This window comes from Rana temporaria, chromosome 8 (genome assembly GCF_905171775.1).
Source record: "Rana temporaria chromosome 8, aRanTem1.1, whole genome shotgun sequence".
In the NCBI taxonomy this organism is placed as follows: Eukaryota; Metazoa; Chordata; class Amphibia; order Anura; family Ranidae; genus Rana; species Rana temporaria.
In genome coordinates, this window is record NC_053496.1 from 185446104 (window position 1) to 185558999 (window position 112896).

At 46.2% G+C, this 112896-nt stretch overlaps 6 protein-coding genes and 2 long non-coding RNA genes across 9 annotated transcripts; 2 read left to right on the plus strand and 6 right to left on the minus strand.

Annotated features, from left to right (window-relative positions):
• Positions 1–510: 510 nt before the first annotated feature.
• Positions 511–3067, minus strand: LOC120909632 (gastrula zinc finger protein XlCGF17.1-like). The gene is made up of 4 exons (XM_040321391.1): positions 3031–3067; positions 2725–2946; positions 2123–2258; positions 511–1618 (listed from the first exon to the last, which is right to left on the minus strand). The coding sequence occupies exons 2-4, from the start codon at positions 2824–2826 to the stop codon at positions 696–698; spliced, it is 1161 nt and encodes a 386-aa protein (XP_040177325.1). The 5' UTR covers positions 2827–2946; positions 3031–3067; the 3' UTR covers positions 511–695.
• A 517-nt stretch (positions 3068–3584) lies between these two features.
• LOC120909692 lies at positions 3585–5469 on the minus strand. Its single transcript, XR_005741354.1, has 3 exons — positions 5431–5469; positions 4810–4854; positions 3585–3667 (listed from the first exon to the last, which is right to left on the minus strand). It is a non-coding gene; the product is annotated as an uncharacterized LOC120909692 (long non-coding RNA).
• A 3068-nt stretch (positions 5470–8537) lies between these two features.
• On the minus strand, positions 8538–9663 carry LOC120909650 (gastrula zinc finger protein XlCGF49.1-like). The gene has a single exon (XM_040321413.1). It carries the CDS (start codon positions 9508–9510, stop codon positions 8725–8727), a length of 786 nt encoding a protein of 261 aa, XP_040177347.1. The 5' UTR covers positions 9511–9663; the 3' UTR covers positions 8538–8724.
• A 7733-nt stretch (positions 9664–17396) lies between these two features.
• LOC120909684 lies at positions 17397–21454 on the plus strand. Of its 2 annotated transcripts, none has more exons than XR_005741346.1 (3): positions 17397–17471; positions 20539–20653; positions 21438–21454. It is a non-coding gene; the product is annotated as an uncharacterized LOC120909684 (long non-coding RNA). The 2 variants fall into 2 exon arrangements; XR_005741345.1 differs by having other exon boundaries at positions 17425–17557.
• A 5160-nt stretch (positions 21455–26614) lies between these two features.
• On the plus strand, positions 26615–28116 carry LOC120909654 (gastrula zinc finger protein XlCGF71.1-like). Its single transcript, XM_040321416.1, has one exon. The coding sequence runs from the start codon at positions 27064–27066 to the stop codon at positions 27631–27633; it is 570 nt and encodes a 189-aa protein (XP_040177350.1). The 5' UTR covers positions 26615–27063; the 3' UTR covers positions 27634–28116.
• Positions 28117–39834: 11718 nt separating this feature from the next.
• Positions 39835–53382, minus strand: LOC120910623 (oocyte zinc finger protein XlCOF6-like). Its single transcript, XM_040322377.1, has 4 exons — positions 53350–53382; positions 51801–52771; positions 42553–42603; positions 39835–41642 (listed from the first exon to the last, which is right to left on the minus strand). The coding sequence occupies exons 2-4, from the start codon at positions 52761–52763 to the stop codon at positions 40278–40280; spliced, it is 2379 nt and encodes a 792-aa protein (XP_040178311.1). The 5' UTR covers positions 52764–52771; positions 53350–53382; the 3' UTR covers positions 39835–40277.
• A 4153-nt stretch (positions 53383–57535) lies between these two features.
• Positions 57536–79046, minus strand: LOC120909624 (oocyte zinc finger protein XlCOF6.1-like). The gene is made up of 3 exons (XM_040321379.1): positions 79014–79046; positions 74295–74400; positions 57536–58702 (listed from the first exon to the last, which is right to left on the minus strand). The coding sequence occupies exons 2-3, from the start codon at positions 74383–74385 to the stop codon at positions 57552–57554; spliced, it is 1242 nt and encodes a 413-aa protein (XP_040177313.1). The 5' UTR covers positions 74386–74400; positions 79014–79046; the 3' UTR covers positions 57536–57551.
• Positions 79047–94359: 15313 nt separating this feature from the next.
• Positions 94360–102523, minus strand: LOC120909618 (leucine-rich repeat extensin-like protein 2). Its single transcript, XM_040321372.1, has 6 exons — positions 102489–102523; positions 102198–102333; positions 98854–99063; positions 98598–98760; positions 96525–96678; positions 94360–95389 (listed from the first exon to the last, which is right to left on the minus strand). The coding sequence occupies exons 2-6, from the start codon at positions 102319–102321 to the stop codon at positions 94748–94750; spliced, it is 1293 nt and encodes a 430-aa protein (XP_040177306.1). The 5' UTR covers positions 102322–102333; positions 102489–102523; the 3' UTR covers positions 94360–94747.
• Positions 102524–112896: the final 10373 nt, after the last annotated feature.

The window sequence follows — 112896 nt, forward strand, 5'->3', positions numbered from 1 at the left end:
ACCCCCTCCTTCCCTCTCCTAGAGGGACCCAACCAGCAGTGACAACCCCTTCTTCTCTCTCCTAGAGGGACCCAACCAGCAGTGACACCCCCTCCTTCTCTCTCCTAGAGGGACCCAACCAGCAGTGACGCCCCCTCCTTCTCTCTCCTAGAGGGACCCAACCAGCAGTGACACCCCCTCCTTCTCTCTCCTAGAGGGACCCAACCAGCAGTGACATCCCCTCCTTCTCTCTCCTAGAGGCACCCAACCAGCAGTGACACCCCCTTCTTCTCTCCCCTAGAGGGACTCAACCAGCAGTGACACCCCCTCCTTCTCTCTCCTAGAGAAACCCAACCGGCAGTGACACCCCCTCCTTCTCTCTCCTAGAGGGACCCAACCAGCAGTGACACCCCCTCCTTCTCTCTCCTAGAGGGACCCAACCAGCAGTGACACCCCCTCCTTCTCTCTCCTAGAGGGACCCAACCAGCAGTGACACCCCTCCTTCTCTCTCCTAGCAGAGGAAGCCAGACAGAACTTTGAAGTCTTTAGTGATCTCCGATTTCCTTATAAAGTGTTTCTTCCATGATAAAGATCAGAGGAGCGCTCAGCCACGTGTTTTCTGAGGTGTATATCAAGGTGAGCTTCTTCCCAGTGTGAGATCTCTGATGTACGGCAAAATATGATCCATATAGAAAACATTTCCCACACTCAGGACACTAATTCACCTCGAGGGTTGTGTGGGTTTTCCGATGTTTGGTGAGAACAGACTTCCATGAAAAACTTTTCCCGCACTCAGAGCATGGATAAGGTTTCTCTGTGTGAGAAATTTGGTGTTTGACAAGATCTGATTTCCGCGAATAACATTTACCGCACTCAGGACAGGAAAACTGAGTTTCCCGCACGTGGCATATCTGATGTTTAGCAAGACTGGTATCCCATGAAAAACATTTCCCACACTCAGCACAAGAATACGGCTTCTCCCCCGTGTGAGTCCTCTGATGTGTGATAAGATTGCCCTTCCTTGAAAAACATTTCCCGCACTCAAGGCAGGAAAATGGCTTCTCCCCCGTGTGAGTTCTTTGGTGCTTAACAAGGGCTGAGTTCTGTGGAAAACACTTCCCACACTCAGGGCAAACATAAGGTTTCTCGCCCGTGTGAGACCTCTGATGTATGGAAAGATGAGACCTCTGTGAAAAACATTTCCCACACTCAGGGCAGGAATACAACTTCTCTCCCGTGTGTAGTCTCTGATGTTGGGCAAGATTGGACTTTAATGAAAAACATTTTCCACACTCAGGACAGGAATGCGGCTTCTCACCCGTGTGCAATCTCTGATGTAAAGAAACATGGGACTTTCGTGAAAAACATTTACCGCAGTCAGGGCAGGAATATGGCTTCTCTTCTGCGTGAGATTTGTCATGTATGATAAGTACTGAAATATGAGGACTTCCAGCATCATCCCTCAGAAAATGAGGTTCGTTAGTGGGATCCGATGGTCTATCCACACTGTGAAGTCCTCCATCCATAGTGGAGCTTATTGTCTTTTCTCCTCCACAATCTCCTGTGATGTCCTCGTCTTCCATTTTACAAGCTGGAGATAAAGTGAGACGATCCTTTGAGGGTTTCTCCATGGCGTGTCCTGGAAAAATAGAAAAACATCATCAATAGATATGAGAGGGTTAGTTCTCTTCCATCAAGATTCCATCTGGATCAGGTAGATATAAGTGAGGAGATGTTCTATGTGGAGGTCCCAACCAGCTGGGACACTTCCCCCCATCAAAGAACCTTTGGTCCTCCTCCCAGATCACTTCTACATTTACACAGCCTGGTCAGAAGAGCAGGAACCAATGGGGACTGGGAGGGGCGTGCTCTTTACACAACCACAAGCCTAGGCACTGGGGCATGTGATCTCTGATAGACAAGAGGGGCAAAGGCTCAATCTGTGTTATCATATCTGTGCTACTGTAACTAGGAGTGACACACAACCTAATACTGCCAGCTGAACCCCAGGACGGGTATCAGAACAGGGAGGGGACCATTATCAACCTATCATTGGCTGATATCACTCAGCTCCCGTCCTACTCTGGACCAATCAGTGTGCAGTAACAGAGCAGAGATAAGAGAAGAATATATTATGGGTCACCTGTGCTGATCTCTGTAGAAGTGTCCTCCTCTATGAATGTCCTCGTCATTCCAGCCTCCTCCGTATATTGCTGATCATCCCTCACATACGTCTCTTCTACGTCACACTCAACTTTCATGATCATCAGATCTTCACCCTAAACCAACAGAATGGCAGAAAATAACATCTGTAACATAGAAGTATTTATGATGTGAGATCACATAGAAAATATCATCTTGTAGAGTCCACACATCATCTCCACATGTCAGAGTGTTCAATCACTTTATGTTCCCGACCCTCAACTCCACCTACCTGATGATGGTGGGGGATGGTGTGACCTTCCTGTGTGGAATCCCGGGAATACAGAGGACGGGGACATCTCTCTGGTTGGTTTCTCTTACTTGGTGGCTCCATCATGATGTCCTTGTAAAATTCCTTGTGTCCTTCAGAAAGATGCTTCATCACTCCATAATCCTCATCCTCCTCTGTTATCTCTTCTTTAACCTCAACTTTAGAATCAGTCAGGTTTCCACTCTGAATATAGAATAAAAATGACATCAATGGTAACAATGCAGATAATGTACAGATCCTAATGATACTATCAGTGATTGTTCCTCATCTACCTGATGATGGTGAGGGATGGTGTGACCTTCCTGTGTGGAATCCCGGGAATACAGAGGTCGGGGACATCTCTCTGGTGGGTTTTTGTTACTAGTTGGATCCATCTTGACGTGCTTGTAGAAATCCGTGTGGCCCTCAGAAAACTCCTCTATCACTCCATACTCCTCATCCTCCTCTTTAAACTCTTTTTTAACGACAACATTATCATCCCCGAGGATTCCACTCTGAATATATAAGACATTCGTTATAACAAGCTTTTATATAACCAGTACATGTCAATAATCATGGTGAGGTATGGTGTGACCTACCTGTGTGGAATCCCGGGAATACAGAGGACGGGGACATCTCTCTGGTGGGTTTCTGTAGCTGGATGACTCCACCATGGTGTCCTGGTACAGATCTTTGTGTTCTTCCTCCATCACCCCATCCTCATCATCCTCCTCTTTTATCTCTTCTTTAACCTCAACTTTAGGATCTCTCAGGTTTCCACTCTGAATATAGAATAAAAATGACATCAATGGTAACAATGCAGATAATGTACAGATCCTAATGATACTATCAGTGATTGTTCCTCATCTACCTGATGATGGTGGGGGATGGTGTGACCTTCCTGTGTGGAATCCCGGGAATACAGAGGACGGGGACATCTCTCTGGTGGGTTCCCATTACTGGATCCATCTGTAGGAAACACACACACTGACTGAATACATTGTTTCTATGTGTTTATCAGATGATGGGGGATCTAGGTGGAGCCTCCGTACTGCTCTCTCCTTTACAATAAAGTCTCCTCTTACCCGGTGATGTGAGGGGCGGCTGATTCTCCATCATGACGTCCTTGTAGAGATCCTTGTGTTGTTCTGATAACTCCTCTATCACTCCATACTCCTCTTCCTCCTCTTTATACTCCTCTTTAATACCAATGTTATCATCCCCGAGGCTTCCACTCTAAATATATAAGAAATAAATTATACCAAAGTTGCATATATCTATATTTATATATTAGGGTTGTCCCGATACCGATACTAGTATCGGTATCGATTCCGAGTATTTGCCGGAGTACTCGTACTCCCGCAAATACCCCCGATACCGAAATTGAATACTCCCCCCCGCCGCATCCCGCCACCGTTACGCCGCATCCCGCCGCATTCCCGCTGCCACCGACTGCTTAATACGCGCAGGGAACATTACAGCTTTCATTTGAATAGCTGTAGTGTTTCCCACCGCGCCTCGTATAGACACTCCCCCTTGCTCGGGTGAACTGTCCAATCCCGAGCAAGGGGGAGTGTCTATACACAGCGCGGCGCGAATCATTACAGCTATTCAAATGAAAGCTGTAATGTTCCCTGCGCGTATTAACCAGTCGGCGGCAGCGGGATGCAGGTAAGGGGGACATGACTGGATATGGGGGGAGACATGGCTGCATATGAGGGACATGGCTGGATATGGGGGGAGACATGGCTGCATATGGGGGATATGGGGGGAGACATGGCTGCATATGGGGGACATGGCTGGATATGGGGGGGGAGACATGGCTGCATATGGGGGGACATGGCTGGATATGGGGGGAGACATGGCTGCATATGGGGGGACATGGCTGCATATGGGGGGGACATGGCTGGATATGGGGGAGACATGGCTGCATATGGGGGGAGACATGGCTGCATATGGGGGGAGACATGGCTGCATATGGGGGGAGACATGGCTGCATATGGGGGGAGACATGGCTGCATATGGGGGGGGGGACATGGCTGGATATGGGGGGGGGGACATGGCTGGATATGGGGGGGGGACATGGCTGGATATGGGGGGGGGGACATGGCTGCATACGGGGAGACATGGGTGGATATGGGGGCAGACATGGCTGCATCTGTGGGGGGACATGGCTGCATCTGGGGGGGGACATGGCTGGATATGGGGGGGGACATGGCTGCATTTGGGGACACATTTAAAAAAAAGTATTGGTATTCGGTATCGGTGAGTACTTGGAAAAAAGTATCGGTACTTGTACTCAGTCCTAAAAAAGTGGTATCGGGACAACCCTATTATATATATATATTATAAACTACCAATAATTGCTAATTATGCACCTGATCATGGCGAGGAATCCTCTCATTCATGTTGCGGCGCTCCTTCTAAATAGAAAAAAAAAGTTAAGTTTTTGGTTTTATTTTAGCGCAATTTTAAGCCCTAGTCACCCTTCCCCCCTGGCATTTATTTCTGCAGCCACCTTACGTAAGGGCAGATGATTCTGGTAGCATTTACTTCTTGAAATCCATCTGCCCTTAGCTCAGGCATGCAGGCAGGAGGGTGTGGTTAGCTGAGGAAGCCCCTCCATCCATGAAGACTCCTGGGATGAATAACATCATATTGGCCTAGTCCAGAAACCAGGAAGTAAATGAAACGGTTTCAAAAGAGTAAATACAATCTACTTTCCTATCTATTCACTAATGATAGCAGCATAAGGATTATAAAATAGTTCATGTTGATTAAGAGAGTGAAGTTCTGCTTTAAGCCCACCCCGGCGACGACAACAGAACTCTCAAAAGACGTAGATGTGCTCTTGAGCGAGTGTAGCGTAAAACCAAATTCAGGCTAAGCTTTGCCCTGTCGAAAACTGCCCCCCTAAAATATAATTCCACCCTCCATGCATCCTATGTGAGGGAAAAGAGGGACAGAGACGAGAGCTATGATAAATAATATCTTATTACCTCCTCTATTGCCAGTTCCAGCAATGTCTCCTCTCTACTTCCTCCCGACTCACCTCTCACCCGGAACTTCCTGTCTGTACCTGACATCACTTCCTGTCTTCCATAGAGACTTCCTGTCTGGGTAGACATGAGATCACCACCTTGTGGAAGTCAGAGGAACTGCAGCCCCCCCCCGAGAAACATCTCGTAGTTTGAACACGGTCTTGTAATTTTTGCCAAGTGTCCCTGATGCTGCAAAACTAGGGTTGTTGTGACCTCATCCCTTGAAAACAAAACACATATTAATTACAGAGGTTCTGTGGCAAATTAAAGTGGTTGTAAACTCCCAAAAAATAAAAACCTGCAAGACAAAGGCATAATAAGCTAGTATGCATCGCATATAGGTCCCAGGCCTCCTTTGATCTAATGAGAACCTCCAGGGCCAGGGATAGCTGACATCCTTTTGTATGTGGTGGGTTGTGAGTCATGGTGGGTGTATAGTTGTCAAAGTTGTTGGGCGCCAGTAGGGTTGCTAGCTTGGCACTCCCGATACTTCTCAAGCTTCACCCATGCTGGTCTGCTCAGTCCCTGGCTTGACACACAAGGCTGCTCGGCAAGCATCACCTCCGCTGGCTTGGTCCCTGGCTTGACTCCTGCTGAAAGTTCCCAATTCTTCACCATCATCTGGTGAGAATGCTGCTCTGGTACTTGCTTCAGTTACTCACTGTGGTCCCTGGTAATAAGGCAGATAGTCCCTTACTGGCGACAGCTTCCCCTCTACCTCCGACCACGACAGGTTGTCCAGCTGGCAGAACCATCTCTTCTGGTGAGACTGCAAGCCGCAAACCCAACCCTACACTGCTCTTTTGCTTTTGTTTTTTCCTGGGATGGGATGAGATCCAGGGAGAACTGGATGACTATCAGGCAGCATCACTGAGACCTCCCCCCTAATTCTAGAATGTACTGAACCTTCTAGAAAAATTGGAGGAGTAGTAAGGTGGAGCTGCCTGGAGTATTCTGAGGGCCCTGACCAATCCCCAACTTGGGTTGGCAGGTGGCAGGCCCCCTCAAATACTCAGTCAGCCCAGCCAGGCAGGAGAGTTTCGGGTGGAAGCTGGAGATGGAGTGTTAGGCTGTTGTGGCCTTTGAGGGAGCTCCCCAGTGGGGGGGGGGACCTTGGGCTTGTGTGCAGATGGGACCTTCCCAAAACCACGGTGGTGTCTTGGCCAAGAGACAGTGGGAGCAAGGATAGGACAGCGGGAGAACACAAGCAACACGAACAGCCAAGAGGGCCGGTGAGTGACACACAGTCAGGTCTAGGGTTGCCACCTTTACTTCAAGGCAAACCCGAACACTTTTACGGCACAAGGCAATTTTCTTTTTTAAGTAAACACTATAGGTCTATAAAAATCCTGGGACACATTTGGGTGCCCCAAGGAGAGTAGTAATGTAGCGCACAGAGCGTGAAAGTGGGTGTGGCCAAATTGCTCTTGATGACATTATCACCCCACCCTTCAGTGATGCCAAACCTGCCCTCAAACAGCCGCCGTCAGTGGTGGAGTGAAACCCGGGCACATAATTCAAAACCCGAACTGTCCGGGTGAATTTTGGACAGGTGGCAACACTAAGTCAGGAGGACTGGGAGGAATGTCTGAGAGGACTGGGATGTAGAGGTTTGGCTGGTGTTGGTGTTTTCTCGCATAAGTATTAAGGAGCGTTTCCTTCTGTGCATTTGTGAGTGAGGCAGAGGGTCTCGAATGTGACCCGATCCTTTACGGCTAGCCAATGGAGGGTCCTCAGGGACGGAGTGATTGATTCCCAGTTTTTTTTTACCTGTTACCAGTCTGGCTGCCGTGTTCTGGACGACTTGTAGACAAGAAATCTGGTATTTGGGGAGTCCGAGGTAGAGGGAGTTTGTGTAGTTGAGTCGGGAATTGATGATTGTTCCAACTACTACCGCTGTTTCCTCTTCCGGGATGACGCTTGTAAGACCGCTGCGCAAATACGGTGACAGAAAGTATTGCAACGACCGCCATATTATTCCCTAGGGTGTTATATAATTTTTTAATTATATATATATATATATATATATATATATATATATATATATATATATATATATATATAATGTTTGGGGGTTCTAATTAGAGGGAAGGAGATGGCAGTGAAAACAGACAGGGGAAGCTCCATTAGCATTGCTGGTTGTCTTGTTATACCAACGGCCACCACAAGATGATGACAGAAGGAAGCATAGGCCTGCAGTTGGCCGCAAAGCCGCGGCCTCAATTACCGTTCGTCGCAGCCCGACACGATCACCCAGCTGTTCCACCCCAGGTCGCTAATTCTAGTCGCAATTGCGACCTGGCGCCCGGGGTTTATCGAACCCTGAGTAGACCTGTGCTACACAAACCTCGGAGGGCTTCACAGAACAGCTATATTTATACTGAGATTAAATGACACACAGGTGGACACTATTTACTAATTAGGTGACTTCTGAAGGCAATTGGTTCCACTAGATTTTAGTTAGGGGTATCAGAGTAAAGGGGGCGCCATACAAATCCCCCCCCCCACTTTTCACATATTTGTATCATTTTCCTTCCACTTCACAATTTTTTTTATGCTTTTTTTTTTAAGTGTATTTTGTACGTGTACTCGAGAGAGGAGCCGGACTGCAGGAGTTGGGAGTAGGCAGGCCTCCCCCAGAGGCAATTTGCCACCTTTCTCCATGCCCCGGGTGGCAATGGTGGGTGTGTGAGGGGGTCCTCCCACACAGCCCGCCCTACCTGCTCCACTTTGAAGCCCAACGGGGCAGAGGGACTCCCTACAAGGGAGTGAGAGGATCTAGCCCGCTCAACCAGCCCCGTTAGTCCTTCGCCTCTCTTTTTAGAGACCGCGTGGTCAAAGTGCGTGCATGTTAACTCAATTTTGAGTGCGTGTAAGTGTGGTGGTTTTTGTGGGAGGGGGTGGGCGTACTAAGCGCAGGCTTACCTCGCATAGCACACCCACCGGGAGCCGGGCTGAGACCAACAAACTCAATTCACATGTAGCCGAGACCGGGATCCGAACCTCTTCCACTTCACAATTATGCGCCACTTTGTGTTGGTCTATCATATAAAATCACAATAAAATACATTTATTATTTATTTTTGGTTGTAACATGACAAAATGTGGGAAATTTCAAGGGGTGTGAATACTTTTTCCAAGTCACTGTATAGAAGACATTTCTTGCTCTCTGGACAGCAATACACCTCGAGGATTGTGTGGGTTTTCTAATGCTTGGTAAGACCAGACTTCTCTGAAAAACATTTCCCGCACTCAATTCGCCTTCTCCCCAGTGTGAGAAACTTGGTGTATAAGAAGATCTGATTTCAGTGAATAACTTTTCCCGCACTCGGTGCAGGCATACGGCTTCACCCCTGTGTGAGATCTCTGGTGCACAGCAAGTTTGGATTTCCGGGCATAAAGTTTCCCGCACTCGGAGCAGGAATACGGCAACTCCCCCGTGTGCGATCTACGATGCGTGATAAGATCTGATCTCCGGACATAACATTTCCCGCACTCAGGGCAGGGGAACGGACTCTGCCCCGTGTGGGTCCGCTGATGTATAGCGAGCTCGGTTTTCCGCGTATAACTTTTCCAACACACATTGCAGGTGAAGGGCTTCTCACCCGTGTGCAATCTATGATGTGACGTTAGATTGGATTTATGGGAAAAACTCTTTCCGCACTCCGAACAGGAATACGGCTTCTCACCCGTGTGCAATCTCTGATGCGAGATTAGATGGGAGTTCTTTGAAAAACATTTCCCGCACTCGGGGCAGAAATACTGCTTCTTCTCAGGACTGTGAGATCTCTGATGTATAGAAAGGCTTAATTCGGAGTAAAAACTTTCCCCACATTTAGGACAGGAAAAATTCTCATCCCCCCGAATTCCACAATTATTCCAGTCAGTACGAGGCTGGTCAGAGGATCCAGATGGTCTACCCACAATGGGAAGTCCACCATCCACGTTTGAGGTCGTTGTCTTTTCTCCTGTGATGTCCTCATCTTCCATTTTACAACCTGGAGATAAAGTGAGACGATCCTTTGAGGGTTTCTCCATGGCGTGTCCTGGAAAAATAGAAAAACATCATCAATAGATCTGAGAGGGTTAGTTCACTTCCATCAAGATTCCATCTGGATCAGGTAGATATGAGTGAGGAGATGTTCTCTGTGGAGGTCCCAACCAGCTGGGACTCTTCCCCTCATCAAAGAATCTTTGGTCCTCCTCCCAGATCACTTCTACATTTACACAGCCTTGTCAGAAGAGCAGGAACCAATGAGGGCTGGGAGGGGCGTGCTATTTACCAGTGGCAACACTAGGGTTGGTGTCACCTGGTGTGGTAAAACATGGCGTCACCCCACCTCCACCAACTATAGTCGCCCTTCAGTAGATCCCCCTCCACTAAGTATAAACCGCCCTCCATTAGTACAGACCCCCCCAGGACAAAGCATCCCCTCCATTAATAGAGACCCCCCAGGACATAGCACCCTCTCCATTTGTAACCCCCCTAGGACAAAGCACCCCCCCCCATTAGTAAAGACCCCCTTCATTAGTACAGACCCCCAGGACAAAGCACCCCCCTCTACTAGTAAACTCCCCCCAGGACAAACTCCCCCTCCATTAGTACAGACCCCCTCAGGACAAAGCATCCCCCTCCATTGGTAAAGACCCCCAAAACAAAGCATCCCCTCCATTAGTAAAGACCCCCCCCCCCCCAGGACAGAGCACCCCCTCCATTAGTAGAGATCCCCCAGGACATAGCACCCTCTCCATTAGTAACCCACCCCAGGACAAAGCCCTCTGCCGCTTACCGGAGCCCTGCCTGGGTATGGAGACGAGTGAGGGGAAGATGGCCCCCACCCATCTCCATATCATTGCAGGGCGGAAGCAACGTCCACTGTTATACAAGTTGTACACTCACTACACAACATTGTAGCAAAGTGTTATTTCTTCAGTGTTGTCACATGAGAAGATAGAAGAAAAAAAAAAAAAATGTACCCACCTTTGACAGATACTATCTACAGTGGAACCTCGGATTACGAGTATAATCCGTTCCAGGAGAATGCTTGTAATCCAAAGTACTCGCATATCAAAGCGAATTTCCCCATTGAAGTCAATGGAAACGAAAATAATTTGTTCCGCATTGACTTCAATGGCATGCAATACCGCATGTGGCCAGAGCCGGAGGGGGCGCCGGAGTGGCCCTGGGAAAACGGGCGGAAAGGCCCGAGGACAGTTCAGCTGACCTCGGAAAGACTCCGTTCACGAGCCTTGCCGAGGTCAGCCAAACTGTCCTCGGGCCTTTCTGAACGGCGACCATCGGCGCCGTTTGGCTCCGGCACCCCCCACCGATTTGGCCTGAATCCTGCTTGTTTTATGAGACAACACTCGCAAACCGAGTTAGGACTTTTAGAAATACAGCGCTCGTATTGCGAAATGCTTGTTAACCGCGTTACTCGCAATCCGAGGTTCCACTGTATACCGTTTTTGTGCGTGTTTGCAAAATTAAAGTGGGCCGGTCTGGATGAAGTCCAGGGCCAATTTTTTGTCCCAGTCCAGCCCTGCCTCTGATAAACAAGTGGTTTAAAGTTCAGACCCTTTACCATAGAACAAGTAACCATGGGCCTAGGCAGTGAGCTGTAACAGAGCGAAGATAAGAGAAGAATATACGATGGCTCACTTTTGCTTTTCTTTGTAGAAGATCCCTCCTCCGTATATTGCTGATCATCCCTCATATACGTCTCTTCTACGTCACCCTCAACTTTTACGATAATCAGATCTTCACCCTAAACCAACAGAATGGCAGAAAATAACATCTGTAACATAGAAGTATTTATGATGTGAGATCACATAGAAAATATCATCTTGTAGAGTCCACACATCATCTCCACATGTCAGAGTGTTCAATCACTTTATGTTCCCGACCCTCAACTCCACCTACCTGATGATGGTGGGGGATGGTGTGATCTTCCTGTGTGGAATCCCGGGAATACAGAGGACGGGGACATCTCTCTGGTGGGTTCCTGGTATTAGGTGACTCCAGCATGATGTACTTGTAGAGATTCTTGTGTCCTTCAGAAACGTGCTCCATCACACCAAATTCCTCATCCTCCTCTTTTATCTCTTCTTTAACCTCAACTTTAGGATCTCTCAGGTTTCCGCTCTGAATATATAATAAAAATGACATCAATGGTAACAATGCAGATAATGTACAGATCCTAATGATACTATCAGTGATTGTTCCTCATCTACCTGATGATGGTGGGGGATGGTGTGACCTTCCTGTGTGGAATCCCGGGAATACAGAGGACGGGGACATCTGTCTGGTGGGTTCCCATTACTGGATCCATCTGTAGGAAACACACACACTGACTGAATACATTGTTTCTATGTGTTTATCAGATGATGGGGGATCTAGGTGGAGCCTCCGTACTGCTCTCTCCTTTACAATAAAGTCTCCTCTTACCCGGTGATGTGAGGGGCGGCTGATTGTCCATCATGACGTCCTTGTAGAGATCCTTGTGTCCTTCTAAATTGTTTCTCTCCTCCATGGAGAATTTCCCAGAATTCCCATCACTGCTCACCTCTCCTGTCAGCAGCTTAGTGATCTTGCTGGTGACTTCTAGAATCTTCTCCATTTTATTTCTCTCTGGTTTTTTGGAGTCACATGGAGGCACTGTGATGGTCATATGATCGCCTGACTTCAGAGGAGGAAAACTCTGTATTGAGGAACCAATAAGAAGATCATGTTAGAATCCCAGAATCCTCCTCACCTCTCCGGTCAGGTCTGTGTATTATTAATAGAGATAAGAGTGACGTCATGTGACCTCCCAGAATCCTCCTCACCTCTCCGGTCAGCAGGTAGATGATCTCCAGGGTAAGGTTTAATATCCTCTCAGTCATGTGACTCCGGTCCTCCTCCATCCTGATTGATATGGTCAGGTGATCCATGCTGGTTTCTCTGTAGAGGAATAGTAGAGATTTATCTGGACTGTATTGGTTGTACAATATTAGGATGTGGATAATAAGCAGGCTTCCTCAAGTGGGAATTAGAGCATGTAAATTGGATTACTTACGTGTTTGTTGCGTCTCTTGTCCCCTGCAAACCCTTTGTCCTGGCTGCCTGTTTGGTGCTTTGAGTGGCGATATCCATGTTTCTATGAAGCACCGATAGGCCTAAATGTGAAGTCAGAAGCTACAGGCTTGACCAGGTATGTCCCCAAGCCCAGAGGGGTGTGGGATCATCCGTAGTAATGTTGTGTTGGATCTGGTGATAGTGAACAGACAGGAAACGCTCATTAATAGGATCAGATCAATGCAGGGGATTTAAAGAAATTCGATCAAGGTTTGCCTTGACCTTGGATTCAAGGTGGATCCCCGGAGTTCGTGTTTCGAAGAGAACCAAAAACATTTGGAAAAATTCATAATGAGCTTGGATCCCTTCTTATAGTGAGGGGCGGGGTTATCCACCTCCTCCACCATTATTGGCTGATCTCGGAACTCGAATCCTGGAAATTGGGGGGTCAAGTTTCAGTACAACCCGACTCCAAATCTCATCCCTCGTTACAAGAGACTGCTAAGGTGATAAGGTGACTCGTCTCCAAAATGAAGACAACATACCAGCCCCATAAGTTGGGGAATGTTTTGACCCTGAAGGGGTTCATCTAGGTTTCCGCACTATATATGTGTGTATCATCATCTGCCGGAGATAAAAGACTACACAGTGACTATGGAGGAAGAGGACGGACATGACGGGGGTTACTGGGTGTAAATAGAAAATAAGATCTTATTACCTCCTCTGCTGCCACTTCCAGCAACATCGCCTCTGTACTTCCTCCCGACTCACCTCTCACCAGGAACGTCCTATTTATACCTGAAATCACTTCCTGTCTGTAGCTGACATCACTTCCTGTTTTCCATAGAGACTTCCTTTCTGGGTAGAAGTGAGATTACCATCTTGTGGAGTGCAGAGGAACTGCACCCCCGAGAAACATCTCGTAGTGGTAACACGGCCTTGTCCTGTGTGTTTATGTGTACTGTATATCTTAGGGATATATAAATATAAACTTGAAAGACACCTTTTTTTAAGAATTTTTTACAGGTATTCCAGCAGCTGAGGAGGATCTGTTAGAGACACTCGAGTTAGATTACCACCTGGCTAGAAAAAGCTAACTAAATGAAATAATACCGGCCTGTTTTTAATTAATCAGCCTCTGTTCTGGCTATGGCTGTGCTTGGAGAGATTTCCCTATGTTTGCCTGTAGGTGGCAATACCACCACAGGCCAATGTTGAAACTAAGGCAAGCCATGGTGTATTGGGTGTCTTTCCTCAGGAACAGTGGGAGTGGTCTTCCCGCTGGGCATGCTGGGGAAGGATACTTAAGGGGCAGATGCCATTTTACGGGGCCCTTTTCGCCTCGTGGCCCTCCTGGCGGGACAGACAGCACAGGATCCCAGATTTTTGGCCTCGGGACCATGCTGGTCCGAGGCTGCATTTCTGCCTGGTAGGCCCAGTTATCCTGACTGGGGCCTACGCTTTTGTGATGATCCTGTGCTGTCTGTCCCGTAGGAGGGAGCCACTCAATGGAGGAAGCCAGGTGAGGACCTGTCCCAGAAAGGACCGAGCCGGAGGCTGGTACTTTAAGGGAGGCCTGGTAACTTATTGAAGGATGCACCGTAGCCTTCAATACCTTGCAGTGTGTCGGGTTTTCTTAAAGGCTCTAGAACTGTCAGGCCGCGTACACACGGTCGAACATGTCCGCTGAAACTGGTCCGCGGACAGGTTTCCAGCGGACAAAAGTTTCTTAGCAAGCTAAGAAACTTGTCCGTCGGACATGTCCCATGGTTAGTACACCTAATCGGACATGTCCGCTGGTTATGACGTGTAACCAGCGTCCCGAAATCCCGCGCATGTGTCGAATTGATTTGACACATGCGTGGAAGCATTGCACTTCCGTGGTTTGAGAACGTCTGTGTCTTCTACGTCACCGCGTTCTCTGTCCGCGGGGATTTTGGTCTGATGGTGTGTACACACATCAGACTAAAAGCTCCCAGGAGACATGTCTGATGAAAACGGTCCGCGGACCGTTTTTATCGGACATGTCTCCTCGTGTGTACGGGGCCTAAGGCTGGATCTCCAGGTACCAAATCCTGTGGTAGAGGATTCCGGAATCCCTCATCTGAACTTGCAATTAGTCTGTGGCAGAGACTGAGATTATTATTGTCTGTGCATCATCCCGGCTGCTAGGTCAGGTAAGAGGGGCCTATCCGGGTGAACAATAGCCACTTAAGAGAAAGTGGTGAGTGTGACTTTGAAGTTTAGCAATTCCCCAGTGATCTGCCTTGTGCGCCTGAACCTTCCCCTGATCCTTCATCCCTCTACTTCTACAAGTTGTTTGAAAATAAAAGAAAAAGAGCTATAACTTGTGGACATTGAACTTTTTACAGACTCTCAACCCCTAGACGACGAGGAAAGAGGTAACGTACAAGGCCCAAAACTAACCAGCAGCTCCTACGGGGGTAGTGCTACACAGGGTTATATAGGTGAGCGACTAGTGCTGTGAAGGAGTGTATCATTAGTATAGCGTTATCTAGATACTTGTAGCTTCTGATTGGTCATGTCCATGCAAGGTGAACTTCCTCCAGGATCTCGGTGTCATCATCTTGGGTGTAGTCCTGGATGGAGGGGCCATCTTAGTTACACATTTTTCACTCGATGGGAGGGGGTGCTGCTAGCGGCCATCTTGAGCAAGAAATATAAAAGCAGTTTGATATACAAAAATAACCTAAGCTAAAAAATAAAGGTAACCTGATTGGCTGAAGCGAAATCGAGGGCAGGAGAGGACATTGAGGGATCGTGGAGGCAGGATGGCTGACCCGAGAAAGATACATGCTGGACAGAGGGGGGGGGGGGGGGGCAGGGGCAATCTGGTGGTATTTGAGGGGGAAATCTGTGAGCAGTTTACGGGATATACTGGCGGTTTTTGAGGGGGCAAACTGGCAGCAATTGATGGGCACAGTGGCGACAATTGATGGCATGGCACAGTGGCGACAATTGATGGCATGGCACAGTGGCAACAATTAATGGCATGGCACAGTGGCGACAATTGATGGCATGGCACAGTGGCGACAATTGATGGCATGGCACAGTGGCAACAATTGATGGCATGGCACAGTGGCAACAATTGATGGCATGGCACAGTGGCGACAATTGATGGCATGGCACAGAGGCGACAATTGATGGCATGGCACAGTGGTGACAATCGATGGGCACAGTGGCGACAATTGATGGCACAGTGGCTGCGTTTGATGGCATGGCACAGTGGCTGCATTCGATGGCATGGCACAGTGGCGACAATTGATGGCACAGTGGCGACAATTGATTGCATGGCACAGTGGCGACAATTGATGGCACAGTGGTGACGATTGATGGGCACAGTGGCGACAATTGATGGGCACAGTGGCGACAATTAATGGGCACAGTGGCTAAGTTTGATGGGCACCGTGGCTAAGTTTGATGGGCACAGTGGCTAAGTTTGATGGGCACCATGGTGGCAATTGATGGGCACAGTAGCTGCGTCTAATGGGCACAGTGAGGCTGCAATTGATGTGATTTTTTTTTTCCGTTTGTTTGCACCACCCCCCCCCCCCCCCAAAAAAAAATTTAAGCACCAGCTGCCACTGGTACGGGGCATAAGGATGATTGGGGGGGGGGGATTTGTGCTAGGAGGAGAAATTTGAGGGGCAGAATTAGTGCTAGGAGAGGGGATTTGGGGGGCATTTGTGCTGGAAGAGGGGGACATGAGGGGGGGGAGAGGATTTATACTCAGAGGGGAAATTTGAGGGATAGAGGATTTGTGCTAGGAGGGGAGATTTGGGGATCGAGAGAATTTGAGCTGGAAAATTGGGAGCATGAAATTGTCCAAAATGTCTTGGTATGCTGACGGCCTGACGCATAGCTCACAACTGTCGCTGATTTCGAGGGACTGTCCCTGATTTGGAGCAATGTTCCTCTGTCCCTCTTTCCTCCTCATTTGTCCCTCATTCTGGTCTGATCTATACAGATGTATATAAAATGCACTTTTTATCCTTCAAAAAGTGTTTTTCAGCGCTAAACTTTTCATCTGACTTCTAAATTGCTGCATTTGTAAATTCCAAAAGTCAATATAAAGGAATAGTAGTGGTAAAAAAAAACACGTGTGGGTTTAACCAATCTTGTTTTTTGTATAATTTTCCGTTAAGGGGGCGTGGCAAGGGGGTGTGTTCTATGCCTGCATACTTTTGCTGATAGGTGTCCCTCATTTCCATCTCAAAGTTGGGTGTTATGGCTGACGCCTTAAGAGTTCCCTTCACTGGAACTATGGCCAAACCCAACCCCTGAAAAACAACCATAATCCTCCCTCCACCAAATGATTTGGAGGGGTGGCCCAATATATTTGGCAATATAGTGTAGATGAGCAAGGTTGGGATGGAGGAACTTGACTGGCCTGCACAGAGTCCTGACTTCAACCCGATAGAACACCTTTGGGATGAATTAGAGCGTAGACTGCGAGCCAGGCCTTCTCGTTCAACATCAATGACTGACCTCATATATGCTCTTCTGGGAGAATGATCAAACATTCCCATGGACACCGTCCTAAACCTTGTGGACGGCCTTCCCAAAAGAGTTGAAGCTGTTATAGCTGCAAAGGGCGGGGCCAACTCAATATTGAATCCTACGGACTAAGACTGGGATGCCATTAAAGTTTATGTGTGTGTAAAGACAGGCGTCCCAATAGGGAGTGGAGATGACCCCACCTATAAGGTATATGCTGTATACAGTACATACACACAGAACAAGGCCGTGTTTACGCCATGAGTCGTTTCTTGGGGCTGCAGTTCCTCTGAGCTCCATAAGATGGCGATCACACTTCTACCATAGAGACAGGAAGTGATGTCAGGTATAAATAAGGAAGTACCGGGTGAGAGGTGAACTGGGAGGAAGTAGAGAGAAGACATTGCTGGAACTGGCAGCAGAGGAGGTAATAAGATCTTATTTTCTATTTTCACCCGGTAACTCCCGTTGGGTCTCCTTCTATCACCAGCAGACATGACTGCGCCAATATAGGTATATATAATGTAAATATATAACAATGCTGTCAGAACATTTCTAACCACACTGTCACTCTGTCAGAACATGGAGATTCTGGTTCGAAAATTCATCCTTCTATCTGAACGTGTTCTGTGACCTTTTTTATTGGGTGGGGCGGACGGCGCCTTTTCTATTGGGTGGGGCGGATTCAGCCTTCAAGTGTATCTAATCCAAAAACGACTTTTTCATTTGTGTTGGAGTGTGGAAGGATAAAACCCCCGCTGTCGGGTTTTTCTTGTTGTCTGTGTCCCCGTTAGGAAGATCGATCTTCTCTATTTGTCCTGGTGGTCATTCTCCGGGACTGAAAGTCATGTGGGATCCAAAATAAGACATTTTTCACCAGAACTGGAAGTGGGGGGGGGGTCTTCCACCTGTTCCCTCATTTCCCCCCCACTTTTTAGAGATTACTTATAGGACACAAATAGAGATTGTCTCGTACTTGGTGGAGATCGAGCTGAAAGGGGGCTTCTCTTGCACCACTTGTCCAAGGTGACAGGGGAAGTGAGGAAACCGAGCAGAACGAGGTTTAGACTTCTTCCTGTTGCGTTTCTAGGACCAGATCTGAAGGGATATCTCCCCAATAGGACACCAGTAGATGGAGATTGTCTCGTAGCTGGTGGAGATCGAGCTTAAAAGGAGGCGTCTCTTGCACCACTTGTCCAAGGTGACAGGGGATGTGAGGAAACCGAGCAGCACGAGGGAGACTTCTTCTCACTTCCTGTTGCATCTCAAGGATCCGATCTGAAGGGAAATCTCCTCAATAGGATACATATAGATAGAGATTGTCTCGTAGCTGGTGGAGATCGAGCTTAAAAGGGGGCGTCTCTTGCACCACTTGTCCAAGGTGTCAGGGGATGTGAAGAAACAGAGCGGCATGAGGGAGAGACTTCTTCTCACTTCCTGTTGCATCTCTAAGACGAGATCTGAATGGAAATCTCCTCAATAGGACACAAATAGATGGAGATTGTCTCGTAGCTGGTGGAGATCGAGCTTAAAAGGGGGCTCCCCAGCTGGGCAGTGAGGTACCGAATCGAAAGGCAAGGACAGGGTCAGGATCCTCTCTACTTGTCCTGGTGGTCATTCTTTGGAACTGAAAATTATGGGAAATCCAAAATGCTACAATTCCTACCAGAAAAGGAAGAGAAGGAGTAATCTTCCAATGGGGATACGTGTACCGTCATTTCCCCCACTTTGAACAGATTTATTCTCACTTCCTGTTGTGTCTCAAGGAACCGATCTGAAGGGAAATCTCCTCAATAGGACACAAATAGATGGAGATTGTCTTGTACCTGGTGAAGATCGAGCTGAAAAGGGGGCTTCTCTTGCACCACTTGTCCGAGGTGACAGGGGATGTGAGGAAACCGAGCAGAACAAGGTTTAGACTTCTTCTCCCTTCCTGTACAGTCCTCTGCTGTATCTTAATTCTTGTAGTCCCGGCCTCTGCTCTTGTCGCTAGTAAAGTTGGGCCTAGCCTTTCTCATTAAAAATGTCACTGCTGTGTCCTCTGAATTCTTGTAGTAAAACATCCCTCTCTACTCTTTTTCTTTAGTACCTTTAGCCAATTCTCCATCATTATAATGTCCGGCTGCCGGACAGTTTTACACTGCTGTATACTGTGCAGTATCTTGTTGAAAAGCCACAGCCTGTGCTCTTTGTTGCTAGTAAAGTTGGGTCTAGCCTTGCTCATTAAAAATGTACTGCAAATTATACAATGCTGTGCCATCTAATTCTTGTAGTAAAACATCTCTTTTTTTTTCCGAACATGCTGCATTTTTTAACGTTGTTTTAAACGATGTCGTTTTTCGGGTTGTAAAAAATGATCGTGTGTAGGCTAAAACGACGTAAAAAACCTTGCGCATGCTCCGAAGCCAGTTATGAGACGGAAGCGCTCGTTCTGGTAAAACTAGCGTTAGTAATGGAGTAAGCACATTCATCACGCTGTAACAGACAGAAAAGCGCAAATCGTCTTACTAACACGGAATCAGCTAAAGCAGCCCAAAGGCGAATGGAACTTCCCCTTTATAGTGCCGTCGTACGTGTTGTATGTCACCGCGCTTTGCTAGAGCATTTTTTTAAAACGATGGTGTGTAGGCAACGTCGTTTTAATGATGAAGTTGGGAAAACGTTGTTTTTTCGACATGCTGAAAAACAACATTTTTTTTTCATGCTGAAAAATGATCGTGTGTACGCGGCATAAGTCACCGACTCTCTGCTTTGCCCCCCCCCTCACTAGAGTGCTGGGCTGTGGAGGGGGTGGGAGTGACTGGCTCAGGCTCTCAGTGGGTATCGGTCCAGGCTTGTAGGCGGATCCCGACCTGGACCGGCTCTGAGGCGTCAGCCCGCTGTCTGCTGAAAACTGGTGACAGAAGTGCACTCCTGGCTGTGATCCACAGGACAAGTACAGCCAAATAAGCTTCCCCCCCATACTTTTTCTTTAAGTCTTAAGGAGAGCTTGGTGGAATTTGGTCAGCAGTGGGACAGTTTTGAACCATCAAGCCCATAATAAAATAATTTCTTTTAGTGTTGTCCTTAACCACATAAAATTACACTATTCCCGAACATGTCCCCTCCAAGGCAGTGCCCAGCTCCTCTTGTCTTTTTTGACTGTAGTTTGCCTATTAGCCCTAAAAATGCCCAAAAATTACCAATAAGGCTTGCCCACCATAGGCTTCAATGGGATTCACCAGTCTGGGGTCAATGAATTTAGAACAAGACCCATGAATTGATTGAGTTTATATTTTTTGTTGGACATTCCAACCAAAGAGAAACTGGCTCCCAGGGCCCATGAAAAAGAGCAAACCCAGAGCAGTGCAGACTAAATATATCTTCCAACCCGGACACTAGTACAGAACAGTGCTGAAATTAACATCAATCCTCATATCAATCCCCCATATATTCTTATCGTAAATATTGTATGACCTGTACAATCCAGATAATTCTTCATTATCCATCTACAGGGAACCCCGCATAGATCACATGACCACATTAATGAGGATGGGGGAGGACTGGAGTCACATGACTGAGAGGATACTAAACCTCACCCTGGAGATCATCTACCTGCTGACCGGAGAGGTGAGGAGGATTCTGGGAGGTCACATGACATCACTCTTATCTCTATTAATAATACACAGACCTGACCGGAGAGGTGAGGAGGATTCTGGGAGGTCACATGACATCACTCTTATCTCCATTAATAAAACACAGACCTGACCAGAGAGGTGAGGAGGATTCTGGGAGGTCACATGACATCCCTCTTATCTCTATTAATAAAACACAGACCTGACCGGAGAGGTGAGGAGGATTCTGGGAGGTCACATGACATCACTCTTATCTCTATTAATAAAACACAGACCTGACCGGAGAGGTGAGGAGGATTCTGGGAGGTCACATGACATCACCCTTATCTCTAATAATAAAACACAGACCTGACCGGAGAGGTGAGGAGGATTCTGGGAGGTCACATGACATCACTCTTATCTCTATTAATAATACACAGACCTGACCAGAGAGGTGAGGAGGATTCTGGGAGGTCACATGACATCAGTCTTATCTCTATTAATAATACACTGACCTGACCGGAGAGGTGAGGAGGATTCTGGGAGGTCACATGATATCACTCTTATCTCTATTAATAAAACACAGACCTGACCGGAGAGGTGAGGAGGATTCTGGGAGGTCACATGACATCACTCTTATCTCTATTAATAAAACACAGACCTGACCGGAGAGGTGAGGAGGATTCTGGGAGGTCACATGACATCACTCTTATCTCTATTAATAAAACACAGACCTGACCGGAGAGGTGAGGAGGATTCTGGGATTCTAACATGATATTCCTATTGGTTCTCCAATACAGAGATTTCCTCTTGTGAAGTCCGGTGATCATATGACCATCACAGTGCCTCCATGTGACTCCCTAAAACCTGAGAGACACAACATGGAGAAGATTCTAGAAGTCACCAAGAAGATGATGGAGCTGCTGACAGGAGAGGTGAGGAGGATTCTGGGACATTATCCAGTAACAGACAAGGGGTGTGTCTGGATGGTGACTGTATCATTGTGTGTGTCAGGTTCCTATAAGGTGTCAGGATGTCACTGTCTATTTCTCCATGGAGGAGTGGGAGTATTTAGAAGGACACAAGGATCTCTACAAGGACGTCATGATGGAGAATCAGCCGCCCCTCACATCACCGGGTAAGAGGAGACTTTATTGTAAAGGAGAGAGCAGTACGGAGGCTCCACCTAGATCCCCCATCATCTGATAAACACATAGAAACAATGTATTCAGTCAGTGTGTGTGTTTCCTACAGATGGATCCAGTAATGGGAACCCACCAGAGAGATGTCCCCGTCCTCTGTATTCCCGGGATTCCACACAGGAAGGTCACACCATCCCCCACCATCATCAGGTAGATGATTCACAAATAGTGATAGTTCTGATTTATACACATGTATGATCGTTACAATGAATGTTTTATTATATATTCAGAGTGCAAGCCTCTGGGATTACAATATTATTGTTAAAGAAGAGTATAAAGAGGAGGATGAGGAGTATGGAGGGATGGAGGAGTTTTCAGAAGGACACAAGGATATGATGGAGCCACCTAATACCAGGAACCCACCAGAGAGATGTCCCCGTCCTCTGTATTCCCGGGATTCCACACAGGAAGGTCACACCATCCCCCACCATCATCAGGTAGATGAGGAACAATCACTGATAGTATCATTAGGATCTGTACATTATCTGCATTGTTACCATTGATGTCATTTTTGTATTATATATTCAGAGTGGAAACCTGAGAGATTTCAAAATAGTAATTAAAGAAGAAATAAAAGAGGAGGACGATGAAGTTGACGAGGAGGAGGATGAGGATGGGGTGATGGAAGAGTCAGAGTTCCTCAAAGATCTGTACCAGGACACCATGGAGGAGTCATCCAGCTACAGAAACCCACCAGAAAGCGACCCCCATCCTCTGTCCTATTGGGATTCCACACAGGAAGATCACAATTACGCACAACATTATCAGGTTGGTGTGACGGAGCATCTAGAACGTGGAGACTCTGATTGGAGGTTGGAAGATGATATTTGTCTATGTAGTCTCGCATCATTACAGATGTTGTTTTCTCTCATTTTTTGGATGTTTAGGGTGAAGATCTGATGGATATAAAAGTTGAGGTAGAAGAGAAAGAAGAAGAGACGTATGTGAGGGATGATCAGCAGTCTATGGAGGAGGATGGAATAACGGGGACATTTATAGAGGAGGACACTCCTACAGAGATCAGCACAGGTGGGTCATTAACATGGATCCCAGAGTCTGTGTGTCTCGGGGAGAAATGGACTTGAATCCAAAGTAACATTACTCCAAGGGTCCCCATGCATACACCTCTTAAAGAGTAGTGTTCCCTTAACCACTTAAGACCCGGACCTTTAGGCAGCTAAAAGACCCGGCCAGGTTTTGCGTTTCGGCACTGCGTCGCTTTAACAGACAATTACGCGGTCGTGCGACGTGGCTCCCAAACAAAATTGACGTCCTTTTTTTCCCACAAATAGAGCTTTCTTTTGGTGGTATTTGATCGCCTCTGCGGTTTTTATTTTTTGCGCTATAAACAAAAATAGAGCGACAATTTTGAAAAAAATGCAATATTTTTTACTTTTTTCTATAATAAATATCCCCCAAAAATATATAAAAAAAAATATGTTTTTCCTCAGTTTTGGACGATACGTATTCTTCTACATATTTTTGGTGAAAAAAATCGCAATAAGCGTTTATCGGTTGGTTTGCGCAAAATTTATAGCGGTTACAAAATAGGGGATAGTTTTATTGCATTTTTATTATTATTTTTATTTTTTTACTACTAATGGCGGCGATCAGCGATTTTTTTTTCGTGACTGCGACATTATGGCGGACACTTCGGACAATTTTGACACATTTTTGGGCCCATTTTCATTTTCACAGCAAAAAATGCATTAAAAATGCACTGATTACTGTGAAAATGACAATTGCAGTTTGGGAGTTAACCACAAGGGGGCGCTGAAGGGGTTATGTGTGACCTCATGTGTGTTTCTAACTGTAGGGGGGTGTGGCTGTAGGTGTGAAGTCATCGATTGTGTATCCCTATAAAAGGGAACACACCATCGATACGCCGCCACAGTGAAGAACGGGGAAGCCGTGTTTACATACAGCTCTCCCCGTTCTTCAGCTCCGAGGACCGATCGCGGGACTCCAGCGACGATCAGGTCCCACGGTCCAGGAGCTTTGGACTGGGTCGCGGGTGCGCACCCGCGACCCATTGCTGGGTACTAGCACAGGACTTACCTGTATGTGCATCTGCCCAGCCGTGCCATTCTGCCGACGTAAATGTGCAGGAGGCGGTCCTTAAGTGGTTAAAAGCCGGGGCCCCATAGTCAGTAGGCAAGAGGCTAGCATTCAGTCCCCTCCAAAATCCTCTGTCCCGGGTGAGTCTATCACAATGCTGTTGTCGTTACTCAGCCTTATAACAGAAGGAAGGCGCTCCCATCCCTACAGTAAACCATTGTGCCCAGGGCAGCCGCCCCTTCCGACTGCCCCTTGTCCTGACCCTGATTAGGAGTTTGGCATGGAAGAAGGCAAATATAATAATTGTAAGCGCATTGTGTTTTATTTGCTCATATGCCTTTGGTACCTTCTAACTGTAGGGTATGCAGGCTTCATCTTGCTTGGGCTTCCTGCGTCCTCACTCTCTGACCTTCGGTGGGGCTCAGTTCCGCTGTTATTCATTCTCAATTCATTGACCAAATAAAGAAATGTAGTACTAGCAGTGGTTCATAGAAGGAATGGAGGGTGTTTTACTCCAAAATCCTTGCAAAAAGTTCATACCTTTTATAAAGTTCTCATAGTTCATATAAGATGGGCTTTACAGTAGTCCCTACCCCCGCCCCTGTCGTGCTGGAACACTGCCCCCTCTTGCAAACCCTCCGACATATTGTGCCCCACTCCATGCCAAAGGCCTCCACTCGACATTCCATTGACCTTGATATCCCGAGCTGGGGGTTACTACTGAGTGGGGGATCAGCAGAGCTGGGGGTTACTACTGAGTGGGGGATCAGCAGAGCTGGGGGTTACTACTGGGGGGGGGGGGGGATCAGCAGAGCTGGGAGTTACTACTGAGTGGGGAATCAGCAAAGCTGGGAGTTACTACTGTGTGGGGGAATCAGCAGAGCTGGGGGTACTACTGAGTGGGGCATCAGTACCTTTATAAAGTTCCTATAGGATTCTCATTGCTTCTCTTGTAAGATGGGCTTTACAGTAGTCCCTAACCCCGCCCCTGTCGTGCTGGAACACTGCCCCCTCTTGCAAACCCTCCAACATATTGTGCCCCACTCCATGCCAAAGGCCTCCACTCGACATTCCATTGACCTTGATATCCTGAGCTGGGGGTTACTACTGAGTGGGGGATCAGCAGAGCTGGGGGTTACTACTGAGTGGGGGATCAGCAGAGCTGGGGGTTACTACTGAGTGGGGGATCAGCAAAGCTGGGGGTATTACTGAGTGGGGGATTAGCAAAGCTGGGGGTATTACTGAGTGGGGGATCAGCAAAGCTGGGGGTACTACTGAGTGGGGGATTAGCAGAACTGGGGGTTACTACTGAGTGGAGGATTAGCAGAACTGGGGGTTACTACTGAGTGGGGGATTAGCAGAGCTGGGGGTTACTACGGGGGGGGGGGGGGTCAGCAGAGCTGGGAGTTACTACTGTGTGGGGGAATCAGCAGAGCTGGGGGTACTACTGAGTTGGGCATCAGTACATTTATAAAGTTCTTATAGGATTCTCATTGCTTCTCTTGTAAGATGGGCTTTACAGTAGTCCCTACCCCCGCCCCTGTCGTGCTGGAACACTGCCCCCTCTTGCAAACCCTCCGACATATTGTGCCCCACTCCATGCCAAAGGCCTCCACTCGACATTCCATTGACCTTGATATCCCGAGCTGGGGGTTACTACTGAGTGGGGGATCAGCAGAGCTGGGGGTTACTACTGAGTGGGGGATCAGCAGAGCTGAGGGTTACTACTGAGTGGGGGATCAGCAAAGCTGGGGGTATTACTGAGTGGGGGGGATCAGCAGAGCTGGGGGTTACTACTGAGTGGGGGGATTAGCAGAGCTGGGGGTTACTACTGAGTAGGGGGGGGGGTCAGCAGAGCTGGGAGTTACTACTGTGTGGGGGAATCAGCAGGGCTGGGGGTACTACTGAGTGGGGCATCAGTACATTTATAAAGTTCTTATAGGATTCTCATCACTTCTCTTGTAAGATGGGCTTTACAGTAGTCCCTACCCCCGCCCCTGTCGTGCTGGAACACTGCCCCCTCTTGCAAACTCTCCGACATATTGTGCCCCACTCCATGCCAAAGGCCTCCACTCGACATTCCACTGACCTTGATATCCCGAGCTGGGGGTTACTACTGAGTGGGAGATTAGCAGAGATGTGGGTACTACTGAGTGGGGGTTCAGCAGAGCTGTGGGTTACTACTGAGTGGGAGATTAGCAGAGATGTGGGTACTACTGAGTGGGGGATCAGCAGAGATGTGGGTACTACTGAGTGGGGGTTCAGCAGAGCTGTGGGTTACTACTGAGTGGGAGATTAGCAGAGATGTGGGTACTACTGAGTGGGCTATCAGCAGAGATGTGGGTACTACTGAGTTGGGGATCAGCAAAGCTGGGGGTTACTACTGAGTGGGGGATTAGCAAAGATGGGGGAACTACTGAGTGGGGCATCATCAGAGCTGGGTCCTTAGGGTCCGAAAATCTACAGCTTACTCTCCTGGGTGCAGGACTATGCAACCTCCTGCCCTGTAGAGGACCTCCACGTGCTGGTTACATCTGTGCTGGTGTGGGGCGCCTTGGCTCCCATGCTCCAAGCGCACTAGGGCTCCTCCCAACCTGGCTTATAACTGGGCATTGACTCACCAGGGGGGCTCTGACTAAAAGGGGCCTAGCACCTGATGACACTGTCTGCTGTAACCAGACATGCTGGTACAGAGCCACCTAGTGGCAGACTAGCTAGCTGCACCTGCCTACACTTTTTTACTTTCTGACATGGCTCTTTGAATGCCGATGTGAATTAGTAGAAGATCCAGGGGATTCAAGCATAAGATCCTCAGCAGGGATCCACTTGCACCAAAATTTTCCCGGATGAGGATTGAATCCTGGTTTAGGTGAACCTACCTGCTCATGTCTAGCAATAATCTTTTTATTCTTTTTTAGGACACGGACAGGACATCGGAGAGGAGGCCTCAGAGGATTGTCTCACTTATTCTCCGGACTATGAATTAGAAGATGAGGACTTCACACATCCAGGAGAAAACTCCAATTCCTTCCCCGGCGCACTGAAGAAGCCATACAGGCAGTCGTACATCTGTTTGAAATGCGGGAAAAGCTTTAAAAGTACACGCGGCCTTGCTGCCCACAAGAAGTCTCACGATAATGAGCTCCATACCTGTTCCGACTGCGGAATGGTTTTTCTACACGAATCGAACCTCATGGAGCACCAGAAAATTCACAAGGCGGAAAAGATGCATCCTTGTCCCCAGTGCGGGAAAAGGTTCGAAAAGAAAGGAGCCCTTTCCATACATCAGAGGACTCACACGGGGGAGAAGCCCTTCACCTGCCCCAAGTGCGGTAAAAGCTTCTCGCAGAGGGCCCATCTTTCGAGTCACCTGAGACACCACACGGGGGAGAAGCCGTTTTCCTGCCCCGACTGCGGGAAAAGTTTTGTGCGGAAACCGGATCTCGAAAGGCATCATCGAATCCACACGGGGGAGAAGCCGTTTTCCTGCTCTCATTGCGGGAAGCGCTTTTCTCGGAAGTCCTATCTGTCGGACCATCAGAGGTACCACACGGGCGAAAAGCCGTATTCCTGCTCCGCCTGCGGGAAGAGTTACGTGTATAAAACGGACCTCACCGTACATAAAAGGTCCCACACGGGGGAGAAGCCGTACTCCTGCCCCGAGTGCATGAAATGTTTTTCAAAAAGTTTCGATCTCACCAGACATCTGAGGGCACACGCGGCCCAGAAAGAATAGCATGCGGGAAATGTTTTCTACATGAATCGGCTTCAGAGCTGAACACACTAGCACTTTGATGATGGGAAATGGTGGATCTTGAGAGGACACCTCGCCATCCAGCCTCGGAAATCGCATGCCTGAGTTCCCTATTTGTGTTATATCGAAATCGGACTTCGTAAAGTTGTTCTGCCTCCCCATCTAAGCACTGGAAGTGTGATCTCTATAACTAATCCAGTTGTGGTGCGATAGCTTTAACTTACAGTCTCGGTTGCTTGGCAGACAGTGACTCCATCCAAATGACATCTTGCAGATCATAGAAAACATCGAAATCAGACTTTATAAAGTTGTTCTGCCTCCCCATCTAAGCACTGGAAGTGTGATTTCTATAACTAATCCAGTTGTCCATCCAAATGACATCTTGCAGATGATAGAATACTTTTTAATCCAAAAACTTGTGCAGATCATACCAGGTAAAAAAAAAATCATAGCGTGTCTAACTCCAGTACATGTGATGAGTGGAAGCAGAGGCGGCTCTAGGCTTTGTGAGGCCTTAGGCAAAGCTTGACATGAGGCCCCGCCCACGCCCATGATGGGAAAAATAATTCAAGGACAAAAGCCCCTTCCCCACAACCCTGGCCGGTGGTTGTGGGGGTCTGCGTGTAGGGGGCTTATCGGAATCTGGAAGCCCCCTTTAACATGACGGCCCCCAGATCCTGCTCTGTAATAACTAATGGGCGGGGGCCACCCTGTGATGTCACCTGGTGAACCCGCCCCCTTGTGACGTCATTGACTGAGGGCATGCTGGGTCATTGACGTCACAAGGGGTGGTGTCACCGATATTTACTGGTTGTTAGGGACGCTGGCGGCCCCGCTCCTGAGTCAGGGCTCTTAACGCTGCCTGAGCACATCAGTGTTAAGGTCCCTCAAAACTGTGGTAATGCATTGGGCAAGTTAGGAGGCCGCGAGTCCCCTGTGAGTGTGAGGCCTTAGGCGACCGCCTAATTTGCCTAATTAAAGAGCCGCCTCTGAGTGGAAGCTAAAGCATGAAGAAGAAAGGTGGGACAAACTACCTACAGCTCTGGAGTGAGGTAGTTGACTACACCTCTAAGAGTTTGTGGTAGACCTGCGTCCCGTCCTGTGCCGGTGGACAGGGGAGATATATATATATATATATATATATATATACACACGTCTGGTGGATAATGAACAACTGGATAATTCTTTTGTTGATATCTGGTGAATCCAAAGAACGAGAAGAAAAAATATCACCACGCTTCTCTAGAGACGACGTATTCGGCAGAAGAACCTGCCACTTCGTTTTAACCAAAACAAAGTTGGGGTGAGGCGCTGGAATTGGAACCTCCACCAATAGAAATTAAGCCATTAGTGGAGGCGAATGGCTTTGGTTTGGCAGCTCTCCACAAAGTGAGGGCCCTTCAAAAATAGAGGCCACCCAAATTGACCATGTAAGAAGGGGTTAGTGCTCCTGTTAGTGAAACCATGCCCCTGGGCAGATATAGTGGGTAGGCCTAGCCTGTCCTATATAATCTCGAAAAAAAAGAGCCTAAGGGCGAGGGGAAAAACCTGTAGCCTTAAGAAAAGAAGCCTTTGGGGAAGGCCCATAGCAAACTCAATTGGAGAACCCACTAATGGGGGACCTAAAAAAAGTACCCCTTTTAGGGAAACATCTCCACTGGGCAGATATAGTGGGTGGGCCTAGTCTGTCCTATATAATCTTGTGCAGAAAGAGTCTGAGGGTGATGGGAAAAGCCTTAGGAGGAGAACCCTTTGGGGAAGGCCAATAGCAAACTCAATTAGATAACCCACCAATGGGGGACTTCAAAGCTAAGGGTCATCCAAACTGAGTAAGACTGGGTTAATACTCCTTTTAGGAAAACCCCTCCCCTGGGCAGATATAGTGGGTGGGCCTAGCCTGTCCTATATAATCTTGAACAGAAAGAGCCTGAGGGTGATGAAGAGAAGCCTTTGGGTAAGGCCCATAGCAAACTCAATTGGAGAACCCACCAATGGGGGACCTAAAAAAAAAAGGGTCACCCAAATTGAGTATGTAAAAAGGGGTTGGTACTCCTTTTTGGAAAACACCTCCACTGGGCAGATATAGTGGGTGAGCCTAGTCTGTTTTATATAATCTCGAGCAGAAAGAGCCAGAGAGTGACGAGGAAAAACCTGTAGCCTTAGAAAGAGAAGCCCCATAGCAAACTCAATTGGAGAACCCACCAATGGGGGATCTCAAGAATAAGGGTCACCCAAATTGAGTATGTAAGAGGAGGTTAGTACCCCTTTTAGGAAACCTCTCCACTGGGCAAATATAGTGGGTGCGCCTAGTCTGTCCTATATTATCTTGCGCAGAAAGAGACGGAGGGTGATGGGAAAAACCTGTAGCCTTATGAAGAGAACCCTTCGGGTAAGGCCTGTAGCAAACTCAATTGGAGAACCCACCAATGGGGATCTCAAGAATAAGGGTCACCCAAATTGAGAATTTGAGAAGGGGTTAGTACTCCTTTTTGGTAAACCTCTCCACTGGGCAGATATAGTGGGTGGGCCTAGCCACTATATAACCTTATGTAGAAAAAGCCTGAGGGTGATGGGAAAAGCCTACCCCTGGTATACTGATATGTTAACCTGTAGCCTTAGGAAGAGAACCCTTCAGGGAAGGCCTGTAGCAAACTCAATTGGAGAACCATGGGGGACCACAAAAAAATAAGCGCAGGCTTGTCAAAAATAAGGGTCACCCAAATTGAGTATGTAAGCAGGGGTTGTACCCTTTTAGGGAAACGCCTCCTCTGGGCAGACATAGTGGGTGGGGCTTGTCTATCCTATAAAATCTTGATCTGGAACGTGGGGCAAAGAGTGATGGGCTAACCCTGGTATAATGATATTTAACCCTATAGCCTTAGGAATTGAACCCTTCGGGTTAGGCCTATAGCAGACTCAGTTGGAGAATCCACCTATGGGGGACCTCCAAAAATAAGGGTCACTGTTATTAGGGATTTGTATCCCTTTTAAGGAAACCCCACCCCTGGGCAGACATAGTGGGTGTGGCTAGTCTGCCCTATAAAATATTGAGGTGGGAAAGCTTGGGACAGTGGGTGTTGGGAAAAGCCTTCCCCTGGTCTACCGATATGTAAGCCTGTAGCCTTAGGCAGCAAACCCTTCAGGTTAGGCCTGTAGCAAACTCAATTGGAAAACCCACCTATAGGAACGTCAAATTGAGTATGTAATCAGGGATCTGTCCTCCTTTTAAGGAAACCCCTCCCCTGGGAAGACATAGTGGGTGGGGCCTAGTCCGTCCTATAAAATCTTGAGCTGGGAGAGAGTTGTAATCAAGATTTATAGTATAGACAAGTCCCACCCACTATGTCTGCCCAGAGGAGGTGTTTCCCTACAAAGGGTACAACCCCTGCTTACATACTCAGTTTGGGTGACCCTTATTTTTGAGGTCGCCCATTGGTGGGTTCTCCAGTTGAGTTTGCTACAGGCCTTACCCAAAGGGTTCTCTTCCTAAGGCTACATGCTTACATATCAGTATACCAGGGGTAGGCTTTTCCCATCACCCTCTGGCTTTATCTGCATAAGATTGCCCACCCACTATATCTGCCCAGTGGAGAGGTTTCCCAAAAAGGAGTACTAACCCCTTCTTACATTCTCAATTTGGGTGACCCTTATTGACCCAGATTGGTGGGTTCTCCAATTGAGTTTGCTACAGGCCTTACCTGAAGGGTTCTCTTCTTTAAGACTACAGGCTTTTCCCATCATCCTCCGGGTCTTTCTGCTCAAGATTATATAGAGGGTGATGGGAAAAGGCTGCTCCTGGTATACCGATATGTAAGCCTGTGGAAGTGAACCCTTCGGGGAAGGCCTGTAGCAGACTCGTTTGGACAACCCACCTATGGGGACCTCAAAAGGTAATGGAGGCACCTAAAAAAAATACGGGTCACCCAAATTGAGAATGTATGCAGGGATTTGTCCTCCTTTTTATGAAAAACCCCTCCCCTGGGAAGACATAGTGGGTGGGGCTAGTCCTCCTATAAAATCTTGAGCTGGTAGAGCCTGTGGTAGAGGGTGATGGGAAAAGGCTACTCCTGGTATACCGATATGTAAGCCTGAGGAAGTGAACCCTTCGGAGAAGGCCCGTAGCAGACTCGTTTGGACAACCCACCTATAGGAACCTCAAAGGGTAATGGAGGCACCTAAAAAAATACGGGTCAGCCAAATTGAGTATGTAAGCAGGGTTTTCTACCCCTTTTAAGGAACACCTCACCCGGGCAGACATAGTGAGTGGGCATAGTCTGTCCTATATAAACTTGAGCCAGAAGAACCAGAGGGTGATGGGAAAGGCTACTACTGGTATGTAAGCCTGAGGAAGTGAACCCTTCGTAGAAGGCCCGCAGCAGACTCGTTTGGACAACCCACCTATAGGAACCTCAAAAGGTAATAGAGGCACCTCAAAAATAAGGGTCAACCAAATTGAGTATGTAAGCAGGGTTTTCTACCCCTTTTAAGGAACACCTCACCCGGGCAGACATAGTGAGTGGGCATAGTCTGTCCTATATAAACTTAAGCCAGAAGAACCAGAGGGTGATGGAAAAGGCTACTACTGGTATGTAAACCCTTCGGAGAAGGCCCGTAGCAGACTCGTTTGGACAACCCACCTGTGGTGACCTCGAAAGGTAATGGAGGCCCCTGAGGGTGATGGGAAAAGGCTACCGCTGGTATGTAAGCCTGTAGCCTTCAGAAGAACCCTTTTCGGTAGGCCCGTAACAGACCCAGTTGGAGAACTCACCTATGGGGGACCGGCAGCGAGGACAGTGGAAGGGTTGAGCGGTTATCCTATTTTATGTTGGACTTGCACTGTGTCGAATATATCGAGGATATACTGTATATACATATTGGTTCTGGAGAAAAGGAGGTGAAACTCATCTTGTAAAGAACTTTTCATCGTACTTCCACGACAGTAAAACTGTTAAAAAGGTTGAATGTGTGGACATTCGTTCTTTCTGGAGGTGGGCCTCAGGCCCGTTGAATGTAAGTGACCAAAGATGGTGGAGTTTTCTCCCAGTTACAGATATGTGCATACCCGATCTCGTCCCTGAGGAAGAGGAAAATGGGAGGAGTCTCTGGCCAACATGGTTGTTGCTGGAGGCAAATCACGAGCCTGCTCACAAGTAGTCTACATATAGTTGCACCAGAATGAGCACCAAACGATCCAAGAGTAAATGAGCACAGAACTGACAGTCAACGTGTTTCAGGGCACCACAACACTTCTTCAGATGGCAGGAACATTTCATTTTTCATCTCTTGTTACAGTAGCACTGATACAATAAATCAGATTCCACCTTTTTTGGGTTCCCCTCTCATTAAAGTTGACCTACACCTGTGACACTTTTAAAAAAATAACACCTGTAATAAAATAGATAAGAGGGCTGCCATTGCTGGACCTCTTGATGAAAACACTAAAGGCCTGGCTATCAAGCTACCTTGCGGTTTCAATATTTTGAGTTAGTGAGCTCTCCACAAAGTGGTGGCACCTCGAAAATTCACCCAAATTAAGTAGTTGCACCAGAAAGAGTACCAAGCAAATGATCCAAGAGTCCAACAATGAGTTGTTGGCTCAGTAAATGACCACAGAACAGCCAACCTAACCACTAAATCATAGCTAGACTCTTGGGGCCAGATTCACAAATGAGATATGACGGCGTATCTACTGATACGCCGTTGTATCTCTGTTTCTAACTATGCGACTGATTCATAGGGCCAGATTCACGTAGCTCAGCGGATCTATAGATCCGCTCGATCTACGTGAATTAAGATCCGCTCCCGCAAGTTTAGGAGGCAAGTGGCTAATTCACAAACCACTTACCTCTAAACTTGCGACGGCGGATCCTAAGTCCCCCGGCGGAATTCAAATTCCGCGGCTAGGGGAGTGTACTATTTAAATCAGGCGCGTTCCCGCGCCGATTTAAATGCGCATGCGCCGTCCGGGATATTTCCCAGCGTGCATTGCTCCCACTGACGTCACTAGGACGTCAGTGGTTGCGACGTGAGCGGGACTTGCGACGCGCGTGTTCGTGAATCGGCGTACGCAAACGACGTAGGAAAATTCAAATTCGACACGGGAATGACGGCTATACTTAACATTGGCTGCGCCTGATAAAAGAAGGGGTAAGTATATGATGGGAAAACCGCTACGGAAACGACGTAAGAACACTGCGACGGGTCCGCGTACGTTCGTGAATTTCGCGTATCTCGCTGATTTACATATTATTCAGTGTAAATCAGCGGGAACGCCCCCGGCGCCATTTTTAAATCAAAAAAAAGATCCGACAGTGTAACACAGTGTAACACTGTCAGATCTTAGCCCTATCTATGCGTAACTGGTTCTATGAATCAGGCGCATAGATAGGACCAGTCTAAGTCAGAGATACGATGGTGTATCAGGAGATACACCGTCGTATCTCTTTGTGAATCTGGCCCATAGAATCAGTTACGCATAGCTAGCCCTAAGATCCGACAGGTGTAATTGAATTACACTGTCGGATCTTAAGAATGCAATTCTAGGCCGGCCGCTAGGTGGCGAGGCCATTGCGGCCGGCATAGAATATGCAAATGAAGACTTACGGCGATCCCCGAACGGCCCGTCGATCTAAATCTACGTCGTTTCCGTCGAGTTACGCCGCGTAAAACTAGGGCTTTAGCCCTAGTTCTCTTAAGCCATGGTAAGTATGGCCGTCGTTCCCGCGTCGAAATTTAAACATCAACGTCGTTTGCGTAAGACGTCCTTGAATGGCGCTGGACGCCTAAGGAAATGACGTCGGTGCGACGTCAGTTAGCGCAATGCACGTCGGGTAATTTACCCGACGGAGCACGCGCAGTACATCCGACGCGGGAGCGCGCCTAATTTAAATGGGACTCGCCCCATTCGATTGGGCCCGCCTTGCGCCGGACGGATTTAAGTTACACCGCTGCAAATTTCCAGGTAAGTGCTTTGTGGATCGGGCACTTAGGCAGAAAATTTGCGGCGGTGTAACTTAAAGCGGGGGTTCACCCGTACAATATACTTTTTCCCCTTAGATGGATGCTCATTTTGTCTAGGGGAATCGGCTAGTTGTTTTAAAATATGAGCAGTACTTACCGTTTACGAGATGCATCTTCTCCGCCGCTTCCGGGTAGACATAGTGAGTGGGCATAGTCTGTCCTATATAAACTTGAGCCAGAAGAACCTGAGGGTGATGAGAAAAGGCTACTACTGGTATGTAAACCCGAGGAAGTGAACCCTTCGGAGAAGGCACGTAGCAGACTTGTTTGGACAACCCACCTATAGGAACCTCAAAAGGTAATAGAGGCACCTCAAAAATAAGGGAGCGGGCGTTCCTATTTTGATTGACAGTCTTCCGAGAGGCTTCCGACGGTCGCATCCATCGCGTCACGATTTTCCGAAAGAAGCCGAACGTCGGTGCGCAGGCGCAGTATAGAGCCGCACCGACGTTCGGCTTCTTTCCGCTACTAGTGACGCGATGGATGCGACCGTCGGAAGACTGTCAATCAAGAAGGAACGCCTGCTCCCGAAGACCCATACCCGGAAGCGACGGAGAAGATGCATCTCGAAAACGGGTAAGTACAGATCATATTTTAAAACAACTAGCCGATTCCCCTAGACAAAACGAGCATGAAGCTAAGGGGAAAAGATAAAAAAATAAATAAATGGGTGAACTCCCGCTTTAAATCGGAAAAGTAAAGTTGCGCCCGCTGGTTGTGAATCTGGCCCTTGGTTCATTTGTTTGGCGCTCTTTCTGGTGTGACCGTTTTGCCCAGTTTAGTATTTGTTACTTAAAAATCTCCATAGGCGACGCTTTGAAAATTTTTACAGGTTACCAGTTTAGAGTTGCAGAGGAGGTCTAGTGCGAGAATGATTGCGCGCGCTCTAACGCACGCGGCGACACCTCACATGTGTGGTTTGAACGACCATTTAAAAAAGTGGGCGGGACAAGAAAACTTGAAGGATTTTCGGAAAGGAGGCACCCTAAAACCAGAAAGTACAGCAAGCATCGAGGATAACGGCTGAAGCGGGAGGAAAGAGGAGCTTTATGAACAACAAGAAGCAGCATCTGTGAGGTAAGTCTTTACTGAGGTCCACTTGTCTACCCGGGAAACTTTTGAATTTTTCCCAAAACGTACAAACAAATAAATTCTGCATTTTTTTTTTTTGCTAGAAAAGGTCTCAAACCCCACAAAACAAGTGTTTTCTGAAAGCCGAAACCCAAGATAAGGAATTTCCAAACTCCGCCCGCCAGCTGTTGCGGAACCACACGTCCCATGAGGCATTGTAAGACTCTGACATTCAGAGACGTGACTAGGCACGATGGGAATTGTAGTTCCTAAACAACTGGAGGGTCAAAGTTAGGTGACCCCCCTGCTCTAAAGAATAAAATGGCTGCAGTTTTATGGCGCACAATACTTGCGCAACTGTTTATCAAAACAACATTTTATATAAAAAATAAAAAAAAAAGCATATTTTCTGAAAACAATACACTAAAATTTGTTTTAGTGCACACAAACAATGATATAATACATTTTTTTAAATAAAAATATAAAAGATGGGGTTGCGTCGAGTAAAATTGATACCCAACATATCAAACCTGAAACGAAAAGAAAAAGACCCAAAATTTGCCCATAGGCGACTCTTGAAAAAAACTATTGAAAAAATATATATTTTTTTACAGATCATCAATTTAGAGTTAATCGCGAATTACGCCTCTAGAATTTTATTGCTCTTACGCCAACATTCAATGGCGATAAACTCACATGTGTGGCGCCCTACGTGTGTATTCAGGTGAGTGCCCAGGCCACGGGGGTGATTTAATTTTTTTTTATTATTTTTATTTATTTAATTTAATTACGTTTTAATTTTCTTATACTTTTTTTTTTATTGCTATCACAAGCGGGCTAATTCGATTTTTTTTTAATTATTAAATTACATTTCTTTATTTATTTTCATTTTTTTTTTGATTGCTATCACAAGCGGGCCAATTTAAAAAAAATGTAATTATTAAATTACATTTCTTTCTTTATTTTTATTTTTTTATTGATTGCTATCGCAAGCGGGCCAATTCAAATTGTTTTAATTATTAAATTACATTTCTTTATTTCAAATTTGTAATTGATTGCTATGGCAAGCGAGCTAATCAAAAAAAATTGAATTATTAAATTTCTTTATTTATTTTTATTAAATGCTATCACAAGCGGGCTAGTTAAAAAAACAATTATTATTAAATTACATTTCTTTATTTCAATTTTTTAATTGATTGCTATGGTAAGCGAGCTAATTAGAATTTTTTAAATTATTAAATTACATTTCTTTATTTTATTTTTTATTTTTTTATTGAATGCTATCACAAGCGGTCTAATTAGAATTGAATGCTATCACAAGCGGTCTAATTAGAATTTCTTTTAATTATTAAATTACATTTCTTTATTTCATTATTTATTTTTATTGAATGCTATCACAAGCGGGCCAATTCAAATTTTTTTAATTATTAAATTACATTTCTTTATTTATTTATTTTTATTGATTGCTATCACAAGCGGGCTAATTAGAATTGTTTTAATCATTAAATTACATTTCTTTATTTCAAATTTGTAATTGATTGCTATGGCAAGCGAGCTAATCCAAAAAATTTTTAATTATTACATTTATTTATTTATTTTTATTGAATGCTATCACAAGCGGGCTAATTAAAAAAAAAAATTATTAAATTACATTTCTTTATTTCAATTTTTTAATTGATTGCTATGGTTAAATTACATTTCTTTATTTTATTTTTTATTTTTTTATTGAATGCTATCACAAGCGGTCTAATTAGATTTTTTTGTAATTATTAAATTACATTTCTTTATTTTATTTATTTTTATCGAATGCTATCACAAGCGGGCTAATTAAAGAAATTGTAATTATTAAATTACATTTCTTTATTTCAATTATTTAATTTATTGCTATGGCAAGCGGGCTAATTTGAATTTTTTAATTATTAAATTACATATCTTTTTTTTTATTGATTGCTATCACAAGCGGGCTAATTAGAATTTTTTAAATTATTAAATTATATTTCTTTATTTATTTATTTTATTGAATGCTATCACAAGCGGGCGAATTAGAATTTTTTTAATTATTAAATTACATTTCTTTATTTATTTATTTATTTTTATTGAATGCTATCACAAGCGGGCTAATTCTAATTTTTTTAATTATTAAATTACATTTCTTTATTTCAATTTTTTAATTGAATGCTATCACAAGCGGGCTAATTTGAATTTTTTTAATTATTAAATAAAACATTTTTTTTTTACGCACTTTCATTTTTTTATATGTAACTTTATTGTTATCTCAAGGGGGCGGACAAGCCCATGAATGTGATTTTTTTTTCATGCTTTTTGCAGAAACGCAGGACATTATTTTTAACATGGGTTCTATGCATTTTTGTGCCTCTGCGTTTTTTGGAAAAGGGTCAGGGACTTTTTTAAATGCAAAATGCTGCTTTCAATGGAGAAGCTTCAGAAAAACGTGTAGTGCATTTTTACCGCAATTTGCGTATATAAATCTGCCCAACAACTAATTTGCCCAAAAAAATAGGAAAAAAAAACCTGCAAATCGATGTAAAAAAAAACACGCCAAAAAAAAAAACACTGCAGAAACGCTCAAAAGCAACATGCGTACATGTGAATGGAGCTTAAGACCCCCCCCCCCCCCCAATGTCTTCCCCACCGTCCATTTTAGCTAGCCAAGCACAAATGATGCATCCTAGCCTACTATAGCCTGGGAACGACAGCTGCGAACCTGGAAGTGACAAAGTCCTTGTTGCTTCCAGGTTCTCCTATGGCAGAGGAAATCAGGGGATTGGATGTTCCCCAATCTCCTCCTGATTGGCATCCTGAAGACGTTTACCTTGACAGTGGGACAGGCCATTCAATAGGCTGTAAAAGTGATCGGGTGGCTCCAAAGCCTTCCGGACCGCTTTTACACGACAACCGAGAGTCGGCTGCACCGGTGGCCCTGAGCCTGCTTTGACACCTTGACTACCAGGGCGTTTATAAATGTAGTTTGGTGGAACGAAGGGTCAGTCTCCACGCTAAGCCCATCAAAGAAGCCCTTTAATGAACATCAAGTACAAGGCGAACATCTCTAGGCTGACAGATCGGAAAGGAACTAATCAGAGTCCTACCTGGCCGTTCCATCCCTTGTTGGGAGATATCTGACCGGGTTTAGAATATCACCTCATTCATGAAGTATAGAGTAGGTACCGAGAAAATAACCCAACAATAAGGTCCAACAAGGGATGGAATGGCCAGGTAGCACTCTGACTAGTTCCATTCCATTCCTTGTTGGATCTTATTGTTGGGTTATTTGCTCGGTATCTACTCTATACTTCATGAATGAGGTGATATCCTAAACCCCGTCAGATATCTCCCACCACGAATCAAAGGGTTAGCTTAGTGGTGGGAGATATCTGACGGGGTTTGGGATATCACCTTATTCATGACGTATAGAGCAGATACCGAGAAAAAGCATCAAATGACCCAACAATAAGGTCCAACAAGGGATGGAATGGAACTAATCAGAGTGCTACCTGGCCATTCCATCCCTTGATGGACCTTATTGTTGGGTCATTTGATGCTCTTTCTCGGTATCTGCTCTATACGTCATAAATGAGGTGATATCCTAAAACCCATCAGATATCTCCCACCACGAATCAAAGGGTTAGCTTAGTGGTGGGAGATATCTGATGGGGTTTAGGATATCACCTCAATGATGACGTATAGGGCAGATACCGAGCAAAAGCATCAAATAACCCAACAATAAGGTCCAACAAGGGATGGAATGGCCAGGTAGGCCTCTGATTAGTTCCATTCCATCCCTTGTTGGACCTTATTGTTGGGTCATTTGATGCTTTTTCTCGGTATCTGCTCGATACTTCATCAATGAGGTGATATCCTAAACCCCGTCAGATATCCCCCACCACGAATCAAAGGGTTAGCTTAGTGGTGGGAGATATCTGATGGGGTTTAGGATATCACCTCAATGATGACGTATAGGGCAGATACCGAGCAAAAGCATCAAATAACCCAACAATAAGGTCCAACAAGGGATGGAATGGCCAGGTAGGCCTCTGATTAGTTCCATTCCATCCCTTGTTGGATCTTATTGTTGAGTTATTTGATACTTTTGCTCAGTATGTGCCCTATACTTCATGGATGAAAGCTAACCCTTTGATTCGTGGTATGAGATATCTGATGGGGTTTATAAGATCCAACAAGGGATGGAATGGCCAAGTAGGACTCTGATTAGTTCCATTCCACCCCTTGTTGGAATGGCCATGTAGGACTCTGATTAGCCAGTCCATGGGTGGTAAAGAAGGATGGTTTCCCATTGTCCAGGACAGGTAGTCTCTTGGACCTTACCAAACCTTTTTTTCTCAGAACTTGAGTTTAAACTCTACAAACAAGGTTCTCTACTTTCGTAACTTCATTAAGAAATGATGAAAAAATGGCAATGGTCGCATCTTCAAGTTTTCTGCCTGGCTTTCCTCAGGACAAGGTCCCTCCGGCCTACCTCATGGAGGTCCGGTCATGCAAACATTTTAAGACGCTCAGTTGCCTATTAACGCCGATTCTTCCTCGTGAATAAGCTGTGCATGGTCCACCACACCTGTATGGTTTATGGTGGCCAATGAACCAGTCTGTCCATAGATTGGAAGGGGATCATTGGGGCTCTCACAGGAGCTGTTCTCAATCGCGGCTGGAGGTTGCCACGCCCCCGTTGTGTGGGAGTTTAGATGACTGGAAAGGTGGGACTTCTGTGAAAAACATTTCCCACACTCAGGGCAGGAAAACGGCTTCTCCCCCGTGTGGGACCTCTGATGTCGATTAAGGTCTGATTTATTGTTGTAACACTTCCCGCACTCAGGGCAAGAATACATCTTCTCCCCCGTGTGATTTCTATGATGTCTGTGAAGATAGGACTTCTCCGAAAAACATTTCCCGCACTCAAAACAGGAATACGGTTTCTCCCCCGTGTGAGATCGTTGATGTATGACGAGCTCTGATCGCCGTGGATAACATTTCCCGCACTCAAGGCAGGAATACGGCTTCTCCCCCGTGTGGGACCTCTGATGTGTAACGAGATGCGATTTCCATGGATAGCTTTTCCCGCACTCAGAGCAGGAATACATCTTCTCGCCTGTGTGGGAACGCTGATGTACAAGAAGAGAGGACTTCTGAAAAAAAGATTTCTCGCACTCAGGGCAGGAATACGGCTTCCCACCAATGTGCGACTTTTGATGTCTGATAAGCGTCGATTTTAGCGCATAACATTGTCCACAGTCAGGGCAGGAATACGGCCTCTCCCCTGTGTGAGATCTTTCATGTACAATAAGTTGTGATTTCTGTGTGTAACTTTTCCCACACTCAAGGCAGGAAAAAGGCTTCTCCGACGTGTGCAACCGCTCATGTCTGGAAAGAGAGGTCTTCTCTGAAAAACATTTCCCACATTCGGAACAGGAATACGGCTTCTCTCCTGTGTGCAGTCTCTGATGTCTGTAAAGATGGGAGTTCTCTGAAAAACATTTCCCGCACTCAGGGCAGGAATACGGCTTCTCACCCGTGTGAGTTCTTTGATGTTTAACAAGTTCTGATTTCCGTGGAAAACATTTCCCACACTCAGGGCAGGAATGAAGCTTCTTCCCCATGTGAGATCTCTGATGTACAGTAAGACTGAATTCGGAGCTAAAACTTTCCCCACATTTAGGCCAGGTACATATCTCCTCCCCCTGAATTCCGGCACCACCCCTCACAGTACAAGGTTGCTTAGAGGGATTCCATAGTCTATGCACACTGAGAAGTCCACCGTATTTAGTTGAGGTAATTATCATTTCTCCTGCACAATCTCCTGTGATGTCCTCATCTTCCATTTTACAACCTGGAGATAAAGTGAGACGATCCTTTGAGGGTTTCTCCATGGCGTGTCCTGGAAAAATAGAAAAACATCATCAATAGATATGAGAGGGTTAGTTCACTTCCATCAAGATTCCATCTGGATCAGGTAGATATGAGTGAGGAGATGTTCTCTGTGGAGGTCCCAACCAGCTGGGACTCTTCCCCCCCATCAAAGAACCTTTGGTCCTCCTCCCAGATCACTTCTACATTTACCCAGCCTTGTGAGAAGAGCAGGAGCCAATGGGGGCTGGGAGGGGCGTGCTCTATGCACAACCACAAGCCTAGGCACTGGGTCATGCGATCTCTGATAGACAAGAGGGTCAAAGTTCACACTTGTAGACCCTTTACAATAGAACAAGTGGCCATAGACCTAGGCTTCTGGTGATATGCAGCACTGGGGGGAGCTTGCAGCAGCATTTTCACCTGGAAAGATAAGTGTTTCAGTCTTTATGTTACTCTTTACTTTTCATCCCGATAGCATTTTATGGAAACATTTAGCTAGAAGTTTGTTGGAAGAAGAAGGACCAACCTAAGAAAGGCTCAATCTGTGTTATCATTTCTGTGCTACTGTAACTAGGAGTGACACACAACCTAATACTGCCAGCTGCCCTTTGTCGGGGGTCTGATCCGACTTCTTTTGCTTTCTTTTTATACTTGTCTGAAAAACTACAATAAAATCTTATTGAACCTAATACTGCCAGCTGAACCCCAGGACGGGTATCACTACAGGGAGGTGACCATTATCAACCTATTATTGGCTGATATCACTCAGCTCCCGTCCTACTCTGGACCAATCAGTGAGCAGTAACAGAGCAGAGATAAGAGAAGAATATATTATGGGTCACCTGTGCTGATCTCTGTAGGAGTGTCCTCCTCTATGAATGTCCTCGTCATTCCAGCATCCTCCGTATATTGCTGATCATCCCTCACATACGTCTCTTCTCCTTCACCCTCAACTTTTACGATAATCAGATCTTCACCCTAAACCAACAGAATGGCAGAAAATAACATCTGTAACATAGAAGTATTTATGATGTGAGATCACATAGAAAATATCATCTTGTAGAGTCCACACATCATCTCCACATGTCAGAGTGTTCAATCACTTTATGTTCCCGACCCTCAACTCCACCTACCTGATGATGGTGAGGGAGGGTGTGACCTTCCTGTGTGGAATCCCGGGAATACAGAGGACAGGGACATCTCTCTGGTGGGTTCCTGGTATTAGGTGGCTCCATCATATCCTTGTGTCCTTCTAAAAACTCCTCCATCACACCATACTCCTCATCCTCCTCTTTATATTCTTCTTTAACAATAATATTATAATCCCCGAGGATTCCACTCTGAATATATAATAATATATTGATTGTAACAAACATGCTTGGACTGTATATAAATCATAACTACCAATAATTGTTCCTCATCTACCTGATGATGGTGGGGGATGGTGTGACCTTCCTGTGTGGAATCCCGGGAATACAGAGGACGGGGACATCTCTTTCGTACGTTTCTAGTTTTAGGTGGCTCCATCATATCCTTGTGTCCTGAAATGTCTTCCATCACTCCATACTCCTCATCTTTATACTCTTCTTTAACAACAATATTATCATCCCCGAAGTTTCCACTCTAAATATATAATAAAACAATCAATATAATAAACATGTTTGTGTATAAATCATAACTACCAATAATTGTTCCTCATCTACCTGATGATGGTGGGGGATGGTATGACCTTCCTGTGTGGAATCCCGGGAATACAGAGGACGGGGACATCTCTCTGGTGGGTTCCCATTACTGGATCCATCTGTAGGAAACACACACACTGACTGAATACATTGTTTCTATGTGATTATCAGATGATGGGGGATCTAGGTGGAGCCTCCGTACTGCTCTCTCCTTTACAATAAAGTCTCCTCTTACCCGGTGATGTGAGGGGCGGCTGATTCTCCATCATGACGTCCTTGTAGAGATCCTTGTGTCCTTCTAAATACTCCTCCTCCTCCATGGAACAGAATGGCCGGTATGTTTTCCTCAGATGTGTTGATTTTCCACCAACGACCTTCTCAGTGTATCAGTCTTTCCTAAGAGAAATGATAAAACTTGTATTACATGCGGGGGATGGAGGATTCATGTAGATGTAGATTCCATTATGGTTGTCTTTATTATATGAACTTTGGTTAGGAAGAAAATATCTATTCCACTACTCTACATATGTTTATCATCATCTGCTGGAGATAAAAGACGTCATAGTGACTATGGAGGAAGAGGACGGACATGACGGGGGTTACTGGGTGTAAATAGAAAATAAAATCTTATTACCTCCTCTGCTGCCACTTCAAGCAATGTCTCCTCTCTACTTCTTCCCAACTTACCTCTCACCCGGAACTTCCTGTCTGTACCTGACATCACTTCCTGTCTTCCATAGAGACTTACTGTCGGGGGAGAAGTGAAATCACCATCTTGTGGAGCTCAGAGAAACTGCGGCCCCGAGAACCATCTTGTAGTCTGAACACGGCCTTGTGCTGTGTGTGTGTGTTTGTACTATTAGGTGGATTCAGATAGACTTAGGCTGGCGTATCAGTAGATACGCCAGCCTAAGTCTGAATTTGCACCGGCGCTAATTTAAGCGTATTCTGGAAACCAGATACGCTTAAATTAGGCTCAGATACGAGCGGCGTAAGTGTCTTACACCGTCGTATCCTAAAGTGTAATTTTTAGGCTGACCGCTAGGTGGCGCTTCCATTGCGGTCATCGTAGAATATGTAAATCACTAGATACGCCTATTCACGAATGTACGCCCGGCCGACGCAGTACAGATACGCCGTTTACGTAACACATTATCAGGCCTAAAGTTATTCCATCAAATAGCTGGAATAGTAATGTTAAGTATGGCCGTCGTTCCCGCGTCGAAATTCGAAAATTTTACGTTGTTTGCGTAAGTCGTCCGTGAATAGGGATTTACGTAATTTACATCCACATAGTTACATAGTTACATAGTTAGTCAGGTTGAAAAAAGACACAAGTCCATCCAGTTCAACCACAAAAAATAAAAAAAACAAAAATAAAAAACACAGTAAAATCCTATACACCCAACTCCATTCCCACAGTTGATCCACGTCGAAACCAATAGGACCGTGCGGCGTACTTTGCCGCAATGCACACTGGGATATGTAGGCGGACGGCGCATGTGCCGTTCGTAAAATACGTCAATCACGTAAGGTCATCCCCCCATTACCATAAAACATGCCCCCTCAGCTAAATTTGAATTAGGCACCATTACGCCCGCCAGATTTACGCTACGCCGCCGTAACTTAGCAGGCAAGTACTTTGTGAATCATGTACTTGCCTCGCTAACTTACGGCGGCGTAGTGTAAACACGATACACTACGCCGTCGCAAAGTTAGGGCGGACTTTCTGAATCCAGCTATATATATATATATCCTTATAGATGGGGTCATCTCCACTCCCCAAGGGGGAGAGAAATACATGTAGCACTACCCCCGAAGGAGCTGCTGTTTTAGATTTGGGCCTGCACGTTACCTCACTATTCGTTGTCTAGGGGATGAGATTCTATAGAAACCTCAATGTCCACACAAGTTGTAAATCCTTTCTGGTTAAGCTTTATTTCGCACAAACTTGTACAGGTAGAGGGATGGAGGGTCAGGGGAAGGTTCAGGCACTCGATGCAGATCACTGGGGAACTTTTATACTTCAAAAAAGAGTCACACGCACCACTTTCCTCCAAGTGGGTACTGTTCACCCGGGTAGGCCCAGAGCATTTTTTCCTCAGAAAATAGGTGCAGGAACTCAACCACGACCCCGTTCAGATTTCACAAACAGTAGAAGGGTCTTAAATGGGCATTAAATACCAGGATTGCATTACATACAGAGTGCAGAGTTCAGGGGGTTACACACAGAGTGCAGAGCTGTCACTTGCAAACACAGAAACCAGACTTCAGTGTTTACAAGTGATTGTGGTGAGCAGGAACCAAAGTGTCTGAGCCAGAGGTGGTGGAACTGAGGGCCAGATCCTCAAAAGGGATACGCCGGCGTATCTACTGATACGCCGCCGTATCCCTGTTTCTATCTTTGGAACTGATCCACAGAATCAGTTTCCAATAGATAGGCAGAAGATTCGACATGTGTAAGGGACTTACACTGCCAGATCTTAGGATGCAGTACCTCGGCCGCCGCTGGGGGCATTTCTCGTCGAAATGCCGCTTCGGGTATGCAAATTATCACTTACGGAGATCCACAAAGCTTTTACGCTTTGTTTTTTCTCCGTAAGTATTAGTTTGCAAACGCAAAATTAGGGCTGCTTTTACAAAGTGTAAACTGTTTACATCTTGTAAAAGTAGACCCTTCTTTCCCGCGACGCTGTTATTTATTTATTTTTCCCGCCGTATCTTTTTTTTTTCCCGACGCAACTTTTTTTACCCGGCGCGATTCACAAAACTCGGCGTAACATAATTTCGCACAATGCACGTCTGGAAAATGACGTCGGGAGCATGCGCAGTACGTCCGGCGCGGGAGCGCGCCTAATTTAAATGGGACTCGCCCCATTAAATTAGGAACGCCTTGCGCTGGACGGATTTAAGTTACACCGCTGCAAATTTCCAGGTTAGTGCTTTGTGGATCGGGCACTAACTTGGGAAATTTGCGGCGGTGTAACTTAAATGGGAAAAGTTAAGTTACGCCGCCTGGCTGTGGATCTGGCCCTGAGTTCCCCCAAGTTCCCTCTGAAAAAAAGCCCTGGATAGGCCCCTCTCACTGGCTGCAGGCATCATTCAGATATCGCCGCACAAAGTCCAGGACGTCATATGACATCCACCCGAGATGGGAGATCCCCTTTGTGGACGTCATACGAGGGTGTGCGGTATTGAAGTGGTTAATCTTTTTGGCAGGCGTTGGAATAGTGCCAAGTGATATAGGCCAGTTAGAAATTGGTGATATAGATGTAATTTTACAGATTAAAAGAACTTCAGTCTTAGCAGTGTTAATACCAAGTCCACTGGTAAGCATCCATTGATGTATTTCGGCTAAACAAAGTTGGAGTTTCAATTGCATGTCTGTACCACTAGCCATATCTACCAGAATTTGTGTGTCATCCGCGTAAATTCGCATTCTTCAACCTCTGTCTGCAGAGGACACATAAAGGGAAGTTTGTCTGATGCTTCACTCAGGGTGCTGGTTGCTAGGCATGGTGGGCCTGGATGATTGCAAAAAATTGGGCGCCAGTCACTTTTAGACTGAACAAAAATGAGTTTATTGCTCACAATGACAAAATGTAGGGCACAGACACCCTAAGGCAGCAGGCAAACAGACCCACAGAATCCTTCGACAATAACAGGTAGACAGCAGTATAGAACAAGGGCCTTAGGCCTGCACCCAACATTGTGTACCTACTCAGCAACTACGTAGCTGTCTCCTATAGCAACCAATAACTCACAGCACTGAGCAGGGATTCTTTGGGTGAGTCCATCTTGACACTTTCACAGGCTCCTCACTAGTGTTGCTCACGAATATTCGTATTGCGAATATTCGGCTCGAATATGGCATATTCGAGTATTCGCGAATATATCGTATTTCGCGGCCAATATTCGCTATTCCGAATATTCGCATTTTTTCAATTTTATTTTTAAAACAGATCACATCCTAGTGATCTCCATCGACGTCTAAAAGCATTGCTGGTATGATTAGAGACACTGGGCCGAGTAGCTGAAGCGATCATTTTATATTGCCGAATATTCACAATGCGAATATTCGGCAACAGGAATATTGCGCGATTATTTTCTCCGCCCTTCTTTTGCATCAGAGCCAATCAGAGTTCTCCTACCACAGTTGTCGAAATTCCGCAATCAATTTCGCATTCGCATTTGCGAAATTTCGATAATATATCACGAATATTCGATTTCAGCATGAGCCAATCAGAGTTCTCCTACCGCACTTGTCGAAATTTCGCAATTATTTTCGCATTCGCAATAGCGAAATTTCGCAAAAATTTCATTTGGATAAAATATCACGAATATTCGATTTTAGCGAATATTCGGCTATATATTCGTGATATATCGCGAAATCGAATATGGCGTATTCCGCTCAACACTACTCCTCACAGTCCCCAGCTCATGGAAGAGTCACTTTACGTATTTAATCTCAGAACTCCTAATGCCTCCAGACAACAAACAGGCTCTCTCCGGCGGAAACTCGAGAACATGGCTAGGCCTGATGCCGCGTACACACGATTATTTTTCAGCATGAAAAAAACATCGTTTTTCAAAAATGTAATTTAACATGATCGTCTGTGGGCTTCACATCATTTTTCGGCTTATGAAAAACGACAATTTTTTTTTTTCGAGCATGCTGCATTTTTTAACAACGTTTTAAACAATGTCGTTTTTCGGGTTGTAAAAATGGATCGTGTGTGGGCCTAAAACGACATTAAAAACCCGCACATGCTCAGAAGCTATGAGACGGGAGTGCTCGTAGCGTTCATAATGGAGTAAGCACATTCATCACGCTGTAACAGACAGAAAAGCGCGAATCGTGTTTTACTAACACGGAATCAGCTAAAGCAGCCCCAAGGGTGCCGTCATCCGCACGGAACTTCCCCTTTATAGTGCCGTCGTACGTGTTGTACGTCACCGCGCTTTGCTAGAGCATTTTTAAAAAACGATGGTGTGTGGGCAACGTCGTTTTAATGATGAAGTTGGAAAAACTTAGTTTTTTCTACATGCCGAAAAATTTCGTTTTTTTTTTCATGACGAAAATTTATCGTGTGTACGCGGCTTCAGGCCGACCGAACTCAGCTGTTCCTCACACATCCACACCCTGACCAAGGTCTGGATGGGAGGACCCTGTTCACGTAACCTCCCCATATATATATATATATATTATATACACTCTCCCAGCATGTATTAGTGGCCATGAAGCTCCTACTGATTGGCTGAGAGAAGTATGCATATTCATGACCTAGCTTTACTGCAGCTCATAATACTAATGCCAAAGGTAACAGTGCCACTTGCCACCCATAGCCTGCCACCAGATGCAGTGCCACTTGCCACCCATAGCCTGCCACCAGATGCAGTGCCGCTTGCCACCCATAGCCTGCCACCAGATTCAGTGCTGCTGTCACTCCCTCTGCACAGAAGTATAGGAGTGGAGTCACTATCTGGAGAGTAAACATCACACTAGTCCCTGTTGCTTTCTGCTGGGTGCTGAAGAAGGAGATTCCGAGGTGGGTGGGGACAGCAGTGCTGCACTAGGCGCAGGCCTCGCTCCCGTTCTCACTAAATTGTCACTGGTTGCAAGATGCCAGGCAGAGCCGGTCCTGGCAACCAGTTCCGGAAATGTAATTAGTAGGGGGTGGCTGTGTCCTCTTTTTCATTCCGGGACACTGTATTGTCCCGGAATGAAGTTGTCCGGGACCCAGGACAGACATGTCAATTGCGGGACAGTCCCGGGCAATCCGGGACATGTGGTCACCCTATCAGCCACGTGTTTTCTGAGGTGTAGATCAAGGTGAGCTTCCTCCCAGTGTGAGATCTCTGATGTACGGCAACATATGATCCATATAGAAGACATTTCCCACACTCAGGAAGGGTGGTGTGAGTTCTCTGATGTTTGGTAAGACAAGACTTCAATGAAAAACATTTCCTGCATTCAGGACTGGAATATGGCTTCCCACCTGAAGAAACATTTCCTGCACTCAGGGCATGAAAACACATCATATCTGATGTAAAGGAAGATTGTGGTGTAAAAAAAACACACTCCACACCTAGGGGATACCAGCCTTGCATCAATTAGAAAGGAAAAGTATTGTAGAAGATGGGCTTTTAAATGGTAGTCCCCATGGTCGAGATAAAACATATATGTACACCAATCATAATTATAAAGATAAAAAAGTTGAATTTATTAATACATCTAGTGTTCATAAAAAAGTCGCATGGCTTGTACGGGATCTGCCAACATGTTTCGTGAGCATTACCGCTTCTTCAAGGCTTAATCCTCCATATGTGAATCAAAAAACATCAGGGATATATACAAACAAGACATAGTTAGTCATTTCATATTAACATGCAAACAACAAATAAAACAAAATAACAGAAAAAGTCAATGCCCATAACTATTCACCCCCCCTAAAGTTAATAATTTGTAGAGACACCTTTTACAGCTATCACAGCTCCAAGTCTCTTTGGATAAGTCTCTATGATCTTGCCACATCTTACCACTGGGATTTTTGCCCGTTCCTCCTCCTTGCAAAACTGCTCCGGCTCCTTCAAGTTGGACGGTTTGCACTTGTGAACAGCAATCTTTAAGTCTGACCACATATTTTCTATTGGATTGAGGTCTGGGCTTTGACGAGGCCATTCCAACACGTTTACATATTTCCCCTTAAACCACTCAAGTGTTGCTTTAGCAGTTTGTTTTGGGTCATTGTCCTGCTGGAAGGTGAACCTCCATCCTCATCTCAAATCACACACAGAGATCTACAGGTTTTGCCCAAGAATATCCCTGTATTTATCACCATCCATCTTTCCCTCAACTCTGACCAGTTTCCCAGTCCCGACTGCTGAAAAACATTCCCACAGCATGATGCTGCCACCACCATGTTTCACGGTGGGGATGGTGTTCTTTGGGTGATGTGATGTGTTGGGTTTGCGCCAGACATAGCTTTTTCTTTGATGGCCAAAAAGTAAAATTTTTGTCTCATCAGACAAGAGAACCTTCCTCCATACATTTTGGGAGTCTCCCACATGCCTTTTTCGCAAACTCAAAACTTGCCATTTTGTTTTTTGTTGAAAGTAATGGCTTTTTTCTGGCCACTCTGTCATAAACCCCAACTCTATGGAGCGTACGGCTTATTGTCATCCTATGTACAGATACTTCAGTCTCTGCTGTGGAACTCTGCAGCTCCTCCAGGGTTACCTTCAGTCTCTGTGCTGCCTCTCTGATTAATGTCCTCCTTGCCCGATCCATGAGTTTTGGTGGGTGTGCGGCCGTCTCTTGGCAGGTTTGCCATTGTGCTGTATATATATATATATGTTTGATTGTATGGTAATATGAAATGACTAACTAGGTCTTGTTTGTATCTATACTAGGGTTAGGGAAAAAATCGATTTGAATCTGGAATCGAGTTGGGAGGACCAATCGATTCAGATTTTGGCCAAATCGACTTTTTAGATTTTTTTTTCATAGGACTGGCGGTCCGCGGACTAGGCCGAAGCTGCAGCCTCGCCTAAAAAATCCTGCCCGCAGCTCGCCGCAATTAGGGGAAATAGGCCGCGAGGTCGGACGCGGTAGACTAGGATGGCGGCGAGCTGTGGGCAGGATTTTTTAGGCGAGGCCGCGGCTTCGGCCTAGTCCGTGGCCTTTTCCCAGGATCGCAGCGAGCTGCGGGCAGAATTTTTTAGGCGAGGCCGCGGCTTCGGCCTAGTCCACTGCCTTTTCCCAGGATCGCGGCGGACTAGGCCGAAGCCACGGCCTCGCCTGCAGCTCCTTAGGACCGGCACGGTGTCCATCAGAAGAAAAAAAAACTTGATTGGGGGGCAAAATCGCCCAGTTTTAATCTCCACCAGATGTTTTGTGATTCACATATGGAGGATTGAGCCTTGAAGAAGCGGTAATGCCTGCGAAACATGTTGGCAGATCCCGTACAATTCATGTGATATCATATCTGTTACTTTTCTGATGTGTTCTCTACATATATTTGGGCTTTAGGTGCCCTTTTTGCCTTCTTTTTTTTTTATAAACACTAGATGTATTAATAAATTAAACTTTTGTATCTTTATAATTATGATTGGTGTATATGTTTTATCTCAACCATGGGGACTACCATTTGAAAAGCCCATTTTCTACCATACTTTTCCTTTCTCTTTAGAAGCCTCTTTAGGCTTCTCATCTGTGAGGGACCTCCGATGTTTGTAGAGATGGTACTGTGAAAAAGATGTTCTGCTCTACGGGGCGGAATACAGCTTCTCCCCCCGTGTGAGATCTTTGATTTACAACAAGGTATGGTTTCTATGGAGGACATTCCCCGCACTCAGGGCAGAAATACGGCTTCTCCCACCATTGTGAGATCTTTGATTTACAACAAGGTCTGGTTTCGGTTGGAAATATTTCCTTCACATTTGGCTTCTAGCTCGTGTGCAGTCTCCGATATCTAAAAAAAACTGGGTTCATCTGAAAAATGGCCCCTCCCCTATGTGAGAACTTTGATGTTTAAGAAGGTTTGTTTTATGCATATAACATTTCCCGCACTCTGAACAGGTATAGGGCTTCTCGCCATTGTGGGATCTCTGGTGTCTGGAAAGACTGAACTTCCCTGAAAATGTTTTTCCGCACTCTGGGCAGGAATACGGCTTCTCCCCAGTGTGAGATCTCTGGTGTTTAACAAGGTCTGTTTTATGCATATAACATTTCCCACACTCTGGACAGGCATGGGGCTTCTCGCCAGTGTGAGACCTCTGATGTCTGGAAAGACTGGACCTTTCGGAAAAACATTTCCCGCACTCAGGGCAGGAATGCAATTTCTCCCCCGTGTGAGATCTCTGATGTTTAACAAGGTCCGATTTATTTGAACAACGTTTCTCGCACTCGGGGCAGGAATATGGCTTTTCCCCCGTGTGGGATCTCTGATGTATAACAAGTACTGATTTCTGTGTAAAACATTTTCCGCACTCGGAGCAGGAATACGGCTTCTCACCCGTGTGAGACTTCTGATGTGTGAAAAGATGGAACTTCTGTGAAAAACATTTCCCGCACTCAGGGCAGGAATACGGCTTCTCGCCCGTGTGTAATCTCAGATGTCTGTAAAGATTGGACACCTGTGAAAAAGTTTTCCCACATTCATGACAAGAATAAAGCTTTGCACCCATGTGAGATCTGTGAGGTCTAAGTTCAGAGCTAGAACTTTCCCCAGAAACGGGACAGGGAAATTTCCCCTCCCCCTGAATCCCGGCACCACCCCTCAGAGTACGAGGTTCCTCAGAATCGGAGGGATTCCATGGTCTATCCACACTGTGAAGTCCTCCATCCATAGTGGAGATCAATGTCTTTTCTCCTCCACAATCTCCTGTGATGTCCTCATCTTCCATTTTACAACCTGGAGATAAAGCGAGACGATCCTTTGATGGTTTCTCCATGGCGTGTCCTGGAAAAAAAAAGATGATCAATAGATTTGAGATTTGTATAGAATAAGTGACCATAGGCCTGGGTTAGTATTTTCACCTAATGCTGCTACTGAGAAGAGCTCCACTTCTCTGGTACAGATACTGGAATGTTTACTCTGCTCAGGCGATTGTCCTTGAACTGACCCTACTCATCAGGAACCTTTCGCTGCACTATTCACTCTCCCTAACAAGCGGGGTCTGTGTCCCTGACCTACCACATGCTCCAGGCATGGCCAAATGACGCAGTGACCCTATTTTATAGAATTCCATGTGAAGATGGAAGCCAAAGGTCACCAGAGGTTGCAGCATCCAATCAAAAATCTGTCTGCTGGTTGCCTGCATTCTCCACCAAAAAAATCTGTCTGCTCTAAGACATCAATCAATAAAGCCCATGAGGTGACATATCCCTCAACAGACTCATCCCTATGTATAATGGCACAGTTCCGTCTACTGGACAGAGGGAGCCCTGCACTTGCCTACATGTGTTCTGAAACATACTCTGGACCAATCAGTGTGCAGTAACAGAGCAGAGAGAAGAGAAGAATATATTATGGGTCACCTGTGCTGATCTCTGTAGGAGTGTCCTCCTCTATGAATGTCCTCGTCATTCCAGCCTCCTCCATAGATTGCTGATCATCCCTCACATACGTCTCTTCTACGTCACACTCAGTTTTTATGATCATCAGATCTTCACCCTAAACCAACAGAATGGCAGAAAATAACATCTGTAACATAGAAGTATTTATGATGTGAGATCACATAGAAAATATCATCTTGTAGAGTCCACACATCGTCTCCACATGTCAGAGTGTTCAATCACTTTATGTTCCCGACCCTCAACTCCACCTACCTGATGATGGTGGGGGATGGTGTGACCTTCCTGTGTGGAATCCCTGGAGTACAGAGGGCGGGGACAGCTCTCTGGTGGGTTCCTGGAATTAGGTGGCTCCATCACTCCATACTCCTCATCCTCCTCTTTTATCTCTTTAACATAAACTTTGGAATCTCTCAGGTTTCCACTCTGAATATATAATAAAAATTAAATCAATGGTAACAATGCAGATAATGTACAGATCCTAATGATACTATCAGTGATTGTTCCTCATCTACCTGATGATGGTGGGGGATGGTGTGACCTTCCTGTGTGGAATCCCGGGAATACAGAGGACGGGGACATCTCTCTGGTGGGTTCCTGGTATTAGATGGTTCCATCATGTCTTTGTGTATAGCTGAATGCTTCTCCGTCATACCATACCCATTATCCTCCTCTTTATACTCTTCTTTAACAACAAGAGAATTATATTCCCCGAGGTTTCCACTCTAAATATATAATAAAACATTAATTTTAACAAACATGCTTGCTTATAAAATCAGAACGACCAATAATTGTTCCTCATCTACCTGATGATGATGGGGGATGGTGTGACATTCCTGTGTGGAATCCCGGGAATACAGAGGACGGGGACATCTCTCTGGTGGGTTCCTGGTATTAGGTGGCTCCATCATATCCTTGTGTCCTTCTGAAAACTCCTCCATCACTCCATACTCCTCATCCTCCTCTTTATACTCTTCTTTAACATCAACATTATCATCCCCGAGGTTTCCACTCTGAATATATAATAAAATATTCATTATAACAAACATGCTTGTGTATAAATCATAACCACCAATAATTGTTCCTCATCTACCTGATGATGGTGGGGGATGGTGTGACCTTCCTGTGTGGAATCCCGGGAATACAGAGGACGGGGACATCTCTCTGGTGGGTTCCCATTACTGGATCCATCTGTAGGAAACACACACACTGACTGAATACATTGTTTCTATGTGTTTATCAGATGATGGGGGATGTAGGTGGAGCCTCCGTACTGCTCTCTCCTTTACAATAAAGTCTCCTCTTACCCGGTGATGTGAGGGGCGGCTGATTGTCCATCATGACGTCCTTGTAGAGATCCTTGTGTCCCTCTAAATACTCCCACTCCTTCATAGAACGAAATGGCCGTTTCCGGTCCTTTTCTTCAGATGTGTTGCATTCCCATCATCATGTTCAGGCTCATGTAGATGCAGATCTTGTTATTGTTGTCTTTATTAAATGAACTTTGGTTAGGAAGAGAATATCTATTCCACCATTCTATATATGTGTGTATCATCATCTGCTGGAGATAAAAGACGTCACAGTGACTATGGAGGAAGAGGACGGACATGACGGGGGGTTACTGGGTGTAACTAGAAAATAAGATCTTGTTACCTCCTCTACTGCCAGTTCCAGCAATGTCGCCTCTCTTATTTCCTCCTGACTCACCTCTCACCCGGAACTTCCCATTTATACCAAAATTACATCCTGCCTGTGCTTGACATCACTTCCTGTCTTCCATAGAGATTCCTGTCTCTATGGTATAACTTAGATTACCATCTTGTGGAGATCAGAGGAACTGCAGCCCCGAGCAACCTCTCGTAGTGTGAACACAGCCTTGTGTTGTGGGTGTATGTACTGTACAGTTGTCCCCCGCAAAAAAAATGCCTATACGTACTGTAAATCACTGCCTCGTTCTTCTTTATGTAGCGTACGGTACTTTCGTGGATGCCATAATGGCGTGCTACTGTGGCAAGACTTTTTAGTTCCCGGAGCAAATCCAGTAGTTTAACCTTCTCCTGGAGTGTCTTAAACTTCTTCTGGCGCTTAGGTTCATTGCCAGAAGCTTTAGAAGGTGCAGGGCTTTTGGGCGGCATCTTAGGGCTTGAGGAAGAACAAAGCGGAAAACTAGGGTGCTCACGTGTCCCGGATTGCCTGGGACTGTCCCGCAATTGATGGAATGAAATAGAGGACACAGCCACCCCCTACTAACTACATTTCCGGAATTGGTTGCTAGGTCCGGCTCTGCCTGGCATCTTGCAACCAGTGACAATTTACTCTCAGACAGTGAGACTGGGAGCGAGGCCTGCGCCTAGTGCAGCACTGCTGTCCCCACCCACTTCTTACCCCCTACAGTGCTCAGTTTGCTTTAAAATTGTAAGTTTGGGACAATTTTTGCTCCTTACAGCTGCGTCACACCTTGTTTTCGCGGCGCGACCCTTTATCCCATGAACCTATTCATATACTTGGTTGCTCCTTATCGGTCTAGGGGTATTTGTTGAGATTTCACCGCTGGCCTTTCTTTTGTTACAGGTATTAAGCCATCTTTAGAGGAGTTATTTTACCCTTTGTATATACTATTGTATGCTGAAATATTCCTATTCTTCGACCCACTACCTCCAGTATTGTACAGACCTCGTACACTCGTGTAATTCTTGTTCTTCTTGTACATTGCAAAAGGAAAAGAGAAGAACATTTCCTCACACAAATCCGAAGGCCGACTTTTATTAACCAACTTACAAAGAATATCACAAGTTTTAAAATATATTTAGCTTAATTTGTTTTATATTAAAAATATGTATTATTATATTTACATTTTCATCAGGTAAATATGAAAGATTACATCTCAAAATGTCTTTCTTTCCACTTTCTACCAGCAGGTGGCGCTCTCCGAGTAAATGAAGCTTCCTGTGCAAGCGGATAACTGATCCACTAATATTATCAGTCCAGTCGTGTAGTCTGATCTCCCCTTCTCTTCATCCACAAGCAATATCTAGATCTTCTTTCACCATGAAGTCTTCCTTTAAAGAAGCTTTTGAAAATATGGAGAGAATAGATAACACTGCTAGAGGGACACCGAGTGTTTCTTCCATGATTAAGATCAGAGGAGCGCTCAGCCGCGTGTTTTCTGAGGTGTATATCAAGGTGAGCTTCTTCCCAGTGTGAGATCTCTGTTGTACGGCAAAATATGACCCACATAGAAGACATTTCCCAAAATCAGGACACTAATACACCTCGAGGGTTGTGTGTGATCTCCGATATTCCGTAAAATTGGACTACGAAAAACCTTTCCCACACTCAGGGCAGGAATACGGCTTCTCCCCCGTGTGAGATCTCTGATGTATGACAAAATATGTTCCATATAGAAGACATTTCCCACACTCAGCACACTAATACACCTCAAGGGTTGTGTGGGTTCTCTGATGTTTGGAAAGACAAGGGCCCAGATTCACATACCTCGGCGCATAGCAGAGCGGCGAGCACAGTATTCACAAAGCACCTGCTCCCAACGCTGAGCCTGCGTAACATAAATTCCTCGGCGTAAGCCCGCCTAATTCAAAGTAGGTGAAAGTGGGCGTGATTCATTTAAATGAACCATGACCCCATGCAAATGATGGGCCGAACGAACGGCGCATGCGCCGTCCCGTGGACGCTTCCCAGTGCGCATACTCAGAATCACGTCGGAACGAACACCTAAGATACGTCGAATGACTGAACGTAACCTACGCCCAGCCCTATTCACGTACTACTACGTAAACAACATAAAATACGACGGCTGTTCCGTCGTCCATACCTTTGCATGGGTTGCGCCTCCTTTATGCGGAATAACTTTACGCCGGACGTACGCCTTACGTAAACGGAGTATATTTCTGCGACGGGCGCAAGTACGTTCGTGAATCGGGGGATTTTCCTTTTTTGCAATGAGGCGGCCAGCGTAAATATCCGCCCACGATACGCCGGCGTAGGAAAGTTACGTCGGTCGGAGGAAGCCTATTTTCAGGCGTATCTAGTTCTGTGGGCACAGCGCATAGATACGACGGCGCACATTTACACTTACCCGACGTATCTTGAGATACGCCGCGTAAGTGTTACGTGAATCCAGGCCTCTATGTCTAGAATGACTGGGCCTATAAGAAAAATGTCCTCTCCCCCGTGTGAGATCTTTGATGTTTAACAAGGTTTGGTTTATGCATATAACATTTCCCACACTCGGGACAGGCATACGGCTTCTCGCCCGTGTGTGATCTCTGATGTCTGGAAAGAGTGAACTTCTCTGAAAAACGTTTCCCGCACTCATTACAGGAAAACAGCTTCTCCCCCGTGTGGGATCTTTGATGTTTAACCAGGTCTGTTTTATGCATATAACATCTCCCGCACTCTAGACACGCGTGCGGCTTCTCCCCAGTGTGAGATCTCCGATGTTTGGAAAGGCTGGAGCTCTCTGAAAAACATTTCCCGCACTCAGGGCAGGAATACGGCTTCTCACCTGTGTGAGATCTTTGATGTTTAACAAGGTCCGTTTTATGTTTATAACATTTCCCACACTCTGGACACTCATGAGGTTTCTCGCCAGTGTGAGACATTTGATGTTTGGAAAGACTGGACTTCTCTGAAAACAATTTCCCGCACTCGGGGCAGGGATACAGTTTCTCCCCGGTGTGAGTTCTTTGATGTTTACCAAGGTCCGATTTATTTGTAAAACCTTTCCCGCACTCAGGGCAAGGATGAGGTTTCTCTCCCGTGTGCAATCTCTGATGTATTACAAGCTGTGATTTATGCGTATAACATTTTCCGCACTCGGTGCAGGAATACGGCCTCTCACCCGTGTGGGTCTTCAGATGTGTGAAAAGATGGAACTTATGTGAAAAATATTTCCCGCACTCCGTGCAGGAATACGGTTTCTCGCCTGTGTGTATTCTGAGATGTCTGGAAAGATGGGACTTCTGTGAAAAAAACTTCCCGCACTCAGGACAGGAATAAAGCTTTTCACCCGTGTGAGATCTCTGATGTACAGGAGGAACTAATTCAGAGCTAAAACTTTCCCCCCATGTAGGAAAGGAAAACATCTCCTCCCCCTGAATCCCGGCCCCGCCCCTCACAGTACGAGGTCGCTCAGAGTCGGAGGGATTCCATGGTCTCTCCACACTGTGAAGTCCTCCATCCATAGTGGAGCTCATTGTCTTTTCTCCTCCACAATCTCCTGTGATGTCCTCATCTTCCATTTTACAAGCTGGAGATAAAGTGAGACGATCCTTTGAGGGTTTCTCCATGGCGTGTCCTGGAAAAATAGAAAAACATCATCAATAGATATGAGAGGGTTAGTTCACTTCCATCAAGATTCCATCTGGATCAGGTAGATATGAGTGAGGAGATGTTCTCTGTGGAGGTCCCAACCAGCTGGGACTCTTCCCCCCCATCAAAGAACCTTTGGTCCTCCTTCCAGATCACTTCTACATTTACACAGCCTTGTCAGGAGAGCAGGAACCAATGGGGACTGGACAGGGATGGGGCGTGCTCTTTACACAACCACAAGCCTAGGCACTGGGTCATGTGACCTCTGATAGACAAGAGGGGCAAAGGCTCAAAGGCTCAATCTGTGTTATCATATCTGTGCTACTGTAACTAGGAGTGACACACAACCCAATACTGCCAGCTGAACCCCAGGACCAGTATCACTACAGGGAGGGGACCATCATCAACCTATTATTGGCTGATATCACTCAGCTCCTGCCCTTCTCTGGACAAATCAGTGAGCAGTAACAGAGCAGAGATAAGAGAAGAATATATTATGGGTCACCTGTGCTTATCTCTGTAGGAGTGTCCTCCTCTATGAATGTCCTCGTCATTCCAGCCTCCTCTGTATATTGCTGATCATCCCTCACATACGTCTCTTCTGCGTCACACTCAGTTTTTATGTTCATCAGATCTTCACCCTAAACCAACAGAATGGCAGAAAATAACATTTGTAACATGGAAGTATTTATGATGTGAGATCACATAGAAAATATCATCTTGTAGAGTCCACACATCATCTCCACATGTCAGAGTGTTCAATCACTTTATGTTCCCGACCCTCAACTCCACCCACCTGATGATGGTGAGGGATGGTGTGACCTTCCTGCGTGGAATCCCCGGAATACAGAGGATGGGGACATCTCTCTGGTGGGTTCCTGGTATTAGGTGGCTCCATCATATCCTTGTGTCCCTCAGAAAACTCCTCCATCACTCCATACTCCTCATCTTCCTCTTTATACTCTTCTTTAGGAACAACATTATAAACCCCAAGATTTCCACTCTGAATATATAATAAAACATTCATTGTAATAAACATGCTGTGTATAAATCATAACCACCAATAATTGTTCCTCATCTACCTGATGATGGTGGGGGGTGGTGTGACCTTCCTGTGAGGAATCCCGGGAATACAGAGGACGGGGACATCTCTCTGGTGGGTTCCTGGTATTAGGTGGCTCCATCATATCCTTGTGTCCTTCTGAACACTCCTCCATCACTCCATACTCCTCATCCTCCTCTTTATACTCTTCTTTAACCACAATATTAAAATCCCCAAAGTTTCCACCCTGAATATAAAATAAAACATTCATTGTAACAAACATGCTTGTGTATAAATCACCACTGCCAAGGATTGTTAATCATCTACCTAGATCAGTGATGGGAAACCTTTGTACCACAGATGATTGGAAACTACATTTCCTATGATGCTCAACTACACTGCTGAGTGCATGAGCATCATGGGAAATGTAGTTCCAAAATATCTGGGGTTCACCATCACTGACCTAGACTGTGGACCATGGTCCAGATCCAGAATCCTATACGGACTGCCATAGCTACGCCATTAAGCTGTCTATGTGATTCGCTCTTCCCCATTAAACTGCTGTCATCTTTATAGCTAGGCAAAAGATGGGAGGGGTGGCAAATCTGGACAGAGGGCAGGAGCAGCACCACTTTTCGAGTTCAAGATTAGTTGCTAGGACGCAAGGTGGCCCTAGTAACCAACCACTAATTAACAGGAAAAGTTGGGAAGCTCCCGTCCTCCGTCCAGACCTGTCACACCTCACGCCCTCCGTCCAGGCCTGTCGCACCTCCCGCCCTCCGTCCAGACCTGTCGCACCTCCCGCCCTCCGTCCAGACCTGTCGCACCTCCCGCCCTCCGTCCAGACCTGTCGCACCTCCCGCCCTCCGTCCAGACCTGTCGCACCTCCCGCCCTCCGTCCAGACCTGTCGCACCTCCGTCCAGACCTGTCGCACCTCCCGCCCTCCCTCCAGACCTGTCGCACCTCCCGCTCTCCCTCCAGACCTGTCGCACCTCCCGCCCTCCGTCCAGACCTGTCGCACCTCCCGCCCTCCGTCCAGACCTGTCGCACCTCCGTCCAGACCTGTCGCACCTCCCGCCCTCCCTCCAGACCTGTCGCACCTCCCGCTCTCCCTCCAGACCTGTCGCACCTCCCGCCCTCCGTCCAGACCTGTCGCACCTCCCGCCCTCCGTCCAGACCTGTCGCACCTCCCACCCTCCGTCCAGACCTGTCGCACCTCCCACCCTCCGTCCAGACCTGTCGATACTATCAGTGATTGTTCCTCATCTACCTGATGATGGTGGGGGATGGTGTGACCTTCCTGTGTGGAATCCCGGGAATACAGAGGACGGGGACATCTCTCTGGTGGGTTCCTGGTATTAGGTGGCTCCATCATCTCCTTGTGTCCTTCTGAAAACTCCTCCATCACTCCATACTCCTCATCCTCCTCTTTATACTCTTCTTTAACATTAAAATTATCATCCCCGAGGTTTCCACTCTGAATATATAATAAAACATTCATTGTGACAAACATTCTTATGTATAAATTATAATTACTAATAATGGTTCCTCACCTACCTGATGATGGTGGGGGATGGTGTGACCTTCCTGTGTGGAATCCCGGGAATACAGAGGACGGGGACATCTCTCTGGTGGGTTCCCATTACTGGATCCATCTGTAGGAAACACACACACTGACTGAATACATTGTTTCTATGTGTTTATCAGATGATGGGGGATCTAGGTGGAGCCTCCGTACTGCTCTCTCCTTTACAATAAAGTCTCCTCTTACCCGGTGATGTGAGGGGCGGCTGATTGTCCATCATGACGTCCTTGTAGAGATCCTTGTGTCCTTCTAAATACTCCCACTCCTCCATGGAACGGAATGGCCGGTATATTTTCTTCAGTTGTGTCGCTTTTTCATAAACGACCTTCTCACCATATCAGTCTAATGGATTATATAACTGTTATTAGGTGTAGGGGGTGGTGAGTTAATTTAGATGTAGATTGGGATACATTTGTCTTTATTATATGAACTATGTGTGTATCATCATCTGCTGGAGATAAAAGACGTCACAGTGACTATGGAGGAAGAGGACGGACATGACGGGGGTTACTGGGTGTAAATAGGGAATAATATCGTTTTACCTCCTCAGCTGCCAGTTTCAACAATGTCTCCTCTCTACTTCCTCCCGACTCACCTCTCACCCCGAAGTTCCTAGTGACATCACTTCCTGTCTTCCATAGAGACTTCCTGTCTGGGTATAAGTGAGATCCCCATCTTGTGGAGCTCAGAGGAACTGCAGCCCCCGAGAAGCGTCTCATAGTGTGAACACGGCCTTGTGCTCTGTGTGTGTATGTACAGTATATCCTTATAGCATACCACCCAACATTTTGAGATGGGAATGAGGGACACCTACCAAAAAACATATGTAGGCATAGGACACACTCCCCTGCCATGCCCCCCTAAAGGATAATTAACAAAAAAAATGTCAAACAGGCTTTTTTTTTACCACTACTATTCCTTTATATTGACTATTGACAAATGAAGCAGTTTTGGATGTAAGGTTTAGCACTGGGAAACACTTTTTGAAATTTTATATACCGTTCAACTATATAGATCAGAGCAAAATGAGGGGGAAAGAGGGACATTGCTCCAAATCACGGACAGTCCCTCGAAATCCGGGACAGTTGGGATCTATGTTATAGATGGGGGTCATCTCCACTCCCACCAAGGGGGAGAGAAAGATATTACTTTGGTCTTGCAGCAAGATTGATTATAGATTTTGTCATGATTACCTTTAATTTTTCCCTTGATGAGACTTTGCGTCGGAGAAATTTGCTTGGATAAACCTACCTACCTTGATGAAAACCTTCCCATGTGGCTTGGCAAGCCCTGTGATGTCCCTATTCATCTATAGAAGGCTCAGGCGGGGTGTGAGGGCCATATGAAATGGTGGTGGGCCCAGATTCGGCCTGTGGGTCTATTGTTTGACACATGTGGCGTATAGAGTAGATGTTTTCACTAGAGGTAGACCGATATGGGTTTTCTCTGGCCGATGCCGATATTTAGAAATCTGGGCGGCCGATGGCCGATATATGATGCCGATTTTTGCGGCCGATATTTTAGGCCGATTTTTATTTTTTATTGGTGGCACTGGCTCGTGGCACTGGATGGCACTAATTGGCACTGGAAGGAAGATGGCAATAGCAGAAGGCACTTATTGGCACTGGCAGGTTGCACTGGATGGCACTGAAAGATGGTACTAGCAGGTGGCACTGATTGGCAGATAGCACTGGTTGATGGCACTGGCAGGTGGCACTGGGTGGCAATAGTTAGCACTGGTTGGCATTGGCAGGTGGCACTTATGGCTTTAGTTGGCACTGGTAGGTGGCACTGGATCGCACTGGCAGGTGGCACTTGATGGAAGGTGGCTGTTACTGGCACTGTATGGTGCCACTGGTATTGGCACTGGCAGGTGGCATTGGCGGATGGCACCGGATGGAAGGTGGCACTAATTGGCACTGGTATTGGCACTGGCAGGTGGCATTGGCGGATGGCACTGATGGAAGGTGGCACTAATTGGCACTGGATGGTGGCACTGGTATTGGCACTGGCATTGGCACTGATGGAAGGTGGCACTAATTGGCACTGGATGGTGGCACTGGTATTGGCACTGGCAGGTGGCATTGGCGGATGGCACTGGATGGTGGCGCTGGTATTGTTACTGGCAGATGGCAAGTGGCACTGGCAGGTGGCACTGGTGCAAAAAAATGGTGTCACCCCCCCTCAGTACAGACCCCCTCTCCCTCCAGTATAGACACCCCCCCTGCCCCCCGTAATACAGACACCAGAGCGGTGTGTGTCCCACGAGCGCGGGCCCCACCTCCTCTGTGGGCGTTAACAGAGGAGGGACGCCGCGCTGGGTGTACCAAGATGGCCGCGGCTCCGGAGCTAGGCCGAAGCCGCGGTCTTTTCTAATGCTGTGACCGCGGCGGCAATCCGCGTATTCGCGGATTGCCGCCGAGGCCACAGCATCAGGAAAGGCTCCGGAACCGTGGCATCGCTAGCGGGAATTGTAAAATATCGGCCCGATTTGGATAAAAATCGGCCGATGCCGATTTCTCCAAAACGGCCAAATATCGGCCGATATATCGGTCGACCTCTAGTTTTCACAGCATTAACCACTTCCCGTCCGGCCTATAGCAGAATGACAGCTGGGCGGAGGTTAATTTATCCTGACTGGGCATCATATGACGTCCAGCAGGGTAAGCCGCGATTGTGTGCAGCGTGGCGATTGGTGGTGTGGTGTGTCAGTCTAAAGCCTCGTACACAAGATCAGTCTATCCGATGAGAACGGTCTGATGGACCCTTGTCATCGGTTAACCGATGAAGCTGACTGATGGTCCGTCGCGCCTACACACCATCGGTTAAATAACCGATCGTGTCAGAACGCGGTGACGTAAAACACAACGACGTGCTGAAAAAAATTAAGTTCAATGCTTCCGAGCATACGTCGACTTGATTCTGAGCATGCGTGGATTTTTAACCGATGGTCGTGCCTACTAACGATCGGTTTTGACCTATCGGTTAGGAATCCATCCGTTAAATTTAAAGAAAGTTGGCTTTTTTTTAACCGATGGTTAAATAACCTATGGGGCCAACACACGATCGGTATTGACTGCTGAAAGCGGTCCATCAGACCGTTGTCCTCTGGTTAACCGATCATGTGTACGATCAGCTGTCTCCAATCACAGCTGATCACATCGGCTTTTCCTCTATCGCGTCTGACAGAAGCAATAGAGAGCCGATCGGTTGCTCTCCTGACAGGGAGGGGGGGCTGCACTGATTTATTATCAGTGCAGTCCCCCTGAGGATGCCACCAGAACCACCAGGGATGCCCACCAATGATAACCACCAGGTAGGGTTGCCACCTGTCCAGGATTCACCTGGACAGTCCGGGTTTTAAATCATCTGTCTGGGTATCAGGCAAACTGAAACCCGGACACATTATTCAGAATGGGCTGTGGCTCCCCAAGTAACCAAGATAGTCACACACAAATCTGTTGCCGCCCGGGTGCTGTGGGCGGCTGTCTGGGGGGCAGGTTTGGCATTACTGGGGGGCAGGGCGATGATGTCAGCAAGAGCAATTTGGCCGCACCCATTGTTTGTTGCGGCACACTATGGACACCGCAGTACTATTGGATTTTGGGCACCCAAAGGTGAGACTAAAAGACTTCAGGTGGGCCAGACTGTGGCCAGTGAGAGTAGGAAAGGTCCTGACAGTAGGTAAAAATTGTGCCCATTGTTTGTTTCCCCGAGAGTAATTGCGCCCCATTATTGGTGTAAGTTGCCCCATCGTTGATGTCATTGGGCCCCATCATTGGTGTCAATTGGAGGAATTGTGCCCCATCATTGATGTCATTGGGCCCCATTGTTATCGTCATTGGGAGGAATTATGGGCCAGATCCACAAAGAGCCGGCGTAACGTAATTTTTTCCATTTAAGTTACACTGCCTTAAAATTGCCCGATCCACAAAGCACTTACCTAGAAATTTTCGGCTGTGTAACTTAAATTCCGCCGGCGCAAGGCGTTCCTCTTCAAATGGGGGCGATTCCCATTTAAATTAGGCGTGCTCCCGCGCCGGCCGTACTGCGCATGCTCGTGACGTAATTTTCCCGACGTGCATAGCGCAAAATTACGTTACGCCGAGCTTTGTGGATCGCGTCGGGTCAATAAAGTTGCGTCGGGAAAAAAAAAAGATACGGCGGGAAATTTTTTTTTTAAAACCAAAAAAAAAACGCGTCGCTGGACAGAAGGGTCTGCTTTTACAAGGTGTAAACAGTTTACACTTTGTAAAAGCAGCCCTAATTTTACACATGCAACTTAATACTTACAGAGAAAAAACGAAGCGTAAAAGCTTTGTGGATCTCCGTAAGTGCTAATTTGCATACCCGAAGCAGCATTTCGACACAAAATGCCCCCAGCGGCGGATGCGGTACTGCATCCTAAGATCCGGCAGTGTTATGCCGCGTACACACGGTCGTTTTATGTGATGAAAAAAAATGACGTTTTTAAAAACGTCACTTTAATTGACCGTGTGTGGGGGAAAACGTCGTTTTATGTCTTCTAAAAAACGACCCAAAAAAATTGAAGCATGCTTCAATTTTATGTGTCGTTTTTCAAAACGTCAACTTTTACTTCACAGAAATTGACCGTGTGTAGCAAAAACGTCGTTTAAAACAACGTTTTTTCACCCGCGCATGCCCAGAAGCTACTTATGAAGCGAGCTTCAATGGAAAAAGTGGTGAGAACGTAACCTCACTTTGCTAGAACATTGTGAGAAAAACGATGGTGTGTAGGCAACTTCGTCTTTGAAAATTGAAGTTTCAAAAACGTCGTTTTTTACTTCACAGAAAATGTCGTTTTTTTTCATCACATAAAGTGATGGTGTGTACGGGGCATTAGGCTCTAATCACATGTCGGATCTTCTGTCTATCTCTTGGAAACTGATTCTGTGGATCAGTTCCAAAGATAGAAACAGGGATACGCAGGCGGAACAGCAGATCCGCCTGCGTATCTCTTTTGAGGATCTGGCCCAATGTCCCTTCCATTGGTGTCAGTGGGGGGAATTATGCCCTACTGTATCAGTGGATAAAATAATACCCCAAGGGCTGGGTAAAAGCAAGCAAAGGGCTGCATCTGGCCCCCGGCCCTCAGTTTGTAGAACCACTGCTATAGACGGAAACTCCACAGAGGAAACTTTCATGAGCTGGTCATGCTGTAAGGTGACATAAGGTAGGCCTCAATATTTCAAGTTCTGAGCTACTATTTAGGCCTTAAGAGTTACCCGTCACCAGTTGCCCCACCCAATCCCTACCCTGCCCCACCCATCTCCATACCATTGCAGGGCGGAAGCGACGTCAAAACATCACTTCCACTCATAGCTATTAACCACTTACATCTGCATTGATGGGCACTGAAGCTGCACTGATAAGGCTGCATTGGTGGGCACTAATGAGGCTGCACTGATGGGCACTGATAGGCTTCAATTGATGGGCACTGATGGCCACAGATAGACTGCATTGATGGGCACTAATGAGTGCCAAGAGCTTCTCCAATAGCCGCCATTTGCTCTGCTGTACCACCCCCTCTGCACCGCCCCATATGCTCTTCACTGCCCACAGGGGTCCCTGGGTGGGGGGGGGGCAACACGGCACACTTGGGGGCACAGTAATGATTTTGCACCCCCCCTAAATGTTGCACCTGGGGCAAGAGTACCAGATGCCCCCCCCCCATGCCACTGCAATCCGGGGACAGTGTCCTCAATCTGTCCCTGGGAAAATGGGCATTGTCTGGTTACCCTACATTACAGGACCTGTTCTTCTGATACACCATGTACTGCCATGCACCCCTTAGAATAACTGCAGGCCAGGCTTGACACAGTTAACTGGTTTACTGAAGATTCAGCAACAATGTTCAACAGCACTGCATACATGAAACAGAGCCCAGACCTAACTAACTAAGGCAGGCTGCCCAGGTTCACACCTTCCATAGAAACAAAGTCCATTCAGCAAAAGTTCAAAGATGGTAGGTTCCTAGTCCAGGGAGAATCCTAGCAGGGTGACCCAGAAGGGGTGGAGTGGCATGTGCTCCAGTAGGGCTAAATGGTGCCGCAGCCTTCCTCTGTAAATCCCATGTGGAAGAGGGCGTGCTCTGAGCTCTCCCCTGGTATTTATGTGGTTTACAGCAGGTGGCAGGACTCAGACAGTTCAGGAAAAGTCTAGACATAGTTAGCCCCTTCCCCTCCCAGGCAGCCTGTAACTGTCTGTATAACCACACAGTGCAATGAATACAACAGTAAAAATGTATTTAATGGACCCCCACATGCACCTGCTTACAAGAAAGATACTTGTGTGAAAAATGTCAAAGCCAGCAGGTTGGTGCCATTGTTACACACCACCTGGACTGGCACAAGCCGACAGGAGGGAAACTACCTCCCAGCTTGCCTGTCCCTGGAGAACCGTCAGAATCTATGGTCCAGTGTAGCTCCTGTCCTCAAGGCATACCAGATACAGATCAGCATGACATAATTTTTCTGATGAGTCATTGACTCAAGCCATTAGGAAGGTGGGAGAGATGGCCGCGCTTTCACTGGCACCAAGATATTGGGTGGCACCACTACCTCCAGTTCTGTGCTTTATCCTGCGTCCTTTTCAGCCACTATTCTTTTTGCCCAGTGTGCCTTGAAGGTGATATACAGTTCCTGTCCATGTTTGCTGGACCCAGAAATACCAGCAACTTGCCGGGCAGAATGGGAGACGTTGATGTTTTCAGTGATGAGAATGTAGTTGGTGTTCCAGAAACACGGCTTGACTCCTCACAAGACCGGGCTGTTTTTATTCATGCTGCTTCTCTTGTTTAGAGGGACACGGGACATAGAAAAGATGGAGGGGGTTCCTCTATGTTAGATGTGATGTGAAAGTGAAGAAAGATGATCTTGTGGTTAGAGATGTGGTTGGTGTTCCAGAAACACGGCTTGACTCCTCACAAGACCGGGCTGTTTGTTTTTTAATGCCGATCCTCTTGTTTAGAGGGACACAGGACATAGAGAAGATGGAGGGGGGTTTCTCTATGTTAGATGTGATGTGAACGTGAGGAAGAAAGATGTTCTTGTGGTTGGAGGTAGTGATGGTGCGGATGAGGAATTACCAGTGGAATGAGAGATGGAAAATTGAATGTGGTTGGTGTTCCAGAAAAACGGCTTGGCTCCTCACAAGACTGGGCTGTTTATATTCATGCTGATCCTCTTGTTTAGAGGGACACGGGACATAGAAAAGATGGAGGGGGGTTCTCTATGTTAGATGTGATGTGAAAGTGAAGAAGAAAGATGATCTTGTGGTTGGAGATGTGCTTGGTGTTTCAGAAACACGGCTTGTCTCCTCACAAGACTGGGCTGTTTGTATTCATGCCGATTCTCTTGATTAGAGGGACACGTGACATAGAAAACATGAGGGGAGGTTCCTCTATGTTAGATGTGATGTGAAAGTGAATAAGAAAGATGATCTTGTGGTAAGGGATGTGGTTGTTGTTCCAGAAACACGGCTTGACTCCTCACAAGACTGGGCTGTTTGTATTGATGCCGATCCTCTTGATTAGAGGGACACGGGACAAAAAAAAAGATGGAGGAGGGTTCCTCTATATTAGATGTGATGTGAAAATGAGGAAGAAAGATGATCTTGTGGTTGGAGGTAGTGATGGTGCGGATGAGGAATTACCGGTGGAATGATAGATGGAAAATTGAATGTGGTTGGTGTTCCAGAAACACGGCTTGACTCCTCACAAGACTGGGCTGTTTGTATTCATGCCGATCCTCTTATTTAGAGGGACACGGAACATAGAAAATATGGAGGGGGGTTCTCTATGTTAGATGTGATGTGAAAGTGAGGAAGAAAGATGATCTTGTGGTTGGAGGTGGTGATGGTGCGGAGGAGAAATTACGGGTGGAATGATAGATGGAAAATTGAATGTGGTTGGTGTTCCAGAAACACGGCTTGACTCCTCACAAGACTGGGCTGTTTATATTTATGGTAAACCTCTTGTTTAGAGGGACACGGGACATAGAAAAGATGGAGGGGGGTTTCTCTATGTTAGATGTGAACTGAAAGTGAGGAAGAAAGATGATCTTGTGGTTGGAGGTGGTGAAGGTGCAGAGGAGGAATTACGGGTGGAATGATAGATGGAAAATTGAATGTGGTTGGTGTTCCAGAAACATAGCTTGGCTCCTCACAAGACTGGGCTGTTTGTATTCATGCCGATCCTCTTGTTTAGAGGGACACGGGACATAGAAAAGATGGAGGGGGGGTTCTCTATGTTAGATGTGATGTGAAAGTGAGGAAGAAAGATGATCTTGTGGTTGGAGGTGGTGATGGTGCGGAGGAGGAATTACGGGAGGAATGATAGATGGGTCTATGAACTGATGGACTTATCATTGGAGTCTACTACAGACGTCATGAGATTTATGAGAAGAGGGAGATTCAGCTGTTCCAACAAGTACAAAACGATAAAACCAAACTACTAAGACACAAGATTAAGACTAAAACTAAAACCTACAGGATGGGCCTTACTTGTAGTGTTAGAAAAAAGAATAAAGGAAAAGAACATTTCATCATACAGATCTGAAGTCCAACGTTTATCAATCAACTTACAAAGAATATCGTGAGAACTATGAACTATTTCCTCTACATTTGTTTCATGCTAAAATGTGTTAATACTTTTACATTTATAATAGCTAAATATGAAATGTTACATATAAAAATGTCATATTTTCCACTTTCATGCAGCAGGTGGCGCTCTCCAAATGAAGCTGCCTTTGCAGGATGATAACAGCTGCACTGAAATGACCAGTCCTGTCTCGTAGTCTGATCTCCCCTTCTCGTCATCCACAAGCAATATCTAGCTGCTCCCTCAAGATGATGTCTTTCTATGAAACTTCTGCAGGGGAGATCAGACTACACAGCTAGAGGGACCCAACCAGCAGTGACACCCCCTCCTTCTCTCTCCTAGCAGAACTTTGAAGTCTTTAGTGATCTCGGATTTCCTTATAAAGTGTTTCTTCCATGATAGAGATCAGAGGAGCGCTCAGCCACGTGTTTTCTGAGGTGTAGATCAAGGTGAGCTTCTTCCCAGTGTGAGATCTCTGATGTACGGAAAAATCTGATCCATATAGAAGACATTTCCCGCACTCAGGATACTAATACACCTTGAAGGGTTGTGTGGGTTCTCTGATGTTCGGTAAAATAGGACTTCTATGAGAAACATTTCCCACACTCAGGGCAGGAATACGGCTTCTCACCTGTGTGAAATCTCTGATGTACGACAAAATACGGTCCATATAGAAGACATTTCCCGCACTCTAATACACCACAGTTTTTTTGGGGGGTTATGTGATGTTTGGTAAGATAAGACTTCTGCGAAAAACATTTCCCGCACTCAGGACAAGAAAACGTCTTCTTCCCAGTGGGAGATCTCTGATATACAGTAAAATTGGATTCGTATAGAAGACATTTCCCGCACTCAGGACACTAATACAGCTTGGGGGGTTTTGTGGGTTCTCTGATGTTTAGTAAGATAAGACTTCTGCGAAAAGGATTTCCCGCACTCAGGACAAGAAAACGTCTTCTCCCCAGTGTGAGATCTCTGATATACAGTAAAATTGGATTCGTATAGAAGACATTTCCCGCACTCAGGACACTAATACAGCTTGGGGGGTTTTGTGGGTTCTCTGATGTTTAGTAAGATAAGACTTCTGCGAAAAGGATTTCCCGCACTCAGGGCAGGAATACGGCCTCTCTCCGGTGTGAGATTTTTGATGTACAACAAGGTTGGTTCTATGCATGTAACATTTCCCGCACACTAGGCAGGCATACTTCTTCTCGCCACTGTGAGTTCTCCGATGTTTGGAAAGACTGGAGCTCTCTGTATAACATTTCCCGCACTCGGGGCAGGAATACGGCTTCTCCCCAGTGTGAGATCTTAGATGTATGACAAGGTCGGATTTATTGATGTAACATTTCTCACACACTGGACAGGAATACGGCTTCTCCCCACTGTGAGAGCTCTGATGCCTGGCGAGTCTGCACTGCTCTGAAAAACACTTCCCGCACTCAGAGCAGGAATACTGCTTCTCCCCCGTGTGATATCTTTTATGTTTTACAAGGTTTGATTTCTGCGAAAAACACTTGCCGCACTCTGGGCAGGAATACGGCTTCTCCCCCGTGTGGGATCTCTGATGAATAATAAGCACTGATTTATGTGTATAACATTTTCCGCAGTCGGGGCAGGAATAGGGCTTCTCCCCCGTGTGAGATAATTGATGTTTGACAAGTTCCGATTTCTGCGCAAAACGCTCCCCGCACTCCGGGCAGGGGTACGGCTTCTCCCCCGTGTGAGATCTCAGGTGTATAACAAGTACCGATTTCTGCGTATAACATTTCCCACACTCGGGGCAGGTAAACGGCTTCTCCCCCGTGTGGGATCTTTGATGTTTAACCAGTTCCGTTTTCCTTGAAAAACTTTTGCCGCACTCTAGGCAGGAATGCGGCTTCTCGCCCGTGTGAGATCTTTGATGTATAACAAGTATCGATTTATGTCGATAAGATTTCCCACACTCTTGGCAGGAATACGGCCTCTCCCCCGTGTGTAGTCTCAGATGTCTGGAGACGAGGTGCTTCCGCGAAAAACATTTCCCGCACTCGGGGCAGGAGTGAAGCTTTCCGCCAGCGTGGGATTTCTGGTGTGCTTTAAGACTTAATTTAGTTGGGAAACTTTCCCCACAATCGGGATAGGAACATTTCTTTTCCCCTTGAGAATCGGGACCGCCCCACACAGTGCGAGGTTGCTCGGAACCAGAGGGATTCCAGGGTCCCATGCTGTAAAGTCTTCCATCCATGTGTGAGCTCATTGACTTTTCTCCTACACGACCCCATGAGATGTCCTCATTCTCCGTTATACAATATGGAGAAAAAGTGAGAAGATCCTTTGAGGGATTCTCCATGGCGTGTCCTGAAAAAAAAAAGCGCAATAGATTGGAGACTTGCATACAGTGCAGATTGTGTAAGTAAGGTTTTTACGGTGTGCATACTAGGACATAGATCCAGAAAAATATGTTAAAAGAAAGGCATTTACCATTTAACATTAGTTAAAAAATATATAAAAACAATATAGTACAGTGATTATGGGTACAGCAAGTTAGATGTAGTTCCCAACATGTTTCGCCCTCAAGCTGGGCTTCCTCAGGGGAATGCTGTCCATTTAGGGGAACAAACCTTCCCAGGATTTAGGACAAAATTATATAAACTGCAATCAATGGAGATCCAAGGATTCTAGAAATGCCACCACAAGCCAAGGGCTGCAGGTGACCATAGGGGGCATTTAACCACTTCAGCCCCGGAAGAATTGGCTGCCCAATGCGATTCAGCACTGCCTCGCTTTAACTAACAATTGCGCGGTCGTGCGACGTTGCAACCAAACAAAATCTACGTCCTTTTTTGCCCACACATAGAGCTTTCTTTTGGTGGTATTGGATCATCTATGAATCAATGGTGGAGAAGGTTCTGGGGGAATCAATGGTGGAGAAGGTTCTGGGGGAATCAATGGTGGAGAAGGATCTGGGAAAATCAATGGTGGAGAAGGATCTGGGGGAATCCATAGTGGAGAAGAATCTGGGGGAATCCATGGTGGAGAAGGATCTGGGGGAATTAATAGTGAAGAAGGATCTGAGGAAATCAATGGTGGAGAAGGATTTGGGGAAATCCATAGTGCAGAAGGATCTGGGGGAGTCAATGATGGAGAAGGATCTGGGGGAATCAATGGTGGAGAAGGCTCTGGGGAATCCATAGTGGAAAAAGATCTGGGGGAACCAATGGTGGCATATAATCTGTGGGAATCAATGGTGGAGAAGGATCTGGGGGAGTCCATAGTGGAGGAGGATCTGGGGGAATCCATAGTGGAGGAGGATCTGGGGGAATCCATAGTGGAGAAGGATCTGGTGTTTTGGTTGATCATAAGCTTAATAATAGCATGCAATGCCAAGCTGCAGTTTCCAAAGTGAGAAAAGTCCTCTCTTGCATTAGGAGAGGTGTGGACTCCAGAGAGAGAGAATCATCCATAGTGGAGAAGGATCTGGGGAAACCAATGGTGGAGAAGGATCTGGGGAAACCAATGGTGGAGTATAATCTGTGGGAATCAATGGTGGAGAAGGATCTGGGGGAATCAATGGTGGAGAAGGATCTGGGGGAATCAATGGTGGAGAAGGATCTGGGGGGATCCGTAGTGGAGAAGGATCTGGGGGGGATCCGTAGTGGAGAAGGATTTGGGTGTTTTGGTTGATCATTAGCTCAATAATAACATGCAATGCCAAGCTGCGGTCTCCAAAGTGAGGAAAGTCCTTTCTTGTATAGAGAGGTATGGACTCCAGAGACAGAGATATCATCTGTATAAATCATTAGTAAGACCTCATCTGGAATATGCAGTTCAGTTTTGGGCTCCAGTTCTCAAAAAAGGATATCGGGGAACTGGAGAAAGTGCAGAGAAGGGCAACCAAACGGATAAGAGGCATGGAGGAGCTCAGCTATGAGGAAGGATTAGATGAAGAGGAGAAGAGGAGATTATGGGACAATATGATTACCATGTAAAAATACATAAGGACTGTATCTGGGGGGCACCATTAACTTCAGGGGGGGTTCAAGATTCTGATAAGCCCCCTGTCTACAGACCCTCACAACCAGGGAGCCGGGGCTGTGGGGGAACAGGCACTTGTCTTCATCAATATTGGGACAAGGTTCTTCATCAGGGGCCAGAATGGCTCAGGAGGGGAGAGAAGGCAACACTTGTTCTCCTCACTTTCCTGGCCAGCCTGGCTGCATGCTTGGATAGGGGGTCTCGTATGTTGTTTTGGGAAGGTACCCCATGCTTTTTTCTGGCACTTTTAAGGGCCTGGTATGAATTATGCAGTAACAGAGCAGAGATAAGAGAAGAATATATTATGGGTCACCTGTGCTGATCTCTGTAGGAGTGTCCTCCCCTATGATTGTCCTCGTAATTCCAGCCTCCTCCGTCTCTTCTTCGTCATCCTCAACTTTCATAATCAGATCTTCAACCTAAACCAACAGAATGGCAGCAAATAACATCTGTAACATAGAAGTATTTTATGACATGGGATCACAGATGTAGCACCCTCCTAGGTAGGTGCTAGGATAGTTAGGTAAGTGTTGGTGTTCGATAGTTGAATTTAGTTGCCACGTTGTAGTCGGTGTGGCTGTAATGTGGCTGCATACTCTGTCTCCCTGTAATCAGTGAGTGGTGATCGTCTAGCTGGGTCTGATCTGTGTGCTCTGCTGCTGCCAGTCTGCCTGATAGTTCCCTCTGTATCCAGGTAACTTGAGAAGTTTCCGGATGATAGGTGTGGAGATAGGCAGTATGAATATTGATACAGGCCTGGCCTATCCCAGAGAGGCAGGCTCTGAAGATGGGCTAGGAGCCTGTATTTATTCTTGGAGCTCAAAGAGCTATGGGTCTTGTCCCAGTGTGGATTAGTTCAACCTGAAGGGGAGGGGCATGCTGCCCTCTCAGGAATAGGCTGCCATGAGGAGGCCTCAGGTGGGCGACCCGTGGGAGAGACTCCGTGCTTAGAAGAAGCTGACTGTGGGGAGACTGTCCTTATTCTTGGAGCTCAAAGAGCTCTGAGTCTTGTCCCAGTGTGGATTAGTCCAGAATGGGGGGGGGGGGTATGCTGACACCGCGCCAATCCTGAGGACACCGCACCGGTCCTGAGGAGCTGCGGTAGGAGTTTTTAGGCAAGGTCACGGCTTCGGCCTAGTCCGCGAGGCCGGACGCCACAGACTAGGCCGAAGCCATGGCCTCGCCTAAAGACTCCTGACCGCAGCTCCCCCGCACCGGCGGTGACACCGCTCTGGTCATGAGGAGCTGCGGGCAGGAGTTTTTAGGCGAGCCCGCGGCTTCGGCCTAGTCTGTGGCGTCCGGCCTCGCGGACTAGGCCGAAGCCGCGACCTTGCCTAAAAACTCCTGCCCACAGCTCCTCAGGACCGGCGCGATGTCCATCAAAAAAAAAAAACTCGATTAGAATCGTGAATCGAGTTTTTTTTTTTTAATCGATGATTTTTTTTTTGGAGGGGGGGGGAATCGTCCAGCTCTAGTTCACGTAATATGACAAGCGCTTTCTTGGGATAAAATTGTGTATTGTATCCATGTGTCCTTAGGCCTTGTGTGTACAGACATTGGAAAGATCTTGGGGACCTTGTGCTCTAGCTGCTCCTCTGGTGCCTTGTGATCAGCTGTGGGTCCATTAAAGGGGACACCGGCTGGTGTCCTGAAGAGCTCTGTCCAGATATTTGTCCACCAAACAGAAGGGACTTTGCTCTACTACTTAAGCTACAGGAAGATTAGGGCCCGGATTCACAAAGCACTTACGCCGACGTATCTCCAGATACGCCGCGTAAGTGCAAATATGCGCCGTCGTATCTATGCGCCGTGCCCACAAACTGAGATACGCCTAAAAACAGGCTACATCCGACCGTCGGAACTTGTCTACGCCGGCGTAGAGTGGGCGCATATTGGCCCTCCCATTGATTTTCTATTCACATATGCAAATGAGGGAGATACGCCGATACACAAACGTACGTCTGTCCGACGCAGTGCGCGTAAAGTCATACGTTCGGCGTAAAGTTATGCCCCATAAAGGAGGTGTAACTCAGCAGCATCCATGCAAAGGGCTGCACCAGGGAACACAAGCCGATGTATTTTACGTAGGACGTGAATATGACTAGGCGTAGGTTACGTTCACGCCGTAGGCAGTGATCTGGCGTATCTTAGGGAGTAGTTCCGACGTGATTCTGAGCATGCGCACTGGGATGCGTCCATGAGAAGGCGCATGCGCCGTTCGCTATAAGTAGCTGTCTGCCGCTCGGCCCATCATTTGCATAAGGGTCTCGCCTCATTTGCATGGCTCACGCCCACTTCCACCTACGCTCCAGCTTACGCCTAGGAAACCCAGCGCAGTTTTGGCAGCACTGGCTTTGTGAATTCAGTGCTTGCCTCTCTGCGCTGCGTCGGCGTAGCGTACAGGAGATACGCTACAGCGGCATAAATGTGCGCGAGTGTCTGAATCCGGGCCTTCAGTTGTACATACTTCTCATTCTTGGAGGATCCCACCACTTCCCTCATCCCTATCCGAGTTTTCCAAGGATAAAAACAACGTCCCCTAGACTGGTCTTTGGAGAAAGAGTGAATGAGCCCGCTGTGTGTCTGGGTGCGGGACTGAAGTTGGGAAGACCTGGATAAGTGATTCCTAGACATGTGCACACTGAAATATTCCGTTTCGGATTTTCATTTTCGTCCAAATTTTTTTCTTATATTTAGTTACTCCCGAAATTCGTTTTTATTTATTTTGTTTCGTACAAAAATATGAATTTGTCCGAAAATCCAAATTAATTAAGGTCAAATCTGTCATTGAAGGCTTATGGTGTCTGTCGAATGTTCTAAGAAGATTCGACGAAGCAGCTAAACTGTACGACACCGCGATCGTACATTCCCGGTCGAATGTTCCGCCTACAAGCTATAGAAGAATTCTAATGTTGTATGACACTAGTAATAATTATATTTATGAATTAGTATTACTAGTCAACCTAGTCAACTTGTATTTCACCTGAAGTTATTTGTGTTTTTTTTGCATTCCGAAATTTTTTCCTGGCAGTTGAAATTTTAGTTGGTCTACCTAACCGTGGTTTGGTTTCACCAGAACCCTAATTTTCCACTTCTTGATTAGAGTTTGGACACTGCTGATTGGCATTCTCAATTCCTTGGATATCTTTTTATATTCCTTTCTTTTTTTGGCCTATGGGCCGAACATTTGACCGGAAATGTACGTTTGCAGCTTCGTACAGTTTAGCTGCTCCGTCAAATCTTCTTAGAACTTTCGACAGACACCATAAGCCTTCAATGACAAATTCGACGTTTGTATGTTTTTCGCTGCTTCGTCGAATCTTCGTCGTTCATGTCGAATGGTCTACCCCAACACTATCTCTATAATGTTGAATCTTTTCCCTCTATGTCGAATCTTTCCTCTCTATGTAGCATAATCTTGGACTAATATAGCTAGATTCACATAGAGTTAGGTAGATCAGTAGATACGCCGACCTAACTCGGAATCTGCGCCGACCTAAGTTTAAGTGTATTCTCAAACAGAGATACACTTAAACCTATCTAAGATACGACGGCTTGCGCCGTCCTATCTTAGGGTGCAATATTTAGGCTGGCCGCTAGGTGGCGCTTCCATTGCGGTCGGCGTAGAATATGTAAATCACTAGATATGCCTATTCACGAACGTACGCCCGGCCGACGCAGTACAGATACGCCGTTTACGTAACGCTTTATCAGGCCTAAAGTTATTCCATCAAATAGTTGGAATAGTAATGTTAAAGTATGGCCGCCGTTCCCGCTTCGAAATTCGAAAATTTTACGTCGTTTGTGTAAGTCGTCCGTGAATAGGGATTTACGTCCACGTTGAAATCAATAGGACCGTGCTGTGTACTTAGCCGCAATGCACACTGGGTTATGTAGGCGGACGGCGCATGCACCGTTCCAAAAAAACGTCAATAACGTCAGGTCAAAGCATATTATCATAAAACACGCCCCCTCAGCCTATTTTGAATTAGGCACACTTGCGCCCGCGCATTTACGCTACGCCACCGTAAGTTAGGAGGCAAGTACTTTGTGAATACAGTACTTGCCTCTCTGACTTAAGGCGGCGTAGCGTAAATACGATACGCTACGCCGCCTTAAAGTTGCGCGCCCCTACCTGAATCTAGCTAATAGAGTTAAGGTTAGGCACATTCGACCACAGATTCGATAGACACAGATTGCTATTGTCAACGTCATGTCGAATCTCCTATCTATATCGAACTGTTGTCGCAACGAAAACGAAACTAAAGCATTTTTTATGTCGGATCTTTCGGACTTCGGATTCTGTCCGTTTGTTTTCGTTTGTTAAAACGATAACGAAAATACCCGAAATTCGGACGAAAATGAATGCACATGTCTAGTGATTCCTATGGGAGAAGCGAAACACATAGAAAATATCATCTTGTAGAGTCAGAGTGTTCAATCACTTTATGTTCCCGACCCTCAACTCCACCTACCTGATGATGGTGGGGGATGGTGTGACCTTCCTGTGTGGAATCCCGGGAATAAAGAGGACGGGGACCTCTCTCTGGTGGGTTTCTACCAGGTGGCTCCATCATAATGTTCTTGTATCCATCTAAAAGCTCGTCCATCACTCCATACTCCTCATCCTCCTCTTTAACAACAATATTATAATCCCCGAGGTTTCCACTCTAAATAAATAATAAAACATTCGTTGTAACAAACATGCTTGTGTATAAATCATAACTATTCATAATTGTTCCTCATCTACCTGATGATGGTGGGGGATGGTGTGACCTTCCTGTGTGGAATCCCCGGAATACAGAGGACGGGGACATCTCTCTGGTGGGATTAAGCTGGATGACCCCACCATGTTCTCCCAGTACAGATCCTTGGGTCCCATTGGAAAGTTTGGCTTGTTGAACGCACCATCGTCATTAACTTCCTCTTTTATCACAATGTTCTTCGTATATAATAAAAAATGACATCAATGGTAACAATGCAGATAATGTACAGATCCTAATGATACTATCAGTGATTGTTCCTCATCTACCTGATGATGGTGGGGGATGGTGTGACCTTCCTGTGTGGAATCCCGGGAATCCAGAGGACGGGGACATCTCTCTGGTGGGTTCCCATTACTGGATCCATCTGTAGGAAACACACACACTGACTCAATACATTGTTTCTATGTGTTTATCAGATGATGGGGGATCTAGGTGAACCCTCCTGTCATTGATGATGGGGAATCAAGGGAACGGGGATGGAGGAGCGCTGGTTGGCACGCATCTTGGGAGATTGTCGCAAGGCCTCCAAGTTCCTCAGTCTAGATGTGGGTAACAGTCATGCAACAACAACACGTACCCACCCCTTTCGTATTCTTATGTCTGCCACCAGATAGGGGATTTCAGTCTGTGGTGACTAGGTAACCCGGGGCGAGGACCTTGTTTGGTGAAGGAACAAGGAGAGGAAAGCTTGTACTGAACAGGTCAAAGCAGCTTAAATACAGTTGTCCGCAATATCCACTGAGTGGTCTGATGGGTAACATGGCAGATCTGATGACTCACCAACACTAATGCCGCATACATGAGATGAGAAAATTGCCCGAAAAATATTATAACCTGCTCTATCTTTTCTCTTTGTTTTTCACGTCGTGAAAAACGGTTGTGTGTATGCTTTAACCCATGGTGGCAAGGGAGTTCTGCCATTTGAAATTTGGGAGTCCAAAGCAGAAACCTGGCCCTTCAAAGTTCTTAGAGGCAAAGCAACGTTCCATGCCCATTTGAAGAAAAGCCAAGATGCGGGCAACCAAGAACTTGTGGGCATGGAACCCCACAGACGAGCAATAGGCAAAGTAAGCCTTTAAGGTGTGATAATAGATGAAATGAAAAGTGGACTTCCAGGCTCAAAGTATCATGTAAATGACAACTGGAGAGACACAAGTCCATCCAGTTCAACCAATAGAAGGGAATTTTTTTTTGGGGGGGGGGAACAAAATGTGAAAAAAAGATTTAACAAATTTTTTTTTTCAAAAAATTTGGAAAACAAAAAGATGGAGAGCCATTTCCTTTGGACAAGAAGGATGGGGGCACACAGAAAACAAGACTATGTTTCACGAATACCTATAGCTAGATTCATGTACCCTGTCCTAACTTTGCGGCGGCGTAGCTTAGCGTGTTTAGGCTACGCCGCCGTAAGTTAGCGAGGCAAGTACATGATTCTCAAAGTACTTGCCTGCTAAGTTACGGCGGCGTAGCCTAAAGCTGGCGGGCGTAAGGGCGCCTAATTCAAATTTAGCTAAGGGGGCGTGTTTTATGTTAATGGAGCTTGACCTGACGTTTTTGAGGCTTTTTTTTAACTGCGCATGCGCCGTGCGCCTACATTTCCCAGTATGCATTGCGGCTACGTCCGCCGCACGGGCCTATTGGTTTCGACGTGGACGTAAACAACGTAAATCCCTATTCACGGACGACTTACGCAAACGACGTAAAATTTTCGAATTTCGACGCGGGAACAGCGGCCATACTTAACATTACTATTCCATCTATTTGATGGAATAACTTTAGGCGGCCTATCTCTTACGTAAACGGCGTAAATGTACTGCGTCGGCCGGGCGTACGTTCGTGAATCGGCGTAGCTTCTAATTTACATATTCTACGCCGACCGCAATGGAAGCGCCACCTAGCGGCCAGCCAAAATATTGCACCCTAAGATAGGACGGCGAAAAAAAAAAAGTGTCCAAAGCAGAAACCTGGCCCTTCACAGTTCTTAGGGCCAAGCAACGATCCATGGCCCCTTTGAAGAAAGGCCAAGATGCGCGCAACCGAGAACTTGTGGGAATGGAACAATAGGCGAAGGAAGGTGCGATGGTAGATGAAATAAAAAGTGGACTTCCAGGCTCAAAGTATCATGCAAATGACAACTGGAGAGACAACTGGAAGTCCATCCAGTTCAACCAATAGAAGGAAAAAAAAATTGGGGATCCTCCTCGATAAAAGTACTGAACAGGTAGAGGGAAGCCAAAGGATGTGGAAAGGGGCCAAAGCAGAAACCTGGCCCTTCATGGCTCTTATGCCGCGTACACACGGTCGTTTTTCGGCATGAAAAAAAACTAAGTTTTTCAGCATGTCCAAATAACAAAATGTTTCCAACTTAATCATTAAAAACGACGTTGCCCACACACCATTGTTTTAAAAAAATAATGAACAAAGCGCGGTGACGTACAACACATACGACGGCACTCTAAAGGGGAAGTTCTATTCACCTTTGGGCTGCTTTAGCCGATTCCGTGTTAGTAATAGACAATTCGCGCTTTTCTGTCTGTTACAGCGTGATGAATGTGCTTACTCCATTATGAACGGTAGTTTTACCTGAACGAGCGCTCCCTTCTCATAACTTGCTTCTGAGCATGCGCGAGTTTAAAACGTCGTTTTTGCCCACACACGATCATTTTTTACAACCCGAAAAACTACATTTTTTAAAACGAGGTTAAAAAATGCAGCATGTTCGATTTTTTTTTTTGTCGTTTTTCAGAAGCCGAAAAATTATGTGAAGCCCACACATGATCATTTTAAATGAAGTTTTTAAAAACATCGTTTTTTTTTATGCCGAAAAACGATCGTGTGTACGCAGCATAACCCTTGGCCAATCAACTCTGGGGGGTGTTCCCTCCTCAGTCCTGAGGATGGTTCTCGCCTCCTGAAATGGTCATTGGTTATATGGACCTGCTGGAAATCAGGGATGTAATTAATTTCCAACATCAAGTCCGCAAGCCAGCTGTCATGGATATGCAATAAAGTCTGGCAGCTTACCTCTCCATCTGTTCATTAGAGGCCTGACTCTGTTCTGGTTGCCTTTTTATCACCTCTCCTTCCTGTATGGCCCCACCCAGGCCATCCCAGGAAGTCTATATGAACTGTTGCACTACAGGTCTACAGTGCTGTTCAACCGTGTTTTTAGCTTAAGTTCCTGTCTGCAGTGTGCTACGATTACCTTCCTGTGTACCGTTTTTGGCTCGTCCCTGACTTCTCCTGTTTGCCTGTGACCCTGACCTTTTGCCTGTCCCTCGGTTACCCTTGTCTGCCTGTTGCCCTGACCTCGGCTCACCCATCACTATCGCTTGTCCTGCTTGCTGCTTCCCCTCTCTCCCTGCGGAGCGTGACCTAGGGGATCCCAGGGGTCGCGACCTGGATCCAGCTGCGGCGAAGGCCATCCTCACCACTAGAGGCTCTGGTGAACACAAAGCTGGGTCTTAGACTCCGCGCCCTGGGGAAACTTGGGTTCACGCTTCCTCTCTGATAGCAGCAGTCGGCTACAGGGTTCACTACCCTCTGGTGCATCCCTGACCCCAACGGGGTGCACTTGTCACCTGGCCACAGGTGACCTGACACCGGCTCCTGTCATATCAGTAATATCACACCACCTCGAAAAATTGGATTACACCTCCGTACTGCTCTCTCCTTTACAATAAAGTCTCCTCTTACCCGGTGATGTGAGGGACGGCTGATTCTCCACCATGATGTTCTTGTGTACTTCAGGAAATTCCCTCATCACACCATACTCCCCATCCTCATCTCTATTCTCTTCTTTAACGACAACAGTATTATATCCCCCAAGGTTTCCACTCTGAATATAGAATAAAACATTCATTGTAACAAACACGCTTGTGTATAAATCATAATTATCAAGGATTGTTCCTCATCTACCTGATGTCGTTTTCTGTAGTTGTGACTTTCCTGTGTGGAATCCCGGGAATACAGAGGACGGGGACATCTCTCTGGTGGGGTCCCATTACTGGATCCATCTGTAGGAAACACACACACTGACTGAATACATTGTTTCTATGTGTTTATCAGATGATGGGGGATCTAGGTGGGGCCTCTTGGAGAAATCAAGGGAACAGGGATGAAGAGGAGTGGCTTGCACGCTTCTTGGAAAATCAAGTGTAGCGCTACCCCCTTTAGGAGCCGCTGATTGTTTTGGGATCGGCGTATTAAGTTACCTCTATGTGTTGTCCAGGGGTGAAGGTAGTGAGTAGAGCAATAAGCGAATGTCCAGTTCGTAGATAAGATTTTCTGAATGCTTTATTTCTCGGCCCAACACGACCAACATCAACTTGAGGTAGACAGGAAAGGTTGATGAAGTAAAGGAACTTTGCGGTATCAGGCTTTGGATAGAAGGAAAGAAATCCTGCTTTCTGTAGTAGTACAGTTCATCGCCACTCCAGCCAGAGGGGGCGAAGTGCCTCCAGACAGACCCCTGCCACAGGCCTGGCACCTGGAGTGCCACTTTAAGGTTGCTGGGAGGAACAGGTCTCTGCCACAGACCTGTCTCTAGTGAGGCCTCTGCCACAGACCTAGAATTTGGATGAGCTAAATTGTTGCGCTAAACCTCCCAGTAAATTGTGCTAGGGTCACCGGTTGACAGTGCAAGTGTACCTGTCAATGTTCTGGTCACCAGATCCCCGATGGTTCGTTCAAGCCCTTTTGGATAACCTGCCTCCGGGGTCTCCTCAAGCCGATCCCCCACCGAACAGCATACAGCTTTGGATCTTCTCAGTAGAAGGGGGACCCAGTAAATCACTGGGGCCCCTTGGCAGCACCAGTCGCTCCAGGCCAGGAGGGCCCAGAGTCTGGAACTCCGCGTAGCGCACGACCCCAGGCCAGGTAGGCCATAGTGGTGGGGCCCGCGAGGTGCGTACACCCTAAAGGTGGGTGCCGCACCTGGAACCAGGAAACCCGCGAAGAACCCAGAACAACGGCCTCAGCCACAGAAATACTCCTCCCCAGCATGCCCCGCGAGGGAAAACTCCTCTAATTGGCTGCTGAGAAGAAGCGGCTCCACCTGGACCCCTCTGGCACCACCTGCCGCCCAGAGATGTAACTGTATCCCTGGAACGCAGACTGGCCCACAGAACAATCCAGATTTGGCGATAGCCAAATTTAACATAATTAAGAATGAGAGCAACTTACCTCTCTCATTCTCCCACTAACTTTAGCGTAATGCCCTTACTGAAAGTAAAGGGGGCGCTACACAAGTATTGTACTGATCTATGAATATATTATAGCTCACCTGTGCTGATCTCTGTAGGTGTGTTCTCCTCTATGAATGTCCTCGTCATTCCAGTCTCCTCCGTAAATTGCCGATCATCCTTCACATACGTCTCTTCTACTTCACCCTCAACATTCATGCTGATCCGATCTTCACCCTAAACCAAGAGAATTGTAGAAAATGTCTTGTAGGATCCATACATCATCTCCACAAGTCATTTTCATGTTCTAAATGCTTCATTCCACCAACCTGATCTTCCTGCGTGGAATCCCGGGAATACAGAGGACGGGGACATCTCTCTGGTGGGTTCCCATTACTGGATCCATCTGTAGGAAACACACACACTGACTGGATCCATTGTTTCTATGTGTTTATCAGATGATGGGGGATCTAGGTGGACCCTCCGTACTAATCTATGAATATATTATGGGTCACCTGTACTGATCTCTGTAGGAGTGTCCTCCTCTATGAATGTCCTTGCCATTCCAGTCTCCTCTATAAATTGCCGATCATCCTTCACATACGTCTCTTCTACTTCACCCTCAACTTTCCTGCTGATCCGATCTTCATCCTAAACCAAGAAAATGATAGAAAATGTCTTGTAGGATCCATACATCATCTCCGCGTGTCTTTCATGTTCTAGGTACTCCATCCCACCAACCTGATCTTCCTGTTTGGAGTCCTGGGAATACAGAGGATGAGGACATCCCTCTGGTGGGTTCCCATTACTGGATCCATCTGTAGGAAACACACACACTGACTGAATAAATATAGGTAGATTCAGAGAGAAGTGCCTACAGTTACGGCGGCGTAGCTTAGTGTGTTTAGGCTACGCCACCGTAAGTTAGCTAGGCAAGTACATGATTCACAATGTACTTACCTGCTAAGTTACGGCGGCGTAGCCTAAATCGGCGGGCGTAAGGGCGCCTAATTCAAATGTGTTTGAGGGGGGCGTGTTTTTATGTTAATGGTGCTTGACCTTACGTTTTTCACGTTTTTGACCTTACGTTTTTCACGTTTTTTTAACTGCGCATGCGCCGGGTGCCTACATTTCCCAGTGTGCATTGCGGCTAAGTACGCCGCACGGGCCTATTGATTTTGACGTGGACGTAAACTACGTAAATCCCGATTCACGGACGACTTACGCAAACGACGTAAACATTTTGAATTTCGACGCGGGAACGGCGGCCATACTTGACATTACTATTCCAACTAGGGCCTAGCTCTAACTTTACGCGGCCTATCTCTTACGTAAACGGCGTAAAAGTACTGCGTCGGCCGGGCGTACGTTCGTGAGTCGGCGTATCTCCTCATTAACATATTCTACGCCGACCGCAATGGAAGCGCCACCTAGCAACCATCCAAAATATTGCAATCTAAGATAGGACGGCGCAAGCCGTCGTATCTTAGATATGTTTAAGCGTATCTCTGTTTGAGCATACGCTTAAACATAAGTCGGCGTAGATTCTAGTGATAAGCCGGCCTAACTCTTTGTGAATCTACCTAATTGTTTCTATGTGTTTATCAGATGATGGGGGATCTAGGTGGATCCTCCGTACTGCTCTCTCCTTTACAATAAAGTCTCCTCTTACCCGGTGATGTGAGGGGCGGCTGATTCTCCATCATGACGTCCTTGTAGAGATCCTTGTGTCCTTCTAAATACTCTCACTCCTCCATGGAACAGTTAGGCCGACACGTTTTCTTCAGATGGGTCGCATCTCCTCCTGGGACCTTCTCACCTCATCAGTCTTTCCTAACGGATTATATAACTTTTATCAGGTGTAGAAAATGGTGGGTTCATAAACCTATAGATTTGGATGCCTTTGTCTTAAATAGGATGGAAAAAATGTATTATTTTATTCTATATTTGTGTGTATCATCATCTGCTGGAGATAAAGGATGTCTCAGTGACTATGGAGGAGGAGAACGGACAAGATGGGGAGGGGGGGGGGGGTGTTACTGGGTGTAAATAGAAAACGAGATCGTATTACCTCCTCTGCTGCCAGTCCCAGCAATGTCTCCTTTCTACTTCCTCTCAACTCTGACCTGGAACTGTCAATTTATACCTGACATCACTTCCTGTCTTTCATCGAGACTTCCTGTCCTGTCTCGTACAAGTGAGAACACCATCTTGTGGAGATCAAAGGAAGTGCATCCCCGAGAAACGTTTCGTAGTGTGAACACGGCTTTGTGCCATGTGTGTATGTACTGTATATCTTGTATAGGACACCGGGAATGTAGACTGGACGGCAGATATATTCACCAAATATCTGAGGAAGAAAGAAATATAACAAGCTCAGTTTTCGAAAGATTGAGTTTGAGGAAGTGGTGTGACATCCATACCAATATGTCATTCAGTAAGTTTGAGATCCATTGAGTGCTAAGGGTTTCTCTCCCATGCAGGTTGAGGGGTTCCAGGGTAATCTGGTTGAGGAGGAGATGACTGGTTTTCAGTACTCTCTGGATTGATAAGTCCTTATTAAATACTAGGAATTTAAGAGGTTTGAAGAGTTTTAAGAGGGAAGAACCTCCAAAACCTGATTACAGGGACCCTAGTCCCGAAGGGGCAGTTGGGAATCGGCACCTGTGTCTGAGAACCAGAGAGGAGGGGTTTTCAGAGATGGGAAAGATCTGGAGTAACTACTCAGCTGTACGAGAACGATCTCCCCAAATCCTTCGAAGAGTTGAGGGGAGAGTTTTCTCTGCAGTCGAATCGTTTTTTTCAATTTCTTTTGCCACGCCCTAAGGGTTCAATTTTCTTCAGTTGAGGTATTTTTTTTCTTCTACATGCAAAGTCAATGTCTGATGGACGTGTTGTGTCGAATAATTATCAGACAATTGTTGGCTGAATTACCGACAACAAAAGTTGGCTGTTCATGCTCACCAATTGTTGGGCAATAAATCTGTTACGTCAGTTTATCCGATCGTGTCTACGCAAGTCCGTCCAACTAAAGTCCAAAGTACAAACACGCATGCTCCAAACCAATGCTAAACATCAGACAACAATAGCAGAAGTTGTCCAAAGGGTGGCAGTAAAGAGCTGAAAAACCACAAGGTTTGGTGTACGGTGGCTGAATATGTTGGGCCGTGTGTATGCATACCAAGTTCACGGCCAACGCCCTTTGGGCCAAAATCCGCGGAAAAGTCGCATGGAAGTCCTATCGTGTGTACAAGGCTTAAGGGTCTTACTTCTGTGACTTAGAGGGCATTGTTAGATAAGTTCCTGTTCAACTTTCCCATTCGATCTAAAGTTGGGTGGGAACAGGATCTTGGCCTTATCCCTGAAGATGCTTGGGACAATATTTTTCGATCATCCCCTTGCGTTTCTCCTTCCCCATCATATAGACTAACTCGGATTGTCATTCTTCATAGGGTATATAGAACCTATATACAAAGTTTTGTATAATATTGGTTTGCGATCTGACTCAACCTGTGCAAGGTGTGGGAACACAGGGACATCAATACATCTCCTGTGGCAATGCTCCAAACTCCGGAGATATTGGGCAGAGGTGGTTGGTACTCTTAATGGGCTATTGGATGTTAATATCTTGGTTGAACCACTTTTGTGCCCACTAGGCTACCATGATCCTCACATTTATACTCCTCCTATTGTAAATACTATTACACATGCCACTTTTGTGGCTTGTAGACAGATTGCCCTTAAGTGGACCTCCCTTTACCCTCCGACTTTATCTGACTGGATTTTTGACTTAAATAAGATTATCTCTTTTGAAAGACATACGTATTTCTTAAGGAACACATGCGTAAGTTTGAGAATATCTGGTCACAATGGCTTGAGGCTATGTCTCCTATAGTGGTATAGATTAGGGTGACCACGTGTCCCGGATTGCCCGGGACAGTCCCGCATTTTGCAGGCCTGTCCCGGGCACATTCATTCCAGGACAATACAGTGTCCCGGAATGATACTGACACATCCACTCCCCCGGGTCAATCTGATGCCTCCAAAAAAGGCTGCCACATCACCGCTTTACTCACTGACAGTACTTGTCCTGGCTGGGAATGCCTGGAGAAGCACAATCCTGCCCTCTGCTTGTGATTGGAGAACTCATAAATCCTGCCTCTTGTGTCCAATCACTGTGCTGTGATTCGTTACAGCACAAGCTGGTTTTTGGAAAGGAAGGGTGTCCCTGAATGGTTTGGAAATGTGGTCACCCTAGGGCTGTGGTCTACTACGCGGTGATCGAGTGAGGGCCGAACTCAGCTTGCTGTGCACTAGATATCTCCGCGGCACCACCTCATCAGATGGATCCAACGACCGCCTGTGTCCAGAAGCTGGTGGGTCATCGCCATTTATTTCCCAGAAGGACATCTCATCCAGGGTCGCTGTTCAGGAGGCTCCTATCCAGTTCTGCAGTTGGTGAGAAGGCAGTCACCCATCGTTCACAATCCTTAGCTGATTATCTTGCTTGAACACTGTGTACGGACACCTTACCCATGGAAACACTTTACTGCATTACATAGGACACTGTACATAGACATCTATTCCCAAAACTACTCTAAGGAATATCACTAGCCTGTTTAAGCTGTCCTGCTTGCCATCACATCACTCTACCATATTTTGGATATAATTCAATGAGCTCCAACTGCCGGTGAAGACTATTGCAGGTCTGGCACTGATGTTGGACAAGAAGGGCTTGCTCGCAACCTCCGCTCTAATGTCACGTACACACGATCGGAAAATCAGACAAGAAAACCGTGGATTTTTTTCCGACGGAATGTTGGCTCAAACTCGTGTTGCATACACCTGGTCACACAAAATTCCAACCGTCCAGAATGCGGTGACGTACAACACTACAACGAGCCAAGAAAAACGAAGTTCAATGACTCCGAGCATGCGTCGAAATTGATTCAGAGCATGTGTGTTTTTTTGTGCGTCGAAATTGCAGACAAGAACTTTTCTTGTCGGAAAAATTGAGAAACAGCTCTTAAATTTTTGTTGTCGGAAATTCCGACAATAAAAGTCAGATGGAGCCTACACACGGTCGGAATTGCCGACCAAAAGCTCACATCGAACTTTTCTTGTTGGAAATTCCGACCGTGTGTGCGCGGCATAATTTGACCCAGAGGTGTTCTATCGGGTTGAGCTCTAGACTCTGCAGGCCAGTCAAGTTCCTCGTCACTGTCGTCAGCATACCAAGACATTTTGGACAATTTCATGCTCCTAATTTTATGGGAACAGTTTGGGGGATGGACTCTTCCTGTTCCAAGATGACTGCACACCAGTCCTACTACCACCATAGGACTCTGCGGATGTGCAGCACCGGGGATCTTTGCTCTTTTCCTTCCAGAAATTAAAATGCTACATAATTTTCTGATTAAAAAGGAGAGAGACTCCTATGAACCTGCACCCTAAACCCTGCTCAGGATGTTCCGTTTATGGACTTACGCTCCAGTTCTCATGTCATGGACATTCCAAATAAATTTAGGAATTTTTTCGATGGGTCAAGTGTCAAAATGAATATGATGATGATAAAAAAATATATATTTTTGTTGGAATAAAGTTTTTCAAAGTAATGATTTGTGGTTTATTGCTCTCTAGTTATTGTATTTTGCATCCGTGTGAGGTAAGGCTTTCCATTCCCTGCAAATGGACGCATTTCCGCACACTGATGAAAAGGTGAGGTGTATTTTTTCAGACGTGTGGGGTAAGGCTTCTTTTCTCTGAAAATGGAGACATTATCCCACATGGATAAAAAAAGTGTAATTTTCATCCGTGTGAAGTAAGGCTTATATTCTCTGTGAATCGACACATTACCCAACAAGGATGAAAAAGTGAGTTGTATTTTTGCAGCTGTGTGAGGTAAGGCTTCCATTCCTTGAGAATGGGCATATTGCCATGAGGTGTATTTTTTAATCCGTGTGAGGTAAGGCTTCAGTCCTCCAAGAATGAAATAATGACCCCACACAAATGAAAAAGTGAAGTGCAGTTTTCATCCGTGTGAGGTAAGGCTGCCATTCTCTGAGAAAAGAAACATTACTCCACACGGATGAAAAAGCGAGGTGTATTTTTTTCAGCCATGTGAGGTAAGGCTGCCTGTGAATGGACACATTACCCCACACAAATGAAAAACTGAAGTGTAGTTTTCATCCGTGTGAGGTAAGGCTGCCATTCTCTGAGAAAATAAATTACGCCACATGGATGAAAAAGTGAGGTGTATTTTTTCCACCACGTGAAGTAAGGCTTCCATTCTCTGAGAATGAGCACATTACCCCCAGGGCTGGACTAAGACAAAAATTTGGCCCTGGACTTCAACCAGACTCGCCCACTTTTACAGGTCTCCCCCATGGCTGCCGGACAAATCCCCCCCCCCTCCAGCCACCCAAGCCCCCTCTCCCCCTTCACTAGCCACTAGCCGTTCTACTGGTACTGGTATTCTTATAGGCAGTACCAGTGGGAAAGCTAGACATTATTTCACCCGGGGCAAGGAATCAGTTCAGTGCTCCCCCTTATGGGACAAGATTATGCAGAAGTTAGAAACTCCCAGGCCATAGCTGTTGAGTCAGCTGTCTGTCCCCTCCCCCATGCTCCTCTGTCGTCCCCCCTGCTCCTCTGGTCCTCCCCCTGCTTCTCTGTTCCCCCCAGGTGAGCGCTGTGGGGAGGGAGAAGAGGTGATCACTGCGGGAAGGGAGAGACAGACAGAGGAGCGGATGGGGACAGCGGTCCGCTGTCACTGAAGCCGGTCCACTGAGCCATCAGCCCACCGGGAAACTCCCTGTAGTCCCAATGGCCAGTCCATCCCTGATTACCCCACATGGATGAAAACATGAAGTGTAATTTTTATCCATGTGAGGTAAGGCATTCATTATCTGTGAATGCATACATTACCCCACATGGATGAAGTGAGGTGTATTTTTGAATTCAGTGTGAGGTAAGGCTTTATTTCTCCGAGAATGAAAGCATTACCCCACACAAATGAAAAAGTGAAGTGTAGTTTTCAGCCTTGTGAGGTAAGGCTGCCATTGTCTGAGAAAATAAACATTACTCCCCACAGATGAAAAAGTGAGGTGTATTTTTTTTCTCTGTGAATGGATGCTCTACCCCACACAGATGAAAAGATATACTTATTATCCATGTGAATTAAGGCATCCATCTTCTGAAAATGAATGCATTACGCCACACAGATGAAAAAGTGAGGTGTATTTTTTCAGCCGTGTGAAGTAAGGCTGCCATTCTTCAAGAATGGACACATTACCTCACACGGAAGAAAAGTTGAGGTGCATATTTTCTGCCATATGAAGTAAGGCTTTCATTATCGGAGAATATACACATTACCCCACATGGATGAAAAGTGAGGTGTACTTTTGCTGCTGTGGAAGGCAAGGTTTCAGTTCTCTGAGCATGGGCACATTAACCCAAAATGAATGAAAAAGTGAAGTGGAGCTTTCATCCAAGTGAGGTTAGGCTTTTATTCTTTAAGAATGGACGTATAACCCCACATGGATGAAAAAGTGAGGCGTATTTTTTTTCGCCATGTGAGGTAAGACTTCTATTATTGTCTGCAAATAAATGCATTACTTCACACAGATAAAATAGTAATGTGTATTTTTCATCTGTGTGAGGTAAGCCTTCTATTCTCTAAAAATGGACACATTACCTCACACGGATGAAAAATTGAAGTGTATTTTCATCCATGTGAGGTAAGGCTTTTATTCTCTGTAAATGGACACAATACCCAATAAGGATGAAAAATTGAGGTGTATTTTTTCTATCATGTGAGGCAAAGCTTCAGTTCTCCGAGAATGGAAGCATTACCCCACACAAATGAAAAAGTTAAGTGTAGTTTTCATCCGTGTGATGGAAGGCTTCCACTCTCTGGAGAAAAGAAACATTACTCCACATGGATGAAAAAGTGAGGTGGATTTTTTCTGACAGGTGAGGTAAGGCTTCCATTCTCTGAGAATGGACACATTACCTCACACAAATGAAACAGCAAAGTGTAGTTTTCATCCGTGTGAGGTAAGGCTGCCATTCTCTGAACAAATAAATATTATTCTCCACACGGATGAAAAAGTGAGGTGTATTTTTTTCCTTTGTGAATGGAAGCCTTACCCCCCCCCCCCACAGGTGAAAAGAGGAGTATACTTTTCATCCATGTGAGGTAAGGCTTCCATTTTGTGAAAATGAATGCATTACGCCACACAGATGAAAAAGTGAGGTGTATTTTTTCAGCCGTGTGAAGCAAGGCTTCCATTCTTCAAGAATGGACACATTACCTCACACAGATAAAAAAAAGCGAGGTGTATTTATTTCGACATCTGAGGTAAGGCCTTCCTTCTCTGAGAATGTATACATTACTCCACACAGATGAAAAAGTGAGGTGTAATTTTTCCGTCATGTGAGGTAAGGCTTCAGTTGTCTGAGAATAAACACATTACCCAACATGAATGAAAAAGTGAAGCGGAGCTTTCATCCATGTGAGGTTAGGCTTCTATTCTTTAAGAATGGACGTAAAACCCCACATGGATGAAAACGTGAGGCGTATTTTTTCTGCCATGTGAGGTAAGACTTCTATTATCTGCAAATGAATGAATTACTCCACATGGGTAAAATGGTAATGTGTATTTTCATCCATGTGAGGTAAGGCTTCTATTCTCTGTAAATGGACACAATACCCAATACAGATGAAAAAGTGAGGTGTATGTTTTCCACCATGTGAAGTAAAGCTTCAGTTCTCAGAGAATGGAAGCATTACCCCACACAAATGAAAAAAATGGAATTTCATTTTTCATCCGTGTGAGGTAAGGCTTTTATTCTCTGAGAAAATAAACATTACTCCACATGGATAAAAATGCGAGGTGTATTTTTTCAGCCATGTGAGGTAAGGCTGCCTGTGAATGGACACATTACCCCACACATTTGGAAAAGTGAAGTGTAGTTTTTATCCGTTTGATGCAAGGCTTCCATTCTCTGAGAATAGAAACATTACTCAAAAGGTTTATCTTTTCAGCCGTGTGAAGCAAGGCTGCCATTCTTCGAGAATGGACACATTACCTCACACAGATGAAAAATTGAGGTGTATTTTTGCAGCCGTGTGAGGTAAGGCTTCCATTCTCTGAGAATGTACACATTATTCCACACATATGAAAAATGGAGATGGATTTTCGCAGCTGTGTGAGGTAAGGTTTCAGTTCTATGAGAACAGACACATTACCCAAAATAAATGAAAAAGTGAAGTGGAGCTTTCATCCAAGTGAGGTTAGGCTTCTATTCTTTAAGAATGGATGTATAACCCCACATAGATGAAAAAGTGAGGGAAATGTTTTCTGCCATGTGAGGTAAGACTTCTATTGTCTGCAAATGAATGCATTACTCCACATGGGTAAAATAGTAATGTGTATTTTCATCCGTGTGAGGTAAGGCTTCTATTCTCTGTAAATGGACACAATACAGATGAAAAAGTGAGGTGTTTTTTTTCCACCATGTGAGGTAAAGTTTCAGTTCTCAGAGCATAGAAGCATTACCCCACACAAATGGAAAAGTGAAGTGTAGTTTTCATCCGTGTGAGGTAAGGCTGCCATTCTCTGAGAAAAAGGAACATTACTCCACATGGATAAATAAGGGAGGTGGATTTTTTTCAGCCATGTGAGGTAAGGCTGCCTGTGAATGCACACATTACCCCCACACATTTGGAAAAGTGAAGTGTCGTTTTCATCCGTGTGAGGTAAGGCTTCCATTCTCTGAGAAAAAGGAACATTACTCCACATGGATAAATAAGGGAGGTGGATTTTTTTCAGCCATGCGAGGTAAGGCTGCCTGTGAATGCACACATTACCCCACACAGATGGAAAAGTGAAGTGTAGTTTTCATCCGTGTGAGGTAAGGCTACCATTCTCTGAGAATAGTAACATTACTCCACATGGATAAAAAAAGCGAGGTGTATTTTTTCAGCCATTTGAGGTAAGGCTGCCTGTGAATGGACACATTACCCCTCACAGATGGAAAAAGTGAAGTGTAGTTTTCATCCGTGTGAGGTGAGGCTTCCATTCTCTGAAAAAAAGGAACATTACTCCACATGGATAAATAAGGGAGGTGGATTTTTTTCAGCCAATGCGAGGTAAGGCTGCCTGTGAATGCACACATTACCCCACACAAATGGAAAAGTGAAGTGTAGTTTTCATCCGTGTGAGGTAAGGCTTCCATTCTCTGAGAATAGTAACATTACTCCACACGGATAAAAAAAAGCGAGGTGCGGCTGATGCATTTCCTAGAACTGAAAAAAAAATTGACAAAAAGATGGATTTGCAGAATTATTTTTTTATTAACTGCATAATGTCGCGAACAGTATCAGCCAAACACACATTTATTGAATATTTTTTTTTAATGCGAGAATGCGATAAAGAAAAGTAGCCTCAACATTTGCCCAATGAAGCAACATAAGACACAAATATAGCCACCTGGATAGATGAGGGTTGATCAAAGAAATGAATGGGGGGGGGCCTCAGCTGACAGAATGTGGTAAACAGTGAAGGAAGGAGGAAGAACGTCCCTGTTCAGGCCAAACACACATTTATTGAATATTTTTTTTTAATGCGAGAAAGAAAAGTAGCCTCAACATTTGCCCAATGAAGCAACATAAGACACAAATATAGCCACCTGGATAGTTGAGGGTTGATCAAAGAAATGAATGGGGGGGGCCTCAGCTGACAGAATGTGGTAAACAGTGAAGGAAGGAGGAAGAACGTCCCTGTGAAAAATCGAACGGGGACTGGGATGGATTAACTGAAGTAGTGGGAAGGCCACGAGTCTGGTGAGAATGAGGAGGGGGCGTGCGGAGGAGCTGGGTTTTGGGGGTAGGGAACAGGGGGACCTGGCGTCGCAGAAGTCGCTGGGTATAGGGGTGGGCCTGCAGGAGCTGGGGTTTGCGGGTAGTGAGCGGGGGGACCTGGCGTTGCAGAAGTCGCTGGGTATAGAGGTGGACCTGCAGGAGCTGGGGTTTGGGGGTAGAGAGTAGGGGGACCTGGGGTCACAGAATTAACTGGGTATAGGGGTGGCCCTGGAGGAGCTGCAGACAGATATGAAGCAGGCGGAGCATACGTAAAGTGTGGCATTGGAAGCCCATTGCGTTGAGCGGACCTGCAGGCGATGACATATGCAACAATACCATCCTGGACCTGCATTTCATTCTCCCTGCTGAGGTCTGCCAGCAAATGATAGAGGTTCCGGCAGAAGACAGCCCTCTCATCGTTGGGATCTAGGAATGGATCTCTGTATGCAGGTTTACTGGGTGGTTGCCGCATTTCATCCAGCAGCTGTAAGATCCTGTCCTTGACTTTCGGGGGTCTCTCTCTCTCCCTCTGCCGCTGCTCACGTCTATAGGAACGCCCAAAAGTGCCCGAGCACTCCTTTGCCACAGCACCCTAAAGAGATGGAAAATTTCTTATAGACAATGGATACATGATAGACAGACTATGGAGATGAGAGAGAGATATACACTATATTACCAAAAGTATTGGGACACCTTTAAAAGTTTACATACTATTGATGTTAGACTGACTGGCCTGTAGATTCCAGGTATATATACTATATTGTCAAAAGTATTGGGACGCCTGCCTTTACACGCACATAAACTTTAGTGGCACCCCAGTCTTAGTCCATAGGGTTCAATATTGAGTGGGCCCACCCTTTGCAGCTATAACAGCTTCAGCTCTTCTGGGAAGGATGTCCACAAGGTTTAGGAGTGTGTCAATGGGAATGTTTGACCATTCTTCCAGAAGAGCATTTGTGAGGTCAGTCATTGAAGGCCTGGCTCGCAGCCTCCACTCTAATTCATTCCAAAGGTGTTCTATCGGGTTGAGGTCAGGACTGGGCTAGAGGGACTGAACCAGCAACGGCTTTTGGTAATATAGTGTATGTAAAGATGGAGCTTCCGTTGCCCGCATTCTCCACCAAAAAAAAAAGGGTGGAGCTTCCGTTGCCCGCATTCTCCACCAAAAAAAAAAAAAAAGATGGAGCTTCTGTTGCCCGCATTCTCCACCACAAAAAAAAAAGATGGAGCTTTCGTTGCCCGCATTCTCCACCACAAAAAAAAAAAGATGGAGCTTCCGTTGCCCGCATTCTCCACCACAAAAAAAAAGATGGAGCTTCCGTTGCCCGCATTCTCCACCACAAAAAAAAAAGATGGAGCTTCCGTTGCCCGCATTCTCCACCAAAAAAAAAAAAAGATGGAGCTTCTGTTGCCCGCATTCTCCACCAAAAAAAAAAAAAAGATGGAGCTTCTGTTGCCCGCATTCTCCACCACAAAAAAAAAAAAAAGATGTAGCTTTCGTTGCCCGCATTCTCCACCACAAAAAAAAAAAAAGATGTAGCTTCCGTTGCCCGCATTCTCCACCACAAAAAAAAAAGATGGAGCTTCAGTTGCCCACATTCTCCACCACAAAAAAAAAGATGGAGCTTCCGTTGCCCGCATTCTCCACCACAAAAAAAAAGATGGAGCTTCTGTTTCCCGTCTTTTGGTAATATAGTGTCGATAGATGGATAGATAGAGGTAAATACCTGACGAGGTGACACATCAATGTTGGTGGACTGTTGGGATCCCCTCGGTTTGGCGGGATAGGAGGTCGCCACCGGTGTTCTACCAGAAGTGGGCGGGTTGGGGGGCGTGGCCTCACTCTCATTCCCCGGTTTCTCCCTCTCACTTGCAGAGTTCCTATAGAGAGAAAACATTAGAAATGAGATCCGCAAAGAAGCGAATTCTTCTGCCGGTGGCTTTGTCCCGGCAATGTAAAGTCCTACTTGGATGTACACAGGATCACTTCCGTGACATCTGACCGGCCCCTGACCTCATTGTAGTAAGGTAAAAAGTACTATAGTACTCTAGACCAGCAGTCCCCAAACTGCGGCCCTTTGCTTGCCCTTATCTGGCCCTTGGGGCACTATTTCTCCCACCGACACCAATGATAGGATACCATTCTTCCTACGCAGTACACCTGTAAGGGGCCCGGAGGTCCCCAGGGGCCCTGATGGCAACCCCCTTTTTTTTATTATTTTTTTTTTAAATTTAGTTTTTTTCTGTAAGGGGCAAGGAGGTCTCCAGGGTCCCGGGGGGCAAGGCCCCTTTTTTTATATATATATATTTTTTGTTTTTGTTAAAGGGCCCAGAGGTCCCCAGGGCCCCAGATGGCAACCCCCCCCCTTTTTATATATATATATTTATTTATTAAAAAAAATATATATATATATATATATATATATATATATTTAAAAATATATATATATTTAAAAGAAAAAAAAAATTATTAAAAGGGCCCGGAGGTCCTTTTTTATATATATATATATATATATATATATATATATATATATATATATATATATATATATAAATATTTTATATATTTTTTTTCTTTCTTTTCTATTTTTATTAAAGGTCCCAGAGGTCCCCAGGATGGCTACCCCACAATTTTTTATAAATATATATATATATATATATATATATATATATTGTTGTAAGGGGCCCAGAGGTCCCCCCCCCGCAGTTCCGCCGCTTGATCGTTCTTATAGGCGGTGGGAGGTGACCTCCCACCGCCATCCGGTGCTTCTCCGGGCTCTCCCGTGCCATCGGGGGCCCGGAGAAAGAATCGTCCGGCTCCAGATGGAAAGCATAGAGATGACTGGTGACCAGATGGTCACCGGTCATCTCTATGACCGTCGGAGGCCAGGGCGCGATGTGATGACGTCACGCCCCGGTACCCGGAAGTAAACAAAGCCGTGATTGCGGCTAGTAAGCATGAGATCAGTGTTTTTTTTTTTCATGATCTCATGCTTTCCAGCCTGGAGGAGAGATATGGGGTCTTATTGACCCCGCCTCTCTCCATAAAGAGGACCTGTCACACACCATTCCTATTACAAGGGATGTTTACATTCCTTGTAATAGGAATAAAAGTGATAAAAAAAAAAAAATGTAGAAAAAAGTGTAAAAAATAAATAAATAATAATAATAAAAAAAAAAAAATGTAAAACGCCCCCGGTAGCTCACGCTCAGAAGCGCAAGTCCAGCCCACATATGTAAACGCCGTTCACATGTGAGGTATCACCGCCGCGTGCGTTAGAGCGAGAGCAATAATTCTAGCCCTAGACCTCCTCTAACTCTAAACTGGTAACCTGTAAAAAAAATTCGAAAGCGTCGCCTACGGAGATTTTTAAGTACCGAAGTTTGGCGCCATTCCATGAGTGTGCGCAATTTTAAAGCGTGACATGTTAGGTATCTATTTACTCGGCGTAACATCATCTTTCATATTATACAAAAAATTTGGGCTAACTTTACTGTTATTTTTTAATTCATGAAACCATTTTTTCCCCCCCCAAAAAAAGCCGTTTGATAAATTATTGCGCAAATACTGTGCGAGATAAAAAGTTGCAATGACCGCCATTTTATTCCCTAGGGTGTCTGCTAAAAAAAAACATATATAATGTTTGGGGGTTCTGAGTAATTTTCTAGCAAAAGAATGATGATTTGTGCATGTCGGAGAGGAGTGCCAGAATAGGCCCGGTATTGAGGTGGTCCCAGTCATAGCCAATCAGAGGCCATCACAGCAATCAGGTGACCAGGAAGAGGAACCTCCCACTTACTCTGTAGACTCCATTGCCTTTCGTAGGAAGGCGAGCTGTGCCGAAAACGGATGGGGTTTTATGCCACAGGATGGGGCTCCACTTCTGGCCGCCACCTTCTCCAAAGTGAGTTGGCGCCGCATCCGATCTCGCAGCGATTTCCACCGAATGCGGAGCGTTTTCTCTGGAAAAATATTAATAAGTCAATATTTCATGTACAAGATACTGGAAAGTGAACATGGACGGGGGGGGGTCATGGGGGGTCCACACTACTTACCCCTAATCTCCTTCTGCCGTCTACCCAGGTCATCCCAGTTCAAGGTCAGCGATTGGCATATTTCCTGCCATATTGACCTTTTTAGGACCCGATCCAGGTATCGTGGGTGGGCAAAGTCCCACAGTTCAGGGTGCTTCTCTACTGCGGCAATGAGCTCCGACTGGGACGCGTCCTTAGTCGTGATAAGAGGAACACAACTCCGGTAACTTCCTGTAAAGACAAGAATTCATGGATTGTCATTTTACCAGTTAAAAACGAAAACTTTTTGTGGACCACTAAAGTCGATTTACGCGTTTCGGCGCATTTGAGTGGAGATTATGCTGAAATGCTCCTCTCAGGATGCACTTTTAGTAGTTTTTTTTTTCTTCCCTGCCTGTAAACGTTCCTCTTCAAATATGCCTGTACATGCCTATGTGTGGATACATGGCCACACAGGCAAATATCCATCTGTAAGGAGGTAATTCTTTCTAATGACCACATGTGTCAGGAGCATTCTTTCTAAACCAGGGTTCCATGGAACCCTAGGTGTTCTCCAGAGGTTTCTTGGGCAATGAGAAACTTCTCAGATAAGTTCCAACTGACACCATTGATCTTTTTAGCCATCTGTAAGGAGGTCATTTTTCCCAACGACCACAAGCGTAGGGAGAATTCTTCCTCAACCAGGTTTCCATGGAACTCTAGGGTTCCTCCAGACGTTGCTAGGGGTTCCTTGAGCAATTCTTGCCTCTCAGATAAGATCCCCTTCAAGTCAGTTATGAAGGGGAACCTCCACTCTGGGTTTCTGGTCCTTCATTAACATTTGTAGCAAACCCTCATCTAGGACAAGGGTCTGGTATAGATGAAGGGAATTCCTAAAGACCACATGTGTAAGGGGCATTCTTTCTAAACCACGGTTCCATGGAACCCTAGGTGTTCTTCAGAAGTTGCTAAGGGCTCCTTGGGCGATGAGCAACGTCTGCCTCTCAAATAAGTTCCCACTGACACCATTGATCTTTTGTTTTTAACAAGAAATACCACCATTGATCTTTTTAGCTATTTGTAAGGAGGTCATTTTTCCCAATGACCAAAAGCGTAAGGAGCATTCTTCCTCAACCAGGGTTCCATGGAATCCTGGATGAACTCTAGAAGTTGCTAAGGGGTTCATTGGGCGATGAGCAACTTCTGCCCCTCAGATAAGTTCCCACTGACACCAGGATAAGGGTCTGGTATAGATGAAGGGAATTCCTAAAGACCACATGTGTAAGGGGCATTCTTTCTAAACCACGGTTCCATGGAACCCTAGGCGTCCTCCAGAAGTTGCTAGGGGTTCCTTGGGTGATGAGCAACTTCTGCCTCTCAAATAAGTTCCCACTGACCTTTTGTTTTTAACAAGAAATACCACCATTGATCTTTTTAGCTATTTGTAAGGAGGTAATTTTTCCCAATGACCAAAAGCGTAAGGAGCATTCTTCCTCAACCAGGGTTCCATGGAATCCTAGAGTTCATCCAGAAGTTGCTAGGGGTTCCTTGGGCGATGAGCAACTTATGCCCCTCAGATAAGTTCCCACTGACACCAGGATAAGGGTCTGGTATAGATGAAGGGAATTCCTAAAGACCACATGTGTAAGGGGCATTATTTCTAAACCACGGTTCCATGAAACCCTAGGTGTCCACCAGAAGTTGCTAGGGGTTCCTTGGGCGACGAGCAACTTCTGCCTCTCAGATAAGTTCTCACTGACACCATTGATCTTTTTTTTTAACAAGAATTACCACCATTGATCTTTTTAGCTATCTGTAAGGGGGTAATTCTTCACAATGACCACAACTGTAAGGAGCATTCTTCCTCAACCAGGGTTCCTCCAGAGGTTTCCAGGGGTTCCTTGAGCAATGAGCAATTTTTGCCTCTCGGATAAGATCCCCTTCAAGTCAGTTATGAAGGGGAACCTCCACTCTGGGTTTCTGGTTCTGCATTAACATTTGTAGCAAACCCTCATCTAGGATAAGGGTCTGGTATAGATGAAGGGAATTCCTAAAGGGGCATTCTTTCTAAACCACGGTTCCATGGAACCCTAGGTGTTCTCCAGAAGTTGCAAGGGGTTCCTTGGGCGATGAGCAACTTCTGCCTCTCATATAAGTTCCCACTGACACCATTGATCTTTTTAGCTATTTGTAAGGAGGTAATTTTTCCCAATGACCTCAAGTGTAAGGAGCATTCTTCCTCAACCAGGGTTCCATGGAATCCTAGAGTTCCTCCAGAAGTTGCTAGGGGTTCATTGGGCGATGAGCAACTTCCGCCTCTCAGATAAGTTCTCACTGACACCATTGATCTTTTTAGCTATCTGTAAAGGGGTAATTCTTCCCAATGACCACAAGTATAAGGAGCATTGTTCCTCAACAGGGTTCCATGGAACTCTAGGGTGCCTCCAGAGATTGCTAAGGGTTCCTTGAGCAATTCCTGCCTCTCAGATCCCCTTCAAATCAGTTATGAAGGTGAACCCTACTCTGGGTTTCTGGTCCTTGAGTGAGTGAAAAACGTATATAGCGCAACACATGCAAACTGAATCGCCTCTGGGCGCTTAGTATCCATTCCCTGAGTAAACTTTTTGATCTCAAAAGAGAGGTTTTGATCTTTCTTCTGAAGGTCAAGTGGTTCACCTCCAATCGGATGGTGGTTGGTAGAGCGTTCCACAGTCTAGGTCCTTGGACTGCAAATCTTTATTCTCCTTTGGACTTGTATCTGGCTTTGGGTATCTGGAGTAGATTTTGGTTGGTGGATCGCAGAACGCGATTGGGTTTGTGAGCTTTTAGTTTTTCGCATAGATATTGGGGGGCGTTTCCTTGGATACACGTATGCGTTAGGCAGAGTGCTTTGAAAGTGATTCTGTCTTTTACTGGCAGCCAATGAAGGGCTCTCAGTGAAGGTGAGATTGATTCCCATGTTTTTTTGCCGGTCACTAATCGAGCGGACGTATTTTGAACGACTTGCAGACGAGTGATTTGGTATTTGGGGAGTCCTAGATAGAGGGCATTTGCATAGTCAAGTCTGGAGTTGATAATTGTTCCCACCACGACTGCTATGTCTTCTTTCGGGATAAAGGGCGTGAGTCTGCGTAGTAGGCGCAGCAGATGGTGGGATCCGCTGACTACTGACCCTATTTGTGCATCCATTGTCCTTCATTAACATTTGTAGCAAACCCTCATCTAGGAGAAGGGTCTGGTGTTAATAAAAGGAATTCCTCACGGCTTTGTTCACAAAAAAGTACAAAGGGGGTGAGAACTGTATTTTTGTTCGGCTCATCAATACTCTGGACCAATCAGTGAGCAGTAACAGAGCAGATATAAGAGAAGAATATATTATGGGTCACCTGTGCTGATCTCTGTAGGAGTGTCCTCCTCTATGAATGTCCTCATCATTCCAGCCTCCTCCATATATTGCTGATCATCCCCCACATAGATCTCTTCTACTTCACCCTCGACTTTCAGGTTCATCAGATCTTCACCCTAAACCAACAGAATGGCAGAAAATAACATCTGTAACATAGAAGTATTTATGATGTGAGATCACATAGAAAATATCATCTTGTAGAGTCCACACATCGTCTCCACATGTCAGAGTGTTCAATCACTTTATGTTCCCGACCCTCAACTCCACCTACCTGATGATGGTGGGGGATGGTGTGATCTTCCTGTGTGGAATCCCCGGAATACAGAGGACGGGGGCATCTCTCTGGTGGGTTTCTGTCACTAGGTGGCTCCATCATATCCGTGGATTCTTCTGAAAACTCCTCCATCACACCATACTCCTCATCCTCCTCTTTTAGCTCACCTTTAACCTCAACTTTAGAATCTCTCAAGTTTCCACTCTGAATATATAATAAAAATTACATCAATGGTAACAATGCAGATAATGTACAGATCCTAATGATACTATCAGTGATTGTTCCTCATCTACCTGATGATGGCGGGGGATGGTGTGACCTTCCTGTGTGGAATCCCGGGAATACAGAGGACGGGGACATCTCTCTGGTGGGTTCCTGGTATTAGGTGGCTCCATCATATCCTTGTGTCCGTCTGAAAACTCCTCCATCTGACCATACTCCTCATCCTCCGTTTTATACTCTTCTTTAACAACAATTTTATAATTTCCGACTTTTCCACTCTGAATATATAATAAAACATTCATTATAATAAACATGTTTGTGTATAAATCATAACTACCAATAATTGTTCCTCATCTACCTGATGATGGTGGGGGATGGTGTGACCTTCCTGTGTGGAATCCCGGGAATACAGAGGACGGGGACATCTCTCTGGTGGGTTCCCATTACTGGATCCATCTGTAGGAAACACACACACTGACTGAATACATTGTTTCTATGTGTTTATCAGATGATGGGGGATCTAGGTGGACCCTCTGTACTGCTCTCTCCTTTACAATAAAGTCTCCTCTTACCCGGTGATGTGAGGGGCGGCTGATTCTCCATCATGGCGTCCTTGTAGAGATCCTTGTGTCCTTCTAAAAACTCCCACTCCTCCATGGAACGGAATGGCCGGTATATGTTGTTCAGATGTTTCGCTTTTCCCACCAATTACCTTCGTAGTCTTTCCTAAAGGATTATATAACTGTTATTAGGTGTGGGGATGGGTGGGGAAGTCATTTAGATGTGGATTTTGTTATGTTTGTCTTGTCGTTTGTCTATTCTATATATATGTGTGTATCATCATCTGCTGGAGATAAAAGACGTCACAGTGACTATGGAGGAAGAGGACGGACATGACGGGGTTACTGGGTGTAAATAAAACATAAAAATCGTATTACCTCCTCTCCTGCCACTTTCAGCAATGTCTTCTCTCTACTTCTTCCCAACTCACCTCTCACCCGGAACTTCCTGTCTGTACCTGACATCATTTCCTGTTTACCATAAATTTTCCCGTCTCAGTGACAGGATTGCCATCTTGTGGTGCTCAGAGGAACTGCAGTCGCGAGAGACGTCTCATTGTGTAAACTTTGGACCAGATTCACAAAGCACTTACGTCGACGTATAACAAGTTACGCCGACGTAAGTGCAAATGTGCGCCGTCGTATCTGTGCGCTAGACCCACAAACAGATATGCGCCTAAAACCAGGCTACACCCCGCCGATAGGGTTGCCACCTCATCCCTTTAAAACAGAACACATATTAATTACACAGGTTCTGTGGCTAATTAAGGTGGTAATTAGACTCATTTGGTGTCTTACCTGCATTAAATTAGCCTCAGAACCTGTGTAATTAATATGTGTTCTGTTTTAAAGGGATGAGGTGGCAACCCTAGTAGCTTGCTTACGCTGATGTAGAGTGGGCGCACATTTAGGCTGGGAGCATGGTGCCGCTCCCATTGATTAGCCATTCAAACATGCAAATGAGGGAAATACTGCGATTCACGAACCTGCGTGCGCCCGACGCAGGCTAAGCGAGGTGCGCGTAAGTTGTACGTCCGGCGTAAAGTTATTCTCCATAAAGGAGGTGCAACCCAGCAGCAGACATGCAAAGGTATGCACCAGGGAACACAAGCCTGCGTATTTTACGTTGGACGTGTGTCTGGCTGGGCGTAGGTCACGTTCACGCCGTACGCAGTGATCCGGCGTAGTTTAGGCAGTTGTTCCGACGTGGTTGTGAGCAGGCGCAGGGGGATGCGTCCACGTCACGGCGCAGTTCGTGATACGTATCTGTCTGGCGCTCGGCCCATCATTTGCATGGTGTCACGCCTCATTTGCATGGGTCACGCCCACTTCCACCAACGCCGCGTACGCCTTTGAATCCCACGCCACGCTGGCGCAGCATTGGGAGCACTGGCTTGCTGAATGCATTGCTTGCCTCTCTGCGCTGCGTTGGCGCAGCGTACATTGGTTACTCTACGGCGGCGTAATGTGCGCCCGCTCTCTGTGACTCTGGGCCTTTGTGTTTATATGTAGACTTTTCTTTGGCTTCCTTACCCAACCCCCCTCAATCCACACAATTTAGTTCCCATTCCTCTTCTTCCCAAAACCAGACTCCCCTCCTCTTGCGCCCTTTGGAACGTCCGCTCTGTACCAAACTCACCTCTCTCCTGGTGTTCCTCTTCATCGCTATCTCCTTTAATCTACTTGCCATTACTGAAACCTGGCTTCATGAATCCGACGCAGCATCCTCTACTGCCCTCTCCCATGGTGACATTCTCTGGACTCGCTCCCCCAGATCCAGTGGATGCAAAGGAGGAGGGAATAGGAATCCTTCTAGCCCCACATAGCACCTTTCAGGTACTTCACCCACCTCCCTCTCTGTCACTCTCCTCATCTGAGGCGCACTGCATTCGTCTTTTCTCTCCAGTTTCTCTAAGGATAGCTGGGATCTACCGGCCCCCTGGATCGGTATCAACCTTTCTTGATGACTTCTCTGCCTGGCTGCCCTACTTTCTCTCTTCAGAAATCCCCACAAGCATTCCCCTGTGACTCCAACGTCCAGGGATGGACTGGCCATTGGGACTACAGGGAGTTTCCCGGTGGGCCAAAGGCTCAGTGGGCCGGCTTCAGTGACAACGGACCGCCGCCCCCCCACCGCTCAACTCCTCTTCCTCCCTGCAGCGCTCACCTGGGGGGAACAGAGAAGCAGGGGGAGGACCAGAGGAGCAGGGGGGGGCAGAGGAGCATGGGGCAGCTGACTCAACAGCTATGGCCTGGGAGTTTCTCACTTCTGCCGAATCTTGTCCCATAAGGGGGGGCACCGAACTGATACTTTGCCCCGGGTGAAATAATGTCTAGCTTTCCCACTGGTACTGCCTATAAGAGTATCAGTACCAGCCGTTCTACTCTAATAAAGCAGAATGGCTAGTGGCTAGTGAAGGCGGAGAGGGGGCATGGGTGGCGGGGGGGGGGGGGGTGCGGGAGTTGTCCAGCCGCCATGAGAGAGACCTGTCAAAGTGGGCCAGTCTGGATTAAGTCCAGGGCCGAATTTTTGTCCCAGTCCAGCCCTGCCAACGTCCCTGTTAATACGAACACTCCTGCTACCCCCAAACTTCTCAGTCTAACCTCCTCCTTTGACCTTAAGCAATAAATACACGCTTCTACTCACTGACAGCAATTCCCTTGACCTTGTTTTCTCGCACCTATGCACTCGCGCAACCTCTCCAACTATCCTTTCCCTATCTCTGATCACTAACTTACAAGTTCCACCCTCACCCTCTCCTCCACCTCCTCTTCCTCCAACCGGTTACCCGTAGAAACCTTTGCCATCTCAACCCTTCCTATCTTTACTCTGCTACAACCTAGCCACTAGGGATGAGCCGAACACCCCCCGGGTTCGGTTCGCATCAGAAAATTTCGAACGGACCGAAAGTTTGCGCAAACTTTTGAACCCCGTTAAAGTCATTGGGACTCGAACGTCAGAAATCAAAAGTGCGAATTTTGAAGGTTAATATGCAAGTTATTGTCCTAAAAAGGGTTTGGGGATCCGGGTCCTGCCCCAGGGGACATGTATCAATGCAAAGAAAAAGTTTTAAAAACTGCAGTTTTTTCGGGAGCAGTGATTTTAACCACTTCCCAACCGCCGCATTTATATGGCACGTACAGGCAAATGGGCGTACAGGTACGTCCTTGCCTTTCCACAGGCCGGGGGTCCGATCGGGGTTCCCGCTACATTCGGCGGTCGGGTTCCCTCGGGGAGCGTTTCGGGACGACGGCGCGGCTATTTGTTTATAGCCGCTCCGTCGCGATCGCTCCCCGGAGCTGAAGAACGGGGAGAGCCGTATGTAAACACGGCTTCCCCGTGCTTCACTGTGGCGGCGCATCGATCGTGTGATCCCTTATATAGGGAGACTCGATCGATGACATCACTCCTACAGCCACACCCCTCTACAGTTGTAAACACACACTAGGTGAACACTAACTCCTACAGCGCCCCCTGTGGTTAACTCCCAAACTGCAACTGTCATTTTCACAATAAACAATGCAATTTAAATGCATTTTTTGCTGTGAAAATGACAATGGTCCCAAAAATGTGTCAAAATTGTCCGAAGTGTCCGCCATAATGTCGCAGTCATGAAAAAAATCGCTGATCGCCCCCATTAGTAGTAAAAAAATTTTTTTATAAAAATGCAATAAAACTATCCCCTATTTTGTAAACGCTATAAATTTTGCGCAAACCAATCGATAAACGCTTATTGCGATTTTTTTTTACCAAAAATAGGTAGAAGAATACATATCGGCCTAAACTGAGGAAAAAAAATGATATATGTTTTTGGGGGATATTTATTATAGCAAAAAGTAAAAAATATTGCATTTTTTTCAAAATTGTCGCTCTATTTTTGTTTATAGCGCAAAAAATAAAAACCGCAGATGTGATCAAATACCACCAAAAGAAAGCCCTATTTGTGGGGAAAAAAAGGACGCCAATTTTGTTTGGGAGCCACGTCGCACGACCGCGCAATTGTCTGTTAAAGCGACACAGTGCCGAATTGTAAAAACCCCTTGGGTCATGTAGCAGCATATTGGTCCGGGGCTTAAGTGGTTAAAGTGAAAAAAATAAAAGTGAAATATTCCTTTAAATATCGTGCCTGGGGGGTGTCTACAGCATGCCTATAAAATGGCGCGTGTTTCCCGTGTTTAGATCTGTCCCTGGACAAAATGACGTTTCTAAAAGAATTAAAAGTCATTTAAAACTGCTTGCGGCTTTAATGTCATGTCTGGCCCCGGCAATATGGATGAAAATCACTGAGAAAAACGGCATGGGCACCTGTGGTATTATTAGGAAGAGAACACCAGCAATTGTCTGCAGTTAGCTTTAGTTGCACACTGTGCACAGGATACAGTACACTGTCTGAAAATACTGCTACCACAATCAACTGCCTGTCAGTATATTAGGAAGAGGATAACAGGAACGGATCTAGCTAAACTGAATACAGTGTATATATGTAGCACCTATGTACTATACAGTACTGGTGCTATCTAAATTTATGTGTAGATCAGAGTGTAGTTAAACTCTGATCCTGATTGTTAGAGCAATTATGCAGTCTCTGTCTCAGCTTGGCTGTGCTGTGAGTCCATTCTGCTGTATTGGGGTGTTCTTCCAGCCCCGGTGCTGCAGGTGGCAGCAGTGGAGTCAAGGTTTGGGTGCTCTTTCCCAGCAGCCAATCACGGAGGTTTGTCCCCGCTGTGCATGCTGGGAGTGGGTATTTATGGGGCAGACGCCATTGGTTCTGGGTTGTTCTTCGTCCAGTGTGGCACCCACCTTTAGGGTGGCCACATCACGGCGCCCCGGCGTTATGGCCTACCTGGCCGGGGCGTGCGTGCGTTCTTGGTTCCGGGGCTATGAATTCCTTGATCCTTTCAGAGATATATATATATATATATATATATATGCACTTTGGAAGTCCCGTTATGATCTGGGCAGTACATCCAGTGGCGGCAAAGTTTGTGACATCATAGCATTGTTTGTAGGAAGTACACGATCACCCATGAGGGCAGCAGGGCTGAGGACTTGCAGATGATTTTGTGACCTCCCAGGGACGGATCTGTTCCAACTATTTCAAGTTGATCACCTGTATGCACCAGGGATAGTGCATTCCTAAATGTGAGTGGAATAGTTGCTTGTGTTTTAAATACATTTTGTTTTACCTGATAGATATATATATATATATATATATATATATATACATACATACACTGTATATACTCGAGTATAAGCCGACCCGAATATAAGCCGAGGCACCTCATTTTACCACAAAACTTATTGACTTGAGTATAAGCCTAGAGTGTCCATCTGCATGCCTCACTGTGTCCAAGAAGTAGCAGGAGTCTCTGACGCAGCCTTACCGTGGTTCGCATCTTTCCTGGAAAATCGCACTCAGACCGTGAAACTTGGAGATTTCACATCAGAAACACGGACCATCACATGCGGAGTCCCGCAAGGATCACCTCTCTCACCTCTACTCTTCAACATCTACATCCGCCCGCTCCTCAAAATCATCAGCAAACAGGACCTGCGCTACCACTCCTATGCGGACGACACGCAGCTTTACCTTCGAATCACCAACAAAAAAGACCAATTTCATGAACTTGGAAAGTGCCTCACACTAATCGACAATTGGATGACCGAAAGCTCCCTCAAACTTAACGGATCGAAAACAGAACTACTCATCCTTCACGCAAATAAGAAATCCATTTCTAGGACCACATGGACACCACCCACCATCCTCGGACAAACCATCGCACCAAGCAAAAAAATCAAAAGTCTCTGAGTCATCTTCGACTCAGACATGACCATGGATGCACAAATAGGATCAGTCGTCAGCAGCTCTCATCATCTGCTCCGCATGCTACGTAGACTCATCCCCTTTATCCCGAAAGAAGACACAGCAGTAGTGGTTGGAACAATCATCAACTCACGACTCAACTACGCAAACTCCCTCTACTTAGGACTACCAAAATACCAGATTTCACGTCTACAAGTCGTCCAGAACACGGCAGCCAGACTGGTAACAGGTAAAAAGCCGTGGGAATCAGTCTCCCCGGTCTTGAGGTCCCTCCACTGGCTGTCCGTACAGCACCGGGTGACATTCAAGACGCTCTGCCTCACCCACAAATGTACACAGGGAAAAGCTCCTCAATACTTAAGCGAGAAAATAAAACCGTACGTCACCAAGCGCACGCTCCGGTCAACCAACCAAAACCTTCTCCAAATTACTAAATCCCGCTACAAATCGAAAGGAGAACGAAGATTCTCGGTCCAAGGACCACGGCTCTGGAATGCTCTACCCACGACCATCCGCTTGGAAGAAAACCATCGGGCATTTAGGAAAAAGCTAAAGACCCACCTCTTCTGAAAGACCTGTACAACTCTGGATGCCAAGCGCCTTGAGGCGATTAAGTTCGCATTTGCTGCGCTATACAAGTTACTCACTCACTCACTCATCTGCATGCCTCACTGTGTAGTGGCAGTGTGGGCTGGCGCCAGGAGATAGTGGCGCCATGATGCCCCACACATAGTAGTAATATACTATAAACATCTCCCCCCTATTTGGGCAAGAGTGTTCGCCAAGTGGCCACCTGCCATGGAGGTGGTCACTTAAGAGCTCCATCCCCTTGGGTGGGAATAGCCATGGGTGGGACTGGCCAATTGAAGGTCACCTGACTTTGGATTCCTCTGCACATGTGAAATTACACACATATATATTTGAGGGCATTTGGGAAAGGGCTATGACAGACCTTCCAGGCTCTGAAGGAAGGGGTGCGCCCCAGAAACATTAGCCGTTCCGCCGTTGGGGTACCATTGGATCATCTGCATCATCAGGTCTTGTCGGCAGGAACCAAGAGACCAGTCTGATAAGCTGTATTCAAGCTCTCTTTGTGAGTAGGACTTTTTGCTTTTATTCATTAAATAAAACCTTTTTATGGTAATGCACTAGGTCGGTGCGCCCTCCCCTCTTCTTTCTTTTTCATGCCTCACTGTGTCCATGTGCATGCCTCACTGTGCCCATGCCTCACTGTGTCCATGACTAGACTTACATTTAACATGGGAGTCTATGGACTGGTGCTCCCCGGCCGTAGGTCCCCCAGACAGCAAACTTTGCACACTTGTAGAGAAGAACTGGGGCTACATGTGTGCCATGTTGCCAGGTACCCAAAGTTACCAGAGAAAGGACCGTTTAACATTGGAGTCTATGGAAGGGGTGCCCAACTTTGAAAAATCAGTGCTCCCCGACCAAACTTTGCACACTTGTAGAGGAAGAGTGGGGCTATATGTGAGCTTGAGGATCCAGGGGACCTATGGCCGGCCGGTACCGGATCCCCAAATACGGGAGATTAGGGGCAAAAAGGTGACTCGAGTATAAGCCGAGGGGGGGGGGGGGGGCATTTTCAGCACAAAAAAATGTGCTGAAAAACTCGACTTATACTCGAGTATATACGGTATATTTGTGTGTGTGTGTGTTATAATTTTTGTACCCACTTGAGGTCACTGGTTGCACATATCACTTTCATTGTGACATATATAATATATTTTTGGTGTCATATGCAATACTCCCACTAGGGGTCAGTATTTTATTTATTTTGTACTTGCATCACATAGGCCCGGATTCACAAAGCACTTATGCCGACGTATCTCGAGATACGCTGCGTAAGTGCAAATATGCGCCATGCCCACAAACCAACATACGCCTAAAAATAGGCTTCATCCGGCCGACGTAACTTGCGTACGCCGGCGTATATTTACGCTGGACGCATCTGGCGCTCCCATTGATTTTCTATTCAAATATGCAAATGAGGGAGATACGGCGATTCACGAACGTACTTGCGCCCGGCCCAGGCTACGCGATTTGCACGTAAGTTGTACGTCCGGCCTAAAGTTATTCCTCATAAAGCAGGTGTAACTCAGCAACAGACTTGCACAGGTCAGCTGGAGAGCAGCTGCAGCAGCACCGTTATGGACGAGCTGAGCAACCACACTTGCAGGACAACACATCTGTATGCCAACATGCCAGGGGCAGCCATGGTCATAGCACTACTGTGTCCACAGGCACGGAGGAGGGCACGGGAGAGGATATACCGAACGCGCATGAACATCTTTGCCATGGGGGATTCGGAGGTGTATCGCATCTTCAGATTCAGCCCTGCTGCCATCCTGGAATTAGCCACAGCCCTGCATGATGACATCACCAGCCAGACACAACGCTCACATGCAGTGCAGCCACTGGTCAAGGTACTGGCAACACTACATTTCCTCGCCAGTGGATCTTTCCAACGTACAAGTGGAGTCGTGTCTGGGATGTCACAATCCAGCACGAGCAGATGCATGCACCATGTTCTCCCCGCAATCCTCACACGCATGTCCCACCACTTCATCAAACCCACCCATGAGCACCTGCGGCAGAAGGCAATGCAGGATTTCTACAGAATTGCCGGATTATCACGCACCGTGGGGGCCATTGATTGCACACATGTGGCACTACGGCCCCCCAGTGCCACAGAGCACATATACCGCAATCGTAAGCAGTGGCATTCCATCAACGTATAGGTGATAGCCGATGCCCAATGCCTCATATGGCACGTCCGTGCCAAACACCCAGGGGCCAGCCACATCTACCGCCAAAGCAACATCCCAATGGAATTCAAACAGAACGCGTACAGGGACAGCTGGCTGGTTGGTGAGTGACATGGGTGTCAGGCATGACTGTCCGACCCTATGATGCAGACATCACGAGGGGCACATGCACGACTAACATCCTCCTGTCTTTACCCTTCCAGGTGACTGCATATGCACTTGGGCCCCATCTCATGACTCATTCTGGAATCCCCAAACCACAGGAGAGAGAAGATACAATGCTGCACACATACGTACCCGTGCAATGGTGGAGCGCACATTTGGCCTCCTGAAGTCCTGTTTCCGATGCCTGGATAAGTCCGGGGGGACCCTGTTGTATTCCCCAAACTTTGTGTGCCAGATCATCGGTGCATGTTGCGTGCTGCACAACTACGCCATGAGAAAGGGCCTGGAGATTGACATATGTGATGACCTGACCCCCGAACCAGATATTCCCCCCTGCCCGAGGGTACCCCGTCTGCTGAAGGAACAGCAGTCAGGAGTTGCCTCGTGGAACGTTTCTTTGCACGTTAAACACACACATTCATCATGGCACACAGACAATGCACGCATGCATACCACGGTGGTCCCTAGCTCACACACACCACATCTAATGATCCTCACCAAACTCTTCTTGGATGTTTGGGAGAATGCTTTTATACCATTCTTTATTCATGGCAAATTGTGAGTCAGGCCACAAGTTCTCAATGGGATTAAGGTCTGGGGAGTTTCCTGGCCATGGACCCAAAATGTTTATGTTTTGTTCCCCAAGCCACTTAGTTATCACTTTTGCTTTATGGCAAGGTGCTCCATCATGCTGGAAAAGGCATTGTTCCTCACCAAACTCTTCTTGGGTGGTCGGGAGAAGTTGGTCTCGGAGGATGTTTTTGTACCTTTCTTTATTCATGGCGGTGTTCTTAGGCAAAATGGTGAGGCATTGTTCCTCACCAAACTGTTCTTGGATGGTTGGGAG

What these genes read in the sequence shown, in the direction of transcription:
- LOC120910623 (XM_040322377.1), bottom strand. Translation starts at nt 52,763, where the DNA reads ATGGAGAAACCATCAAAGGATCGTCTCGCTTTATCTCCAGGTTGTAAA. An exon ending in GGGAGGGGCCATTTTTCAGA is followed by an intron (nt 42,604 to 51,800) that starts TGAACCCAGTTT and finishes CTGTTGGTTTAG; the next exon opens with GGTGAAGATCTGATTATCGT. An exon ending in GTGAAGGAGAAGAGACGTAT is followed by an intron (nt 41,643 to 42,552) that starts GTGAGGGATGAT and finishes GGACACGCCATG; the next exon opens with GAGAAACCCTCAAAGGATCG.
- LOC120909654 (XM_040321416.1), top strand. Translation starts at nt 27,064, where the DNA reads ATGGTTTTTCTACACGAATCGAACCTCATGGAGCACCAGAAAATTCAC.
- LOC120909650 (XM_040321413.1), bottom strand. Translation starts at nt 9,510, where the DNA reads ATGGAGAAACCCTCAAAGGATCGTCTCACTTTATCTCCAGGTTGTAAA.
- LOC120909624 (XM_040321379.1), bottom strand. Translation starts at nt 74,385, where the DNA reads ATGAAAGTTGAGGATGACGAAGAAGAGACGGAGGAGGCTGGAATTACG. An exon ending in TCCTACAGAGATCAGCACAG is followed by an intron (nt 58,703 to 74,294) that starts GTGACCCATAAT and finishes CTATTTTTCCAG; the next exon opens with GACACGCCATGGAGAAACCC.
- LOC120909618 (XM_040321372.1), bottom strand. Translation starts at nt 102,321, where the DNA reads ATGAACCTGAAAGTCGAGGGTGAAGTAGAAGAGATCTATGTGGGGGAT. An exon ending in AAGGCAATGGAGTCTACAGA is followed by an intron (nt 96,679 to 98,597) that starts GTAAGTGGGAGG and finishes TTCTCTCTATAG; the next exon opens with GAACTCTGCAAGTGAGAGGG. An exon ending in TTGATGTGTCACCTCGTCAG is followed by an intron (nt 95,390 to 96,524) that starts GTATTTACCTCT and finishes CCATCTCTTTAG; the next exon opens with GGTGCTGTGGCAAAGGAGTG.
- LOC120909632 (XM_040321391.1), bottom strand. Translation starts at nt 2,826, where the DNA reads ATGGATCCAACTAGTAACAAAAACCCACCAGAGAGATGTCCCCGACCT. An exon ending in CCATCCCTCACCATCATCAG is followed by an intron (nt 2,259 to 2,724) that starts GTAGATGAGGAA and finishes CTGTTGGTTTAG; the next exon opens with GGTGAAGATCTGATGATCAT. An exon ending in TTCTACAGAGATCAGCACAG is followed by an intron (nt 1,619 to 2,122) that starts GTGACCCATAAT and finishes CTATTTTTCCAG; the next exon opens with GACACGCCATGGAGAAACCC.